The following is a 144,179-nucleotide window of genomic DNA, read 5'->3' on the forward strand; positions in this document are numbered from 1 at the left end:
CTGCCCAATACACTGGGTATCAGGCTAAGGGAAGATCCAGGTACTGATCTGGTTATGTGGGAGCCAGTGGAACCATCCCTGCCTGGGGGAGGTGGGGAGAGAGAAGCTAATGGGACTCGCTTCCAGGCAGAAGTGTAGCAAGCATGCTGGTCAGGAGCAGGTGAACTCTCCATACTAGCACTGGGATGAAGGGAATCTCCTCACCCAGCCATTAAGGGGATACACAGGAGAGGGCGCCTATGCATTCCTGGGGGCAGAAAGACAGGATCTTAGTGGGTCTGACAGGAGAGAGGCAGTGTGGCTTGGTGGAAGTGCAAGAGCATGGCCTTAGTTTGACTTTTTGCCCTACCGCAGCTGGCTCGGGAGATTTTTATCTAAAATGAAAAAACAGCAGAATCCAGACTAAAGAACGGGGCCAAACACAGCAGCACTAATATAGAGATTTTATTTCAAATGTATTGAGTCTTACAGCACATTGTTCGTCACAACGCTACTGAACTGACTTGGAGGTTTTCGCCACCATATTGTGACACTGACACCCGCAAGAGCTGAAAGCAGTTTAGATTAACCACGTCTGAATCCAAATGTCCAGGAATATGGGCCCTGACTCTCTGCTGCCTTATTGCTTGCAGTCACTTCCACTTGTGGAAAGTGAGGCCAAATCGGAATTGTGCCCTCACCAGGGGATCAGTGCCTTACACCCACTCTCCTCCACAGGGGGAAATAATGCAAGGTACAAGGCAGGGGAGAATCAGAAGTATGACATCTCTCTCTCTCCCCCTTGTTGTTTGCTCCCAGTATGGAACAGCAAAACAGTCTGAGCAGATACAGTCTCTTAAGATGATGCTAGCTTTGTTTTCACTATTGGAAACCAGAGAGGCTGAAATGTAAAAGTGCAGAAAATGAATTTGTTTTTTTTTACTTCTTCCACTGAAATTTGAAAACCACTGGGTTTTGCAAATAGAACTGGGAGGTCAGAATATGGTGTGAATAGCCTAGTGTTTGTCTGGTTATTTACTAGATAGGGAGGACTCATATCCCCCCACCCTCCCAATGTGGAGTCTTAAGTAGGGTATCTGTGGTCTATTTATTTGGAGAAAAAAAAATTTACCCAGCTATAAAAAATGCCCATGGTTCCACACTCTTTCCTTTGCACCCACCAGCTCTCCAGATTTCTCAGGAACCAAGTATCAAACACGGCTCACAAGGATCCAAGAAAAGAGCAGAAGCTTAATCTTGTAACTCACGTCTTCCTAAGCTTGTACCCTAGTGAGCGCTCCTTAAAATGAGCTGGGATGCTTGGTATGTAGCATATGGAAGCAATAGAGAGGCAATAACTACAGATTTCAAAATGGGTGACTCTAGAAGTTATGGCTTCTGTACGGCACACAGGAAAGGAAGTCAAGTCCAAGAGGAACTTCTAAGTGGTGTTGGAATGAACCAGAGACTGTTTCTGTCTTGTAGTAGGGGCAGATGCTGCACGTCATGCCCATCACTGTATCTTTTGGTTAAGTGCCACATTAGAGTGAAAAAAACAGACTGTAGAGTCTCTGTTGGCCAGCTTTCTCCCCACCCCCAATTTGGTATCTCTGCTTCATTCTCCCTTCTTCGGGTTACATTAAGTGCACAGAAATATATATAGCAGCATTTGGACTGAAACCTTCACGCACAGCAGACAGCATGTTCCAGGAGGTCAAACGACACCCTGCGGCCGACCCTCAAGGTGCCCAGTTCTCAGGATAAAGAGCAACAGGAAAAGGAGGAGATGGAAGCAGCGAGGGGGAGAAGGAGCAGCACAGGAACACGAGTTACGTTTCCATCCCGGGGCAGAATCAGGGCCATTCCTGTGCTAGCACCAGGCTGTGACACTGCGAGAAACTAGAAGTAGACAGGCAGAGCAAGAAGAGAACAAACCATTCTCCCCTCTCCCCACACAGTACTGCAGGCGATAGTCTAGTCTAGTGCATTCACCACTCTCTGCAGGACCTGGACATTGGCAGAGATCTGCTTGGCCTCGCAGAGAAGCCCCATCTTGTCTTCAGAGAGAAGGAATTCCTTTTCCGCATCCAAGAGAAGGTTAACCCAGGGATTGCTAATAAGGTCAGACCCCTCATCCACAAAGCCAGCCTGCATATCAAACTCCATGGAGAGAGAAGCAGCGGCACCTCTAGGCTGAGCCTTTCTGAAGGGACACAGAGGACAGAGGTACCATTCAGAATCCACCCTCTTCATTCTTGTACAATGCAAACTGCCTTTCGAAGGGTGGAAAGAAGAGCTTGATTCTAAACATACCTTTCTACTGCTTTGGGGGTACTTGTACAGGCAGTCTCTGTGAAAGCGTCACTTTCCAATCCACAGGAGAAAGAGATTGTAGTCTCCTATTTAGCCCTAGGTTGTCAGACCAGCATATAAGTACACTGGTACTAAGATGGGCCCACTGTATTGTCTTATCTCAATTCCTCTGCTTCAGACGGATATGGGATCAAGGAGGATTGCTGAAGACACTGCATTTGAGTTTGGTGTTCAAATGCTGCACCAAAGACCTTCACGATTCCAGTGGAGGCAGAGCTGTCCTTCAAATCTGTGAGCAAAAAGGCTTGGCATGGACAGCGTCCCTGTCTGGCATTCAACTGGAAGCTGTGGCGATGGGTTTCTTCAGGTGTTGGCTCATGAGCTCCCTAGCACGAGACACCTGGATGTGATCGTAACACAAGTTGCAGACAAGGACTGGGTCGTAGAGCTGCTGATCAGGAATGGGCAGCTTCAGATGGCAGCAGCCAGCACAGAACACATTCCCACAATTCCTGTTAAGGGGTAATAAAAACAGAGAGCAGTGACACAGTGACAACTCCATAAAGAAGGCGGCCTTGTCTAGACTGGGGGAGTCTAGGGCCAAACACAACCAGCGTGTTCTTGAAGACGTTCAGTCCTGTCTGCACTGATGTTCGACTACGTGGGAGTTGAGATGTTAGCTGACATGTTTTTAAACATCATCTGCATTTCTAATGTTGACACGGCCAGAGGGAGGGTCAGAGACCCCAGGACAACAGCAATAACAAAGACAGAGGGTCAGGGACTCCAGAGGGAGCGTGTGCAAGGGTGGCTGGATGGAGAAAGGGAGGCTCAGTGATCCTGCGCTGGGGGCCTACGGAGACGGAGCAGGAAGAGCAGAGACTCGGCTGGTGGGAGAGGAGATGGGAAAGAACAGGGGAGATGTGCAGGAGGCGGCTGAGTTTTACCTGCAGTGGTGCCTCCGCTTGGCTATCCAGAATTCACAGTCACAGTGAAAGCAGTGGGAGGCCATGTGGTCTGGAACCCAGCGTGTGACCTGCGGAAAATAAGAGTCTTCATCAGCACCTCACCCCAGGAGCCTGTAACAGCTTGCGAAGCAATACCATTGAGACTGGACCGTGGGTCTGGGCCGTAAAACACTGGGCGAGACTGGGCCGTAAAACACTGACCCATGCGGTTGGTCTGCAGAGCAGCTGGCTGCTTTGCTTCCCGGCCACCGGGTCAACCGACTGCCTGTATGGGGTTGACAAGGCATGGAGCCACAGCCTAGCAAGCCCGCACCTCACCTAGCACCAATGGACACGGAACTGCTCCCAGGAAAGCCTGCAGCCCATCCTGAGACAGCCTCCCTCGCAAAGAAAGCACAGAGCCAATCCTGCCATGTGTCACCACCTTGCACAACCGGAACGGCTGCTCTGAGCCTAGATCCCACCCTGCCTGGTAGCATCTATCACCTTCAGACAGACAAAGCCCACCTTGCTACATATGTAGCTGTACACGGATGTACCTCAGTCTCCTTCTTATCAACAGGCTCCCAGCTTGCTTCAGACAGGCAGTCCTCACTGTGATCAGAGTAGAAGTCCTCAGTGTCACTGCTGTCCGATTCCTTTAGACAGGTCTGCAGAGAGAAAGCCAAAGTCACAAAAGTCATCAGCTCCTTCCAGCAGACTCAACGTGTAGTGTCCCCTCCCACCCCACTCAGAATGGCTCCTGAAGGAGCAAGTGGCACTGGTGCTCCCCAGCTCAGGAAGCAAAGGGCAGGGAAATAAAGGAAGATTGGATGAAGGAATCTTTGGGTACTAGGAGAGTGAAGGTCAGGAGGAGGCGGTGTCTAGATGAGAGAAGGAACTCTGTTGCCTCCTGGGAAGTACAGGCTAGGAGAACCTAGAACCCCTGGGTGGGGGAGAGGAGCAGGGGAGGGGAGGAATGAATCATTATCCTAATGAGCATCAAACTTGCACCAACAGGAAGCGAGGGGTAAGAGAACATGTGAGCCTGGCATCACATGCTCACCCTGGAGTCAGGGGAGAGCAGGGACACGAAGGGCAGGATGTCACGGTTCATGGCTGGGTCAGACACTGTGGGAGATGGCACTTTATAGGCCATTACTTACAAAGTCATCTTCATAGTCCACCTGTGGCTCAGCCGGGGGGGTGCAGCAGTGACGTGTATCCAGCCTTAGCTGGAGCTCTCGCACCTGCCTGCGCAGCTGCTCCACTTCCTGCTTGTAGCTGGCTTCGATCTGCCGCAGCCGGTGCTGAATCACATCCGTGGGGAAGGGGAGCCCGTCATCATCCAGGTAAAGAGGAGGCAGAGGGGAAGAGCAGCTTGGTGGCACATGCTTGCAGCCAGACACCTGCCTCAGGTGGCAGGGTAGCCATGGCCGGCTAGGCTTCCCTTCAGGGCCTGCACAATGTGCATTGGAATGGCCAGCGCATACTGGTGGTTTCACACCTTCTCTTGGAGGCCACTGGCTACTGAGGTAGAGCCCTGGCACCCACAACTGTTTGCTGCTCAATCTCTTCTTACAGCACCCATAGGAAAGTAGCCGCCTGGTTATTGCCTCCCCACCGGGAAGCGACGTCACCATCCCCTGGAAACTGTCCCAGTTGGAACCCAGGAGGGAGAACTCGCTGGTCTGGCTCTGGAAAACGGGCCTTTGCCACAGCTCCGGTGGCACCATCCCCACCTGGACCATTTCCTCACAGTGCCCGCTCCTGCTGCTCCCACTTTTGCCAGTGTCTTTATGTTGATGAGGGATGCCTGGTATGGGGCCTGGGTTGTTCTGAGGAGAGACACTTGGTGCAGGGGTGTCCTGGCTGGGAATGCCCACTGCAGGATTTAGGCTGTCTTGCTTGGGGGGTTTCACAAGATTCCAGTTTCCATCAGATTCCAGGCCAGTTGCTTTTGGAGGATTATAGGGACATGTTTCAAGCTGCTCCACAGCTCTGACACAAGTCCTGCAGACGTTCTCCTGTCCAGGATGGTTTGGGGCGGGGCCAATGCCATCTACACCCTCCAGATTCACCCTGTGACCCATTTCTGTCTCTGGAAAGATGATGCTTGCTGGTGGAGGCACCCAGCCACTAACCAGCTTGTTGTGCGCTTGGTGATCAGTGTGGCTGCTGACGTTGTGGCTGGTTTGCAGGGGGTGAGTTTTCTCCTGCTCCACTGGCACCACGCTGCCTTCCTCAGGGTGCAGCTCGGTGCCCTCTGTGCTGGCATGTCTGGGCTCCAAGCCCATCCTGACCTCCTGACAGTGGCTGTTCAGATTGGGATCACTAGAAGTACGGGTCAGTGGGCTGCTGGAGTCACCGGCTGAAAGCAAGTCATCCATAGATCTTGTCTTTGGTAACCTGGAACCAAGAAACACAGCGTGAATCTCTGGAGAAGGAACTTTTACTACAAAAATCCCAGTACCTGCTGCTCTGTGCCACAGGAGCCCTTGCGGGAGGGGAAGGGAACTGCCCAGCACACAGGGCTAGGTCTCTGAATAGCGGTAGGATGCTTCGAAGTGCGACGAGAGAGCATAGTTAATAGGGTTGCATCATTACATCACCTTGGGATTTAGACTTACAGCCAACAAGTTAAAAGTGGGTACTGATTCTGGGTTCCTCGCCAGCCATTTCTTGGTTTACTCACTTCACAGCTGGGACATCACCTCAGAGGCCTAACCAGCCAACAAGAACCTCCACTAATCTCTAGATTCCTCATCAGGCTGGGGTGGGGGTGGAGGTAGGGATGGGGTCTACGTAGCACCAGGCAGCCGGAGGAGCTTCCCTTTGGATCCCCCAAGGTGTTACTCTCCACTGACCAGGAGGAGATGGAAGTGCCCAGGGCACTGTGGTGAACTGCCTGCGTGTGAAGGTGAAGGCAGTATCAGCGTTAGGCTGAGAATGCACAAGGCAGCTAGTTGGGAGAGGCATGGACAAGTGTCACACAAACTTCCTCTTTCACACACTGCTTCCTAGGGCGAGAAATAGACACTCCCAGTGCAGCCAGCACCACATCTGGGCACCAGTCACCCTCCCCCTAGGCCTCACTTCTATTGCTCCCTAGGACATGTTGCTGCTCGCACCACTAGAAGGTGGCCTCAGGGCAGCTCCATGAAATCTCCCCATATGGTGCTCCTAGTATGGCGGGGAGCTGTGTACTCTCTCTTCCAGGTGTCCCGAGGCTACCCTCTAGAGAGGGTGACAGGCATGTTCAGGACACTCCTGTCTTTTCAGGACAATGGTGCTGGTGCATCTCATGGCAGACGTGCATGTGTAATGTCAGCCAGAGGGGAGAGAGCAAGTGAGCAGGAAAGAAACCCAGGGAAAGGGAACCCAAATTAGTACTCCTTTCTCCCTACCTATCCAGAGATCTGCCAATGAACTCCTGGCTTTGGGATCCTGGGGGCAGGTAGCGGTCCATACCCTCCTCCCCTAGAGGACAGGGGGATGATGCTGGAAGGTACACGGCTGTCCAAAGATGTAGCGCTCGCACGTGGCACACTGGGTGCAGCACCTGCAGGAGGAATTATACTGAGGGACTGGACAAAAGGAAACCCCTCCCCATCCAAGACAAACCAGCCTCCCCTCCCGCCAACCCAATTACCCTTCCCAGAGAGTTTTGGCTGCTAGCCACAAGCCCATACAGCTGGGTTGTGGGCTGCCACTCACCTGCTCGGTGCCAGGCATGTAGAGGAGATTGTGGAAGTTCTTGTTGCCAGCTCGTAGGAGGGACCACACTGAGCAGGTGCGTTTGTAAATGTTGTGCATCTCTCGCTCATATGGATTGTTGCCCAGGAAGGTCCCATACAGGCAGGAGTATGTGTGCTGCACCAGCTTCACCTGCACCGCCAACAGAAAAGAGCAATTGCCAGGGCCCTTGGAAAGCAACTCTCCCTCACACCCACATAACACAAATCCCACCCCACCTAAAACAGCTCACCCCAAAGCACACACTCCAGCCCCCTGCCACAGCTCTCCTTCCATTCTGTAGGAGAGTGTTACCCAAGGATCCCTTGATGTCAACTGGCAGAGGCTACAGGGTTTTACAGGAATCCCCTGGGTTGGATATTTGCATAATAGTTCATCGAAGAGGGGCGTATGAGATCTCTACTGAGAGCCAGCAACCTACTGGTTGTTATAACCATTGCAAAATGTATGTGTGGATAATATTTAAAGGAGTTATGTACTATATTAAAAATCATGTTTTTAAGGTCTTGGAGTTAAGGCAGGTCATCAGGAGGTGCCATACCTTGGAAATGTTCCTTCAGGCAGGAGATAACTGACACTTATCTCCCTGTCTGGCCATTTGTGCATTGCATGCCTCGCAACATATGCCTATTTGCATACTGAGCCAAGTGCACGCTGAGAGATTGCAAAATCTACAAGAGAGGAAATCTTCAAGAATAAACAAACAGCCGGAGGTGTCCAGTTTATTAATACAAACACAGAATTGGTGTGGGATATCTTGGAGAGCTAAGAAACACACTGAAGTCTTCACCAAAGAGGCAAACTGACAGCGTACATGTCTCATGAAAGGAGGGTCATAACCAGCCTGGCTGTTAAGCTGCAAGGATTTTGGTTGAGCAACATTCTGCAAGACATGACGGTATCTTCTTAATTAAGTCTAGGTTCTAGAATGTAAGTTATGATTTTATTTTATATGAAACCATTTGTTTCCAATACTTCTACTTGCTACTACTTGAATCTCTGGGCTTTGTTAAATAAACTTATACTTGATTTCACTATAAACATATCTAAGTGCTGTATGTTAAGCAGAGTGGTGATCAGAGGTGAAACTGGTAAACTGGGGTACACTGTTTCTTTCAAAGCAGCAAATCTGTAAATACTGCGAGTGTCCAGTGGACCAGGGCCTGGACACTCCCAGGAGACATTTGGAGGGCTTGAGAGTTGGAAAGCAGCAATCGCTGACCTGTAGAAGGACAGTGGGGGCTATGTAGGCGTAGAGAGCAGCGCTTGTGTTGTCCGTGGCGGTAGAGTTGGAAGCTAACCCACAGCAGCTCAGACAAGGCTTCCTCACAGAAAAGGCAGGTAGTAGTGAGGTGCCTCGCAGCTCTGGGTACCCCCGGAAGCGTCAAAGAGAGCGTTGAGATGGGGGTTGGAGATGGCTACTGATCCTGCCATATAACAGGGGGTCAACCTTTTAAAACCCTGACCTATGTCATGTGACTGGCCAGAAAACAACAACTTTTAGTTTTTTCCTAGTATTCCCTGTGCCTCAGACCCTTATTATCTGGTGTCAGAAATAAATTAAGTCTTTGGCATACATGGAACAAATGAAGCCACCTGAATCCCTCAGTCTGGAAGGGAATCTGGCAGAGAATTGGAGGAGGCAGCTGCAGTGCTTCCAAGTTCTCTTGGAAACAAGTGGGATTACAGAGAAACTGGGGAGGAGGAGATCCTTCTCTCTGCTCCACGTGGCAGGCACAGAGGCCCTGGAGATCTACAGTACATCCCAGTGGGACCATGAGGAGAACTGCAAACTGCTAGACAAAATCATTCAGCAGTGTTAAGTATACTGTGATTCAGGTCAGAATGTCACTGGGAAAAGGCACATTCTTCACAAAAACTAGCACTTTCAGACCTATGTAATTCAGTCTCGTCAATTTGAGCAATTAACAGATGGACTAACTAGAGACCACTTTATGAAGTAACTGATGAAAAGGTTAAAGTAAGGATATTGCAAGAAGCAGACTTGACTTTGCATGGGACAGCAGACATTTGCAGGGCTAGTTAAAGCTGTGCTGCCCAAAGGAAAGTGTTAACAAGCTGTGAAGAACTGAAACGAATCTACTCAAAAAGAAGCATCAGTACAAGTGTCAATCAAGTACAGAGACCAGATTTGTTTTTAACATGGTGGAAACTGAACACAACCGAAGGGTGTCCAAGCACAAGGGGGACAATGTCGTGCAATCAAATCAACCATTTTTCAAAAGTATGTCACTTTCAGCACAAAATACAAACAAAAAAGCAAACTACATTAATTAATTCATAGCTAGAGGACAAAATGTCAAGAGAACACTTTGTTGGGTCTTTTATTAAGTTTGCCGCTATTCTTCACCACGATGTGGGACATTGGAAATCAATGAACAAAACATTACTTTTAAAACTGATGTTGGGAATTGTGTGAAACTTATTCACAGAAAATATATACAGAGTAACCATCCATTACAATAAAAAAAATGAAGCTCTTTTCATATAGAAGGCAGAAAATGAGCCCACGCAAAACTGAACTATTCTATTCTATTCTATTCTATTCTATTCTGTCTATAGCACAGATACCAACCAAAGTTTGAAATAGGAAGGTGTGTGTGTATTTGGGTCCAAGAGAAGTTTGCAAACACAGATGATCAAATGTGTAACTGGATGGAAAACATTTAAAAATATGATGAGGTGTTTAACAGTCTGGAATGCATTAGAGGGTTAAAATTCCCAGTGACAGAGATTTAAGTGTGTGAACAAGAGCACAGGCACCATGTAAAGTTCCTTTAGCACTGGGAAATAAGTAAAAACTGAACTAGATTGGACAGTGCATGTAAGCAAATAGCGACATCAACTGACAGCATTAACAGTGCAGTCACCATAATCAAACTAAATAGGAAAGGATTTGTACTGATACAAAAGCTTTGAATGAGGCCAAATATGAGTGCTCCCCACTCCAGCCTCACTGGCTGAATTATATGCATTTTCACTCGCCTTCTCCCTCAGCCACATCATTAGAAAACCCAATCCATAATAAAACATCTTTCACTTTTACCCAAGTCCACTTTGCTTTTCCTCAAATACAACTGCTCTGAAACGCTCAGCTGTCCTTCTGCCCTAGCTCATATTTAGCAAGAAATAAAGACGCATTTGCTTGCGCAGCTCTTACCAGGAAAGCTTCGTTAAATTCAAACAGGCAGGGGAACTGCTTGAGCAGCTGGTGAACAGAATCTAGCCACTGAAGAAACACAGGACACTGCTCATTCTGGTCTTCCACATTCTCATGGTGCCCACAGCGATCACCAAATTTGTGACCAAAATCCAGCCAGTCTGATTCAATTAGCACCTGAAACCCCTGTTAAAAAAAGAAGAATGTTACCTGCAGCGCCAGGTACCCAAGCAGGGCAAGGCAGCTCCAGTGAGCTTCTTGGAGGGCTAGAGAGAAGCTTGCACTTGTGCTAGGGTTAGAAGCAAAGCATAATGAAAGCTGGTGTTACTCTGGCTTCATGCAAGGACAAGGCCTTTTCCATAGCACTGAACTGAGACTTTCAGAACCTATAATCCAAATATGAAGCAGTGGCTACTAAATCCACATAACAAATCCCTTTGGGTGCCATGCAGAGACTACAGTGGGAAAGCTGTAAGCCCTGAACGCAAGTGGTCATTCCTGAAGCAGAGGCTCATGAGAGCCTGATGCATCACAATTCAGTGGCATACAGATCCCTGAAGAATATGCAGGAAAACCCCTCCCCAGCACAGCAGCGCTTGAAAATGTTGTGAGACAGATATGGCAATTTCCTACAATATCACTGGGAGACCTTCCGGAATTAAGTTAAAATATCTTTGGGATCCACTGCCTTAAATGAATGGTCTATGTATTATTATGGACCAGCAACTTCTCAGGAGGAGAAGGAAGGTGGGGAGATGTGACAGATGTGAGACCTGGAGGTTCAAAGGACTTTGTTTAACAATGTGCCAGACAAGAATGGACTTTTGGAACAAAAAGTGGTGAGTGGTTTTCCTGGGAAATATCTAGCGGGGACTGAATGCAAATTCCCCACCTCTGATTATGCAAAAACCCAGCCTTTTGAAGCTATGCCCCGAAGAGTGAGCCATTGTCTGCTGATCAATTGTTATAAGAGGCCAAGATCAAAGGTCCAAGCTATATAAAGGAAAGACTGAACTATTCATGGTGGGTCTGAATCTGAGACAGATAAGAACTGGTAACCACGATGAAAATCCAGTTGTGGGTTTTGAAGGACTGCAACCTACCAGAGCCCAGGTTGGAGTTGGGGTGACCTCTGGTAAGTTTTTTGGCATGCATGTAGTTTCTCTTATTGTTTTTAATATATTTTTTCCTGTAATGCTTTCACTTTAAGAATAAATATGCTTGCTTATAAAGAGCTGCATAGTAACTTATAACTGCAACCCATTACATTGGTCATAGACTCTAGAAAAAAAGCAAAGTGCAGAAGCTGTCCTTTTAGAAGGCATGGCTTTCTAGAGATATCACAGTTTATGCAAGGAACTGAGCAGCCTGGACAATCCCAGTCAGGAGGGAGACAAACCAAAGTCTCTGCCCAAGAGAGGTGACTGCTGAGGAGCCGGGTCCCTAGCGTGGGTCTCCTTGAAGGATCACAGAGGGGGAATATATACAGGGTACAGTTACCCTGCATTGTGACATTTTGCAAAGCAGCTTTACTGTGTAATACAATTCCACTCCACGCTCTTTTTTCTACTTCTGTCTGATGCTCATCCAGGCACAAGCAACTTCTTAACAGAAGCTGAACTAACAGAACAGCACTACTGTATGGTACCTCCATGGTCCTGTAATAGGGGTCCAGAAGAATCTTTGCCAGTGCTACAATCTGCGGGGTTCTGTCCCAGCCATCCGAGCAGTGAACCAGCACTGGGCGCCCCTCTCGGTCAACTGCATTTGAGACCAGAACTGCTGTCTTCAGCATGACTGAGAGGTGCTGCAGCCACTTGGTGCTCTCCAGGGCTGAAAGCCAGCTAGAGTGCACGTAAAAGGAAAGAAAATGGCTTGTTAGATCTCTGTTAGAGGACACGTCTATCCCAAGACTCTTTGGAGCCCTCAGTAAATGCTGCTGCCTTTCCCCCACCAGCTCCCACAGAGGGGAACCAGCCAACTCAGGAAGAAGAACAGAATCCAGCCCCCAAATCCTACTTTTTCTGGACACAAAAGCCACAAGGTCTCTTCTGAAGCCCACAGGAGAGTGGTGTGTTCACGGTATCCCCAAGTACAGGGAAACAATGTCCCAGTAGTAAATACGGATCACAGGAAACACAATGCTCAAGCTCTGTAAACACGCCCAGGAGAAAACCTCTCTGATTCCTGAGCTGGCAACCTGGCTCAGGGGATTGGATGGGAATGAGGAGATAAGAATTTCCAGAGGGTGAGGAAGACAAAAAGGCAGGGAGAGTGGTATTAGAGCAAGCTGGCACTTACTTGCTGGGATCTGGCATCTGGCTGCAGACAGCACGCAGGTACTGGAAGCTGTTCCTGATGGAGTGGATATTGGCCATGCCCATGAACACTACCTCGCAGTTGGGGTAATACTCTAAACACAACAGACAGAAAAGGTTGGATGGGAGCTGCTGCAATCAGAGCATCTCACTGCAGGTGCTGTGATCCAGCCCACAGAACAGGAGCTGCTGCCCCTCACTCCCACACTGCATCCCTGATCCCTGGGAGCTGTATGTGCAGCAGGTGGGCAGCCTGTCCTAGCAAAGTGAAGCAGGCAGCCTTGCAGTAATCAAGGAGCTGGCCCTCAACATTAGCAAGAAGAAGAAGGGGCCGTACGAATCCTGCCACTGCTCCCCAAAGAGACCTGTGTACTGGAAACACGACACAAAGACAGCCCCAGTCCAAACTGTGTGTTCAAGGGGTCCAACAAGAAAGAGTCCAAGCAGGGAGATGCCATGAGACCAGCTATTAAGCAGCCTGTGTGCAGTTTTATACCTTCACATTCACAGCCCCCTCCCTTTGCCCTGTTGGCTACAGCCGCAGTGTAGGATCTGGCATCCAAGATCAGCAGCTTCTGAGGAGCTCCTGCATTCTCCACACTCGAACATGCCGTCAGCGAGGAATCTGCAGACACAGGACAGACTGAACTTCCCCACATCCAGACAACTCCTCCCATCTGGGCCTTGGCCTTTCACAGGTGGTGCTAGGCCAGTGCAGCCAGACACTGACAAAACATGTTTAAAGCCCTGCCCAGCATAGTGCAGTCAGGGCCTGAAAGGGCCTAAACAGTTAATCTGGGTGTCATTTAAATCTCACCCCCACAACACCAACTTCCCCAGCCACCAGGAAACAGCTGCGAAGCATTTGAGTGCATCCCTGGGGTGGGACCCAGCTCTGGAGAGCCTTACCCAGACCAATTTGGGAAGCAAGCAAAAGGGAGAGACCCATCTTACCAAAGTCTGTGTCGCAGGCCTCAGAGCCTTCGCTGGTGCTGTTGTGGGGAGTTCCACTGGCTGTCTTTGCTCCAGGGTTCAAGGCACAGGCCTTGGCGATGGAGGTGACAAGATACTCGTCATCAGCATTGCGCCAGCCCCACCAGCTGATTTCCGGCTGGCTGCAGCGTGCGATTGCAGCTCCGTTGGGCTGGTGCCTGAGGAAGAGGAGAGTTTCACTTGCTATCCCATTGCAGACACACCACACAGCGTGCCAGCAAAAGACGAGGTTCCCCTCCTCAGAGGCAAGCGTCCTGCTTTGAGGACCCAGCGTTGTTCAAAGCAGATTCATTGTGAGGGGCCAATGACTCAACTCATGCATTATGTGCGCCGAGATCATGCCTACAAAAGAAAGTATGATGGCCCTGACTTCCTCAGCTCCGACCTCTGACAGCAAAGAGGAGCACAGCTTCTATGAAGCACACAGCAAATAGCTAATTGGTATAATGGGGTGCGAACTTGGCAGTCAGATGGCCTAAGGCCCTGGAGTTCACTCAAAGGCCTCGTCTACACTACCAAGTTTTGTCGCCAAAACTGCCATTTTTCAACCCAAACAGTGAGTGCATACACACTGCGAGGCGACTTCTGTTGGGCAGAATGCCTGGTTTTGGCGACAAAATACACTCACCCGCACGAGAGATTGACATCTTTTTTCCCCTCTACATTTGTTAACAAAGTGCAAGTGTAGACACCATGCTTAATGTCATCGCTTTAATTGGCCTCCAGTTGTCCCACAATGCCCATCCTGACTGCTCTGGTCAGCGGTTTGAACTCCACTGCCCTGCAGTCAGGTAAACAACCATCCGCCCCTCCCCCTTAGAAGCCCTGGGAATTTTTGAAATTCCATTTCCTGTTTGCTCAGTGTGGAGAGGTCTCATCGCATCTTCCCAGGTGACCATGGTGGGTTATTGCAGCAAACGCTCTCCTGCTTTGATGTCTGCAGAGCTGTTGGATCTGCTCAGTATATGGGGAAAGGAGGCTGTGCAGTCCCAGATGTGCTTGAGCATAGGAACTGGGATACCTACAAGACACATTTCTCGAGGCTTGTGTGAAAAGGGCTGTGATTGGCACACGGTGCAGTGCAGAGCGAAGATAAAGGAGCTGAGGCAGGGTACCATAAGGCGACGGAGGCAAACAGTCGCTCTAGTGCTTCATCTAAGACCTGCTGGTTCTGTAAGGAGCTGGACGCTATCTTTGGTGCGACCCATCGCCAGAGCTCCATGGATACTTTGGAGGGAATGGAGGCGGCAGAAAGAGGACTTAACTCAGAGGTGGAGTTAGATGAGGATGTGCAGCTCCCAGCGGGGTTGCTCGATGGGGAAGGCAGCCAGGAACTGTTCTCCGCTCCTGAGGTGTCCAGCCAGTCTCAGCCGTCGCTCTCTGGGAGCAAGCAGCAGGAGGTGAGACTCCTGGTAAGTGGCTGTGGCTTGTGTGGCACGGAGGTGGGTTCAGGGCACAGAAACGTGGGAGGCTGGCTGTGTCTCGTCTGTGAGCTGGACGTTTCCCTGTGTAGCTAATCAGTACAGTGGAACAGGGTGTTGATGCACATCGAAATATGCAAAACTGCAGCTGCCTCCCACTCTAAGGCCTTGTCTACACTACCAAGTTTCGTCGCCAAAAACTGCCTTTGTCGACCAAACAGTAAGTGCGTACACAATGCGACGTGACTTTTGTCAGGAAAAATGCCCAGTTTTGGTGACTAAATACATCCACCCCAATGAGAGACTGACAACTTTTTCCTCGACAAACTGCCAGGGTAGACACTACACTTCATTTCATTGCTTTAATTGGCCTCCAGGGAGGTGTCCCACAATGCCCATCCTGACCGCTCTGGTCAGCAGTTTGAACTCCACTGCCCTGCAGCCAGGGGAAAAAGCCATCTTCCCCTCCCCCTTAGAAGCCCCGGGAATTTTTGAAATTCCATTTCCTGCTGGTTCCACATGGAGAGGTCTCTTTGCATCTTCCAGGTGACCATGGTGGGTCATCGCAGCAAACGCTCTCCCACTTGGACCACTGCCGAGCTGTTGCATCTGATCAGTATATGGGGAGAGGAGGCTGTGCAGTCTCAGCCGCGCTTGAGCCATAGAAATTGGGATACCTACGGACACATTTCTCGAGGCTTGTGCGAAAAGGGCTATGATCGGGACACACTGCAGTGCAGAGAGAAGATAAAGGAGCCAAGGCAGGGGTACCATAAGGTGAGGGAGGCAAAGAGTCGCTCAAGTGCTTCACCTAACTCCTGCCGGTTCTATAAGAAGCTGGACGCTATCCGCGGTGGCGACCCCACCTCCTCTGCCAAGAGCCCCGTGGACACTTTGGAGGGAACGACGGCGGCAGAAAGAGGACCTAACCCAGAGGATGACCTTACTGATGAAGAGGTGGAGTTAGATGAGGATGTGCAGCTCCCAGCAGGGTCGCTCGATGGGGCAGGCAGCCAGGAACTGTTCTCTGCTCCAGAGGTGTCTAGCCAATCTCAGCAGTCGCTCTCTGGGAGCAAGCAGCAGGAGGTGAGACTCCTGGTAAGTGGCTGTGGCTTGTGTGGCGCGGAGGTGGGTTCAGGGCATAGAAACATGGGAGGCTGGCTGTGTGTCGTCTGTGAGCTGGACATTTCCCTGTGTAGCTAATCAGTACAGTGGAACAGGGTGTTGATGCACATCGAGATCTCACGGGAATCCTCCAAATTCGGGAATTTCCCGGAGGTACTCGACAATCCTCTGCCGAGGGTTCCATGGCAGAGCAGCTCTGTTCCTTCCCCCATTGTAGGAAACTTTCCCGCGCCATTAGGCAATCACTTGTGCAGGGACCAAAGTGGCACATCAGTGAGCAGCACAGGGAGCAGGGTGGAAGCCACAAGCATGGGGTAGATGTACCCTCATTTCCCTGCTTACCCCTAGCAGTGAGATGTCTACTAGAATTACCCACGCCTATGGAAAAGTGTGAGAGAATTTTAGAATTTGTTCCCTAGAATGCTGCACCACGACCCTTGCAAAGAGCGTATGCTCTTTTCCCCATGTGGAGCTCCCCCCCTCCACCAGCCAACACTCACCATGCTTTGGGTGTTTGCAGAGATGTGTGCCTGGCTAGGGTCAGTGAGAAAGTGATGGCAATGTTGCAAAAGGTGTGTTTAATAGAAATGTTTCAATGCTGTGCGTGAATTTAACAATCCCGCTTCTGTGCATTGTCCCCTGTGCTTCACCAGATGTGGCCTTCATGAACACTCCACGCACCCCGTCCGAGTGTCTCCACCAGATAAGAAAGCGCCCACGATGCAGCAAAGACGCCATGTTTCGGAAGGTCCTGCAGTGCTCCAATGCAGAAAAAAGGGAACGAAAGGAGTGCCCGAACAGCAGGACAGAAAAGAGAACTAGGAGTTTGTTAAGGACACTACTGAATAGATGCTTAAAGTAATGGAGGAGCAAACGCAGACACTGAAGTCCTTAATAATGCTGCAGACTGAGCAGATCAGTGCTCGACCTCTCCTGCATCTCATTCAGAACTCTTTTCCATGGCCCCCCCAACTCCACGCACATTCCTTTCCACCTTCTGGGACTTCTCGGTTTCCCCTTTACTCCACCCCCTTGGACAACTTTCACAATGATAGCTGGACCTAACACAGCTGTGAGAGTCTGCCCTTCCCTGCCAAGCATCTGTGTATTTGCATGTGCTGTTTCTTGTGCAATAAAAGCAAAACTTTTATACTGATAAATCATCTTTTTTTCCTACAAGGTGAGATGGCAGGCACTGCCAATACATGCACAGGCATTTTAATCACTTTATTACAGGAATTTAAGGCCGCAAATGTCACCATTGCCCCTTAGGAAAACTACATGTCATGCAACATTGAAGCAACTCAGACAGAGATATATGTTACTGGTGGTCATTGTCAATGTGCTGCCTCAAAGCCTCCCTGATTCGAATAGACCCCCTGTGGGCTCCTCTGACAGCCCTGGTATCTAGGTGCTCAAAATCAGTGGCCAAGCAGTCTGCCTCAGCACTCTGCCCGAGAAAACCTTTCACCCTTAGCTTCACCGAGATTATGCAACATATAGCATGCAGCTATGACCATAGGAATATTATCCTCAGTGAGGTCCAACCTGCCATAAAGGCATCACCAGCGCGCCTTTAATCTGCCAAAGGCATATTCAACTGTCATCCGGCACCTACCTAGCCTGTTGTTGAATCGCTCCTTATTGCTGTCCAGGTGTCCCCTGTAAGGTTTCATGAGCCACGGCTACAAAGAGGTACGCAGGGTCCCCCAGGATCACTATGGGCATTTCAACACCCCCCACTATAATCTTCTGGTTAGGAAAGGAAGTCCCCGCTTGCAGCTTTATGTACAGGCTGGTGTTCCAGAAGATGCCTGCATCATGCACCCTCCTAGAGCACCATGCAATGATGTCAGTGAAATGCCCACGATGATCCACAAGCACCTACAGCACCATGGAGAAGTTCCCCTTCCTATTGATGTACTCCACTGCAAGGTGGTCTGGTGCCAAAATTGGAATGTGTGCGCCATCTATCGCCCCTCCACAGTTAGGGAAACCCATTTCTGCAAAGCCGTCAACTATTTCACGCACATTTCCCAGAGTCACGGTCCTTTGTAGCAGGATGTGATATATTGCCCTGCACACTTGCATTAACGCAGTTGACTTCCCCACTCCAAATTGATTTGCCACCGACCCGTAGCAGTCTGGAGTTGCCAGCTTCCACTCAGCGATTGCCATGCGCTTCTCTACCGAGAGGGCAGCTTTCATTCTGGTGTCTTTGTACTGCAGGTCTGGGGAGAGCTCTGCACACAGTTCCAGGAAGGGGCTTTCTGCATCCGAAAGTTCTGTAGCCACTGCTACATCCCACACCTGCATGACGATATGATCCCACCATTCAGTGTTTGTTTCCTGAACCCAAAAGCGACGGTCTACCCTATGCACCTGTTCTGTGAATGCTAAACACAATCTGAAGTTGTTCCTATCCATATCATGCAGAATGTTGGCCGACTGTGAGTCTTCTTCCGTTAGGAACTTCATGATTAACTGCACTGCCATCTGTGATGTCCTCATGAGAGTTAACAGAGCATAGGAGAGCAGTGTGGGATCCATCCCTTCTCACAAAGATGCCGGGGTGCACAGCAAACAAGGGCCGTTGAAAAAATGACACGAAAGAAAGCCCATGGATTGCCGGGACAGAAAGCAATGCATCACGGGGCATTTAGCACTGTCCCAAGATGAGCCGCGATCCGCTCCATCGTCCCACAACACCTAGTGACAGAAGGACTGTGGGATAGGTACCCACAGTGCATTGCTCACACTGTCGATGATGGTGCCCCCACTGTGGATGTGACCTGGCAACAGAGGGAGCAAGTGTGAACACGAAACTGCGATTTTTATTATGTCGACTTTTGGGTGTTGACATCACTTTTGTTGACACACATTGGTAGTGTAGACATGGCCAAATGTTTGGCCAGTAAGATCACCACAGGGAATGCAACTTTCGTGAATGTCACCACAGACTTCTGTGCAAGAAGCTGTAGGAAAAAGGCATAGGGGCCAAATACTCTGACTTCATGCCTACCAGGGATTCCCCCCAACTGCCTCCAGGGGAATTCCAGCAGGGGACTTGCGGGTTGTTTCACTCCCTTTGGTGTGAAGGGAGCAGAACAGAGCAGAGAAGCTGTCCTGAACTACTGATTGGGATCCTTTGATCTTTCTGAAATAATAGGCTTGGCCTTCAGGAGACAGAAGTCAGACAATAGTGCCCTAGAAAATGAAGCCAGCACCGACAGATATTACACGTTGGCTACTGTCCAAGGCAACAGTGGTAAAGAATGTTCACAAAGAGAACCTGATCACATGGCAACGAACAGTGAAAAAATCTGTGTGCACACAAATGGGGTAAGTGGAGGGAGAAACACCTGCTCTCAGCACCAACTGAAGATATGCCCAAATCTCAGTAAGCTTCAGCTACACTGGGTACTGCTCCAGACAGGAAAGCTTGGTAGTCACCAGGGCCCTACTAGTGAGGAATGGGACAGATCTCGTCTCAGTGCTGAGAACATGGGATTTGGGGGTACTCTCCAGTATATGTAGGGTCTTGGTGCCAAGTCCAATAGGCTGCTGGAGCTGCAGCTATCAGCACTGATGTGATTGAGGCCAGAGCTGGTTCAATTGGTGCCAAAGCAGACTGCCACAGAATGATTCTGAGACATCTCTGTCCCAAGGGAGATGAGCATGAATAAGATCCATAAGCCTGCATCAAATGGCTCTGTACCAAACACAGGAGGCACAGCGGAGGTTAAGCTATGACGGCCATTTGTATCAACAATGTAAACCCTGGTCAGGAGATCCTCAGTTAGACACATTAAAGAAACGTTAAGGGCTAGGAAAATGCATAACAAGCATCTCATTTTCAAACCTTGATACAAACCTGCAAAGAGTCACAACTATGGGCTGTAAATTACTAGCAACTAAGGGGAGGCATAGAATTCTACACAAAAACTGTTATAACAATGGCAAGGTTGCATAGCTGAACACTCAGTCAAAAAAGGCAAAAGTTCAGGTCATATCCCTGCCTTAGCTCTGTTCTCTGGTGCGGGTGTATGGTTAGAACAGTCTTTGGGTCACATACCATTTTTCAAATAAAACATGCACCAAGGTAGCATAGGTGTGCTCAGCTGCATGGTGCTGCTTTTCTTCAATGCAGGAAGCTCTGCAGGGTGCCGGGGCTCTGGGCTTTGGCTGCTGGGCGAGAGGACCCTCAGGCACAGGCGTAGTTTGACTTCTATTTGGGGGGGAAAGCGGGGAGGATGCAGGGCCCAGGCTAGCTTCACACTTTCAGGCAGGGAGCACCACACTGACCCTCTATATAGTATCCGTAAGTATAGTGTGTAGCTGCACACCCCAGAACGGCACTATTTCTGCATAACAGACTTATAACAGCTATATGAGCCAGTAGCACTGGAGCTTCGCCTATGTAGGCTTCTATAGGGATCTCAAATTGCCTTCAAGCTCTAACAGCACCAATGAGGAGCAAGGTGGTACACACAACCTGATTTATAAGTGCTTCAGTAATACCGAGTTAAACCAGGCACGTGCAGAGTTCAGCTTGCTGCCCTCCCCAGGGAGTTGCCATGATTGCTCACTGGAACATGGACATCACACTCATCCTCTCTAATTCCTCAGCTAGCACCACGGGTTGGGTTCATGATATTGTGTACAATGGACTATGAGCAACAGGGCAGCTATTGTAGATTTTTTTTTTTACCTGTACACAACTACAGGAATCCTTTTCCAAGACCTGAAGGAAGCCACATTCTCCAGCTCCTTGTCAGTGATCCAGACAGGAACTAGCAGCTTCTGAGGGTAACTGGTACAGAGTCTAGAAATAAAGTGATAAGGTGTCAATCAGAGCCCAGCCATGGGAATATGCACCTCACTATATTTATGAGGCAAGAACAGAGGAGACCTTCAGGTTTGTCTGAACTTGACTAACAAGAACACAGGCTATGGGTGGTTCTTCCCATCCAGAATTAGGGGTGCCTGGGAGAAAGAGACAAAGGTGGCCCTTAAAACTGGGCTGTGTACAGGGTCTAAACCGTGGAACATGGAACCCCCATACAAGGGATTGTAAGCTAATTTACTATCCAAAAGAGGTACATCTGAACAGGCAAAAGCATATTTTACTCTACATAACATTATAATATCTGAATGTTGCAAATTCAGGGAGAATGCAGAAGGCTAGTCAATCCAATGACTCAGGTAAACATGCTAAGGATATTAACCAAGTCTTGCAATTTTGGTACATCTGAATCAGACATGACTAGAAATCAACTCACGCAGAAGGGTGTATGCGATGGCCATCATCTTGGCCAAACCACCAGGGACTGAAGCTCCAGAGCTAAAAGCATGAGCTGCTACAGTTTGAGCTAGAGCTCCCTCACTGGGGCTGTTACAGGCTCTCACTCTCTGTAGCCAAGACACACAGCAGGACCTGTAATTAACTAGTGGGTTACATGTGCACAAAACAGTGCATGAAAGATTCTTTCAACAAGCGGATTTAATCCTAAAAAAGGCAGTTCCAATAGCACAACTATCAGCACAGGCAAAACTCAGAACTCTTTGCTAGGCCTGCAGCTGTGACACTTACAGAGCACTCTCACTTTACACGTCAGTCAGAAAGATGATGCTTCAGCAGATGCACAAAATATGGATTTTGCCACCGTAAACGGTAAGTCTCTGCAATCGTTGGGGACTGTCCGCACACACACAAGGCAAATGCTAAAGTCAGCATTGTAAGGGAGTGAGGCCCTGGGCTAGAGTTTGCTGAAAGCCACGAATGCAAAAACCGGACACCGAAATTCTAAACTAAAGCAGCCTCAGAAGGGAGCAGGAGCGTGCAAGCTGTCTGAGATAGTGTGCCTGACTCAGGAGGCAGAAGAGATTATTCTGTGCACTCAGAAGTAAGGGAAAGTGAGACTGTAAATAGACTCAAGGTGGTAATGGACACAGAGAGTGAAAGAAAACAATTACTGGTTTCAGAGTAGCAGCCGTGTTAGTCTGTATTCGCAAAAAGAAAAGGAGGACTTGTGGCACCTTAGAGACTAACCAATTTATTTGAGCATAAGCTTTCGTGAGCTACAGCTCACTTCATCGGATGCATACTGTGGAAAGTACAGAAGATCTTTTTATACACACAAACCATGAAAATCTTTTTATACATACAAACCATGAAAAAATGGGTGTTACCCATTTTTTCATGGTTTGTGTGTATAAAAAGATCTTCTGTACTTTCCACAGTATGCATCCGATGAAGTGAGCTGTAGCTCACAAAAGCTCATGCTCAAATAAATTGGTTAGTCTCTAAGGTGCCACAAGTCAAACAATTACTGTAACTGGTTCTTTGAGATGCAATGCAGACATGTATTCCACTTTGGTGTGTGCATGCCCAGCGCATCGGAGCTGAAGAATTTTGCCTAGCAGTACCCATGGAGGGGCAGCACTCACGCCTTGTAACCATAGCCCCTCCCCTGGCTACATGAGGTGGTGGCGCCCTGACCCCCCTCAGTTCCTTTGCACCTACCCCCAGACTATTCTCTGATGCAGAGTGGATGGAGGGTGGTTGTGGAATATACATTTGCATGATGTCTCAGAACCACAGTTTCAGCAAATAACTGTTGTTTCTTCTTCTGCTTCAAGCGGATGCAGTCATGTATTCCACTTAAGTGACTGACTAGTACCACCCCTCAACCAGGAGGCGGGGTTCGGAGTCCAACTAACCAAGGACTGCAGAACCACCCTACTGACATGTGCATCTGCCCTGGAAGATGCGGTTATGACGTAATGGTTCGTAAATGGACGGACAGATGACAATGTACCAGCCTTGCAAATGCCCGCCATTGAGATATCACTGAGGAATGCTATTGACACTGCTTTCGCTCTTGTAGGATGAGCTCGCAATGATGGACGGGGTGTAGCCAAAGCTATTTCATATGTGGTCTTGATACAAGATATTATCAAAGAATCGTAGAGAATATCAGGGTTGGAAGGGAAGAAAGTTCTTTTGGCCCAATCTTCCTAGGTCACTCTGGACCCTATCCCTACCCTCCAGCGTATCTACCTCTCCCCCAAGCTTAGTGTCATCTGCGAGCTTCTTGAAGCTGCAATCCATCCAATCATCCAGATCATTAATGAAGATGTTGAATAAAACCCCTGAGGCACTCCACTTGATACCAGCTGCCAACTAGACATCGAGCCGTTGATTGCTACCCATCAATCCCGACAATCTAGCCAGCTTTCTGTCCACCTTACAATCCATTCATCCTATCCATACTTTTTCAACTTGCTGGCAAGAATACTGTGGGAGACCGTATCAAAAGCTTTGCTAAAGTCAAGAGATCACATCCACCACTTTCCCCATATCCACAGAGCCAGTTATCTCATCATAGAAGGCAATCAGATTGGTCAAGCATGACTTGCCCTTGGTGAATCCATGTTGACTGTTCCTGATCATCTTCCTCTCCTCCAAGTGCTTCATGGAGCAGGTCCTCAGGAGTCCATTTTGATTTTTCCAGGGACTGAGATGAGGCTGACCAGTCTAGTTCCCAGATTCCCCTTCTTCCCTTTTTTAAAGATGGGCACTATATTTGCCTTTTTCCAATCATCCGAGACCTCCCCGATCGCCAGGAGTTTTCAAAGATAATGACCAATGGCTCTGCAATCACATCAGCCAACTCCCTCAGCATCCTCAGATGCATTGCATCTGGCCTCATGGACTTGTGCATGTCCAGCTTTTTCTAAATAGTCCTTAACCTGTTCTTTCACCACTGAGGGCTGCTCACCTTCTCCCCATGCTGTGCTGCCCAGTCAAGCAATCTGGGAGCTGACCCTGTCTGTGAAGACAGAGGCAAAAAAAGCATTGAGTACATTAGCTTTTTCCACATCCTCTGTCACCAGGTTGCCTCCCTCATTCAGTAAGGGGCCCACACTTTCCTTGACTTTCTTCTTGTTGCTAACAAACCTGAAGAAACCCTTCTTGTTACTCTTAACATCCCTCGCTAGCTGCAACTCCAGGTGTGATTTGGCCTTCCTGATTTCACTCCTGCATGCCCGAGCAATATTTTTATACTCTTCCTTGGTCATTTGTCCAATCTTCCACTTCTTGTAAGCTTCTTTTTTGTGTTTAAGATAATGAAGGATTTCACTGTGAAGCCAAGCTGGTCGCCTGCCATATTTACTATTCTTTCTACACATCGGGATGGTTTGTCCCTGTAACCTCAATAAGGATTCTTTAAAATACAGCCAGCTCTCCTGGACTCCTTTCCCCCTCTTGTTATTCTCCCAGGGTATCCTGCCCATCAGTTCCCTGAGGGAGTCAAAGTTTGCTTTTCTGAAATCCAGGGTCTGTATTCTGCTGCTCTCCTTTCTTCCTTTTGTCAGGATCCTGAACTCAACCATCTCATGGTCACTGCTGTCCAGGTTCCTACCCATTTCTACTTCTACCAATTCTTTCCTGTTTGTGAGCAGCAGGTCAAGAGGACCACGGCACCTAGTTGGTTCCTCCAGCACTTGCACCAGGAAGTTGTCCCCCAACTCTTTCCAAAAACTTCCTGGACTGTCTGTGTACTGCTGTATTGCTCTCCCAGAAGATATCAGGGTGATTGAAGTCCCCCATGAGAACCAGGGACTGTGATCTGGAAACTTCTGTTAGTTATCTGAAGAAAGCCTCGTCTACCTCATCCTCCAGGTCTGGTGGTCTATAGCAGACGCCCACCATGACATCACCCTTGTTGCTCTTGCCTCTAAACTTAATCCAAAGACTCTTAACAGGCTTTTCTCCAGTTTCATACTGGAGCTCTGAGCAATCATACCGCTCTCTTGCTACAGTGCAACTCGTCCACCTTTCTCCCCCGCCTGTCCTTCCTGAACAGTTTATACCCATCCATGACAGTGCTGCAGTCATGTGAGTTACCCCACCAAGTCTCTGTTATTCCAATCATATCATAGTTCCTTGACTGTGCCAGAACTTCCAATTCTTCCTGCTTGTTTCCCAGGCTTCTTGTGTTCGTGTACAGGCACCTAAGATAACTAGCCGATTGCCCTGCTTTCTCAGAGTGAATCAGGAGGCCTCCCCTGTTGCACCCTTCTCCTTGTGTTTCCTCCCGGTTTCTCACTTCCCCACTTACCTCAGGGCTTAGGTCTCCATCACCCGGCAAACCTAGTTTAAAGCCCTCCTCACTAGGTTAGCAAGCCTTCCTGTGAAGATGCTCTTCCCTCTTTTAGTCAAGTGGATCCCATCTCTTTCTAGCAATCTTTCTTCCTGGAACAACATCCCATGGTTGAAGAATCCAAAGCCCTCTCTCTGATATCACCTGTGCAACCACGCATTTACCTCCACAATTCGATGGCCCCTACCTTGGCCTTTTCCTTCAACAGGGAGTATGGACGAGATCATGACTTGTGCCTCGAACTCCTTTATCCTTCTTCCCAGAGCCACATAGTCTGCAGGGACCCACTCAAGGTGATTCTTGGCAGTATCATGGGTGCCCACATGGAGAAATAGGAAGGGGTAGCAGTCTGAGGGCTTGATCAGTCTTGGCAGACACTCTGTCACATCCTGAATTTTAGCTCCTGGCAAGCAACACACTTCTCAAGTCTCACGGTCTGGTCCACAGATGGATGACTCTGTCCCCCTTCGGAGGGAGCCCCAACCACCACCACCCGTCTCCTTCTCTTGGGAGTTGTGGTCATGGAGCCCCTACCCCTATGGCAATGCATCCCATGCCTCCCTTGATGGGGTCTCCTAATCCCTTCCCTCAGATAGCTCTTCCAAACCATTCTCCGCCATAGTATCTGTGCAGAGAGTTTGCAGACGACACTAAACTGGGAGGAGTGGCAGATACACTGGAGTGATAGGATACAGAGGGCCCTAGACAAATTAGACGATTGGCCAAAAGAAGGCTGATGAGGTTCAACAAGGACAAGTGCAGAGTCCTGCACTTAGGACGGAAGAATCCCATACACTGCTACAGACTAGGGACCAAATGGCTAGGCAGCAGTTCTGCGGAAAAGGACCTAGGGGTTACAGTGGACGAGAAGCTGGATATGAGTCAACAGTGTGCCCTTGATGCCAAGAAGGCCAATGGCATTTTGGGCTGTATAAGTAGGGGCATTGCCAGCAGATGGAGGGACATGATCGTTCCCCTCTATTAGACATTAGTGAGGCCTCATCTGGAGTACAATGTCCAGTTTTGGGCCCCACACTACAAGAAGGATGTGAAAAAATTGGAAAGCATCCAGCAGAGGGCAACAAAAATGATTAGGGGACTGGAACACATGTCTTATGAGAAGAGGCTGAGGGAACTGGGATTGTTTAGTCTGTAGAAGAGAAGAATGAGGGGGGATTTGATAGCTGCTTTCAACTACCTGAAAGGGCGTTCCAAAGAGGATGGATCTAGACTGTTCTCAGTGGTGGCAGATGACAGAACAAGGAGTTATGATCTCAAGTTGCAGTGGGGTAGGTTTACGTTGGATATTAGGAAAAACTTTTTCATTAGGAGGGTGGTGAAGCACTGGAATGCGTTACCTAGGGAGGTGGTAGAATCTCCTTCCTTTGAGGTTTTTAAGGTCAGGCTTGACAAAGCCCTGGCTGGGATGATTTCGTTGGGGATTGGTCCTGCTTTGAGCAGGGGGTTGGACTAGATGACCTCCTGAGGTCCCTTCCAACCCTGATATTCTGTGATTCTATGACACATATTGTAAATGGCCTGAAGATCCAACACTTCGATATGCAGTGAGGACTGCTACTCCAACCACTGACCTTGAACTTTCAGCGATCTCAGTCCATTAGGGATGTGTTGGTGACAACAGACCTGATTGGTAAGGACCAGACGAAGGGAACACCCTGACAAACATTCTCCAGAAGTTTCCACCACTGCAAGGATTCCAAAACCAGTGGAGGGAGATGGACCAATCTGTCCAAGGAGTAAAGAGTCGGACACTAAAGCTTGCTGAGCCACATTTGAAGGGAGCAAAGATGCAACCTTGCAAACTGGACCACCTGTGTGCAAGCGGATGTGTGGCCGAAAAGCCTAAGGCACATCAGAACTGTCATGGAGGGCTGAGATTGCAGACTGAAACAGAGGTGGTGAATTGCCTGAAAATGGTTTGTTGGCAAAAACGCTCTTAAACTCAGAGTCTGTTAGGGCCCCAATGAACTTGATTTTCTGATTAGGAACAAAAACGTCTAGCGTTTAGGATGAGACCCGGATGGTTGAGCAAGCATAGTATAGTGTCAACGTTGGAAAGGACTTCATCTCTGGACCTGGCCCTCACTAATCAGTCATCTAGGTATGGGAAGATGTGGATCCCTTTCTTCTTGAGGTATGCCATCACCACAAGCATGCATTTGTTAAAAACCCGAGGAGCAGAAGAGAGGCCATACGGAAGCACTGTATACTGGAAATGGTGCTCCGCTACGACAATTCTAAGGCATTTTCTGTGGCTCAGCAAAACTGCCACGTGAAAGTAGTAGGCATCCTGATGGTCCAGGGCAGCAAATAAGTTGTTCTGAGACAATGCAGGGAGGATTGTTGATCAAGTGACCATTCAGAACCTCATGTACCCGATATAGGTGTTGAGGCTGCGAAGGTTGAGAATGGGTTTTAGTCTTCCACCCCTCCCCCTGATTTGGGCAGCAGAAAGTAGCAGGAATTGAAACCCTGACCCTGGTGTTCTGGTGGATCCACCTCCACTGCCCCCAGCACCATCAGAGAGCACACCTGCTTGAGGAGCAGTATCTTGCGAGAGGGGTCCCTGAAGGAGGATGGGGAGGGATGGAGAAGAACTGGATGGCACTGCTCGATCAGATGGTGCTTAGGACCCAGCTGTTGGTGGTGACTGAGCCCCAAGCCTTGTAAAAGCAAGCCAACCTGTCCCTAAACAGGGACAGGGAAAAGAGAGAGACAAATGGAACACTCCTCCAGTATTCCATTGTCCTTCCATGGTCAAGGAGTCAAAATGAGTGCTGGGACATGTGGGAGAGGTTTCAAAGTAGCAGACGTGTTAGTCTGTATCCGCAAAAAGAACAGGAGTACTTGTGGCACCGTAGAGACTAACATTTATTACAGCCCACTTCATTGGATGCATAGAATGGAACATATAGTAAGAAGATATATATATACGCATACAGAGAAGGTGAAAGTTGCCATACAAACTGTAAGAGGCTAATTAAGATGAGCTATTATCAGCAGGAGAAAAAAAAAAACTTTTGTAGTGATAATCAAGATGGCCCAAACCGGACAGTCTCTACGCAAAAGAATAAATGGACACAAATCTGACATCGGGAATCGTAACATTCAAAAACCAGTTGGAGAACTTCAACCAACACTTTGGTCAATGTACATTGACCAAACAGTTTTCCTATCCCTTGAAACTTTGAGATTTCAAGATTTCTCCCTTTCGAAGGAGAAAGAGCCCAGAATAGCCAGTAGCCTAGTAGTCAGGGCACTCACCTGGAATGCGGGAGACTACAACCTAGGGGAGCGTCCTGACCACCAGACTGCTTGTTATTCTGGGCACTTGCTCTCCCTCCCTCCCCATTCCCATAAAAAAAAACCTTTGTTTTGATTAACTGACATTTTTCCTTTTTAACGTATTTATTAACAGATCCATTCTTTTATAACAAATCATATTTAATTTGCTTTACATATTAAACAGCGATAAGCTTAGTATAAATACAGATATCAACTGGCCCATGGGAAGTCCCTGAAGCCGTACTGATGAGACCTGCTACTAGTCACTTTCTTCTACTTTATGGTATTGATCACATATTGTGACTGATGCTTTTCTATTCTGTCTTCCTCTTCTGCCATGTCAGTTGACTGTGTTGGTTCAAGTCTTTCATTATCTCATGTTTAGGTCCAAATTTCTGATTTTCTTACATTTAGATGCGTAACCTGTTTGTTAGTTGTCCTATCATAACTTTTACACAATATTTAGCTTTGTTCCTATTTCGTTATCTATTTTCCTTATTTTAATATCTTAATTCTAAGTTTAATTGTGACTGTTGTTGAAGGGGTTTCTCCCTTTCTCAGTATTCAAACAGAAGTTCTCAAACTCCTGGTTTGGTGGCCAGTGATGACCCTCTTCCAGCAAACTCCAAAAACTTCCACCATCCTTCTTAGTCCTTATCTTTTTGTTTTCTCCCCAGAAGAGCTTTGACTTAATCAGTTAGCTTTTCTAGTATCAGAATTTCCCCCACCTTTTGATACCAGCCAATAGTTTTAAGAGAATCACTCCTCTTCTATCACCTTGCTATGGTAATTCCAGCAGCAACTACAAAAATAATGATCAATTCTTTATGGCTTTCATAAGACAGAGTTTTCAGAACAACTGAATACAAATATAAGGGGGTTATATGACAGCTGACACCCTGTTATTTCCCTTATGGAGCCTCCAAGGGCTTTCCAAAAGGTCTTAATTTTGGAGCACATCCACCATATATGGAGAAATCCTCCCGTTTCATATGTTTTCCCATTCCTCAATTTTTGTGCCTATGCCTACTTCAACTTTCCAATTTCTCATGAAATATAGTTATTTCCTCCAAGTAAGTTAGAAATTACTTTGTAGTGGAAAGTAAGCATTTATGTTTCATGGATGTAGTGAGTAGTTTTTCAAATTCTGTCAATTTTCTGCATAGGTTTTCTTTTTTGTGGGGACTGAAAAATCTCAGTTGTAGTTACTGATGTACTGCAATTTTGGGGTCTTTTGAGAGTTGTTTTATTTCATCAAGTGATCTAAATGTATTGTCTCTGAACAGTTGGCTGAATTCTGATATACCTGTAAGTTCCCAAATGTCAAAACTTTCCAGGATGTTATTGGGGTTAAATTCTATATTATCTACTATGGACACTGGATGTGATGGGTATGGGTTCTGCTTTCTAAATAAATTATCCCAAATTTCTACTGTTGCTGTCATAAAAAAAAAGAGTGGTTACATATTGATTTTGACCTACAGGTTTTCTTTATCCAGGGGATCACGTGGCGTCTGACTGCACAACAAGAAACTTGTTCTATCTCTACCCAGTGTCTATTAGGGTTTGGTGTTATCCAGTGCATCAGGTTTCTGATCTGACTAGCTTGGTAATAGTGCTTGATGTTTGGTAAAGCCAAGCCTCCATTTTGCGATGGCCTTTGTAAAGTAGGTTGCTTAACGCTGGATTTCTTATCTTCCCAAATGAACTCATTTATCATAAGTTGCCATTGACCTATGAGGCTTCCTGGAACTCAAATGGGAAGTGTTTGGAAGTTAATTCACTGCAAGACATTAATTTACCTGTTACAATTTTGACTAACATGAAATTTCATATTTTGACCAATTTCCAGATGTTTTGATTTTCTTAACGAAAGGACTATAATTAATATTACATAACTTACAATCTTTTAGAAATGTGTATTCCCAGGCATCTAACTGAAGTCATTACCCATTTATATTTAGTTTTTATTTCTTTCTGTAGATCTGAGCTCACACATACATCCAGAAGTGCTGACGTGTGGCCGTTTATTTTAAATTCTGACTCTTCACCAAATTTTAAGATTTCTATTTGCAATTCTAGTAGTGTGTGAGCTGGATTCATAAAACGCCATGACGTTGTCCACATATAAGGCTAATTTGTGGTCCTTGTTTCCTACTGTAACTCCATTTATATTAAGATTATTTCTGACTGACTGAACAAATGACCCCATTACTATGTCCAAAAGGAAGCATTTTTCTAATAGATACCCATTTGCATTTATAGTACCATATAGGTTGGAAGAGAAAACAAAAATCCAACTTTGAAATTTAGGGCCTAAAGAATTGACATTTTCCAACAAAAACATTTTGTAGTAAAATTCCCAATCAGGTTTAGTGTTGGGGTGTCTATAAGCTTAGACTTACCAGGATCCCATGGGGAAGATGGATAGACACCTGGTAAGCTCGACATGCACACAGTCTGCTTATTGTTTTAAGACCTCTTTTCTCTTAAATGCTTTGGATTTAAATAAATGATACTTGGCTTTAAGGAGGCCATCTGGTCAGTGTGCACCCTGTCATCTCCCAGAGGGAACGGAACGGCAGGTACTGAACCCAAGTCAGGCCTGTGAGGTGATCAAAGTTAGTGACAGGGCACTGCAGCCCCACAGCCTGGTCTTAGAGCAGGAGACGTGCGATTCCACCCTAGAGAGGTGATAGCCTCAGACCTTAGGGGTGTGCTCACAGAGACCGGGGCGGGGCCAGAGAGTCTTTTAGAACAGTTATTGTGACAGAAGGGAGCACCAAAGCCCTGCAAAGCAATTCTGATTTACACATGCACCAGTGAGGAGATGGGTGAAACAAACAGTAAATTCCAGAGAACGATGCCATACAAATTGTATTCCTGTACTAATCTAATTCAAAGGTCTTGGGCAAAGTCATGGATATTGTCACAAGGTGACAGCAGACGACAAAGTCACACCAGTAGTCCACAAGCTACGGCACTGTCCATACCCAGGACACAAGTTGTGAACCAGGGACTGGCGAAGATGCTGGCTGACAAAATTACTGAGGAGTAAATAAAGGTGTGAGTAGAGTGCCTCACCCTATACCTAGAGTGGATTAATAGTCTCAAAAGTTTTTGCCAAACTCGATGCTAAGAAAGACTTCTGGTATTATCCCCTGAATTCACAAAGCTGCACTGTGGTGGTTACACATACTGTAGACAGGTTTCAGAGTAACAGCTGTGTTAGCCTGTATTCGCAAAAAGAAAAGGAGGACTTGTGGCACCTTAGAGACTAACCAATTTACTTGAGCATAAGCTTTCGTGAGCTACAGCTCGCTTCACTGGATGCATACTGTATGCATCCGATGAAGTGAGCTGTAGCTCACGAAAGCTTATGCTCAAATAAAATGGTTAGTCTCTAAGGTGCCAAAAGTACTCCTTTTCTTTTTGCATATACTGTAGAGTTCCTCTGGGACTTCCCAAGGCTCTGGGCTTACCAAAAGGCCATGGATTCAGTATTGGGTCATTTACCTGGAGCTGTTTGGTCCATGGATGAGGAGGATATCTTTACTGACCATGAGAAACAGCTGGAGGAAAGATGGAGGGAAGTGTGTGTTTGGTTTCAAGAAAGGGGACTTTGGCTCACTAGAAATACATGTTGGGTTGAGTTTAAGGAAATACAGCTGTTAGTTGCAGCAGATGGCATGAAGCCTGGCACAAAGAAAGCAGAAGTTCTTCTTAAAGCTCCAAGACTATTATTATTGTTATTTATTATTTGTATTATGGGAGCGCTCCAGAGCCCTAGCCATGGACTGGACCCTATTCTGCTAGGCACTGTACAAATACAGAACAAAGACAATCTGTGACACCCTGACCAGGGGGGCTGGAACAATTTGTACAGTGGGGGTGCTGAGAGCCGTTGAACCAAACTGTAAACCCTGCATATAATGGAAACCACTCCAAGTCAGGGGGTGTGGCAGCAACCCCAGCACACCGAGTTGCAGCACCTATGACCCTGATACCCCAATATTCACCACTGTCATATAATTAGGATATGTCTTATACAAAGTAAGCCTTGTGAGGTGTCATTCTGAAAGTCTTGATCTGCTAAACAGTAATATCTTGTTGGATTGTATGTGCTATTGTCATATGTGAAGTTTTGAAGTTTGGCTACATATGTGTTACTGAAACATGTCCTGAGGTAGAAAACACCCACAAATAGCCTTTCAGGTACAACAGTAAAAAGGCCAAACAATGTTAATGGTTTATTGCGGAAATGCACACAATCACAAGGATTACCTGAGGAACTGTGTACAACAGAAACCTCTCAGAGATAGCACTACACAATGGGAACTGTTTGACCCACGTCACAGCAAAAGAGCTTTCCAGAAAGTGGGGAGAAGATATAAAAGGGGGGAAATGACATTATGGGGAACCTCACTCTCCCTACAACATAATGCCTGGAAACACCTGAGGGGCAAGGACTGAAATATGGGAAGTGACGGTCCTAGGCTAGAAAGATCTTTAGCCTGTGTATGAAAACCTGGGGAAGCCAAGGCAACTTGTGCCTTAAGAGTCTGCCAGCCTGTTTATCACTCAGGGTGAGAATCTGCTAATTTATATCCTATGTATCTAGTGTGTTAAGATCAGTTTGCATTTTTTGTTTACTAAGGTAATCTGCTTTGATCACTTACAGTCACTTAAAATAATACTTAATAAACTTGTTTTTGTTTTAAACCCAGTTTGTGGAATTCATAACTGGGGGGGAGGGAGGGGAAGAGAAAAAAGCTGTGCATATCACTCTCCATATTGAGGGAGAATTTCAATTAGCTTATGCTGTAAGTTCTCTGTGCAGCGCAAGACAATACAATTTTGGGTTTACTCTCCAGAGGGGGAGTGCACTTGAATGCTGGGCAATTCCTTAGCTGAAAGTCTTCCCATGTAGAGCTGATTTCAGTGTCAGTGTCTTTCTGCAGCTGCGTGTGTCCCAGGGAGTTATATGGGGTGAGGTCGGACTGGTATGTTACTCACTTGTAATTGCTGTTGATGTCAGAAACTCTCCAGACATTCTGCAAGTCAAAGTCCATCCTCACAACTTCCATCTCAAACCGGTACTTCACGTGGTCTCCTGGAACAGCACAGGCAGAGCAGTTACTGGCAGCTGGACACAGCCAAGGGAAACCTGAACCTGGCAGCTGCAACATTACAGGACTGGATGAGCAAGAGGCCAGATGGTGTCTGAACATTGTGGGATGGGTGCTTTTCCAAATGTCATACTCACTTGCTTAGGATATAAATCTCCTCACTGTATTTTCCACTGAATGCATCCGATGAAGTGAGCTGTAGCTCACGAAAGCTTATGCTTAAATCAATTTGTTAGTCTCTAAGGTGCCACAAGTACTCCTTTTCTTTTTATCAATTTTAAAGGGATTTTGACAGGTTTTGATTACTTTTTTATCATATAATACAACTGCTGTTTTAAAGTGCTATATAAATTGTTTGACTTATTTTTCTCTTGTGTATTCTAATTAATAAATCTCTAAACTACAGCGTGAATTTCCTAGCATGTTTGCCATGGTACGAAGTAGGCTGAGGTCTCTATATGGCAAACCCCAAATCTTATTTCATAGAATTATAGAATCATAGAATATCAGGGTTGGAAGGGACCTCAGGAGGTCATCTAGTCCAACCCCCTGCTCAAAAGCAGGACCAATCCCCAATTAAATCATCCCAGCCAGGGCTTTGTCAAGCCTGACCTTAAAAACTTCTAAGGAAGGAGATTCCACCACCTCCCTAGACAACGCATTCCAGTGCTTCACCACCCTCCTAGTGAAAAAGTTTTTCCTAATATCCAATCTAAACCTCCCCCACTGCAACTTGAGACCATTACTCCTTGTCCTGCCCTCTTCAACCACTGAGAATAGTCTAGAACCATCCTCTCTGGAACCACCTCTCAGGTAGTTGAAAGCAGCTATCAAATCCCCCCTCATTCTTCTCTTCTGCAGACTAAACAATCCCAGTTCCCTCAGCCTCTCCTCATAAGTCATGTGTTCCAGACCCCTAATCATTTTTGTTGCCCTTTGCTGGACTCTCTCCAATTTATCCACATCCTTCTTGTAGTGTGGGGCCCAAAACTGGACATAGTACTCCAGATGAGGCCTCACCAATGTCGAATAGAGGGGGACGATCACGTTCCTCGATCTGCTCGCTATGCCCCTACTTATACAGCCCAAAATGCCATTGGCCTTCTTGGCAACAAGGGCACACTGCTGACTCATATCCAGCTTCTCGGCCACTGTCACCCCTAGGTCCTTTTCCGCAGAACTGCTGCCTAGCCATTCGGTCCCTAGTCTGTAGCTGTGCATTGGGTTCTTCCGTCCTAAGTGCAGAACCCTGCACTTATCCTTATTGAACCTCATCAGATTTCTTTTGGCCCAATCCTCCAATTTGTCTAGGTCCCTCTGTACCCTATCCCTGCCCTCTAGCGTATCTACCACTCCTCTCAGTTTAGTATCATCCGCAAATTTGCTGAGAGTGCAATCCACACCATCCTCCAGATCCTTTATGAAGATATTGAACAAAACCGGCCCCAGGACCGACCCCTGGGGCACTCCACTTGACACCGGCTGCCAACTAGACATGGAGCCATTGATCACTACCTGTTGAGCCCGACAATCTAGCCAACTTTCTACCCACCTTATGGTGCATTCATCCAGCCCATACTTCTTTAACTTGCTGACAAGAATATTGTGGGAGACCGTGTCAAAAGCTTTGCTAAAGTCAAGAAACAATACATCTACTGTTTTCCCTTCATCCACAGAACCAGTAATCTCATCATAGAAGGCAATTAGATTAGTCAGGCATGACCTTCCCTTGGTGAATCCATGCTGACTGTTCCTGATCACTTTCCTCTCATGTAAGTGCTTCAGGATTCATTCTTTGAGGACCTGCTCCATGATTTTTCCAGGGACTGAGGTGAGGCTGACTGGCCTGTAGTTCCCAGGATCCTCCTTCTTCCCTTTTTTAAAGATTGGCACTACATTAGCCTTTTTCCAATCATCCGGGACTTCCCCCGTTCGCCACGAGTTTTCAAAGTTAATGGCCAATGGCTCTGCAATCACAGCCGCCAATTCCTTTAGCACTCTTGGATGCAACTCGTCCGGCCCCATGGATTGTGCACGTCCAGCTTTTCTAAATAGTCCCTAACCACCTCTATCTCCACAGAGGGCTGGCCATCTATTCCCCATGTTGTGATGCCCAGCGCAGCAGTCTGGGAGCTGACCTTGTTAGTGAAGACAGAGGCAAAAAGAGCATTGAGTACATTAGCTTTTTCCACATCCTCTGTCACTAGGTTGCCTCCCTCATTCATTAAGGGGCCCACACTTTCCTTGGCTTTCTTCTTGTTGCCAACATACCTGAAGAAACCCTTCTTGTTATTCTTAACATCTCTCGCTAGCTGCAGCTCCAGGTGCTATTTGGCCCTCCTGATTTCATTCCTACATGCCCGAGCAATATTTTTATACTCTTCCCTGGTCATATGTCCAACCTTCCACTTCTTGTAAGCTTCTTTTTTATGTTTAAGATCCGCTAGGATTTCACCGTTAAACCAAGCTGGTCGCCTGCCATATTTACTATTCTTTCGACACATCGGGATGGTTTGTCCCTGTAACCTCAACAGGGATTCCTTGAAATTTAAAACTGTTTAATGTTGGAAGTAATAAGGTCACGGTAAAACCTTTCACTCTTTGGGCCCATTTATTTCATCTAAATTAATACAGCTATTCCTCCAGGCCCCAAACTCCTCTAATCAGCCCCTGAGGCCGAATCAATTGGGTAGACATATTTTAGAATCGAGGGCCTGGCACTGGGAACATCCTATCCTCAGCCTAGATTTGGGATTGTCAGCTCAAGTGCCTCCAGTCCTGGAATAGAAGGAGGCACAATCCAGAAAGACGGTTTTATCCCCACTGTTGTGTGCTGCATGTGTCTGTCTGTGAGAGGTTAAGAATTTAGGTTTAATCACCCTGCCATATTTGTTGCTCAGTGGCCTGAACACTTTTGGGAGAGGAGATGCAAACAGAATTATTAATGACATACAACCTTTCAAGAAAGCCATGAACATTTACCAGTCCAGAGACAAGATCTACTCATCCTCTGTCAGAACCCAAGGCTGAAGTTTGGGTGACCTCTGGTGAGCTTTTTAGCATGTATGTAAGTTTTTCTATTGCTTAAATGTTTGCTCTGCAATGCTTTTACCTTAAGAATAAATTTGCTTGCTTAGAAAGAGCTGGTTGGTAACTTATAACTGTGGGCAATATGAAGGTCACAGCCCTAGGAGAGAAAGCAAAGCATAGAGGCTGGCCTGTTAGACAGTCTGGTTCACTGGGGAGGGAGGGAAGGGAACTGTGCAGCCTTAAAAATCCCCCGGTCAGTAAGGAATGAGACAGGAGTCTCAGCCCAAGAGAGGTGATGGCTAGGACCCGGGAACCTGAAGTGTGTGCCCTTGGTGGACCACGGAGGGGGAATACAAGTGCAGTTGCCCTGAAACTGTGAAGCCAGGTAGGAGATATTTCCTGAGTGACATGCTGCTAGCCAAGCGGTGAGCCCGCTCTGCACCAGCTAAAGCTTCCAGGGGATGGCCAGGTGCAGCACCTGGATCTCCAGGTTAGGTCTGGTTGTGGCCCTGGACACAGCAATCGACCAGGAGACAATGCCACTCCCTAGCCAGAGGAAGATGGACAAAGCACACCTGGCTATAGCTACTCTTTGTGCAGCAAAGGACTTAACAGGACCATCCAGAGGGATTTAGGAGATGGCTGCAGCAGAACACAGAAACACAGCATGATATGGGTGTGTGGTTTCCCTCCTCCTGGACATACCATGAGGGCTGCACTAAGAAAGGGGCTGGTTGGGAGCTCACCTGGGTGACACAGATGTGCATGCTGATCCTCCTCATCGGCACAGACCCCCAAGCACCAAGCATGGTAGGCGAATGCAAACAGGTCTTCAGGCTTTGCAGGGCGGGCAATGGCTCGGCTCAGCCTCTTCAGCCACTCCTGGCACTGCTTAAAGGTGGAGAAATGGCACCTGCAGGATACACAGACTCAGTAGGGCCAGTCAGGATTGACTGACAGGGAATTCCACAGCCTTGCAGTTCAACCAGGGGAGGAGAGGGAGATCCAACCTCCCTGGGAGGAACGAGGGGCTCTGAACTTCCCAGGGGAAGGCTGGGCCACACCCACCCACATATGTGAGAGCACCCTCCAGGATAGCAGGGCTTGACTCAGCAGCACAGACTAGGGCAGGGATTCCACAAGGCTGCTGGCCACACCCGTGGCTGGAGAAACCTTAAACTGTGGCAATAGGAGGGAACTATGCAGCTACCTGACCACTTTGGAGTCTTTGCAGATGATGTGAAGCTGGAACATGTCCCGACTCTCCACACTTTCCATCATCCTCAAAGGCACCTGAAACAGAAAGACGCAGAGCATCACTTGACAGCCTGGGATGTCCCACACTAGCAGGGACCCCAGCCTGACACTCTCTCTTTGTGCATCCCAGCCGAGGCTCTCTGAGCAGCAAAGAGGATCCCACGTTTACATAGCTTCATGATCTACAATTTAGAGTTTCCCCTTCAACCCCCACCCTGTCCTCCTCTCTCATTGTCAGGGAGGAACTGACTAGGGAGGGCAGAACAACAGGGGTACCTGGAACCACTGGATACAGCCTAGCAAGCAACAGGGGATCACAGATGCAGAAGAGACAAGGGCACCAGGAAAACAGGGGACTGAAGAAACTTGAGAGTAAGGCACTGTGGGAGGAGGCCTCACACTTCAGCAGCATGGGCCATAGGTCCTGGCACCAGTGACAGAGCTGCACTTACATTGACCACGGAGTCTTTCAATTTGATATGAAGTCGGTAGTTGGAAATGGCGATCACGGCATCATTAGCATGGCCCAAATACTCCACACCCTCACCCTGCAGCACAGTGAATGGGACCTGCAAGGGGGGAGAGACAGTCAGAGCAGCTGTCAGACAAACACACCCAGAACTCCTTGTGCAACGGGGAGTGAGAAGAGCCAGCTCTGCTGGTGCCTTCTCCATGCGATTTCCACATGAAATCAGTAGGACACAGCAATCCCAGTGGGACCTGAGTGCAGGCAGCAGGGCCCAGTGCACCTCTCCTACCCCCCATGAATTCACCTCCGAAAGCTCTTCAGTGTGAAACGTGGGGCTGACTCAGCAATGCTTGGGCCCTCAAATTCACCTTTCCAGGAACATTTGGTTGTGTTCATACAACTGCAGGGGGAGCGATTTGTACCACAAGCCCTGGTGCTCCTGCCCTGTGCACACTGTGGGTGGCAAGGAGAGGGATTTAAAGTCACTGGCTTTCTCACAGTGATACAACACTAGCATAAGCAGCAGGTGGACGGGGAGGGATCTCAAAGAAGGATCACTTGTTTGGAGGCACTTTGCATGTGTCCTAGAACAGGGCGCAAGGTACCTGTGTTTCCCAAACTGAACCACCTGCCCAGACAGCACCGAGCCATGTATATGGTCCTGCAGTGTCGTGTATATGTAACTGCAACAATTAGCTGCAGCGTGAGACCCACTGGCCACAGCCCAAGCAACTAGAAGAGCAAGACAAGGAATCTGGCCACAATCTCTGCAGACGGGACTGTACACGAACCACACAATCACTTCTGTGGCCAACGATAGAAATGAAAGTGCAAAATTGATGGACAGGCCATATACTAGGCTTCTCTCTCTCTCTTCCTCAGTCAGGAAGTGACCTAGCTATTTTAAAACCTGGAGGCCATGTACACAGCCAGGTATAATGTTCATCTTGTGCAAAAGAGGGGAGGGAAAGATCCAGAATAACCTAAAATTGGCCAAGGTTGTGCTCTCTCTGCGATTCAAAGCCCATAGGTTTGTTAAGGGAGGCTCTCTCTTTATAAAGCTAGGACATCCAATCATAGAACAGATGCCACAACATGTGATTTAGACGAGCAAATCTCACAAAAATATCAAGTAGCCATAATGGCCAAATCACAGGCTGTAATGTGTCCACACAAGGATTTGATTACATTATTCCTTACAAAAAGAAAAGGAGTACTTGTGGCACCTTAGAGACTAACAAGTACTCCTTTTCTTTTTGCAAAGACAGACTAACACGGCTGTTACTCTGCAACCTGTTATTATTCCTTACAAATATTTTAATCAGCTCCAATTCCCATGTTTTAAAACGAACAGTCTATACTGTTTAATTTCATATACTTTTGTGGCCTAAACACTGAATTTCCTGGCTCTCCAAATTTTTTTAAGTTATCAAGGATTTCTCCCCTCAAGTTATTTATAGGGCAGTCAATTAATCGCAGTTAACTCACACAATTAACTCAAAAAAATTAATCACGATTAATCACATTGTTAAACAGAATACCAATTGAAATTTATTCAATATTTTGGATGTTTTTCTACATTTTCAAATATATTGATTTCAATTACAACACAAAATACAAAGTGTAGAGTGCTTACTTGATATTTTTTATTACAAATATTTGCACTGTAAAAATTAAAACAAAAGAAACAGTATTTTTCAATTCACCTCATACAAGTACTGTAGTGCAATTTCTTTATGGTAAAAGTGCAACTTACAAATGTAGATTTTTTTTTTGTTACATAACTGCACTCAAAAACAAAACAATGCAAAACTTTAGAGCCTACAAGTGCACTCAGTCCTACTTCTCATTCAGCCAATCGCTAAGACAAACAAGTTTGTTTACATTTACGGGAGATAATGCTGACCACTTCTTATTTACGTTACCAGAAAGTGAGAACAGGCATTCAACATGGGACTTTTGTAGCCAGCATTGCAAGGTATTTACTTGCCAGATATGCTAAACATGCCCCTTCATTCTTTGGACACCATTCCAGAGGACATGCTTCCACACTTATGACACTCGTTAAAAAAAATAATCCGTTAATTAAATTTGTGACTGAACTCCTTGGGGGATAATTGTATGTCCCCTGCTCCATTTTACCTGCATTCTGCCATATATTTCATGTTATAGTAGTCTTGGATGATGGTCACTGCAGATTTGACAAAACGCAAAGGAAGTACCAATGTGAGATTTCTAAAGTTAGCTACAGCACTCAACCCATGGTTTAAGAATCTGAAGTGCCTTCCAAAATCTGAGAGGGACGAGCTGTGGAGCATGCTTTCAGACGTCTTAAAAGAGCAACACTCCGATGTGGAAACAACACAACCTGAACAATCAAAAAAGAAAATCAAGCTGGTGGCATCTGACTTAGATGATGAAAATGAACATGCATCGCTCGGTCCACACTGCTTTGGACAGTTATCAAGCAGAATCCATCATCAGCATGGACGCATGTCCTCTAGAATGGTGGCTGAAGCATGAAGGGACATATGAATCTTTAGTGCATCTAGCATGTAAATATCTTGTAACGCTGGCTACAACATTGCCATGAGAACACCTGTTCTCACTTTCAGGTGACATTGTGAACAAGATGCGGGCAGCATTATCTCCTGCAAATGTAAACAAACTTGTTTGTCTGAGTGATTGGCTGAACAAGAAGTAGGACTGAGTGGACTTGTAGGCTCTGAAGTTTTACATTGTTTTACTTTTGAATGCAGTTATTTTTTGTACATAATTCAACATTTGTAAGTTCAACTTTCATGATAAAGAGATTGCATGACAGTACTTGTATTGAATTGAAAAATACTATTTCTTTTGTTTTTTACAGTGCAAATATTTGTAATAAAAAAATATAAAGTGAGAACTGTACACTTTGTATTCTGTTATAATTGAAATCAATATACTTGAAAATGTAGAAAACATCCAAAAATATTTAAATAAATGGTATTCTATTATTGTATAACAGAGCAATTAATTTTTTTAATCACACAATTAATTTTTTTAAATCACTTGACAGCCCTAGTTATTTATAAATGTTAACAACCTTAAAGGGCACCATCAACTTAAAAACCACTTCTGCCTGAAATTTGTGTTCTTAGGAGTTTTATGCAATACCGAAGCTTTTACCTGACAGAGATTGGGGAAAACTATTCTTTTTTTGCAGTTTATGTCTGCTTTTGGCAGCACTTTCTGTCTAGTCAGTCGCTGCTTCCCAGGTTAGTGTGGCTCTTTCACATAGCAAATAAGCAGCAAGAACCTTTTTAACAATAGGTTTGTAAAGTTATAACAATTGGAAGGGGGTAATCATGGAACAAACTGACAGATGGAGCAAGTGTCACAATTTCTAACTCATTGTTCAAAGTCAACTTGATCTCAAATTGATGGTGCCCTTTGAATCATACTTTAACTTAAGAGAACAGTACGAATTTGTGCATGTGAATTACTCCTTTGATGCTGAACTGTAAGGTCTGTCAGCAGAAAGCTACTGTTGCAGTGCGCCCGGCTATATACAGTTCTGTTCAGGATTTGGTTTAGAGGATGTGTCTCACAGAATGGTGACATGACAGATCAGTCATCCTACGCCAATTCTTCGGTGAACTTCCTTGTAATCTGACCCCATGCCGTCCCTCTCACAACCTAGGGTCTTCCGCTTCCCATGACCCTCAATTTTCAACCCCTTATTCATTCCTCAGCCTAGGGCCTATGAATGTAGCTCAGCACAGCCCTGCCATCTGGACCAATGACCTTGGGAACAGTAGAGCACCAAGTGCAAGTCTGGAGCCAGAGCCTGGCTCCAGGTACAGGAGGAGATGTAAGGGAGTGGTCTGCGCTGAGGCAGCAGGAGAATCAAGCAGCTTTGGTCAAAGCATCAATCTGTGACACTCTCCTTGCTCGCATAGGTACTTCCATAGCATCTATCTATCTATGTCATCCCAAAGCCCCTTCAGGGATCTCTCTCCTTCCAGCCGCTCTGGTCTGTGCCTCCACAGTACGACAAAGCCACATCACCACACAATGGACCAGATTTGTTGCCGGATGCTTAGTGCCACACTATGAGACAGTCTGGCCCTACAACCAGCCTAAGTGGCCCAGGAAGGTCTTCCATCAGCAGAGAGTCAGCGTAGAGCCTGTTGCAACACTCACCCCCCTCTTGCTGACAGCACAGCAGGAGAAGGGAGCACGCCCAGGACAACTCTGCACTATGTCATTCCTCAGTTACGTTCCCATCCCCTTGTGGCTATGGCAGCACAGTGTAAATCAGAACATCTTGGTGTGGAGGAAGAGGAGGGTCAGGAGGAGCACACAGCAGCTGCAAGTCAGCAGCCTGCAAGCTCAGGGAAGAAGCCTGTTCTCTGAAGGTAACCTCTACCACTCATGAGCATGTGGCCTGCGATTTACACAGTGTTCTTCAGTGGATGGTTTCCTGGGTTCTTACATCCTTACCTGTAGAGACTCTTCCTCCTTAACCAGCTCTTTTGGGGGGAACAAGTCCTTGGCCTGGATGTACTCCAAACTGGGAGGGCCTTCTTCACCCTGCATTCCAAACAAAACACACACTCAGGCAAGAAAAGTCTGGGAGCAGTTTGAGGTTAATTGGACAAGGTACTCCCAGGTTACGGATTTGGAAAAACAGTTTGTTTTTTCACTTTTGAAAAGTAACTTTTTTAACCTAAATTATCTCACAGACATCATAGATTAATTCCCACTTTGCTACAGGCATTACCGCTCAATCAGAATACAGCACTAGATCATTTTTATTAAGTCGAGTGGAAACCTAGGGAATTAGATGATAAAAGATGGACACTTTGAAGCTCCATGAAAGTCTCTGAACATTTAAACTCCATCAGTGGTCTTGTGGCGCTTATAAACATGAAGTCCCATAAAACAAATATCGAGGATAAGACCGTGAGAATTTCCATTATGAGTCTAAAACAAGATTTTCAGAAGTGACTAGAGATTTTGGGGACCTCCATTTTTGGTGCCCACTTGAGACTCTGTAAAGAGATCTGATTCTCAGAGGCCCTGTTAGGATACCTCAAACCGGGAACCCAAAATCACTAGCACGTATGGAAATCTAACCTTAATTTTCACCCTCTTCTAAATTGTGCAAAAAGGCAATTTTTTCCTCTCTCATTTAAGGACTTGTTTCCTTTCTTAGAAGAAGATTTTTTAAAAGTGGATATTAACTGGACAGGGTAAGACTTTGGGAGAAAAGCAGTTTAGAAGTCTAACTTTCATTGAAAGATCTCTTAAACTAATTTTCTTCTAGAGTTTCTCAAACTGGTTTTATTCACTGGTCACGAGTGAGGTCTAGGCTTGGAGAAAACACACACACTTTCACAATCATCAAAAAAACAAAAGCTTGTGATTTTAAAATAAAAAAACCTTTGTGCCCAAGCCTTTTGGGGAAGAAACTTGAAATCTGACACAAGGCTAGTCTCCATAACAGACCATGGTGGCCTAGTTATTTGGCTAAGGGTTTAAATATACACATCACACCAGCACAGTAATTTCATACCAGACTTTTAAAATGAAGATGTCAGCATTCTCTAGCATTGAATATAAAACTCAGAGGCAAAGTGCACACGGACTCATCCTCATTACTCCTGGGGGAATTCTGTGCTACTGCGCAATGCAAAATGTTGCAGAAACTGCTGGTTTTTGCACAGAATTTCCTTTCTCCCACAGAAATGGGCTGCAATGCTGCTAGCCACCATTAGGGGCCACAGGACCTGGCAAAGCCCAGCTCACTCATAGAACACACTGCCAGGGGGAGTGGGAGAGAGTTAGAGGGTTCCCAGCAGCTGCCGTTCCCGGCATGCCCTGAGGGAAGCTCCACACACGGGTGCACGGGAAACTCCACACAAGCTTGGGACCGAGCATCAGATGGCTTCTCCCACTGGATCCCTGGGCTCTGAGTGGGAGGTGGAGCATGGTTGGGCTCTGGGAGGTAAGGCAGCAGGTGTCTGGGCTGGGGGGGCCCCGCAGCTGGACTTTGAGGGGAGAGGGTGCGGGTGTCTGGCTGGGGGGTGGTGGGGGACACAGCTGGGCTCTGGGTGTCTGGTCCCCCAGCTGGGCTCAGGGGCGGGGGCAGGGGGAGATGGAGAAACAGGATCAGAGAAACAGGCACTGGACTGACATAGGGGTTTCTTTAACACTCTGCTCCTGGGGGAATTTGTGTATGTGTCTATATTGTTACAGACATACTTGCTGATAGGTATTTTGAAATAAATTATCAAAATAATTGAAACTGGTGTGATTATGTAGTGTTATTTTGACAAATAAAATGTGCAGATTTTTAATTTTTTGGCGCAGAATTCCCCCAAGAGTATCCCATGGAGCACAGAGTACAGGCCCAGCCCCCTCCACACAAATATCGTGGGTCTAATACTTCTCTCATTCCCCCCCACCACCGTGTGCCTCTCCACAGTACACAGAACATAGGGCTAACACTTCACACACCTCCCCCCGCAGGGCACAATGTATCAGCTAGCACCTCACACATACACGTGTGCTAGGGTGACCAGATGTCCTGATTTTATAGGGACAGTCCCAATATTTGGGGCTGTCTCACATATAGGTTCCTATTATCCCCCACCAGATTTTCCACACTTGCTCTCTGGTCACCCTCATATACACACAATGCACACACGCCCATGCCCTATCCCTCTGCCCGGTGCTAGAACAGTGTACAATCAACTCACACACACAGGCCTTGAGGTTCTCCCGAGGGCAGCCTAAAGACACACCCACCTGGCATGGAGTGAATAGTACTTCTATCACTATGTGTTCTAGCTTATGTCTAAATAATCTATGGCCATACGGTCATCAGACCTCCATCCTGGCTTTCACTAAGTCCCAGAACTGCTAGCCACAAAGGTAGCAAGGAGCTCAACTAGTATCTGGGTAGCACAATAGGGATGTGAAGCAAGCTACAGCCTACCGCACAAGGGGCTCTCCTAAGGAGCCGGCTCAGTATAGGTATGACGCCAGTTCTGAGAACCATCTTCTTTCCATCACTTACAGGAGATGCTTTAATCCAACTTCAAGAAGTTCTGCAGCCTGTGTGCACAGGGGTTGGGCTGAGCAGTTATTGTGGCCCCTGCTGGGCCTTGCAATGTGTGGATCTGCGGGTCCTCCTGCTCATCCCCTTTCTTCCTGGGCCTTGGGGCGAATGGGATTGCCTGCTTTGTCCTCAATATGCTCATAACACTACAGCTCCGCATTAAGATAATGACTAATCCAGTGTCATGCTTCAAGGTTTCAGCCAGCCACTTGCCTGCAGGGATCAGGAAGGCATTGTTTTTCCAATGCATAACTGGCTACATATAATCTGGGATTTTTTTTGCCTTCCTCTGAAGCATCAGTGATTCTCCACAGCTGGAGACGGGACACCGAGCAGGCTAGACCAGTGCTCTGAGGTGATACAGGAAATCCTTTCTAGCTGCCTGGCTAGTGTGTCTTGGTCACGTGCCGAGAGTCCAACTGATCGCCAGACTTGGGGTTGGAAAGTCCCTTACGTCCCACATCAGATTAGCAGGGATCTTGAGGGGTTTTTCACCTTCTTCTGCAGCATGGGGTCGGCTCACCTTCTGGGATCAGCTAGGCACGTCTCACCTAATCAGCTCTCTGTCATTGCAGGGGTTGTGGCCATCAGTGGCAACTCAGTCTCTCCTGTTCTCCACCTGTGTGCACAGTTTAATCTCCTGGGGACTGAAATGCTTTGGTCTATTTTAAGACTTTGGGCTCCATACAGAGGTCACTAGATGAAACTTCATGGCCTACTAGATGATACAATTGCCCCCTCTGGTCTTAAAGTTTATGAAACTTCCCTTTCAGTCACTATAAAAACATGGCACCACTCCCAGCTGGAAGCCAATCACTGTAATTCCCTAGTGACCAGCCACGTTGCAGGTGCGTGTGTGTAGACATCAGGGAGACATCCACATGCTTCTGCCCCTACTGGTCACCAGTAATGAAGAGGGGCAGGCTCCCTGGAGAGTCTCCAGGGGAACAGCAATGGCTTGGAGCAAGAGCCCTGCAAGCCAGCAGTCAGCTCCCACCCAGCTTCGCTCACTGCTAGCCAAGTAGTGATGAAGCAGGAAAGCACGAAGGCAAGGAAGTAGCAGTGTCTCTCCAGGGGAGACAGTGAGCAAGGCCTGTGGCCAGGTGGCTGCAGCGTACCAACCCCCAGAAGTGTACCTGCCACACCAGACATCACTATGCAGCCCACTCAGTAACGCGGCCGGGGGGGCGGGGGGGGGGGGGTGCGTGTGAGAGAGAAGCAGCCCCTGGAACAGAACTAAACAGGACTTCAGCCAGCCGTGTCTCCTCATTTCCTTCCTAGCCAGCATCATGCAATGGGGCCAGGGCTCCTCTGGCCCCATGTCCTCTTTGCAGGGCATGTCAATGGGGTGGGAGGTCTGGGATCCCCTCCCTATTTGTCCCCTTCCCAGGCAGCATCAGGCAGGGTGGGTACTCAGGGATTCCCCCTAGGTGCCTGCTGCTGTCATACTGTAATTTTGCAGCTGCAGACTGGGGCTGGGTAGGATTCTGCGCAGCACACCACACTCACTCTGGCCTCTCTGGCCAATTCACAGCCATGGGCTAGTTAGAACTGTGGCCCCGGGAAACTGTAGGCAATCGCTGCAGGACGAGTAGGGTACAGGGCTTCTCCCAGGACCACGTGGAATCAGTGGGATGGAAGTCGGGGGAGGGAAGATTCCTTTCCACAAGAAAAAGCAGCTGGGGCAGAGCAAGAGCAGCATGTCAAGCCCAGGCAGTCCAGAGCAGGGAGGGGAGCGAGGATCTGCAGGATGCCCAACTCAAGGACAGGCTGAATCTGGGATGGCTGCCCCTTCCCTGCCTCAGGACAGGAGACGGAGAGGGACCCTGGCCTGCCGCCCTGCATGCAGACTCTTAGACAGCAGGGAGGAGAAGAGAAGGCACTTACAAAGCAGTTGAGCATGGAGCAGGAACTACGGACCGGCAGACTCATGTTCGTTTCCAGAGGTGGCGGCTGGGTTGGGCACACACAAGCAGCATCGCCCTTCTCTGGTCCTTTGCTGCTGCCGGCAGCGACTCTCTCACAATCACACCCGATTAATGCAGCCTTCCCATCCCTCAAAGGCGGGCAGGAGCATTCCTGCTGCAAGCAACTACAGCAGGTGTGTCTGCTGGTGCTGCCGCCGACAATGGAGGCGAGGGAGGGAGGATGGAGAGACTCCACCTATCTCCTAAGGAAGCCATCTGAGTGCCTCCTTGACAGACTGCATGGAAAATGGAGACACCAGCAAACCGGCCATAAGGATTCACCCCCTCCCCACCCCCACACGCAGAGCCGGGATTCTGCTGACACATCCCCCCTTCAAACTAAGCTGCAAGCTGAGTGAGAGGAGCCTGCTGGGAAATGCAGTCCTGGCCTGCAGCACGCCCCCAGAGGCACCTGCCACGCAGCCTTCACTACCCAGACAGCATGTGCAGGAATGTGCAGGAACAATAGCAAGCAGCTCGCTTTGTGCGCTCACCCTGAGCCCCTCCTCCTGCTCCCACAGGGGCTCCCGCTCCAAGCTTGCTGCTTTGGGATACTCAGTTCCACAGAACCACAGCAATGAGGTCCCAAACCTCCCTGGACTGCAACTCACCCGTGCTCACAGCCTTCACCACCCAGCAGATAAACACTGCCTGATCAGGTGGAGGGGACAAGGGGGCTGTCCTCTCCCACCCTACAGCTTCCTCTTGCTAGGGAGCTCACAAGTACACACCTCTATGTCCACTGCCCTGCCAGGCAGAGCGCTGATCACTTAGGGGGCACTGCCCCATGGGCATTATCGAAACATTTCCAAATGTAGCTAACCCAGGGGCAACTGCCCTGGTGTTAGCACAGCTGGAAGCCCTAGTGCAGACAAGGCTCCCGTGGCTGCCAGCACTTTTCACGCTGTATCCATCAGTCTGAACAGTTTTAAACTGACTGTTTAAAATGGCTATAGGAGCCCTGTGTATGCCAGGGCTCCTAGTGCTGCCAACTCCAATGCAGCTGCACTGGGTAAATAATAGCAACAGTGGGAACTGTTCAGAAAATATCGCCAGTGCAGACATGCCTGCAGAACAGAAGTCTCTTTACCCTCTCAGGCCCGAGCATCACCTCAACCATCACCTCAAGAGCTAAAGAAAGGCAGGAATCTTCCCGAAGTCCAAATTAAAGATCCAGAGTTAGTGGCTGCCAAAAGCCACACTGAGAACATTTACAAGATAAAAGGAAAGGAGTACTTGTGGCACCTTAGAGACTAACCAATTTATTTGAGCATAAACTTTTTTATTTGAGCATAAGCTTTCGTGAGCTACAGCTCACTTCATCGGATGCATACTGTTTTCCACAGTATGCATCCGATGAAGTGAGCTGTAGCTCACGAAAGCTTATGCTCAAATAAATTGGTTGGTCTCTAAGGTGCCACAAATACTCCTTTTCTTTTTGCGAATACAGACTAACACGGCTGTTACTCTGAAACCATTTACAAGATAAACTCTCAACCGGATTTCCATCACCAGCTGCTCTCCACTGCCCAGACAACAGCCTGACCTTTTCAACACCTTGTTCTGTTCAGGTATCAACATCTCTCTAACACGCTAGAGAACATCCAGGGCTTTGGACCAGCAGGAATGAAGTAGCAGGCTAAGGCCCTCAGACCTTCTCTGTTCAAGGCAAACATGCTTATGGCTGCACCCTGAGCTAATGGTCAGGGACCATTCCTCCGAGGTAACTGGCATATGGCGAGATGAATGATGGGGTATAGAAACCCAGACACAACTGAAGAAGGAATCCCTCTGTTCAGAGAGAAAAAGTGGAAACCTAGTCAACCAAGAGGTGGTGTTTGAATGACACTCCACGAGCCCAGGCCAATCACAATATACTACCTCAGGCAAACTTCCAGCACAGAAGAGCCCTTTCACTGTCAGGATTAGACACTTGGGTCTATCTGTACTACAAACATGTCCACAGCAGTGCATCTGCTTACACTTCACAGCTGTTCATTCCCAAGGCTATTACAAAACACTTCCAACTGGTAACAGAGAGAGACTCAATGGTTTTCTGTAGCCAGACTAAAGTCTTGGGCGTGTTTCCATGGAGGTTTAAGGGCCACACTACACTAGACTGTAACCGGATCAAGGGGCAGCTGTGTTGGGACCAGATTTGCGAACTCCGTTGTAACTGTGCTACAGGCCTTACCCTAACGTTACTAAATGAGCCACCTGTCAAGAGTTTTTAAAAAAGACTTTGTCCAAAAGTGTGCACATCATTCAGGAGGTTTACATGCAGATGTTAGAGGGATAAAACTTTTAGAAAGTAATGACAGGTTTCAGAGTAACAGCCGTGTTAGTCTGTATTCGCAAAAAGAAAAGGAGTACTTGTGACACCTTAGAGACTAACCAATTGATTTGAGCATAAGCTTTCGTGAGCTACAGCTCACTTCATCGGATGCATACTGTGGAAAGTGTAGAAGATCTTTTTATACACACAAACCATGAAAAAATACCTCCCCCCACCCCACTCTCCTGCTGGTAATAGCTTATCTAAAGTGATCACTCTCCTTACAATGTGTATGATAATCAAGGCGGGCCATTTCCAGCACAAATCCAGGGTTTAACAAGAATGTGTGAGGAACAGTGGGGGGAGGGGGGAGAGGAATAAACAAGGGGAAATAGGTTACTTTTTATAATGACTGAACCATTCCCAGTCTCTATTCAAGCCTAAGTTAATTGTATCCAATTTGCAAATTAATTCCAATTCAGCACTCTTTCGCTGGAGTCTGGATTTGAAGTTTTTTTGTTGTAATATCACAACTTTCATGTCTGTAATCGTGTGACCAGAGAGAGTGAAGTGTTCTCCGACTGGTTTATGAATGTTATAATTCTTGACATCTGATTTGTGTCCATTTATTCTTTTACGTAGAGACTGTCCAGTTTGACCAATGTACATGGCAGAGGGGCATTGTTGGCACATGATGGCATATATCACATTGGTGGATGTGCAGGTGAACGAGCCTCTGATAGTGTGGCTGATGTTATTAGGCCCTGTGATGGTGTCCCCCAAATAGATATGTGGGCACAGTTGGCAACGGGCTTTGTTGCAAGGATAGGTTCCTGGGTTAGTGGTTCTGTTGTGTGGTATGTGGTTGCTGGTGAGTATTTGCTTCAGGTTGCGGGGCTGTCTGTAGGCAAGGACAGGCCTGTCTCCCAAGATTTGTGAGAGTGTTGGGTCATCCTTCAGGATAGGTTGTAGATCCTTAATAATGCGTTGGAGGGGTTTTCGTTGGGGGCTGAAGGTGACGACTAGTGGTGTTCTGTTATTTTCTTTATTAGGCCTGTCCTGTAGTAGGTGACTTCTGGGTACTCTTCTGGCTCTATCAATCTGTTTCTTCACTTCCGCAGGTGGGTACTGTAGTTGTAAGAATGCTTGATAGAGATCTTGTAGGTGTTTGTCTGTGTCTGAGGGGTTGGAGCAAATGCGGTTGTATCGCAGAGCTTGGCTGTAGACAATGGATCGTGTGGTGTGGTCAGGGTGAAAGCTGGAGGCATGTAGGTAGGAATAGCAGTCAGTAGGTTTCCGGTATAGGGTGGTGTTTGTGTGACCATCATTTATTAGCACTCTAGTGTCCTTACCCATAACTATTTTACATTTGGGGACAATGTATACCTTCAAATCAGCGGCACTGCTATGGGTACCCGCCTGGCCCCACAGTATGCCAACACTTTTATGGTTGACTTAGAACAACACTTCCTCAGCTCTCGTCCCCTAACGCCCCTACTCTACTTGCGCTATATTGATCACCTACTGACTGCTATTCCTACCTACATGCCTCCAGCTTTCACCTTGACCACACCACACGATCCATTGTCTACAGCCAAGCTCTGCGATACAACCGCATTTGCTCCAATCCCTCAGACACAGACAAACACCTACAAGATCTCTATCAAGCATTCTTACAACTACAATACCCACCTGCGGAAGTGAAGAAACAGATTGATAGAGCCAGAAGAGTACCCAGAAGTCACCTACTACAGGACAGGCCTAACAAAGAAAATAACAGAACGCCACTAGCCGTTACCTTCAACCCCCAACTAAAACCCCTCCAACGCATTATTAAGGATCTACAACCTATACACACTGTAAGGAGAGTGATCACTTAAGATGAGCTATTACCAGTAGGAGAGCGGGGGGTGGGGGGGGGGGGGGAGAAAACCTTTTGTAGTGATAATCAAGGTGGGCCGTTTCCAGCAGTTAGCAGGACGGTCCGAGGAGCAGTGGGGGGTGGGGGTGGGGAAATAAATATGGGGAAACATTTATTTCCCCTCCCCACCGCTCCTCGGACATTCCTGTTAACTGCTGGAAATGGCCCACCTTGATTATCACTACAAAAAGGTCCCCCTCACCCCGCTCTCCTGCTGGTAATAGCTCATCTTAAATGATCACTCTCCTTACAATGTGTATAACACCCATTTTTTCATGTTGTGAGTGTATATAAATCTCCTCACTGTATTTTCCACTTAATGCATCCGATGAAGTGAGCTGTAGCTCACGAAAGCTTATGCTCAAATAAATTGGTCAGTCTCTAAGGTGCCACTAGTACTCCTTTTCTTTTTACTCATTTAACTCACTCTCACAGATCTTGGGAGACACACCCAGTCCTTGCCTACAGACAGCCCCCGAACCTGAAGCAAATACTGACATCAGAAATCATAACATTCAAAAACCGGTAGGAGAACACTTCAACCTCTCTGGCCACCCAGTAAAAGATTTAAGGGTGGCAATTTTGCAACAGAAAAGCTTCAAAACCAGACTCCAACGAGAAACTGCTGAGCTTGAATTAATATGCAAACTAGATACCATTAACTTGGGTTTGAATGGAGACTGGGAGTGGCTGGGTCATTACACATATTGAATCTATTTCCCAATGTTACCTACCATCCTCACACCTTCTTGTCAACTGTCTAAATGGACTATCTTGATCATCACTACAAAAGTTTTTTTTCTCCTGCTGATAATAGCTCATCTTAATTAGCCTCTTATTGTTTGCATGGCAACTTCCACCCTCTCTGTATGTGTATATATAGATATCTATCTTCTTACTATATGTTCCATTCTATGCATCCGATGAAGTGGGCTGTAGCCCATGAAAGCTTATGCTCTAATAAATTTGTTAGTCTCTAAGGTGCCACAAATACTCCCGTTCTTTTTGTGGCTACAGACTGTCACGGAGTCCCCGGGTGATGCTCTGGAACTGCTCCCTACGAAGCCAGGAAGGACTCTGGTGAAGTCACCTCTCTGTGAGCAACCTGTCTGCAGGGCAAAAAGCTCACACGGCTTCCACCTTCCTGGGTCTGACCTCGGAGCATTCAGCATCCTCTGCCCCTCGGTGCGCTTCCCACAGCGAGTCTGCCCAGGCGGGGTCCTGGGGAAGCCAGAGGGCCCTGCACCCCAACTTCATAGTCAGACGTGACTCTTAGCCAGCCAGTAAAACAGAGGTTTATTAGATGACAGGAACATGGTCTAAAACAGAGTTTGTACGTACAGAGAACAGGACCCCTCAGCTGGGTCCATTTTGGGGAGCAGTGAGCTAGACAACCACGTCTGCACTTCACTCCTCGTTCCCAGCCAGCCCCAAAATGACCCCCCCCTCAAGCCCCTCCTCCTCTGGGCTTTGTCCCTTTCCCAGGCCAGGAGGACACCTGATTCTTTTGTTCTCCAACCCTTTAGCTCTCACCGTGCAGCGGGGAAGGGCCCAGGCCATCAGACCCCTGAACATGAGTCTCCAGGAGCCTTGCCTACCTAGCTAATTGGAGATGTTTTCTAAATGCTCTCAAGTCAGGACAGTTCTTGGCTGGCAGTGTCAAGGAGCATTCTCCCCACCACCACTGCCTGGAGGGAGTAAAGAGTGGTGGAACATTACAATGCCGTTATCCACATGCCTCCCACAACTTCAGCCAATGCTGCTTATTACTGTTCTTTGTTTAGTGCCCGAGTGTTAACTGTACACTTTCCAAGTCAGATCCAGCTTCCAGCTCCCCCCACTGCAACTTCCCAAGGCACTGTGCCAGCCACAGCTCAGAGGGCCAAGGAGGGAGACGCAGCCAGAGACAGGGAGAAAAGACTCTCCCCTGGGGGTTAGGGGAAGGAAAGTACTGGAGGGGAAAGGATGCAGAAGAGAAAGAGTTATGGGGAAAGGATTCCACTATGGGTGTGGGGGAAGAGAACAGGGGAAATTTACAGAAATGTGGCAATGTAGGTACATGACTGGCCATGGCTGGGGGGCACACAAAGGAGCGTTTCAGGGATGGAGGGGGATGGCTGGTCATGGGCAAGAGGCATGAAGTTAGCAGAGGATGGGAGGCTTCACAAAGATATTTACTTTAATTCTGTCAATGGGACATTTAACTTGAGTAGCTGAACAGTCACGACTGCAAAATGAGCCTCATGTCAGTGACCTTTTACACCTGACCCACAGACTGGAACTGACCACTGAACTGCATGTGATGTAGCCGCTCTGTGCCGACAGGAGAGAGCTCTTCCATCGGCATAATAAAACCGCCTCTGCCAGAGGCAGTAGCTGTGTTGGCTGGAGAAGCTCTCTTGACGACAAAGCGCTGTGCACACCAGAACTTAGGTCGATGTAACTTATGTCGCTCGGGGCAGGGCGCTTATTCACACCTCGAGTGATGTCAGTTATACCAAAGTAAGTGGCAGTGTAGCCCTATTAGTCAAATTTCAGACTCAGCAATTTCTGAAAGTGCCTCCTTTCCTATGCTCAACCCCACCAGTCGAGGTTGGAGTAAGTTAACCATATCTTAAAATTTACAAAAAAACAAAAACAACAACCCACAAATAATTATTTGGTCACTTCATTTAGGGATCTGAAATGTCCCCAGGGATGACAAATGACCACTGACGTTTTTGGCTGCAGTGTGCACCCGATGTCACTCCTCCCAGCTTCTGGCTCAAGAGTGAGGCAGGCATACGTCTGTATCTGAGGAAGGGTGTTTTCAGTACTTATCTGAATGCGTTTACCACGAAAGACTCAACACGTGTCCCTAACATTTACTCCGAGCAGCAGCACCGCTCTGGTAGTGACTGTGCTCATTCACTGCAGATACTGGTCAGCACCATGAACACTGGGTTCCACTCGACTTTTTCCTGTAATTTACATTGCTCTAATTCTACCACTTTCTGTAGTTAGAAAAAACACAAACATTTTGACTGATGAAAGGAAACAGGCCACGTCAGGTGTCCCACTAAAAGTTCTCAAGGCACCAGGACATCATATGAAACCAAGACTATCCTATTAAAAGTGGGACGTATGGTCTCCAGGCCTAGGGGCACTGCATCTATCTGGATGTTCCCCACAACTGGCCAAAAAGGCCCACACTTGGCAGGCTCTGGGCCACACTACCAGCCTTTAGGTTCAGTCAGGCTTTTCAATGAATATATGACATTTGCTTACTGGATGCTTTGGGTCAGGGAAGCTTTGTGAAAAGCAGGTTCTTTTACAGGAGTTACCGAAGACAAATGAAACACAAGGCGCCCAGACAACGTCCCAAGCCTTTTCATGCTCCCTGCAGCATCTCCAAGCCATGTGGGATGCTATCCAGAGTGATGCCCCTCCTAATGATAATGCTGTATGAGCATCGGAGAAAGGAACCAAGATTCACTCCAACCCCCTCCCCAATATACTGAGCATTGCCCCAGGACATTGAGAACATTCATTCATGCCATGCACTCCAGCAGGAAAAGCTTCTCTTCATGCAGAATCAATTAGTAACTTTGAGAAAATGGCGCATATTTATTCAAGCTTCAATTATTTTTGCCTCAATCTCATCTTTGCCCTAGTTTACAAAGCATGTTGGGTCTTTAGAGTTTGCAGCCTTGAAATCAGGCTGTTTCCCAGAAACGGGTACAAAAAAGTGTAAAATATTTATGAGTTTCTAACAAAGGTGTATTTTTATTTCTCTAGCTCCAAAATGCCTGGGTTCGTTTTCTTCAACCTTGGTAAGAAATTCTCCTCTGGCCTCACAAAGTGCACCGGTTTTCAGACCAGGGGAGAGTGCTTGGTAATGTTACAGCAGAGCACAATATAGGGTTTCTAATAGGACAATGGTTCCATGCATGACTATCAGAGCCACTAGCTAATTCAGCTCCATAATCAGAGAGATTACAGGCAGCAGACTTCTTAGATCCTTCTGTCTCTCAGGGCCAATGAAGGAGCATGCTCTATGTATGCTCTCCAAGCACCTGAGCCTGCAAGGCACTGAAATCATTGCCAATTTTGCGAGAGTACAGGCTACAGGATTGAGCCACTACTATCACTTCAATTTCAGGGTTTAATAGACCAACCAGGGGGGGCTTCCTCCAATTACCTTGGGAGAGTCTGCCATTTCTTTGATCTCATGGGTAGGAAAAAAGAAAAGGAGTACTTGTGGCACCTTAGAGACTAACCAATTGATTTGAGCATAAGCTTTCGAGAGCTACAGCTCACTTCATCGGATGCATACTGTGGAAAATACAGAAGATGTTTTTATACACACAAACCATGAAAAAAATGGGTGTTTATCACTACAAAAGGTTTTCTCGACCCACACCCCACTCTCCTGCTGGTAATAGCTTATCTAAAGTGATCTCTCTCCTTACAATGTGTATGATAATCAAGGTGGGCCATTTCCAGCACAAATCCAGGTTTTCTTCCCCCCTGCCCCCCCCCAACCCACAACCCCTCAGACAGAGACAAACACCTACAAGATCTCTATCAAGCATTCTTACAACTACAATACCCACCTGCGGAAGTGAAGAAACAGACTGATAGAGCCAGAAGAGTACATAGAAGTCACCTACTACAGGACAGGCCCAGCAAAGAAAATAACAGAACGCCAGTAGCCGTCACCTTCAGCCCCCAACTAAAACCCCTCCAACGCATTATTAAGGATCTACAACCTATCCTGAAGGATGACCCAACACTCTCACAAATCTTGGGAGACAGGCCTGTCCTTGCCTACAGACAGCCCCGCAACCTGAAGCAAATACTCACCAGCAACCACATACCACACAACAGAACCACTAACCCAGGAACCGATCCTTGCAACAAAGCCCGTTGCCAACTGTGCCCACATATCTATTTGGGGGACACCATCACAGGGCCTAATAACATCAGCCACACTATCAGAGGCTCGTTCACCTGCACATCAACCAATGTGATATTCCCATCATGTGCCAGCAATGCCCCTCTGCCATGTACATTGGTCAAACTGGACAGTCTCTATGTAAAAGAATAAATGGACACAAATCAGATGTCAAGAATTATAACATTCATAAACCAGTCGGAGAACACTTCAATCTCTCTGGTCACGTGATTTCTGAACTCAAAATGACTATCCTTCAACAAAAAAACTTCGAAAACAGACTCCAACGAGAGACTGCTGAATTGGAATTAATTTGCAAATTGGATACAATTAACTTAGGCTTGAATAGAGACTGGGAATGGTTCAGTCATTATAAAAAGTAACCTATTTCCCCTTGTTTATTCCTCTCCCCCCTCCCCCCACTGTTCCTCACACATTCTTGTTAAACCCTGGATTTGTGCTGGAAATGGCCCACCTTGATTATCATACACATTGTAAGGAGAGTGATCACTTTAGATAAGCTATTACCAGCAGGAGAGTGGGGTGGGGGGAGAGAAAACCTTTTGTAGTGATAAACACCCATTTTTTCATGGTTTGTGTGTATAAAAACCATCTTCTGTATTTTCCACAGTATGCATCCGATGAAGTGAGCTGTAGCTCACGAAAGCTTATGCTCAAATCAATTGGTTAGTCTCTAAGGTGCCACAAGTACTCCTTTTCTTTTTGCGAATACAGACTAACATGGCTGTTACTCTGAAACATGGGTAGGAAAGTTTTCCTGGTGTTCAACCAAAACTGTCCCTTTCTTAATTTCATCCCATTACTCCCATTGGACTAAATAATAATTCTCTCTCCCGTTTCACAGACTTTATATATTTGTAAACTTGTGTCCTACTTCCTAATGGCTGCTTGGTTAAAACAGATAAAGTAAGCACTTTGAATTTGAAAGATATTAGAACTCTCCAGCCCCTTGATCATTTTTGCTGCTCCTCTCTCAGCTCTCCTCATCATGTTAATACCCTTCTAGTAAAAATGAGAACAAAACTAAATACAATTGAATATAATGCTCCTGGTCCAGTGTCATTAGAACCATGCAAAGAGGGATTTGCCATCTACCTGCTCTGAGACATAATCACTCTGCAGGTACTCATAGAATATCAGGGTTGGAAAGGACCTCAGGAGGTCATCTAGTCCAACCCCCTTCTCAAAGCAGGACCAATCCCCAATTAAAATCATCCCAGCAAGGGCTTTGTCAAGCCTGACTTTGAAAACCTCAAAGGAAGGAGATTCTACCACCTCCCTAAGTAACCCATTCCAGTGCTTCACCACCCTCCTAGTGAAAAAAATCCAACCTAAACCTCCCCCACTGCAACTTAAGACCATTACTCCTTGTTCTGTCATCTGCTACCACTGAGAACAGTCTAGATCCATCCTCTTTGGAACCGCCTTTCAGGTAGTTGAAAGCAGCTATCAAATCCCCCCTCATTCTTCTCTTCTGCAGACTAAACAATCCCAGGTCCCTCAGCCTCTCCTCATAAGTCATGTGTTCCAGTCCCTTAATCATTTTTGTTGCCCTCCACTGGACGCTTTTCAATTTTTCCACATCCTTCTTGTAGTGTAGGGCCCAAAACTGGACAGAGTACTCCAGATGAGGCCTCACCAATGTTGAATAGGGGAATGATCACATCCCTCGATATGCTGGCAATGCCCCCTACTTATACAGCCCAAAATGCCGTTAGCCTTCTTGGCAACAAGGGCACACTGTCAACTCATATCCAGCTTCTCGTCAACTGTAACCCCTAGGTCCTTTTCTGAAGAACTGCTGCCGAGCCATTAGATCCCTAGTCTGTAGCAGTGCATGGGATTCTTCCGTCCTAAGTGCAGGACTCTGCACTTGTCCTTGTTGAACCTCATCAGCCTTCTTTTGGCCAATCCTCTAATTTGTCTAGGGCCCTCAGTAACCTATCCCTACCCTCCAGTGTATCTACCATTAGTCCCACTTTAGCGTCATCTGCAAACTCGCTGAGGGTGCAATCCAAGCCATCCTCCAGATCATTTATGAAGATATTGAATAAAACTGGCCCCAGGACCGACCCTTGGGGCACTCCGCTTGATACTGGCTGCAACTAGATATAGAGCCATTGATCTCCATGAACCCGTTGAGCCTGACGATCTAGCCAGCTTTCTATCCACCTTATAGTCCATTCATCCAGACCATACTTCTTTAACTTGCTGGTGAGAATACTGTAAGAGACCATATCAAAAGCTTTGCTAATGTCAAAGAATAACACGTCCACTGCTCTCCCCTCATCTACAGAGCCAGTTTTCTAGTCATAGAAGGCAATTAGGTTAGTCAGGCATGACTTGCCCCTGGTGAATCCATGCTGACTGTTCCCGATCACTTTCCTCTCCTCTAAGTGCTTCAGTATTGATTCCTTCAGGACCTGCTCCATGATTTTTCCAGGCTGACCGGCCTGTAGTTCCCCAGATCCTCCTCCTTCCCTTTTTTTAAAGATGGGCACTACATTAGCCTTTTTCCAGTCTTCCGGGACCTTCCCCTGATTATTTTGAGTTTTCAAAGATAATAGCCAATGGTTCTGCAATCACATCTGCTAACTTCTTTAGCACCCTTAGATGCAATGCATCCAGTCCCAAGGACTTGTGCTCATCCAGCTTTTCTAAATAGTCCTGACCCACTTCTATCTACACAGAGAGCTGGTCACCTCCTCCCCATGCTGTGCTGCCCTGTGCAGCAGTCTGGGAGCTGACCTTGATTGTGAAGACAGAGGCAAAAAAAGCATTGAGTACATTAGCTTTTTCCACATCCTCTGTCACTAGGTTGCCTCCATCATTCAGTAAGGGGCCCACACTTTCCTTGACTTTCTTCTTGTTGCTAACAAACCTGAAGAAACCCTTCTTGTTCCTCTTAACATCACTTGCTAGGTGCAACTCCAGGTGTGATTTGGCCTTCCTGATTTCACTCCTGCATGCCCGAGCAATATTTTTAAACTCTTCCCTGGTCATTTGTCCAATCTTCCACTTCTTGTAAGCTTCTTTTTTGTGTTTAAGATCAGCAAGGATTTCACTGTGAAGCCAAGCTGGTCGCCTGCCATATTTACTATTCTTTCTACACATCAGGATGGCTTGTTCCTACAACCTCAGTAAGGATTCTTTAAAATACAGCCAGCTCTCCTGGACTCCTTTTCCCCTCATGTTATTCTCCCAGGGGATCCTGCCCATCAGTTCCCTGAGGGAGTCAAAGTCTGCTTTTCTGAAGTCCCGGGTCCATATTCTGCTGTTTTCCTTTCTTCCTTGTGTCAGGATCCTGAACTCGACCAGCTCATGGTCACTGCCTCCCAGATTCCCATCCATTTTTGCTTCCCCTACTAATTCTTCTTGGTTTGTGAGCAGCGGGTCAAGAAGAGCTCTGCCCCTAGTTGGTTCCTCCAGCACTTGCACCTGGAAATTGTCCCCTATACTTTCCAAAATCTTCCTGGATTCTCTGTACACTGCTGTATTGCTCTCCCAGCAGATATTAGGGTGATTGAAGTCTCCCATGAGAACCAGGGTGTGCGATCTAGTAACTTCCATGAGTTGCCGGAAGAAAGCTTCGTCCACCTCATCCCCCTGGTCTGGTGGTCTATAGCAGACTCCCACCACGACATCACCCTTTTTGCTCACGCTTCTAAGCTTAATCCAGAGACTCAGGTTTTTCTGCGGTTTCATACCGGAGCTCTGAGCAGTCATACTGCTCCCTTACATACAATCCAACTCCCCCACCTTTTCTGCCCTGCCTGTCCTTCCTGAACAGGTTTATATCCATCCATGACAGTTCTCCAGTCATGCGAGTTATCCCACCAAGTCTCTCTTATTTCAATCACATCATAATTCCTTGACTGTGCCAGGACTTCCAGTTCTCCCTGCTCGTTTCCCAGGCTTCTTGCATTTGTGTATAGGCACCTAAGATAACTCGCTGATTGTCCTGCTTTCTCAGTATGAGGCAGGAGTCCTCCACTCTTCCGCTCTCCTATTCGTGCTTCCTCCTGGTATCCCACTTCCACACTGACCCCAGGGCTTTGGTCTCCTTCCCCCGGTTAACCTAGTTTAAAGCGCTTCTCACTAGGTTAGGCAGTCTGCTTACATTCAAACTCCTATCTGATTTACTATCCCTAATACCTCTACAGCTGGTTTCTTTCAGCATTACTGCTTTCTATCTTATTTCCCTCCCATTGATTTTGTATGGTTTGGATTATTTTCCCTTAAAACTTTTTTCCAATCTCATTTTGTTACTTTGTGGCCACATTCCTACTCCCTCCACATCCATTTGTATTTTTCTGTCCTCACTGCTGTTTGAAATTCCTCCCAATTTAGTCTCATCTGAGGATTCAAGAACATGCTGTTTACACTAGCCTAGATTGTTAAAGAAAGACTCTTTCATTCTTGCTATTCTAATGCTGACTTCAATATCCAATCTGCCATCTCCTCTAATGAGGCTTACCTTTACTATTATAATTTGTGTTGCTGCTAGCACTGTATGGGTCCAGGCATTTTCATTATAACCCACTTTCACCTGCTCATAATCTCCTTTTTTACTGAAACTCACCATGTGCAGGCACAGGACAAATGCCAAGTTTTAAAGTTAGAGATAAACCTATTCAGCTATTTTTCCAGTGATGAGAGTATACACAAAAATTTAGAGCAGGAAAAGCATGAGGGCCAGTGTTTGCACTTTAACAGGTCACAGTTCTTTGCTGGGGCCAGAACCTTCAACAGGAAAAGTCACCAGGCAGATTCAAAAATAGATTTAATCTTCCAAAGTTATAAGGGATGAAAATTCGATGCCCAGCTCTTGCAGATACGTAGCTGTCTGTCTGAAGTGCATAACCCTTTGGGCCCACACCAATATGTCTGCCACAGCCTTGCGGGGCTGTGACAGTATCATGTTAGGCTGTGTGGGTTGGCTATTGACCTGTGGAGTTCAGCACAGCCTCCTTGTGCAACAGGATTTATTTTCTGTGAAAAAGAAGAAAATTCACTGCAGAAATCTGAACTGATGCTACATTAACGCTGCAAATTAAAATATGTAGAAATCAAAACATGATAAAGTTATCACAATTAAAATGCTCCTTAAATCTTAAGTGTTGTACTACACTGCAATGTAAAACTCCTAGCCAGGCTTCAGTCTCATGAGACAATGTCAGACCCTTTGGGTCTTGAACCCAGGTCTGTGAGGTTTCTGGGAGCCACCTCACTCCAATTCTCCAGCTGGCAGCTCACAATCAGCAGCTGGGACCAGAGTCCATGAAATTCAACTGGGACACAAGCCCTGGCCCATACACTCTGATTGGGAGAGCTCCATGGCTAATTGGGCCACAGCTCGTATTTAAGCCAGTGGAGGAAACAGGAAGTTGACCATACAACTGGGCCTCACCCTGCCTCGGACTACTGGTGTGGTGTTTACCTATTCTTGACTTTTGATCCTGACCTCCTGTTATCTTGACTCAGCCTGACTCTTGATCCCTGCCCTCCAATTTGTGTCTCTGTTCTGATCTCATGAAGTTCCAACCCAGCCTGATTCCCAGTCATTTGTTCCTGGCTCCAGCCCACACCAAATGCTAATCCCTTGGCCAGGTTGCCCACACTCTGGACCTGACAGCTAGTTACGGAGGGCCTGTGTGGCAAAGAGGACAGTGGGACTGGCACCAGGATTTTGGCAAAGACTCCATGCCCCCATTCCCATGCTGCTGGTCAAGGATCCATAGGTCTGGTGGAACAAGCAGCGGAGAGCAAGGGAGAGAGGAACAGGGATTGAGCCTGCTGCACAAATGAGGTGTGGAAATGTAGTCCACAGTTCAGGGAACTGGGCAGAGGTACAGAGCCTCTTTCAGTAGTCAAGTGGAAAGACTAAGCCCTGGGAAGTTCTTCAGCTGTCCCACACTCCCACCCACCAGACCAGCTTCCCCCAGGTGACCAGGCGAACAGGAAGCCCATGTTCCTGCATTTGTGCAAGCCAGGGGGCCAATGGAAAGTCATTTTTTACCTTTCTCTGAAAGCTTTTGGGGGCCCTGCTGGTTGCACTAATGGAGGAGGAAGTTTCTATCAGCAAGTTGCATGGGTGTAGGAGACCCTTCTGGTAAGCGGCAATATTCACAAAGATTTACCATTGATGCCTGAGTTGAGACTGGGGAAGAGATTATAAAAAATTTTTCTAAGTTAGCTGAGGTTCAAGGAAAAACTGAATTCTCTTCAGTCCTGCATGAAGGTCAAGGATGACATGAGGATTCAGCAGAAAACTTGGATATGATGAGCCAAAAAAAAAAAAAAAAAAAAAACCCACAAAACCCCACACCCGGTATAGAAAGTGAAAAACCTTTTAAGAAGCCTCCCCTCTCATATTGTTTAGAGCAGGGGTCGGCAACCTATGGCACGCATGCCAAACACGGCAGGTGAGCCAATTTTTAATGGCATGCTGCTGTCTTTACGGACCAGGGCAGATAGCAGCATGCCACCAAATCACAGAATATCAGGGTTGGAAGGGACCTCAGGAGGTCATCTAGTCCAACCTCCTGCTCAAGCAGGACCAATCCCCAACTAAATCCTGCCTGGCCCGGCCTGATCTTTTCTACCCCCCCCGCTCTCTCCTTGCACGGCAGGCAAGCTTCCCCCTCCCGCCGCCTCTTCCCCCAGCTTGCTGGGTTCCTGCCCCTCCTTCTCTTCCTCCCTGCGGCCGATCAGCTGACGGCTCTTGCTACAAGTGGGAGAGGTAAAAGTGGAGTCGCAGCATGCTCTCCGCTCCGGGGACCTTGGGGAAGGGGGTGGAATCAGGGCATATCCCCTCCAGCCCCCTGCCGTGAGCCACTCAGGGCAGAGGACTGGGAGCACCCCCACGTCCATAGCCCACACCCCCAACCCTCTCCCCTGACCCCTGCACCCCCCCACACATACTCAGCCCCCCCACACCTCATGCCCTCACTCTTGCACCCCCCCACATCCCAATTCCCACCCTCAGCACCAAACAGGAGCTCCTGCACACACCCCCCACATTAGCACCTGCACCTCTCACACCAAATGGGAGCTGCCCAGGTAAGTGCTCCACACTCAAACCTCCTGCCCCAACCCTGAGCCCCCTCCCTCATTCTAGCTCCTGGCCAGACCCTGCACCCCAACCTGCTCCCTCACCCCCAGCCCTGTGCTCAGCATACTCCCACCCTCATCTCAGTGCAGAGAGAGGAAGAGAATGGGCTAAAACCAGGCATAAGGTAGGTACCCTACTCTATGTGGACAGGGCGGAGACTCCAGACCGGCAGCGGGCTGAGCGGGGCCGGCAGCCGGGACCTTGGCTGGCAGGAGCCGGCAGACAGAACCCCAGACCAGCAGCGGGCTGAGTGGCAGCGGGCTGAGCCGCTCAGCCCACTGCCAGTCTGGGGTCCCGGCCACCAGCCCGGCTCAACCTGCTGCCAGCCTAGGTGAACGGAACCCCAGGCTGGCAACGGGCTGAGCGGACTGGCGGCGTAAGATCAGCATTTTAATTTAAATTTTAAATGAAGCCTCTTAAACATTCTGAAAACCTTGTTTACATACAACAATAGTTTAGTTATATAATATATAGACTTAGAGAGAGACCTTCTAAAAAACGTTAAAATGTATTATTGGCACGCAAAACCTTAAAGGGAATAAATGAAGACTCCGCACGCCACTTCTAAAAGGTTGCTGACTCCTGGTTTAGAGTCAAATTTTCCAGAAAAAATCCACCCTAACCTAAGATGACTTGTGAAAATTGATGTGGCTTGGTTTAGTTTTGCTGATATTCGGAACAATATAGGTGCAAGTGTAAAAATCATACTTCTAATAGAAAGCTAGTGTCAATCTTATCGATGGAGAAACTAGGTTCCCTGCAAGACCGTGGAATACACTTAACAGCCACATTAGGAACCCAAACTATTGCATAAATGTAAAGCAGCAGAGTTCCCATTGCTCCAAGAGAGCTTTACATTTTTCATTTCCTGACTTTAGTGACTTCAAATTTACAGCTCCTTTGTTGGCATCCTTTCGTCTGCAAGAGATGGTGGGCACTGCAGCCTATGATGTACCTGACTAGTCCAATCAGAGATTTGCATGATCTTTGGCAGTTATTGCAAATGTCTGTATTTTGGTTAGGAGCTGCTTGCTTCCTACGGGCTCCTCTTCAAGCTGTAGGAGCCAGCTTCTGCCATGGACTTTGATACCCTGATGGAGAGGATTGCGCCACTTGCCACGATCACTTGCCAAGTTTTCCCGTCAGTCAGGATCAATTCCAAATTCCTTCATATCTCGCTTGTATCTGTCTTTATAGTTTCAGAGTAACAGCCGTGTTAGTCTGTATTCGCAAAAAGAAAAGGAGGACTTGTGGCACCTTAGAGACTAACCAATTTATTTGAGCATAAGCTTTCGTGAGCTACAGCTACTCCGATGAAGTGAGCTGTAGCTCACGAAAGCTCATGCTCAAATAAATTGGTTAGTCTCTAAGGTGCCACAAGTACTCCTTTTCTTTTTGTCTTTATAGTGAAGCTTGGGACGACCTGTTGTTCTTGTTCCCTCTGATAGCTCCCCTTATAGCATGCTCTTAGGTATGCATCCGTCTTCCAACCTACTCAGATGGCCCAGCCAGCGCAGTTGTCTTCGCTTGAGCAGGGCTGTCACACTTGGTAAATCTGCCCTTCAAAGAACCTCTGCATTGGTGACTTTATCCTGCCATTTGGTGTTGAGTATGTGGCATAAACAAAGTAGGTGGAAACTGTTTAACCTTTTCTCCTGAAGAGCATACGTTGTCCATGTTTCCCAACCATACATGAGAGTGCTGGGGACTCAAGCTTGGTATACTAACATTTTGGTCTTGATGGTAAGCTTTGAATTGTTTGAGTTAGTTAATGTGATAAACGTGGTGGCAGCCTTTCCAATGCAAACATTTAGTTCTTCATCCAGTGAGAGGTTGATGGTCACTGTAGAACCTAAATAACAATGTTTGGACTATGTCTAACTGGTTTGCATTTAAGGTAATTGAAAGATCTTGTGGAATCCCCTGTCCTAATACAACCGTTTTCTTGATACTATGGTGACAGCAAATGCCTGACAGGCATTGAAAGGCAGTACATGAGTTCTTGTAGTAGATCCTCATTGTGAGCTATGTGGGCAGGCATCATCAGCGAATAGAAGTTCCCTGATTAGCACCTGTTTTACTTTGGTCTTTGACTTAAGTCGGACAGGTTGAAGAATTTCCCCATCGGATATTGTGTGGAGATGGGCTCCATCTTTCATGTCCTTAAATGCACAGCTCAAGAGTACGGAGAAGAAGATTCCAAAAGTGTAGGGGCAAGAACACATCCATGCTTCACTCCATTTTTCATCTCAAATCTGTCCGAAGTGGACCCGTCAAACTGGACAGTTGCTCTCATGTTGTGGAATGAATGTATAAGACATAACAGGGTTGGTGGGCATCCTATCTTTTCTAGTATTGCAAATAGACCTGCTCTGCTGACTGTGTCGAATGCTTTGGCTAGGTCCACAAAGGTGATGTACAATAGTTGGTTTTGCTCTCTGCACTTTTCTTGGAGTTGATGCAGAGAAATATCATGTTTATAGTTGCTCTTCTAGCCGTGAATCAGCACTGTGATTCAGGGTAGACACAATCTGCCAGCTGTTGTAGGTGCACTAAGATGACTTTTCTGAAACCTTTTCCTGCTACACTGAGTAACAAGATACCCTGTAGTTGTTGCAGTGGCAGTTTTAGCCTTTATTTTTATACAAAGTGATGATGTTTGCATCGTGCATCTCTCGTGGTACCTCTCTCTTTCCAGCATTTAAGTAGCAGCTGATGAACATATAGTAATAGGCTGTCTTTCCCGCTGTTGCGGGGTTTGTACCTCATTCACCCCTTTGATCTGGGGGGGGGAGTGCGAGGGGGTAACCCCGCCTTTCTGCGCCTACGTCTGTTCTACTACCCCTCCAGTAGTCTGTACGGTGTGTCTCAATGGCCAGAGTCCCCCTAAACTGACTGACTGAGCAGCTCTGCAGCCTTTTATACCTGACTTCCAGTCGGAGCATGCCCAGTAGAGCCTCAGGGGCGTGTCTTCCTTTGCTAGGACAGAAGGGTTAACCCTCTCAGTACCACTGCGGGGACGGTCCGCCCCCTCAAACACCCTCCCCCTTAGAACGGTGGTCGGGGTTTCCCCCTCCCAGTCTTCCTCTTCGCCCGCCCGGAGAAAAAGTCTGCATTATCTGCCTTATCTGGCCTATTCAGCACTTGAAAGGAATATGGCTGGAGGCACAAATACCACCGCAGGATCCAGTCATTCATCTCTTTCATGCTGTTGATCCAGCGAAGGGGGGGCGTGATCACTCTCTAAGGAGGAGTTGGCCAACAAGTAATACCGCAGCGTGTCGACTGCACACTTAACTGCGAGGGCCTCCCATTCTATGGTAGAGTAGTGCGTCTCACGTGGGGTGGTCTTCCCTCTCTACCTCTTGTGACAATACAGCTCCTATACCACTCCTGATGCGTCCGTCTGGAGAATGAAGAGCTTCGTAAAGTTGGTTTGGGTTAACACGGGCTCCTGGGTCAGCTGGTGTCAGAGTGCATGAAAAGCGTTCTCACATTCTTCTGTCCATTGGACCTTCTGGGGCTGTGTTTTCTTCGTTAGGTCTGTCAAGGGGGCGGCCAGTGTCGAGAAATTAGGGACAAACCACCTATTATATCCTGCCAGCCATAAGAACTGCCATACTTGTTTTTTTGGACTTAGGGGTGGGGTAGTCCCTCAAAGCCTGTACCTTATCTACCATGGGGTGTAATTTTCCTTGCCCTACCATACAGCCTAAATAAAAGTCACTTCCCGTTGTCCTTGATAGTACTTGGCCAGATTTGCTGTGAGGTGCCGAATATGGTCTCCCCAGCTTGTGCTATAAATGACAATGTCATCAAGGTATGCTGCAGCATATGAACTATGGGGGCTCAGTACCTGGTTTACGAGTCGCTGGAACGTAGCCGCAGCACCATGTGACCCGAAAGGCATCACTATAAATTGGAAAAGGCCGAACGGTGTGGGAAAGGCTGTCTTCGCTCAGGAGGCAGGTGTCAGGGGAATCTGCCAATACCCTTGGTTAAATCCAGGGTGGAGATAAATTCTGCGTGGCCTAGTCCCTCCAGCAACTCATCTGCCCGCAGCATGGGGGAGGTATCAAAGCGAGAGATAGCGTTCACTTTGCAAAAGTCGATGCAAAACCTCACCGAGCCGTCTGGCTTGGGGACCAGCACTATGGGACTCCTCCACTCACTCTTCGACTCTTCCACCACCCCCAGGATTAGCATTGATTCCAACTCCTTCCGCACGGTCGCCCACATTTCCTTGGGAAGCAGGTGGTGGTTCTCTCTCACCTTTTGGCCAAGGACAGTGGCGATGTGGTGACTGGTCACCGTCGTTCTTCCTGGTCGAGCAGACAATACCGTGGGGAAAGCTGCTACCACTTGCCGCACCTGTTCTTGCTGGGTAAGGTTGAGTTCTCAGCCAATGGTTACTGTGCTTGACTCTTCGTACCCGCCGGCTAATGGCCCAAGTTCGGGTTCTGGGAAGTATGGGGCAATCATAAAACCCGCTCGGTCTTTCCATGCCTTCAGCAGGTTTACGTGGTATACCCGGGTGTCCCTTTGTCATCGGGACACCTGTATCTTGTAATCAAGGGGCCCCACCAGCCGGACCACCTCGAACGGCCCCTGCCACTTGGCTAATAGTTTAGACTCAGTGGAGGGCAGTAACAGCAGGACTCGGTCCCCTGGCTTGAAGTTCCTCATCTTCACCCTCCAATTGTACTGGATCTGCTGGTTGCGCTGTGCCTGTAACAGGTTCTCCCTGGCCAGGGTGCCCAGTTCCCAAAGCCGCTCCCTCAAACGGAAGATATACTGGACTGAACCTCTGACGCGGGTCTCTTGCTCCTTCCAGGTTTCTTTCAGGAGGTCTAAGATCCCCCAGGGTTGTCTCCCGTAGAGGAGCTCGAATGGGGAGAACCTGGTGGAAGCTTGTGGCACCTCATGTATGGTGAAGACGAGCACTAGCAGGAACTTGTCCCACTGGCGGGGGTCGTCCCCCACGAATTTCTGTAGCATCTCTTCAGGGTCCCATTAAAGTGTTCCACCAACCCGTCCATTTGGGGATGGTAGACGGAGGTCTTAAGGGCACGGATGTTCAATAATCGGTAGAGTTCTGCCATCAACTTGGAGGTTACATTGGTGCCCTGGTCTGTCAATATCTCTCATGGCAACCCCAAGTGGGAAAATATCTGCAATAGCTTGTTGATGATGATGGGGACCATGGCTGTTTGTGTAATGGTACTGCCTCAGGATACCGAGTCGCATAGTCTACTACAGCCAAGATGTATCTATGGCCTGAGCTACTTTTCTCCAGGGGCCCCACCAGGTTGAGGCCAATCCGCTCAAAAGGAGTGCCAATCACTGGTAAAGGTACAAGGGGGGCCCTTGGTACCCCTTCGGGCCGGCCTTCTGGCATTCCAGGAAAGAGGGACAGTAATCCCAGACCTCTTGGAGTATGCCTGGCCATAAAAATCATTGGGCTACTATTAGTAAGGTCTTTTCTCGCCCCAAATGTCCTGCCCAGGGGACTGAGTGAGCCAGACGGAGTAGTCCTCTTTGGAACCTCCGTGGGACCAACAATTGCCGCACCTTGACTTGTGTTTCTGGCTCCTGGGCCACCCGATAAAGTAAGTCTTTGTGGATTTCAAAATGGGGGCCTTGGGGCCGATACTGCCAAGGACGGGCCTCTCCAGCCCGGCTGGCTGCCTGCTCCCAGGTTTGGCTAAGGCTCGGCTCCCCTCTCTGTTCCTCCAGGAAATCTCCATCAATATCCAGCCAACTCATCCCTTCCCCTGTCGGACCGTCGGTCGGGGCCTGACTCCCTTCGTCTACTTTGGGACCTCTCGACGTCCCCTCTAAGGGGTCCTATGGCCCGGGTTGGCCTAATAAACCCTGCCTCCCATAGCGGGCTCTCTTCCTCTTCTCAGGCTTTCCGCTCCACCCCCATATAAGGTCAGCAAAACCCAACCAGTCGTGCCCCAACACCACGGGATACGCTAATCTAGGAGCCACCCCCACTAAGCAACGTGCCTTCTGTTGGGCGGCCTCCGGTTGCACCCAAATGGTGGGGTAAGACGTCACGTCCCCATGTATACATTGTAACTGTATCGGTGCCCTGAGGGGATGGGAGTACTCTACCAGTCCCATGCGGATGACGGTCTGGCTGTACCCCGAGTTCACCAGTGCTAAGGTTGGGGTTCCCTCCACTCGCACCGAGATCACAATCTTTGGTGGCCCATCCTTCCGGGCTCGTTGGTCTGCTGTTAGGACCTGTCCATAATTACAGTCCATGTAGGGGCACTCTCTCCTGAAGTGCCCCATTTGTCCGCACTGGTAGCATCTATTCTGATTCCCCTACGTGGGTAGGGTGCCTTGCGGGAGACTTGATGCACCTGATGGTTCCTCTTGGCCCTGGGACAGGCGCGCCCCCAAGGGACCTTGGGCCTTGAGGGTTGTCGGAGAGCCCATCTGTTGGAAGGACAAAGAGGAACTTCCCCTGCTAGTCTTATGCACCGCCCCTTCTGGGGGTCAGTATCCCCCTCCTGAAGTCCTTGTCTTACGACCTGCTCACTCCTCTGGCTCTGCCGCCATGTAGTCTTCGGCAAGGGATGTAGCCTCCGCGAGGGCCCTCGGCCGGTGTCGCTGCACCCACTCCTTCCTCCCCAATGGGAAGGATCCGGAGGAACTGCTCCAACGCTACAGCCTCGGCCATCTGGCAACTAGTACGGCGCTCAGGCCCTAGCCACCTCCAACAGAGGTCGCGGACCTTCTGGCCTACTGCCCGCAGCCTGGCTCCAGGTGGATATTTCTCCCGACGTAGCCTCTGCCGGTACATCTCTGGATTGATGCCTGCCTGGTCTAGGATGGCAGCCTTAACCGTCTCATATTGCAGTGCCTCTGTGGGTCGAGATTGCGGTAAGCGACCTGCACTGGTCCTGTTCAATACGGGGCTATAATAGTGGCCCAATGCTCTGGGGGCCATTGAGTGGCAGTAGCTACCCATTCAAAAGTCACTAAGGCAGCCTCGGGGTCATCCCCTGGCCCCATCTTTGTCAGCCGCACTGACAGTCCCCCAAAGCCATCCCCAGGTGCTCCTCCGTCTGGGCTGTGGGGGGACTAGATGCCGTATTCAACAAGGTCACCACCTGTTGACAGAGTCGATATTGACTCACTTGCTGTTGGGCAGCCAACTTCTGCACCAGCTGTTGCTGTGATTCTTGTTGCTTTGTTGCCTACAGTTGTGGTTGGGTACCCAGTTGCTGTAACAACTGCGTCTGCTGTTGCTGTTGTTGTACAGCCTGTTGCTGCAGGTTTTCCAGCAGCCATTTCAGGAGCTTGTCAGTCTCCATTCTGTATATGTGGGTCCTTCTATCAGGCCCTGATCGATGCCCACATTCTCCTCCACATGTGGCGAGTTTTGTACATCATCCACCCCTTTGATCTGGGAGGGGGCGAGGGGTAACCCCACCTTTCTGCGCCTACGTCTGTTCTACTACCCCTCCGGTAGTCCGTACAGTGTCTCTCAATGGCCAGAGTCCCCCTAAAATCTCTACCCCTAGTGGGATAGCGCGGCCCAGCAGCTGGAGTCCATATAGTACACTCCTAGAGCAGTATGGCCCAATGGCCTGGGTCCCTCTAAATCCTCTGAGGCAAGCTAGGGGTCAGGGAATTATGTCGTCTCAAGAAAAAAAAGGGGGGGGGGCAGTGACTCCTGGTAGGGGAGCCCGGGCCCACCTGCCTTCACTGGGCTCCAACCCAGGGCCCTGTTGGGGCGGAGTGATCCACCACAGGGTCAGCGGGGAATCCGACCGAAACACGTTGACCTCATAGTAGTGGGAGGTACCACTCTTCTACCTTTCCTGGGTCTCTTCCTACCAGTCCTCCGGTCGCCGTAGTCCCTGTGGCATCAGGGTCTCCAGGGCTCTCAGCACCAGACGCTTCCTGGGGTTCTGATAGCTGCGAGCCTCCGGTCCAGGTTCTTGGCTCTTCAGCTCTCCCCGGTAAGGGCTGTAACGCTCCTGGGCTGGAGCCTCCGCTGAGCGTCCTTCCTCCTCGGCCGCCAGCCCTGACTGAGCAGCTCTGCAGGCTTTTATACCTGACCTCCAGTCGGAGCATGCCCAGCAGAGCCTCAGGGGGCGTGGCTTCCTCTGCTAGGAGGGAAGGGTTAACCCTCTTAGTCCCAGTGCGGGGACAGTCCGTCCCGTCGCACCTGCACTTGAGAATTTCCACTGCGATGCCATCTTTTCCAGGGGCCTTGCCTCTTGATAGCAAATCAATCGTCTTGCTTAGCTCTTTTACAGTGGGCACCACATCTAGCTCTGGTATGACCTGTAGAATTGGTATTTGGTCCATTGATTTGCTGGCGATGTTTCTTGAGAGTATAGCTCTGAATAGTGTTCAGCCCAACAAGACAGCTCACTCTTGCATTAATGTAACATTTTATATTTATGTTTTGCAGTTCATACTTAAGGAGAGAGGATAATAGATTAAGACACATGTATAATAAGAAAAATAGGGAAAAAAACACTACATATGTCAAGTGCAATTTGCTGGAAATGTAATTTTGCATTTCCCGATTTCTTGCAATTGTGGAATCTTAGCAGTGCAGTTTTTGCAGATTTTTCTAAAAAGATTTTTAAACGAGTAGAAATATCTGGTGTTATTCAGAACTCACTGCCACAGGTTTTGCCAACAAAGCTCATAAGCTAGTAGGTCTGCAGTTACTTGGGTTTGATTAACAACAAGGTCTACCTGCAAAGTTCAATCACCTTGATAGAAAGGTGATTCAGCTTTTGATTAACAAACTCTGCCGGATTCATCACCAGGAGTCAAACAATCAGTGGTAGTGCTCTGGAGCCTTACGGCTTGTGGAGTTTACCAGCACAACTTGTCAACTGCATTAAAAAGCAATTCGCTACTGCATTAAATAGCTATAGGTGCACACATATTGGGCCCCACACTTTAAGAAGGATGTGGATAAATTGGAGAGAGTCCAGCGAAGGGCAACAAAAATGATTAGGGGACTGGAACACATGACTTATGAGGAGAGGCTGAGGGAGCTGGGATTGTTTAGCCTGCAGAAGAGAAGAATGAGGGGGGATTTGATAGCTGCTTTCAACTACCTGAAAGGGGGTTCCAAAGAGGATGGATCTAGACTGTTCTCAGTGGGAGCTGATGACAGAACGAGGAGTAATGGTCTCAAGTTGCAGTGGGGGAGGTTTAGATTGGATATTAGGAAAAACTTTTTCACTAAGAGGGTGGTGAAACACTGGAATGCGTTACCTAGGGAGGTGGTAGAATCTCCTTCCTTAGAGGTTTTTAAGGTCAGGCTTGACAAAGCCCTGGCTGGGATGATTTAACTGGGAATTGGTCCTGCTTCGAGCAGGGGGTTGGACTAGATGACCTTCTGGGGTCCCTTCCAACCCTGATATTCTATGATTCTACATATCCACAGCCTCTATAGTTCCATGAACACCTTACATGTTACTGACAACATTCCCTATGGTGTGGGCGTAGAGCCACATGTTCAAATGTTAACCTTGATTTTAAAAAAGTTTTTTGAAATTTCAAAAGTTCAGTCATTTTGTAACTAACTCCTCAAAATAATGGAATCCAATTTTCTTATGCAGGAAAAGTATCTGATACCTTGAAAATGACTGAGGGGATTTGGTGCAAACCTTCTTAAAATAAACCAAAGCAAAATAAATTAGACAATCTGGCTTTTGACAGAGACCAATCATTTTAGCACAAAAGCTACAGGTCTTGGAAAACATAAGGTCCATCTAGCCCAGTATCCTGTCTTCCAACAGTGCCCGATGCCAGTTGCTTCAGAGGGAATGAACAGAACAGGCAATCGAGTGATCCATTCCCTGTCGTCCATTCCCAGCTTCTGGCGAACAGAGACTACATACGCTCAGAGCACAGAGATGCATCCCTGATCATCTTAGCTAATAGTCATTGATGGACTTATCCTCCAGGAACTTATCTAATTCTACAGTATTTTGAATCCAGTATTACTTTTGGCCTTCACAACATGCCCAGCAATGAGTTCCACAGGTTGACTGTGTGTTGTGTGAAGAAGTGCTTCCTTTTGTTTGTTTTAAACTTGTTGCCTGTTAGTTTCATTGGGTGACCCCTGGTTCTTCTGTGAAGCGGTAAACAACACTTCCTGATTCACTTTCTCCACACCAGTCATGATTGTATAGACCTCTGTCGTATCCCCATTCAGTGATGTTTTTTCCAAGCTTCAGTGTCCCAGTCTTTTTAATCTCACCTTGTTTGGAAACTGTTCCATACCCAAAATCATTTTTGTTGCCCTTTTGTGTATCTCTTCCAATATCTTTTTTCAGATAGGGTGACCAGAACTGTACACAGTATTCAAGGTGTGGGCATATTATGGATTTAGATCAGTGTTTCCCAAACTTTTGTATTGGTGACCCCTTTCACACGGCAAACCTATGAGTGTGACACCCCCCCCCCCATAAATTATAAACACTTTTTTTTTTATTTAACACTATTATAAATTTTGGAGGCAAAGCAGGGTTTCGGGGTGGAAGTTGATAGCTTGTGACCCCCATGTAATAACCTTTTGACCCCCAGTTTAAGAACCCCTGATTTATATAGAGGCATTATGATTTTTTCTGTCTTATTTATCTCTTTCCTAACTTTGCTAGCTTTTTTGACTGCCACTCCACATTGAGCGGATGTTTTCAGAGAACTATCCACAGTGACTCCAAGATCTCTTTCTTGAATGGTAACAGCTCATTTAGACCCCATCATTTTGTAAATATAGTTGGGATTATGTTTTCCAATGTGCATTACTTTGCATTTATCAACAATGATTTTCATGTGCCATTTTGTTGCCCAGTCACCCAGTTGAATGAGGTCCCTTTGTAATGCTTGGCAGTCTGCTTTGGACTTAATTACCTTGAGTAGCTCTGTATCATCTGCAAATTTTGACATCTCACTGTTTACCCCTTTTTCCAGATCATGTATGAATATGTTGAACATCACTGGTCCCAGGACAGACCCCTGGGGGACACCACTATTTTGTAGAATCATAGAATCTCAGGGTTGGAAGGGACCTCAGGAGGTCATCTAGTCCACCCCCCTGCTCAAAGCAGGACCAATCCCCAATTTTTGCCCCAGATCCCTAAATGGCCCCCTCAAGGATTGAACTCACAACCCTGGGCTTAGCAGGCCAATGCTCAAACCACTGAGCTATCCCTCCCCCCTATTTACCACTCTCCATTCTGAAAACTGACTATGATTCTATGATCATTTACTTCTACCCTTTGTTTCCTATCTTTCAACCAGTTAGCAATCCAGGAGAGGACCTTCCCTCTTATGCCATGACAACTTACTTTGCTTAAGAGCCTTTGGTGAGGGACCTTGTCAAAGACTTTCTGAAAGTCTAAAGTACACTATATCCACTGGATCACCCTTGTCCACATGTATGTTGACCCCCGCCCTCAAAGAATTCTAATAGACTGGTGAGGCACGATTTCCCTTTACAAAAGCCATGTTGACTCTTCCCTAACAAATTGTGTTCATCTATGTGTCTGGTAATTCTATTCTTTACTCTAGTTTCAAACTGTTTGCCTGGTACTGAAGTTAGGCTTACTGGCCTGTAATTGCCGGGATCGCCTCTGGAGCCCGTTTTAAAAATTAGTGACATATTAGCTATCCTCCAATCATCTGGTACAGAAGCTGATTTAAATAATAGGTTACACACCACACTTCCTTATGATCACGTGAAAACTGGGAGCTCCAAAAGAAATCTTTTTTCTCTTTTAACTACAGCAGAAAATTCAGGTTCCACTGTTAGAATCCCTACCTAGAGCAGTGGTTCTCAAACTTTAGTACTGGTGAACCCTTTCACACAGCAAGCCTCTGAGTGCGACCCACCCCCCTTATAAATGAACAACACTTTTTAATATATTTAACACCATTATAAATGCTGGAGGCAAAAGCGGGGTTTGGGGTAGAATTGGTAGGGGAAGTAGAAGTGGGTGGCAACCTAGGCAGCAGTGAACGTGAAATGGTTGAGTTCAGGATCCTCACAAAAGGAAGAAAGGAGAGTTGGAAAATACAGGCCCTGGACTTCAGAAAAGCAGACAGACTCCCTTAGGGAACTGATGGGCAGGATCCCTTGGGAAGCTAATATGAGGGGGCAAGGAGTCCAGGAGAGCTGGCTGTATTTTAAAGAAGCCTTATTGAGGGCACAGGAACAAACCATTCTGAAGTGCAGAAAGATAGCAAATATGGCAGGCGACAGCCTGGCTTAACAGTGAAATCTTCGGTGACCTTAAACTCAAGAAGGAAGCTTACAAGAAGTAGAAATTTGGACAGGTGCCTAGGGAGGAGTATAAAAATATTGTTAGAGCATGCAGGGGTGTAATCAGGAAGGCCAAGGCACAATTGGAGTTGCAGCTAGAAAGGGATGTGAAGGGTAACAAGAAAAGTTTCTACAAGTATGTTAGCAACAAGGTGGTGGTCAGAGAAAGCGTGTGACCCTTACTGAATGGGGGAGGCAACATAGTGACAGATGATGTGGAAAAAGCTGAAGTACTCAATGCTTTTTTTGCCTTGGTCTTCACAGACAAGGTCAGCTCCTAGATTGCTTGACTTGGCAGCACAGTATGGGGAGGAGGTGAGCAGCCCTTAGTGGTGTAAGAACAGGTTAAGGACTGTTTAGAAAAGCTGGGCATGCACAACACCATGGGTCCAGATCTAACGCATCCAAGCGTCCGGAGGGAGTTGGCTGATGTGATTGCAGAGCCACTGGCCATTATCTTTGAAAATTTGTGGCGATCGGGGGAGGTGCCAGATGATTGGAAAAAGGCAAATATAGTTCCCATATTTAAAAAAGGGAAGAAAGAAAACCCGGGGAACCACAGACCGGTCAGTCTCACTTCAGTCCCCAGCAAAATCAGGGAGCAGGTCCCCAAGGAATCCATTTTGAAGCACTTGGAGGAGAGGAAGGTGATCAGGAACAGTCAACATGGATTCAACAAGAGCAAATCATGCCTGGTCAACCTGATTGCCATCTATGATGAGATAACTGGCTCTGTGGCTATGGGGAAAGCGGAGGATGTGATATCTCTTGACTTTAGCAAAGCTTTTAATACGGTCTCCCACAGTACTCTTGCCAGCAAGTTATAAAGTATGGATTGGATGAATGGACTATAAGGTGGATAGAAAGCTGGCTAGATTGTCGGGCTCAATGGGCAGTGATCAACAGCTTGATGTCTAGTTGGCAGCTGGTATCAAGTAGCGTGCCCCAGGCATTGATGTTGAAAAAAACCAGCTCCAAGACCTTTATCAATGATCTGGATGATGGGATTAACTGCACCCTCAGCAAGTTCGCAGATGACACTAAGCTGTGGGGAGAGGTAGATAAGCTGGAGAGTAGGGATAGGGTCCAGAGTAACCTAGAGAAATTGGAGGATTGGGCCAAAAGAAATCTGATGAGGTTCAACAAGGACAAGTGCAGAGCCCTGCACTTTGGAAGGAAGAATCCCATGCACTGCTACAGGCTGGGGACCAAGTGGCTAGGCTGCAGTTCTGCAGAAAAGGACCTGGGGTTTAGAGTGAACGAGAAGCTGAATATGAGTCAGCAGTGCTCCCTCGTTGCCAAGAAGGCCAACGGCATATTGGGCTGTATTAATAGAGGCATTGCTAGCAGATCGAGGGAAATGATTATTCCCCTCTATTCGGCACTGGTGAGGCCACATCTGGAGTATTGCGTCCAGTTTTGGGCCCCCCACTACAGCAAGGATGTGTACAAATTGGAGAGCGTCCAGCAGAGGGCAACAAAAATGATCAGGGGGCTGGGGCAGATGACTTACGAGGAGAGGTTGAGGGAACTGGGGTTGAGGAAACCGGGGTTGGGGGAACCAGCTGAGCAGCGAACAGCGGAGAGGCTAACAGGGAGTTTGCCTGGGAGTTTGCCCGGAGATAGCCCACTGAGGCTTACATCTTGCCGGCTTCTCTGAGTAGTTACTACAACTCCTGAGGAAGCTCGTAGAAGGAAAGTAATATGGATGGGGAGTGTTCCACTGTTGTGACCTGCACTGGATGTGCCATGTTTGTCTTTCTTCCACAGGACAGAAGCGACTTTGTCTGTACAAAGTGCAAGCTGGTCTCCATATTGGAAGAGAAGGTTCAAGGTCTGGAGCAACAGGTATTTGTGTTGCGTAAGAGAAACTGAAGATTTCCTGGACAGACGTCAGGATATGTTTCTACAGACAACATTCTGAAGATTCAGAGCAGGCTGCACTGCGGGGATAGGAGGACGGTGAAGAAATTTGGCAGCATGTGACCTCCAGAAGAAGAAAGGGGAGCGTTCATGCACCGGCGCAGATACAGGTAAGCAACCGTTTTCATGTCCTCTCCATAGGTACTAATGCGGAGAGTGGACTAGATGATACATCTGAGGGAAGGGAAAGTAACAGAAGGAGACTCCGCTGATTGGAAGGTATGAGATGCACTGTCCTAGGGTTGGGGGTTCCACGACCACCGCTCCCAAGAGAAGGAGGTGGGTGGTGGTGGTCGGGAACTCTCTCCTCAGGGGGACTGAGTCATCTATCTGCCTCCCTGACCGGGAAAACCGAGAAGTCTGCTGCTTGCCAGGAGCTAGGATTCACGATGTGATGGAGAGACTGCCGAGACTCATCAAGCCCTCGGATCACTACCCCTTCCTGCTTCTCCACGTGGACACCAATGATACTGCCAAGAATGACCTTGAGCGGATCACTGCAGACTCTGGGAAGAAGGATAAAGGAGTTTGAGATGCAAGTGGTCTTCTCGTCCATCCTCCCCGTGGAAGGAAAAGGCCTGCGTAGAGACCATCAAATCGTGGAAGTCAACGAATGGCTACGCAGGTGGTGTCGGAGAGAAGGCTTTGGATTCTTTGACCATGGGACAGTGTTCCAAGAAGGAGAAGTGCTAGGCAGAGACGGACTCCACCTAACGAAGAGAAGGAAGAGCATCTTTGCAAGCAGGCTAGCTAACCTAGTGAGGAGGGCTTTAAACTAGGTTCACCGGAGGGAGGAGACCAAAGCCCTGAGGTAAGTGGGTACGTGGGATACCGGGAGGAAGCACGAGCAGGAGCGCGCGAGAGGGCAGGGCTCCTGCCTCATACTGAGAAAGAGGGATGATCAGGGAGTTCTCAAGTTCCTCTATACAAATGGAAGAAGCCTGGGAAACAAGCAGGGAGAACTGGACGTCCTGGCACAGTCAAGGAATTGTGATGTGATTGGAATAACAGAGACTTGGTGGGATAACTCACATGACTGGAGTACTGTCATGGATGGATATAAACAGTTCAGGAAGGACAGGCAGGGCAGAAAAGGTGGGGGAGTTGCACTGTATGTAAGGGAGCAGTATGACTGCTCAGAGCTCTGGTATGAAACTGCAGAAAAACCTGAGAGTCTCTGGATTAAGTTTAGAAGTGTGAGCAACAAGGGTGATGTCGTGATGGGAGTCTGCTATAGACCACCGGACCAGGGGGATGAGGTGGACGAGGCTTTCTTCCGGCAACTCACAGAAGTTACTAGATCGCAGGCCCTGGTTCTCATGGGAGACTTCAATCACCCTGGTATCTGCTGGGAGAGCAATACAGCGGTGCACAGACAATCCAGGAAGTTTTTGGAAAGTGAAGGGGACAATTTCCTGGTGCAAGTGCTGGAGGAACCAACTAGGGGCGGAGCTCTTCTTGACCTGCTGCTCACAAACCAAGAAGAATTAGTAGGGGAAGCAAAAATGGATGGGAATCTGGGAGGCAGTGACCATGAGATGGTCGAGTTCAGGATCCTGACACAAGGAAGAAAGGAAAGCAGCAGAATATGGACCCGGGACTTCAGAAAAGCAGACTTTGACTTCCTCAGGGAACTGATGGGCAGGATCCCCTGGGAGAAAAACATGAGGGTGAAAGAAGTGGTTCGGGACTATTTAGAAAAGCTGGAGGAGCACAAGTCCATGGGGCCGGATGCGCTGCACCCAAGAGTGCTAAAGGAGTTGGCGGATGTGATTGCAGAGCCATTGGCCATTATCTTTGAAAACTCATGGCAATCGGGGGAAGTCCCGGACAACTGGAAAAGGCTACTGTAGTGCCCATCTTTAAAAGAGGAAAGAAGGAGGATCCTGGGAACAGGCCAGTCAGCCTCACCTCAGTCCCTGGAAAAATCATGGAGCAGGTCCTCAAGGAATCAATTCTGAAGCACTTAGAGGAGAGGAAAGCGATCAGGAACAGTCAGCATGGATTCACCAAGGGCAAATCATGCCTGACTAATCCAATTGCCTTCTATGACGAGATAACTGGCTCTGTGGATGAGAGGAAAGCAGTGGACGTGCTGTTCCTTAACTTTAGCAAAGCTTTTGACATGGTCTCCCACAGTATTCTTGCCAGCAAGTTAAAGAAGTATGGGCTGGATGAATGGACTATAAGGTGGATAGAAAGTTGGCTAGATCGTCGGGCTCAACGGGTAGTGATCAATGATGTCTAGTTGGCAGCTGGTATCAAGTGGAGTGCCCCAAGGGTCAGTCCTGGGGCCGGTTTTCTTCAATATCTTCATAAATGATCTGGAGGATGGCGTGGATTGCACCCTCAGCAAGTTTGCAGATGACACTAAACTGGGAGGAGTGGTAGATATGCTGGAGGGTAGGGATAGGGTCCAGAGTAACCTAGAGAAATTGAGGATTGGGCCAAAAGAAACCTGATGAGGTTCAACAAGGACAAGTGCAGAGTCTGCACTTAGGATGGAAGAATCCCATGCACCGCTACAGACTAGGGACCGAATGGCTCGGCAGCAGTTCTGCAGAAAAGGACCTAGGGGTTACAGTGGGTGAGAAGCTGGATATGAGTCAACAGTGTGCCCTTGTTGCCAAGAAGGCTAACGGCATTTTGGGATGTTTAAGTAGGGGCATTGCCAGCAGATCGAGGGACGTGATCGTTCCCCTCTATTTGAAATTGGTGAGGCCTCATCTGGAGTACTGTGTCCAGTTTTGGGCCCCACACTACAAGAATCGGTTTCAGAGTGGCAGCCATGTTAGTCTGTATTCACAAAAAGAAAAGGAGTAGTTGTGGCACCTTAGAGACTAACAAATTTATTTGAGCATAAGCTTTCGTGAGCTGCAGCTCACTTCATCGGATGCATTCAGTGGAAAAGGCTACTACACTACAAGAAGGATGTGGAAAAATTGGAAAGAGTCCAGCGTAGGGCAACAAAAATGATTCGGGGACTGGAACACATGACTTATGAGGAGAGGCTGAGGGAACTGGGATTGTTTAATCTGCGGAAGAGAAGAATGAGCAGGGATTTGATAGCTGCTTTCAACTACCTGAAAAGGGGTTCCAAAGAGGATGGCTCTACACTGTTCTCAGTGGTAGCAGATGACAGAACAAGGAGTAATGGTCTCAAGTTGCATTGAGGGAGGTTTAGATTGGATATTAGGAAAAACTTTTTTACTAGGAGGGTGGTGAAGTACTGGAATGGGTTACCTACGGAGGTGGTGGAATCTCCATCCTTAGAGGTTTTTAAGGCCTGGCTTGACAAAGCCTTAGCTGGGATGATTTAGTTGGTGTTGGTCCAGCTTTAAGCAGGGGATTGGACTAGGTGACCTCCTGAGGTCTCTTCCAACCCTAATAGTCTATGATTCTATGATTGGGGTGGAGGCTGACAGCTCACGACCCCCCATGTAATAACCTCGTGATCCTCTGCAGGGTCCCGACCCCCAGTTTGAGGACTCCTGACCTAGAGTAATATTTTCAAAAGCGACACTGGAGTCTCATTGAAAGTCAATGGGACTTAGGCGCCTTAGTGTCAAAGTTGCTTTTGAAAATGTTACCTCTACTAAAATAGTTCTTTACCTAGATAAGGGCCAGACTGAACAGCCTTATTCATATTTTGAGCAGTTACTCAGACAAGCAATCCCGTTGACTTCAGTGGGGCAACTCATGTGAGTAACTGCTCACCAGCTTGAGCAAGAGATCCATAACCACGCCCTAAACTGCTGGAATTTAAACTACATATTTCTTTTCATGAAAATTTTAACCGGGCTAGACTGAACACCAACTACCATGGTGCCCACAGGGCATTGTTTACTTCCATGAGTCAGTTTTCAACACATGTGATGGTGCAAATTTCTAAGCAAACGAATCAGTGAGTTTTCCAAGAGGTGCTGTACCATATACTCTCCTAAAATCAATCTTACTATCTGCCCTTGAATAATTATTTTTCTCATTGATCAAAAACTGATCCGGTTCATCTGGAATGATATTTTCCTTTAAAATCAATGCGCTGTCTCAAACACGGAGTATGGTTACTCAGCCCACGGCAAGAAACCTCCCAGACCAGGCTGACAGACTTGGGCTAGCAGGGCTCACGTTAGCTCTCTAAAAGTAGCTTTACAGACGGTGCTTTGTGCTGCAGCTTGGGCTCAGAATCCCACCTCTCTCCCTAGGCTATGAAGCCCAAGCCCCAGCCGAACCACAACTTCAAAGCACTGTCTACGCAGCTAGTTTTAGGGCACTAGTGTGAGCCCCGCAATCCCAAGTCTTTCAACCAAGGCTGGGAGGCTCGCTGTTGCAGGCTGTGTAGACATAGTCTGAGAGCTCTCAGACTGACTCCCTACAGACACTTCTGCTCTGATACATGTCCAGCCTCTCTCACGGATGGGGGTGTACACACATACACACCCCTCTTTTTCCATATAAGCTTCCCTACAGTCTTGGTTTAGAGTTTGGATGCTCATTCATCTTTTTTCTTTTTCTTTTTGAACTAAAAAAATCTAATCAACTCCTCCTTTGTTAGGGCTAACATCCTTCTTCGACCTGGAATCATATGGCAGGGAAGTCCTCCCACCATGATACAAGCTCAAAATGATGAGGAAACCAACTTTTACCTTTTCTGGAGTCACATCATCACTCCTCAAAGCAACACAGCAACCTAAGCATCCACTCCCAGGTCTGTAATAAAAGCCAAGGGGCCTCTTGCATAATTCTTGGATCCCAGAGCCCTCCAGTGTCGAAGGTGGGAAAATTCTAGTGGCCAGAGGCCAGGGCTAGCACACAACTGCTGCCAGACAACACTATCGTCTCACTTAGGTGCCACCAAGCAATGGCACATACTTGTTCTGATCCCTTTCTTCTACTTAATTCATTCTCCATTCCCCAGCAGTTTGGGTTCTACTTCAGATGCTATTGCCACAGCTTGGAACATCTCAGATGCAACCACACTGGCTGTATCTAAGATGCAGAAGGTAGGTGCATGGACTCTGGAGTTTCCACCTACTGCAGGGAGAGAGAGTAAAGCTCTGAAGAGAGCAGAGAGAGATGAACAAAAGGCGCAGAGAGAGAGAGAGAGAGAGAGAGAGAGAGACTAGAGAAAGTACTCACCATCATCACAAGGCTTGGGTCCAGATCTCTCAATTCAAATCCAGACTCTTTTCTCCCTCTATCTTCCTCCAGACTCACCTATAGCAAAGAGAAAAACCAGTATAGAGGCTGTAGGCAGACAGTAATGGTACTGCAGGGTGTGCACAACTCATGCCCAGAAAAGAATTAGCACATGTAAGGTTAACAAGAGCACAGCAACCTACACACCTGTGACCATTAACCTCGTTATCTGGCTTCATCTTCATCTCTGCAGGGTCACCACTAACACAAGTGCCCTCTGTCAGGGCAACCAGCCTCTCACTGTGGCACCCATCTCAAGGGCAAACTGCTTCTCCTGGGAACACTGGGAATGAATGTTCTCTCCCCGACACATCGGGCAGAAGAACTCTGTCCATTCCTCAATGGAGAGATGGGCGGGGCAGGTCCCTACCTACTCCCTTTCTTTTCACTGAGGGCTGCTCCAACTTCTGGGCAGCCAGCAGGAAAGAGGAGCAGCCTTGGTAGACAGGTTTATGAGCAGAAAATAATCAAAAGAACACTGAAATGTCCCAGCACGAACATCTTAAACACCCAGGCTATGATTTTCAAGAGTGATGTGTGATTTTTGGGTGCCAAACTTAAGACACCATAAAAGGGGCCTGAACTCTGGAAAGTGCCGAGCACCAGCATCTGAACACCAGGCCTCCTGGAGGTGTCTCGTTAGGCAAGCGAAGTCCCCGGTCACTTAAAAGACTTGGCCTCTCTAACTTCAGGAACAGCAATAAACACTGAGGCCAGTGCTCAGTGCCTGAGGCTTTATCACTGAGACACTTTAATGCTGGCTTTCCAAAACCTTGAATGGAGAGACAGCATTATCCAGATAAATGGAAAGTCACCTTGGATCTGGAAAGGATATTTTACTCTTCAAAGATTGGTTCAAGATCAGAGACCTAACTAAGCATGCAAGGTGACATGAGCAAGCACAAGCTAGTACTCAAGGGGTATGTCATCTCTGGTTGCCCAAGATGCCCAAAGGGAAGGCTCCAGACTTGGCAGAGCCTTTGCAGTGCAAGAGAAGTCATGAGAACAGTCCCAGCATAAAAACAGAGGGTCAAGCCTGCCTAGTCAGCCTGCAGACTCAGACTTTTTCTAGCTGGCAGGGAGAACACGGGAAACAGTCTGCCAGGTATCACATGGAGAAATAAGAGCAAGCCAAAAGGAGGGGGCATCCTGGAAGGGAAATAAAATGGTGATGGGCGCGGGGTGGGGGGGGGGGGCAGGAAAATCGACAGAACAGGACTACTCCAGTAGTCTTCCTGGTCCTCCCTAGGGAATCTGATTTCTTGGCCAGCCCATGAGAATGAGGACTGGCTGGGCAAGGAGACTGGGAGCTGCAGGGGAGGAGAGACTGATCTGATAAGGAGATAGAGTGTGCAAGGAGACCTGGGAAAAGGGGCAGGGCAGGGCAGGGCAAGAGACTGGGAGCCAGTGAGAAAAGGGAACAGGGGCAGGGGGAATGAGAGATCAGCTGGTACGGAGGAGGGGAGAATCCAGAGGGGAAAAATAGGATGTGATCAAGTAGTTAAAAGGCTGTATCACACAAAGGAGCTCAATTAAAGTCACAAAGGGAACCTTAATTCTAGCATTTCTTAACTTGTGAGCCTTAACTTCACAACTTTAAAATGTTCTATTAACAGAGTTTTCTTGTGTGTAATATAGAATGAAAACAGCATACTGCATCATTTGAAGTTAGAGGACTTTTAGGAAAGGGTAACTGGAACTGGTGAGACAATGGGACTAACACTCATGGGGAAGTGACATGGCAGTGGTCACAATTCTCGGGTAACTGACCGACACCTCCTGCTGTCTGACCACCGCTAAACCAGGCCACACAAATAGGAGTCCCCTCAATACTACATTAAGCTAAACAGTCTGAGTTTAGGGGCAGGGGAAGGCCATGGCTCCCAATCTCCAAGTCCTTTTTAGCATAGTCCCGGATGCACCAAGTCTCTCCTGCTGTTGGTATATCATAGCATGCTGTCCCCTTGTAGGCACAGGGAATCAGTGAGTGGCCTTTTGGAGGGCTACTTCTCTGCAGCTCTCCTGGGGTTCCTCTTGGGAGCTGTAGCGCTAGCCTCTGTTTGCCCGAAGCTGGGAATGAGCGACAGGGGATGGATCACTTGATGATGACCTGTTCCGTTCATTCCCTCTGGGGCACCTGGCATTGGCCACTGTCGGAAGACAGGATACTGGGCTAGATGGACCTTTGGTCTGACCCAGTATGGCCGTTCTTATGTCTGCTCTCCCGCAGGGCTGCCCACCAACTACCTGGAATTTCCTGATTTTCAAACCTTATTCTACCCCGAGATGACTAACAGGGATGGGGGCGGGGGCAGCCCTCCCCACAGTAGCTCTAGGTCACCAGTGCAGGTTTATATACCTGTCACACACCCTCTCCCTCAGGATTGGGGTAGGGGGTATCAGAGTACCCCATCATGGGGGGAAAAACTGGCACTATGCTAAGCTTTTCCGGCTCAGTGGTTGAGCTGGAATTTATAGGGAGATAGTTACACGTGCCAATGCATTATTCGAGTGCATTCAACTAGAGTGCTAAGTAGTCAGTAATTAACTAAAAGGCATTTCCCAATGGATAGCAGTGTAAAGAATCCACGGCCTGTCCCACAATCAAGATGAGCTGGTACAATTGGACTTTCCACCCAGTCTAGACGCCTTGATTGACCTTGCATAAAGACTGACAAAAGCCTGATGGAATGCTGCCAAGAAAGGTGGTCAGTTTCCTGACTCCCCCAGTCCTGTCATCTCTGGCCCACCAACCCTCACTGCCTTCCCCACAGCCTGACCCCCTGCAGCTTGACTTCTCCAATGCAGAGAGAAAGCTGCATTGGGGCTATGTCTATTACTGTGGAAGACCAGGACATTCCACATTGCACTGCCCTGCTAAGGTCCAATCTGCACCGTTATCAGAGAATGGCAAACACCAGCCCCTGATAAGGGGGCCCGGGCTGGGGTGGTACTCTCCACCTCTCCCCAGTACCCAGCATCAGCACCTGTCTGCTGGCAACAACCGAGCAGGTCCTGACATCTCCAACTCCCCCTGCAAGTCAAACAGCTCTCCATCTCAGAGGTCCATCTGGAGGTATTGGTGAATTCAGGTACCTCAGACAATTTCATGAATCAGCACTTTGCACAAGTACATCAGATCCCCACCCAATGCAAGAACTCTCTGGTCTTGGTGGAGTCTATTGACAGCTTGTACCTTTCATCAAGCCCGGTTATCCATTAGATCGCACCACTGCTTAATTTGTAATGCAAGAGGTGCTGGGGCTCAAGCAAAGTTGCCCGGCAAATTAAGCACTGGATCGCATCCCTGAAGGTTGTGACTCTTCAGGATCACCAAGACACTCTCCAGCGTGGATTTATTTGAGCACCACACCTTTCCAGTTGTTCTCAGCATGCTCTGGACTCACTACCTCTACATTTGTTGGTGGGCAGGCACAATACATTTTAGCTTCCCACATTGCTGACAATTCTGTCTCCTGAAAACCAACTGTAGGGACCTTAAACTGGGAACCCCTTATAGTTCAGCTTACCTCAGACTAGAGATTCTAAATCTGTCATTTAATCCCCAGGGCGTCTCGCTACCCTCTGTGACCCCATCCATTGCCTCTATGTTACTGATTAAATACAAGAATTTGCTGTGTTCAGCAAAAGGAACACAAACATTTTGCCCTTCACAACTATGACTGTCCCATCAAGTTCCAGCCAGAGCAGAAGTCCCTTTTGGTTGCATCTACTCCCTTTCAGGGTCAGAACGTCAGGCTCTCCATGACTACTTCCAGGAAAATCTACAAAAGGAGTTTATCCATCCTTCTATGCCTCCAGCTGGGTACCAATTTTCTTGGTGGAAAAAAAAAAACCCACCACAGGTTGTTAGGGCCTTGTGTTGACTATTGGGTGTGAAACAGCATCACAATTCCAATTAACAAATTTATTTGGGCATAAGCTTTTGTTGGCTAAAACCCACTTCATCGGATGCATGCAGTGGAAAATACAGTAGGAAGATATATATGCACAGAGAACATGAAACAATGGGTGTTGCCATACCAACTATAACGAGACTAATCAATTCAGGTGGGCTATTATCAGCAGGAGAAAAAAAACCTTTTGTAGTGATCGCAAAAAGAAAAGGAGGACTTGTGGCACCTTAGAGACTAACCAATTTATTTGAGCATGAGCTTTCGTGAGCTACAGCTCACTTCATCGGATGCATATCGTGGAAACTGCAGCAGACTTTATATACATACAGAGATCATTGTTTTATGATCTCTGTATGTATATAAAGTCTGCTGCAGTTTCCATGGTATGCATCCGATGAAGTGGGTTTTAGCCCACGAAAGCTTATGTCCGAATAAATGTGTTAGTCTCTAAGGTGCCACAAGTACTCCTCGTTCTTTTTGCTGATACAGACTAATATGGCTACCACTCTGAAACCATTCAAATCGATACCCTTTCCTCCTCAATAAGCTTTTTGAATGGCTCCACTCCACAAAGGTTTTTACTAAACTGGACCTTTGTGGGGCCTGCAATTTGGTCTGGATTAGAGAAGAAGATTAGTGGCAGACCACCTTCCCTACACAGTATGGACACTGAGTACCTGGCCTGTGCAATGCCCCAGCAACATTCCAGCACTTCATAAACAATATCTTCAGGGATGTATTAGATCACCATGGAGTCATTTATCTGAACGACATCCTCATCTTTTCTGACAATCGAGCGTCTCATGATCCGCATTTACACAGCCCTAAAGACTTTGTCAACTCCATAAGAATGGCCATATTGTGTCAGATCAAAGGTCCATCCAGCCCAATATCCAATCTACCAACAGTGGCCAATGCCAGTGGGAGTGAACCTAACAGGTAATGATCAAGTGATCTCGCTCCTGCCATCCACCTCCACCCTCTGACAAACAGAGGCTAGGGACACCATTCCTTACGCATCCTGGCTAATAGCCATTACTGGACTTAACCTCCATGAATTTATCCAGTTCTCTTTTAAACCCTGTTATAGTCTTAGCCTTCACAACCTCCTCAGGCAAGGAGTTCCACAGGTTGGCTGTGCACTGAGTGAAGAAGAACTTCCTTTTATTTGTTTTAAACCTGCTGCCCATTAATTTCATTTGGTGGCCCCTAGTTCTTATATTATGAGAACAAGTAAATAACTTTTCCTTATTCACTTTCTCCACACCACTCATGATTTTATAGACATCGACCATATCACCCCTTAGTCTCCTCTTTTCCAAGCTGAAAAGTCCTAGCCTCTTTAATCTCTCCTCATATGGGACCGTTCCAAACCCCTAATCATTTTAGTTGCTCTTCTCTGAACCTTTTCTAATGCCAGTATATCTTTTTTGAGATGAGAAGACCACATCTGTACGCAGTATTCAAGATGTGGGCACACCATGGATTTATATAAGGGCAATAAGATATTCTCCATCTTATTCTCTATCCCTTTTTTAATGATTCTTAACATCCTGTTTGCTTTTTTGACTGCCACTGCACACTGCCTGGAGAAGTCTATAATGAGAAGTCCAAAAAGTGTGAATTTGACCAGGATACAATAGAAGTTCTTAGTTAAATTATCTTCCCTACGGGACTAACAATGCACCCACATAAGGTGGCGGCCATCTCTGACTGGGCCACACCAACGGACAGCCACAGGGGCCAATGGTTCCTAGCTATTAATTTCTAGTCAGTTCACTGAGGGATTTTCCAGCCTTGTTGCTCCTGACTGCACTTCTGTGAAAAGGAGATCAGTTCACCTGGTCGTTGGAAGCCCAAACTTCCTTCCATCAGCTAAAAAAGAAGTTCACCACAGCACCCATCTTGGTTCATCCTGCAAAACCACTCATGGTGGAGGCCACCACATCTCATTTCATCCTGTGTGCAGCACTGTCCCAGCTGGCGGGTCCGTTGGTCAACTTCACCCATGTGTCTGTTATTCTTGCAAGCTAGCCCCAGAGAGAAGAAATATGATATATGGGATAAGGAACATTTAGCTATCAAGGCAGCATTTGAGGAATGGTGTCATCTACTGGAGGGGACCAAGTTCCCTGATCAAGTGTTCACAGATCACAAGAACCTGGAATATCTTTGAATGGCCAGACACATCAATGAACAAAAGGTCTGTTGGTCCCCCTTCTTTGCCCAGTTTGACTTCATAGTCATTTATCACCCAGGAACAAGAAATGGGAAAGCTGTCCGATAAGGCTGAGTACCTGGAGCCGGGTAAGGACATTCCCTCTATGATTTTAAAGGCATCCAACTTCATAAATGGCACAGCAGACAACAGCCTAATTGTGTCAATTTGTGCCTTGTTACCCAATGACCCCTTCCCTGCTCAGATCTACCAGACTCTGGAGAACATCAATGTCTCTCCAGACTCCAGGTTCAGGTTCCAAGGTGGGGTCCTCTACCATAAAGACCATATCTACGTCCTGAACGGGCAACCTATTGATTCGGTCACTAAAAGGTCCAAGAGCTTCCCTATTTTAGGTTGATAGTCGAGCAGCACCAACCACAGGGGTCATCTTTCCAGGGACTTGCAGGTAGCTATTCACCTTTGTTAATGGGAGAAGGCTTGGGGGTCTTACATGGTGCTATGAAGGGGGCTAGCTTCTGGCTCTTCTTGATTTCCAGTTATAGGAAATGTTATGGCTAAGGGCCTCCTGAGGTACCTGCTGTAAGGCCCCACACATTTTACCTGGGAGACTTCCAAATTCAGCATTCCTTCCCTGTTGAGTACAGCTGCTGCAATGGTGTAGAGAGAGAAAGCCTGTTCATTACTATCCCATTAAAGGCCTCAAAGACAAGCACCCAGATTGGATTCAAGTCCTGAAGTAGATAGGGAGCACTCAGCACTAGGGTATGTACTTATATCAGCCTGTCCCTCTTACATGGGCTGCTGCATTCTGAACTAGCTTCCAGACCCAATTCTCAGTTACAGTGAGGCCCATTACACCGCACTAGCTGTACAAAGGGACTTTATACTCACTCTAAGTCTCCTTTGCACAGCCAGAGTAGCATAAAGGGGTTTAATTGAGAACTGGAAACTCTAGGTGGCCAGTTGACAAGGGTGCAGCAGTCCTGCCTAGAGGTTATAAAGTTGCATGTGTGACTATCCAAGAGGAAAGGGCATAGTTTCCTTCGTGCTTAGCCAGAATCCGAAGGTGGCATTTCTTCCTGCTGCTGCAATGACCTCAAGTAATTTATAACTACTTTGTAGTTACCTCCCTGCCTGAAAGCAGACCACCACCACACAATCTGCACCAGTGGTAACCAAATCAGATATCCTACTGTGATTATAAAGAGGAGATTCAATGGGAGCCTGGAATAACTCCAAAAGAAGCCAGAAACCCCACACAGCAGGTCAGATGGTATGTACCAGGTATGGGTACATGCTGTGTTAGATTTAGGCTTGGAAGGATTAAATATTTATCACTTAATGTTGATAAATATCGATTTCACTGTACACACACAAACCATCAATAACAGAAATTTACAGACAGGCAAAAACGCTGATTGAGAAATTGGACTGATTTAAGTCTATTCACTTTGCACATTTTGACATGTGATGTTGACAATTTGTGTTTTAGCTGCTATAAAGCTTCAGCTTTCTGAATCTCAACATCATTAAATTATTGTCTGACTCCCCCATATTGTGAATAACTACTTTCTAATACTCCCTGTAATTTCCCACAATTGTAAAAATTTACATTGCTAAAAAATAAAATAAAAGCTTAAAACCCCTAATTTTGTGCAACTGTGAAAATTTACAATCAATAAACACTGATATTATCCAAAAAATCATCAAAAATAGATATCAAATTATGCCAATCCTAATTACAGTTACAAGGGACTGTATTGCCTACAAGGGAGCATGCCTAACTGATGGGTCTCAAAATGTAATGATCAACAGGGAAATAATTGAGTAGGTGTGTTTCTAGTCAGGTCTCCCAAGGATAAGGTCTTAGCCCCACACTATTTAATATTTTTTATCAATGACCTGAAAAAAAACAGAAGTCATCATCACTGATAAAGCATGCAGATAACACAAAGACTGGGGGAGTTGTAAATAATGAACAGGAAAGGTTGCTGACAAAAAGCAATCTGGATCGCTTACAGGATGGGGGTCTCTATCCTGGGAAGCAGAGACTCAATTTTAGAGGTCTTGGTGAATAATCAGCTGAACATGAGATCCCAGTGTCACGCTGTGGCCAAAAGGGTTAATACGACCCTTGGATGCATAAACAGGAGCATCTTAACTAGGAGCAGAGAGGTTATTTGACAGTGGTGCGTTGCTGCTGGAATAGTGTGTCCAGTTCTGGTGTCCATAGTCAAGGATATTGATAAACTGGAGAGGGTTCAGAGAAGAGCCACGAGAATGATTAAAAGATTGGAAAACCTGCCTTATAGCAATAGACTCAAGGAGCTCCATCTATTTAGCTTAAAAAAAAAAAAAAAAGAGAAGGTTAAGGGGTGACTTGATCACAGTCTATAAATACCTACATGGGGAACAAATATTTGGTACTGGACTCTTCAGTCTAGCAGAGACAGGTCTAACACGCTCCAATGGCTGGAAGTTATACTGGAGATAAGATGTATATTTTTAACAGTGAGGAGAATTAACCATTGGGACTATAGGTGGATTCTCTATCACTGGCAATTTTTAAATCAAGATTGGATATTTTTTTTTTTTTTAAAGAAATGTTATAGCCCAAAAGGAACTGTTGGGGACATTCTCTGCCCTGTGTTATGCAGGGGGGTCAGACCAGATGATTACAGTGGTTCTTTTTGGCCTTGGAATTTATAAATCTATTAATCTAATTTACAGGCCAGGCCAGACACGTGACTGTTGCACACCAGGTGGCATCAAGGATGGACTCCTTGTTCAGCTTTGCTTTTTAGAATCATAGAAGATTAGGGTTGGAAGAGACCTCAGGAGGTCTTTTTGACTAACTCCTACTGTTCTAGTCATTAGAAACGGGCTTGGGAATAGAGTCTGCTGCCTACTGCATGCTCTGTAACACTGCCAAGCTTGCTGTCAGTGCAGTACAAATTACAGCATAGTCATGGCTTGGCAGTAACTGTGTCCTCTCAATCACAAGCAAGTCAGAGAGCTAAGACTTGAAGGAGACTCCTGCTCACTTCTACAGAGTAAGAAGGAAGCTCCAGCAACAGGCCACTCATGCAGTCAGACAGTATACACTGCCATATGCTGCTACAGATTCTGAATATGCAATACAACCCCTTGGTGCCATCACTCTCTGCTCTCCCATCACCACCAGGCTCGCAACTAGGGATTTACCCCATTTAACTCACCATCAAATCAGCAGCCATGGAAACGCCAGAGGATAACAGGAGTTCAAAACAGAGAGCAGCTTTAGAGTTACCAGCTTTGCAGGATTCTAGCCCTTCTGGCTGAGATCTGAACTGAGCTGGAACAGTGAAGAGCAGGGGTGGGCAAACTTTTTGGCCTAAGGGCCACATCTGGGTGGGGAAATTGCATGCAGGGCCACGAATGTAGGGCTGGGGCACAGGGCTGGGGTGCGGGAGAGAGTGCAGGGTGTGGGAACGGGTGCGGTGTGCGGGAAGGGGCTCAGGGCAAGGGATTGGGGTGCAGGAGGGCTCTCAGGGCAGGGGGTTGGGATACAGGAGGGGTGTGGCGGGGTCTCAGGGCAGGGGGTTGGGTGCAGGAGGGGTGCGGCAGGGGCTTAGGGGGCTCAGGGCAGGGGGTTGGGGTGCGGGCTCCAGACCAGCGCCGCTTACCTCAAGCGTCTCCAGGGTGGCAGTGGTGCACAGCGGGGCTAAGCTCCCTGCCTGCCCTGGCCCTGCGCCGCTCCCAGAAGTGGCCAGCATGACCGGCAGTGGCTCCTGGTGGTGGGGTGGGGTGGGGTGGGCCAGGTGGTTCTGCCACGCGCTGCCCTCGCCTGTGGGTACCACCCCCGGAGCTCCCATTGGCCACGGTTCCCCATTCCTGGCCAGTGGGAGCTGCGGGGGGCAGTGCCTGCAGGTGAGGGCAGCAAACTGAGCCCTCTGCGCCCCCACCCCATCCTTGGGGCCACAGGGACATGATGCCAGTCGCGACAAGGGAGCCTACCTTAGTGCCGCTGTGCCGCAGGGCTGGCAATCCGGCGGGCCAGATTGAAAGCTTTGACAGGCTGGATCTGGCCTGCAGGCCATAGTTTTCGCTCCCCTGGTCCATAAAATCATAGAATATCAGGGCTGGAAAGGACCTCAGGAGGTCATCTAGTCCAACCCCCTGCTCAAAGCAGGACCAACACCAACTAAATCATCCCAGCCAAGGCTTTGTCAAGCCTGACCTCGAAAACCTCTAAGAAGATTCCACCACTTCCCAAGGTAACCCATTCCAGTGCTTTACCACCCTCCTAGTGAAAAAGTTTTTCCTAACATCCAACTTAAACCTTCCCCACTGCAACTTGAGACCATTACTCCTTGTTCTGTCATCTGCTACCACTGAGAACAGTGTAGAGCCATCCTCTTTGGAACCCCCACTCAGGTAGTTGAAAGCAGCTATCAAATCCCCCCTCATTTTTCTCTTCTGCAGACTAAACAATCCCAGTTCCCTCAGCCTCTCCTCATAACTCATGTGTTCCAGTCCCCTAATCATTTTTGTTGCCCTATGCTGGACTCTTTCCAATTTTTTCCACATCCATCTTGTAGTGTGGGGCCCAACGCTGGACACAGTACTCCAGGTGAGGCCTGACCAATGCCGAATAGAGGGGAATGATCACGTCCCTCAATCCGCTGGCAATGCCCCTACTTATACAGCCCAAAATGCCGTTTGCCTTCTTGACAACAAGTGCACAACGTTGACTCATATCCAGTTTCTCGTTCACTGTAACCCCTGGTCCTTTTCTGCAGAACTGCAGCCTAGCCACTCGGTCCCTAGTCTGTAGCAGTGCTTGGGATTCTTCCGTCCTAAGTGCAGGACTCTGCACTTGTCCTTGTTGAACCTCATCAGATTTCTTTTGGCCCAATCCTTCAATTTGTCTAGGTTACTCTGGACCCTATCCCTACCCTCCAGCATATCTACCTCTCCCCACAGCTTAGTGTCGTCTGCGAACTTGCTGAGGGTGCAATTAATCCCATCATCCAGATCATTGATAAAGATGTTGAACAAAAACAGCTCCAAGACCGACGCCTGGGGCATTCTACTTGATACCAGCCGCCAACTAGACATCAAGCTGTTGATCACTGCCCGTTGAGCCCGACAATCTAGCCAGCTTTCTATCCACCTTATAGTCCATTCATCCAATCCATACTTTATAACTTGCTGGCAAGAGTACTGTGGGAGACCGTATCAAAAGCTTTGCTAAAGTCAAGAGAGATATCACATCCACCGCTTTCCCCATAGCCACAGAGCCAGTTATCTCATCATAGAAGGCAATCAGGTTGGTGAGGCAAGATTTGCCCTTGTTGAATCCATGGTTGACTGTTCCTGATCACCTTCCTCTCCTCCAAGTGCTTCAGAATGGATTCCTTGGGGACTTGCTCCATGATTTTGCTAGGGACTGAGGTGAGGCTGACTGGTCTGTAGTTTCCCAGGTTCTCTTTCTTCCCTTTTTTAAACATGGACACTATATTTGCCTTTTTCCAGTCTGGGACCTCCCCGATTGCCCTGAGTTTTCAAAGATAATGGCCAGTGACTCTGGAATCACATCCGCCAACTCCTTTAGCACCCTTGGATGCAGTGCATCTGGCCCCATGGACTTGTGCTTGTCCAGCTTTTTTAAATAGTCCTGAACCACTTCTTTCTTCAGAGGGCTGGTGACCTCCTCCCCATGCTGTGCTGCCCAGTGCAGCAGTCTGGGAACTGACCTTGTTCATAAAGACAAAGGCAAAAAAAACCCCAAAAACCCATTGAGTACATTAGCTTTTTCCACATCCTCTATCACCAGGTTGCCTCTCCCATTCAGTAAGGGGCTCACACTTTCCCTGGCCACCTTCTTGTTAACATACCTGTAGAAACCCTTCTTAACATCCCTTGCTAGTTGCAACTCCAATTGTGATTTGGCCTTCCTGATTTCACTCCTGCATGCCTGGGTAATATCTTTATACTCCTCCCTAGTCAGCTGTCCAAGTTTCCACTTCTTGCAAGCTTCTTTTTTGTGTTTAAGATCTGCAAGGATTTCACTGTTAAGCCAAGCTCATCGCCTGCCATCTTTACTATTCTTTCTACACATCAGGATGGTTTGTTCCTGCAACCTCAATAAGGATTCTTTAAAATGCAGCCAGCTCTCCTGGACTCCCTTCCCCCTCATGTTATTCTCCCAGGGGATCCTGGCCATCAGTTCTCTGAGGGAGTCAAAGTCTGCTTTTCTGAAGTCCAGGGTCCAGAGCCACAGAAACCAAGGACAGACGCTGGATGTTTGAAAAGCAGGGAAAGGGTCCTCACATCAGGCTCACCCAACAGCCAAAACTTACATCCTCCGGTAAAAAAAGGCCTAGCCATTCAGACTGCCCGCTCCTTGATGGAGGAACTGCATATATCTGGTATAGCACTAAGCCATCATCATCTGCACCTCAACAGGAAGACATGAAAGTGTCCAGGACAATAAAAAGCAGTATCATGGATTTAGGTCTACTTGGTTTCAGAGGAAGAACAATACTCCTTGCAAAGAACTTGTTCTCTCAGCCAGGCACTCCTGATACTTGATTTCTAGACAATCCTAGGTCTCCAGAGAGCTCTACCCATGAAACGTTTCTAACGCTGTACTGACAAGCACTGAAATCCACTTTTCAGACCTACAGAAACTAAGAGGCAGATCCTCTTGGCACTGTAATAATTTACTTACACAGTAGCCTTGGGTGTAAACACATGATTTATTATGAGTCTTGCAATATTTGGTGTTTTAATACAAACCCCGGTTCTTGACTTCCCGTGATGATGTGAGAATCGCAAGTTTTATTAAGTAGTACTGGTCCTTGTGGTTGCAGTAAAAAAAGCCTAAAAATGTGACCTGAGTGACCCTAAAGGTCCAGAAACCAGAAGGTAAAGAAAAAAAACCCTAAAAACAAAAAAAATAGTTTTTAAAATGTAATGATTTTTAGGGCCTGACTCATGAATTTTGGCTAGTAATACTGTGTAAAGCAGCGATACTGGATTCTTGGAAAAAATGTCTGTAAAACAAAAACAGTGGTGCAGTATCAGACCAGATTTTATGAGATTCTGTTAAGGTAATGTTGCATGGAAAGTTAATCCAACTTGTCTGAAAGAAAAATTACATCTCTACAATTTGTTCTGTGCTATAGCGTTCCTTAAACATTACTAGGATTGGCTAACCTCAGAGAGGTACAGACTGAAAGCTGTTTGGGGCTGGGACCATCTTTTTGTTGTGTTTGTCGCAGGGGTGCTGGAACAATTTGTATAGTGGGGGTGCTGAGAGCCACTGAACCAAACCCTATGTTTCATGGAAACCACTTCAAGCCAGGGGGTGAGGGAGCACCCCCAGCACCCTTAGTTTCAGCACCTATGGTTTCTGGAGTGCCTAGCACAACAGGGCCCTAGTCGATGACTGGAGCTCTGGTGCTACCACAAGTACAAAGGAATCTTAAATGAACAAATTCACTCAAAAATTTCTAAGAGCTATTTTTCTTTTGCAGCAACAAAGTGAACACACTGTTAGTTAATGGTGTAAATGTGCACAAAATGTGCAATTAATGCATGGCCGAAAGTACCCAAAGACCCCCAGAAGAGTTTTTACATATGATGGGTGCGTGTGTATGTATTTTACACATACAGATAGTTTTTTAAAAGGAGGTTTTAACTTCTTAACTTTGTGTTACTCTGACATACCAAGTCCTGAAAAATATAATAGCTTTCGTGGCCAAAATTAATATACCCAGATGTACTGATGAGGAAAGAGGTTCTGGAGTCACCTACTCCATTCTCTGAAATGCTGACACTGAAATCAAACAACCACAATTAATCCAGTGAGTAAGTCACAAATTTTTATAAAATCTTTGAACCCTGGCTTCCCTTATTACTATGGAGGTTCTAAGGAAGAGACTACATTACTCCCTGACACTACAGCGGTATAGTCACACCAGCGTTAGCCAAGTTGACACAGCTGACCGTTCCAATGGCTACACCTGGAAACTGGTTTTGGGATCAACCTCTCAGGATAGGAACAGGCACGATGTGATAAATCACAAGCCTTGGTACTGTTCTCTTGCTCTGTGACTTTTCATGGCATCACACTGTTACCATTGCTGTCCATGCTAGCCACTGACCCAGACTGTAATGGATAACAGCCACATTAGAGTCTGAGAATTTATCCTAGTGTTCTTCTCTAACCCTAACCAATACTTGAAGAAAGCTCTGGGTATAAGGGGAACCTGTTAAGACACTCAGGTCACCCCCATTTCTGTATCTGAACCTCCAAGCCAGTTTTAACTAGCATCTGTTTGGAACAATTTCCATTGCTGTCTCCGCACACAGGTTTAATTTCATTAATAAACTCACTACTAATTTTATCTGAGCAAGGAAGGGGATTCAGATGAGCTTAAATTTGTTGCCTAAATGTTTTGAACGTTGTGGATTTTCTTTGCCAGATCTAAAAGTGTACTATCATGCTGCCCCTTAAAAAACAGGATCCTACTACGGCAATGTTACATCGAAAGTCCATACAAATTGTTTCTGAAAGAACATACACTCAGACAGAAAAAGTAAAAAGAAAAAATAAAGTCTCTACAAGTGGATCATGTGCCCTATAGTGATCCCAAAACATTACTAGGTTTGGCTAACCTAAGAAGGGCATAGATTGTAAGCTAAAGACAGCAGGGACTATCTTTTTGTTCTGTGTTTTTACAGCGCCTTAGAAATCAGCCTGTTGTGGAGTGGAAACAGAATAAGTTTGGTTGATGCAGACCAGGAAGCAAGTTTGTATCAAGTGCCTGCTCCCTATCCACACCAGTGGTGTGACACAGGTTTAACCAGGATGGATGTGTGCCAAATTTAATGCTATAGGTAATCCATCCTCTTCATACTCGTCTGGTCTAATTCACATGTTGTCCTTTTTAACTTGGGTGATGGGAACAGAGGTGGAGTTTAATTTTTTTTTTTTTTTAATATGCTTGGCTGTTTTTGTAATAAAGACAAAAATCCATGTCTCTCCTAGAGCTAACACACCAATGAAACATGCCAGATCTTCTTTTGTTGTCAGATGAGGAGCTTCCTTACTCCACCTGAAGTTAAAGTTACAAGTTTGACAGAGTTCTCTCTCTCTGAGCAAACCCTCTTTAAGAAACAAACCTCAGAATAGTGCAATTTCTCCATCTTCTTTGTCTGATAAAGAAAACTTTATGATTAAATGGGAAAAGGAACTGTCACACCTTCTCCAATCAGAGGCACTGATCTCCAGGGCTGAAATCCCAGGGCTCCTGAAGTTAATGTACTTTTCATCAACTTCAACAGGACAAGGATTTCTCCTTAAGTCTTTTATACAGTTTATTTCGTTTTAACACATTCATTAAGGCTTAACATAAGATAATGACACCAGGTACTAGTACTAGTGAAAATAAGTAAGATGCAAGTTACATCTCTGACAGATATTAGAGTCACTTCATTCAATAGGACACCCTGCTTCACAAACTCTGTTATCTCAGCACTGATCACTTCTTCTGTGTTACGCTGGGGCGGAAAAGATAATTGTCTTTTTAGTACCAAGTACTTTGGAGTCTTGTATCTTGGGTATTTGAACTCTGAGGAACATAACAGATAATCAGATGCTCGTTCAGTTTTTGGGCCAGCTGCTCAATCAGTTATTTGAAGGAGAGGGTAAAATCTCCACTCTCCTTTGTTGTCCGAATGGGTTCAACAGGCCTGGAACCTTGCATCTCTGTACAAGACAAGGAAGGCACACTCTGATAAGGGATACAAACTCACAGCATGCACTGTGCTTCTGCAGATTCCTTTAGCAAAAAGGTGAAGATAGTGAAATTTAATCCTCTACTCTCCTTTCTGCTTATTTTATTTCCATTTTTCTCCACTTCCTCCTGTCTCTCTCGTTATGTCTCTTCCTCTTCTCTAAATTCTGTGTTAGATTTAACAAATATGAAGTTCTGATCTAATTAAACAGATAAAAACCTTCTGCTGTATTTCACGTCTGACTTAGCAATGCAGGCCAGAACCCTGTGCAGTGTATTTGTAATGGGACTGACTTTGGGATCTGTGGATTGGATCATTTTATAACATTAAAAATATATTTAAAAATTAACCACCCTCCAGCCAGCTCCTACCATTCACTCTCCTCACCCAGGAAACAGCCACGCCCAGGATCACGCTTCAATGCTTTGCTCTTTCTGTATTCAGGGGCTCCTGAGATTACAGGCTAGAGCAGTGGTTTTAACACTGCGATACACAAGCTCTTGTCAGGGGTACGCAAGAAAAATCCTGTAATGCCAGACAACACATTTTATTTAGTAAGACTTGGAAATCTAACCACAGGTATATTATGACCCCATCTCAGATGGGGGTACATGGTAGACTACATTATTTGGAAAGGGGTACGTAGCTTAAAAAGTTTGAAAACCACTGGGCTAGAGCAAGAAGAGGGTCGTGCTGGGTAGCATTTCGGGGGCAGGCAGGTGGGGAGGAAACTTTCAACCCTTAAGCAGGGAGCAAAGTTGGCATCCCTATAACTTACACCTTCTGTTTTTAAACGGAAGATGAGGAACTGGAGAAAGAGGATGAAGGGGGGAAAAACAGGGAACTGAGAGGGTGAGAAAACTGCTCATCCTCTCAGTTCCCTGTTTTTTGTTTTACTGGTGCCAACAGTCAACCTAGAGGAGAGGGAAAGAGTGATGGAAGAAGCAGCCTAAGGACACCAGCAAGGTAACCAGACCCCTAACAGCAAAGGGTAGGGGACAGAGGTCATTTGCATGCTGGCACATGTCTGTCTTTGGAAGCTAGTGCCTCTGGGTCCTTGTGTTCGGGTTGTGCTGCATTCTGGATAACATGGTGCTCCCCTCAGCAGCTGCCTGCCGATTTCCCTTCATATTCCTCAAGTCACCCTTGTAACATGCACAGTCCCATGTAAGTTGGGAGCCTCTGTCTCTCTGGGCAGTGAGACTGCCCTCTATTGTCAATGGGACAACAATAATCCTCCCAAGGGGAGACTAGGACAAGTACCAATTCTTCAGACAAAGGAGCAGATTAAATTCAACTCAGCGCACAACCCCTCAGCATTTATTCACTCATCCCCAATGACTGCAGGAAATCTCAGGAGTGCTTGCTCCCAATTCCAAACACCAGGTCCCTGTGCTCCCAAACACACCCTGCACTCTGTCCCCATAGCCACGCAATCAGAGATCCTCCCTCCCATAACACTCAACCCTACAACTTGCTGACCAGCCCTCCTCTCTCTTCTACAGCAGAGAGTCATCAACATAACTCCTTCTCTGGAGCTCACCCTGACATCCAGCTGGTCACAAGGTTACCTGCATCGTCCATCGAGATTTATGGAATATATCAACCAATCCAGTTCGAATTCCCACCTGCTTCCTCCCAGTGACCCAGTGCACACCATCTGCCTCCATGCATTCTCACCCCAACGCTGGACACTGCGAACATCAGTTCAAATTAGTCACCAATGTCCAGGTGCTGACCAAGACTGAAGATGCCACAAATGGCTGGGCTGACTTCACCTGTAGGACTGGAGCTTGCTGGAGTGAAGCTGTCACAGCGAGCAACTGCTGCTCAGGAACTCTGCTTCCACCTTGCCCTAAGGAACCGCCGGGGCTCGCACTCGACAGAGCCTCTGTTGGGACGTGCAATTTGGGCACTGCCAGGGCACAGGGAAACACCGGGCTTTCCACTAGACCCAATCCAGAATTTCTGCCTCCAACTCCTATGATTCTCCTATCAGAGCAAAGCAGTCAGAACTGCTGCATTACCACTTCCCTTGTCAGAGGGAATCCATCCAGAAGAAAAGCATCTCCAATGGCAGAGGGAAAGTTTCTCTCTGGCTAGGCTCTTCAATGACCGCCATTGCAACCATGATGCATAACAAAAGGTGCAAAACCCCCAGAAAACAGGGACTTCACAGCTTAACAGATACTTCTGCTTTCAGGGCCAACGGACTTTCCCTTCCCATGGGTGGCAACACGCTGTTTTAGGCCTTGTCTACACTCCATACATTGCAGGTCCACGTGAGTTATTTTGCCTTACAGTGCCTGGCCTCCACACAATGTTTTTGTCGGGAACCATCTGGTATTTTAACCCCACTTTGGAAGTGGGTTCACTGAGCTGTGGGATGAGTTTACCCGCAGCAGAGTAGATGTGGATGCATCCCCATCCTGAACCCACTTGCCAAGTCCTCTTACTGCTATCCCTTGCTGCTTAGCTGGCTACTGGAGGTATCCTGTCTGTTTACCTCTGTGCCCTGTACTGCTCTGGAGCTATCCTGACCAAATGTCACCTCCCCATCCCACTGAAATGCTGGCAGGCAGACTGGTTCTAACTTTTGAGACTCCAGCTTTTGTGGAGTTCACACATCCCTGTCATCCTCTTGACTACTGAGCAGTCCAGTCTCGTTCTTCACCCTAGTACCATACTGAGATCCAGGACTTCACGCCCCTCTTCCCAGAAGGCAGTGATCAGGCATATCTGAATGGCAGTCACTTAGCTCAGGGGTACAAGCTGCTATCGTAACAAATGCAGGCTAGGTGGCATGTCCAGGACAGCCTCTAGTACCATGGTAAGGCAAAGGCACTCTGGCTGGAGTACAGACCTGGTAAATACTACAGAAAGTCTGGGAGAGCCAGAACATCCTGCTCGTACTGTGAGGAGCTGGACTGTGTGTTTGTGGGCTCCCTGATTGATCCTCCAGGCTAGGATCTTGTCATCTCTTGATCCCTGGGGCAGAGACAATCGCAGAGATCCAGAACCCTCCAATCACAGCCAGAGAATCAACCTGAACCACATGCAGAGACCCAAACTGTGGCAGGGACCAAGTCCAGTAAATATGAAATTACATGTTACATCAGAACTGAATGGGGAAAGGGGTAAGCAACTTAGTTCTGGGCACCATGAGAGCACTACCATATTGGTCTACCTTCTCTCTGCCTCCTGGGCTTTTAATCATAGAATATCAGAGTTGGAAGGGACCTCAGGAGGTCATCTAGTCCAACCCCCTGCTCAAAGCAGGACCAATCCCCAATTAAATCATCCCAGCCAGGGCTTTGTCAAGCCACTGCCTCATACCCCTGCTACCCAAACTGACAGCCATGCCAGACACTGTAAATTCTATTCCTTTATTTCTATAAATATGCAAACATAAAAACACCACTTAAGCCTGCTGTATACTGCCGAACTCCCCCTACTGAGGCACTTGCTAGTCTTCACCCACCCGATTGACCCCACCATCCCCATGCAAAATGGCAGTACTGTATAGACTAACCTGAAGAAAGGCACTTTTATTGCTGCAGAATATACAGAAAAGTATAAAAATCATGTTTCTGGCTCCTAGTTTCATGAATGTCCTCAACTTAGCACAACCATGAGTTGTTATGCGTTAAATCACTCAAATCATGCTACAGCCATTTCCCAAAAGAAAACTATTTTAAGGAACTTAAAGGAATTCAACCCTCTGAATTACTGCAGAATTCTATTAATTTGGCAGTGCACTTTCTGCTGATCTGCGAGTTAAAAAGGAGAACTTTCTGCACAAGCGGTGCTCTAATTCAGCAGAGAGCTGGGCAGCGCTGAGCGCTGTGGTTCCCCTTACACTCCTGCACCAGCTCTGCACCAAAAAGCAGCAGGGCACAACTTGCCCATTGGCGCAATGCCTTTTTGAACAGAAGGAACACACCTCAGGGTAATAGCCTCCATAGTAATGGCAGCCTACAGAGGTGCCCGTAAAATTACTAGCCTGCATCTACTGCACCCTCTTTAGGTAGCTGCCAGTCATGCTGACAAATGCCAAAAAACACACTCACTCTTACAAGTGACACCTAGATTTGAGGTCTGAGCAAAATGCATCCCCCACTCTATGCCCCTGAGCAGCTATATTGTTTTGTAGTGGCCTCCCAACCTGGCCCCATCCATTAGCAAGGCCCTTCCCCTTGATCTCAAATAGGTTGTGCAAAACGAAGCACAGGGTGGATAAAAATCAATTGGGGGGGGGAGATAGATTTTTTTTTTTTAATTTAAATTGAATTTTTTTTATTTTGCTCTTTAAGTTATAATACATTTTTCTTTCTAAAGATAAGCTATTTTGAGAAAAAAAACAAACAAAATAAAGTCTAATTTAAATAAAAAAATCCTTTGTTTAAAAAAAAAAATCACATAGCTGTAAATGTGAAACATTTTGATAAGACAAGTTTGTGTCCAAAACACTTATAGGTGCTTTAATAAAAATACTTTTACATGCTGTTTTGTGTTTTAATTAAATGCCAGTTACCATCTTAATGCAGCTTGACCCAAGTCATGAGCAAAAAGTTAATTATCTAGTAAATAAGCAATATCATTCACCACTTTCTAACATGCTAAAAATGTATGATTAATAAGGATCTGAAAATATTAAGCTACATAATTGCTTAAACAAACATATATCATTATAGTGTACCCCCAGACACCAAAAAGATGTACCAAATCTAGCATAAAGGCCTTATTTAGTTGTAAATCAACATGCTTTAATGGTTACATGATCAACCAATGAGAACAAACCTCTCTTTAGAAAATAACTGAAGTCCAAATGAAAAAACTGATTAAAATTTGTGATTAACTGATTTCAATCAACCCAGCCTGACACAGCAAGCATCTATCCTAAGACAAAGATGCTCGTCATCAGCCTCAGTCCCAGGATCCTCCATCTACCTTTCAGCCTTCCAAATGCACATTCCACATTCATTCTACACCTACTCAGGGAATGGTTAAACAGTTCCTTTCTCCCTCCAAGCGTCCAGTAAAAGGCTTCATAAGCCAGGGCAGCAGAGGGTAAGCTAAATGACTGATGGATGGTGATACCAACAATGTCCATCAATACCACTGGTGCAGAAGTTCCATTTGTCATTGCAAAAAACCAGTCCAGGCTTTATAAAGATCCTAGTATCATGAACCTTTCCAGACCATCCTGCATAAATAAGGCTACGATTTAGTCATGGGTATTTTTAATAAAAGTCATGGACAGGTCATGGGCAATAAACAAAAATTCACGGCCTGTGACCCGACCATGATTTATACCGCTGACTAAATTTTGCAGGGGAGGGAGGGACGCACTGCTGGGGGGCACCTCTGGGACCAGCAGCACCAGGTACCGGGGGCCGCTGAGCAGCAGCTGCTCTGGCCATTCCGGGATCAGCTGCTCAGGCAGTCCCTGGCACCAGCCACAGCGGCCGCTGCTCAGGTGCTCCCCGGGGCCAGTTGCCTCAGCAGCTGACTGCAGAGCCACTCCAGCAGTGGCCAGTGGGGCTGACCCCAGGGCCGCATAAGCAGAAGTCCCGGAAAGTCATGGAATTTTCCGCAACCTCTGTGACAGACACGGAGCCCTACCCATAAAAATTGGTAAACTTTCCATGGTGATCAACCAGGCCTTGCAGCACCATGGAGAAATATCCTTTCCTATTGAACTCCAAGGCCTGGGGCAAAAAATAGGCAGGTGGCCCCAATTTGGGAACTGTATCTGTGCAGACCTGTTAATAACCACCTGTGCAGTGCCCAGTCTTGTGACCTGGGGGTCAGAGTTTAGGACAGAAGGGACCACTAGATCATCTAGTCTGACCCTCTAGGCGAACACCCCCACCTGTCACCCGCACAGTGAACCCAACCACCAAAATAAGAGCAGAGTATTACCACTCACAGGAGACTGAACTGTTATTATGTGCCACAGGCAAAGCATAGACAGGACTGAGGCATACCATCACTGGAGCCTCCCCTAATGGCAGGGAAACGATTGAGTGAAATATACCCAGAGAATCCTGCCAAGTGACCCACACCAACAAGCAGCAGACGAAGGTAAAAAAATCCCTAAGGTCACTGTCAATCTGACCTGGGAAAATTCCTTTCCAACCCCACATAAGGTGATCAGTTAGATCCTGAGCCTATAATCAAGCCCAGGCAGCAGAGCCTTCTTGATAGTAGCACACATTTCCATGACAAAAGCTCCACCAGTTGATCTACCAACATCAAACTGGTTAGTTACTGATCAGTAACAATCATGGGTGATAAGCTTCCAGATGGCAATAGTCACATGCTTCTCCACGCTGTGGGCAGCTCTCATATAGGTGTTCTGCTGCGGTAGTTCCAGGAAGAGCTCTGCACAGATCACTGGGAAAGTGGCTTTTGACATCTTGATATTCTGCCACCACGGCTGGTCATCCCAGTCTGCAGCACTGTCCTTTCCTACCAGCCAGTGCCAGTGGACTAAGTCCAAAAGTGGCGCTCCATGGAGTCAAACTGCTGCAAGAAAAGACTGAGATAGTTCCACTTGATTTCAGCATCCACCTTCTCAGATGCCCTTATCACTCTGGTTCTAAATTTGTGCAATGATTTCAGACATGCTTGCAGCAGCCTGTTTATATTCATCACTATGAGGATTGCAGCAATCGCAAATATTTCCTCCATGCTGCCTGACAATGCTTTGAAAATGGCACTGGCTTGCAAACCCCAGACGGAGGATGGAATGAAAGAAGAAGAATCATGGAAATTATTTAACCTCAAGTCCCAGAATTCCATTGTCTTCTGGTAGGTGTCCCACAATGCGCAGCACAAAAGTGCACGTAACAGAACACACACAGCACAACAGCCGAGCAATGCACCATGGGCTGTCTGACCAGAACGCTGAGCACTTGTTTCAAAACATCACAGTGCTGTCTGGCTGCAACGATACCAGACTAAAGTATCTCAGTTGTGGGATACGGTAGTGTGCTGCTCTCACAACACTTGTTGCAGTTCACTAAATGTGGATACACAACCCCCCCCCCCGCCATGTTTCCAGAGTAGACGTGCCCTTATTCTATAGAGCTAATCCCTGCAGATGAAAAAGCACAGAGCGTCCCAGTAAGGTTAGACAACTCAGCATGCCTTCACCTTCAGCTAAGAAGCTGCTCTTGCCCACCCCTACAGCTAACTGACTGAGCTTGAGAGGGTTAAGTTCTTGTCTACATGGTGTGTTAAGCTCCACCTGAGGGTTGTAAATTCTAGTCCACACCAGCAACTCTCACACAGGAACTGGCCCTTGGGGACCCTGCTGGTGCACACTAGAAGTTCGCTAGTGCACATTAACGTAACCCCAGAACTACACTAAAGCACACTAAGGAATTTATAGTGCATGTCAGCAAGGTCCACATAGGCCACTTAGTGCGTGACAGTCACTGGTGCACAGTAATGCAGTGCAGACAAGCTCTAACACTCAATCTGCTGCCTTTTCTCCATTTGTCAGTAATGCAGTAACTTTTAAATGCTACATCAGATCAATTCCAAAGTTTCAAGAAATGTTCTAGGCACCAATGGACAGAATGCTAGTGATTTTGGTGAAAGTCGGCAAATCGGAAGGGAGGCACAGGAGACCCATGGAGCTTCCAGCATTTCATCAGGAGAGCCAACAGCTTCATCTGGGTTTTTAAGTATCTATAGAACAAAGATCCAGTTGATAGCAGCCGTTTTCCAGCATAACAACACCCCCAGCTCAGCTCTGCCCATAGTCCCAATACGGTTTAAAATGGGGGGGGGCACAGCTTACAGAGACACTGGCATGTCTGCTCAGCGGGGAAAGGGAGCAGGAGCGGCGGCAATGAGGGACCACAGAGTCCCTGGCACGGGGAGAGGACAATGGGGCAATGGTATGGACCTAGGGGTGACAGTGGACGAGAAGCTGGATATGAGTCAGCAGTGTGCCCTTGTTGCCAAGAAGGCCAATGGCATTTTGGGATGTAGAAGTAGGGGCATAGCAAGCAGATCGAGGGACGTGATCGTTCCCCTCTATTCGACATTGGTGAGGCCTCATCTGGAGTACTGTGTCCAGTTTTGGGCCCCACACTTCAAGAAGGATGTGGATAAATTGGAGAGAGTCCAGCGAAGGGCAACAAAAATGATTAGGGGACTGGAACACATGACTTATGAGGAGAGGCTGAGGGAGCTGGGATTGTTTAGCCTGCAGAAGAGAAGAATGAGGGGGGATTTGATAGCTGCTTTCAACTACCTGAAAGGGGGTTCCAAAGAGGATGGCTCTAGACTGTTCTCAATGGTAGCAGATGACAGAACGAGGAGTAATGGTCTCAAGTTGCAGTGGGGGAGGTTTAGATTGGATATTAGGAAAAACTTTTTCACTAAGAGGGTGGTGAAACACTGGAATGCGTTACCTAGGGAGGTGGTAGAATCTCCTTCCTTAGAGGTTTTTAAGGTCAGGCTTGACAAAGCCCTGGCTGGGATGATTTAACTGGGAATTGGTCCTGCTTCGAGCAGGGGGTTGGACTAGATGACCTTCTGGGGTCCCTTCCAACCCTGATATTCTATGATTCTATGTATAGAGGGAGGAGGGCATGGGAAACATAGAATCCTTTGCATTCACAGAGCCCGTGGCAAGCAGAGGAAAAAAGCACTCTGGTATAGGAGATAGGGAAATGGGGGGGCACAGAGATGCTGATGGAAGGTGGGCTTGCAGGGAGTCCCTGAAATATAGAGGAATGGAGGGCACTTGTGGGGAGAATGAAAAGATGCAGGGAGCCCCCTGGTGAGCGCAGGGAGCTTGCCAAAGAAGTCTATGACACCCTAGTTTGAATAATGATCGTATCCCAGTTATTTAAGAGCTCTAGATAGCGAATACCTTCTCTGCACAACCCTCCCCTAGAGCACAGGGACTTCAGCGCTAGTGGCAGAGAAGCATACAGCACTTCCACTTCCTTTTTCCCCTGACAAGGGAGTGGGGAACGAGAGAAAGAAAAAGACCCTCTAGAAGCACAGTGCTGAGACACTGGTGAACGACGCCTCTGGGAAAGGCACCGCTTACTGAGCTTCCACATCTCTGCTTGCAGACAGGTGTCCCCAGGCTGAGGGTACATCTACACTGCAAAAAAACGCAGCAGCAAGTCTCAGAGCCCAGGTCAATTGACTCAGGCTCGCGCTATGGGGCTAAAAATAGTAATGTAGACATTTCCGCTGGGGCTGGAGCCTGGGATCCAAGACTCTTGCTGGGTTTCAGAGCCTAGGTGCTAGCCAACGTGGGTATGTCTACACTGCTATTTTTAGCCCCACAGCATACATCAGTTTACCCAGGCTCTGGGAATTGCTGCTGCTGGGTTTTGTTTTGTTTTTTGCAGTGCAGACATACCCTAAGAGAAACCTAGATTTGCAAGGGAGGATCTGCTTGTATAAGCAGAGGATTTGAAAAGCCTCAGCAGGGCAGACTCAACCCTTCCTCCTTCTCTGTTATGGACCACAAATCCCATGTAGTTTCCTTGGTACTGGTAAGATGAGACTTTAAAAACCACAGTCCCACCCACTCTGCATGAACATAAATCCCCACACCACTGGGTGCAAGAGAAAGATTTGCCCACGAGTCCTTGGTCGAATTGTCTCTTCCTGGCATGAGCGTGCAGAGATGTCGTGCATTGGCAGTTATTCTCCAACTCACAAGTGGCTGACTTTGTCTGGGAGTGGATGTGTCATTACACAAAGTAAAACTATTTCCCCATGATTATTTCCTCCCCCTCCCCCACGTTTCCTCACACGTTCTTGTCAACTGCTGGAAATGGCCCACCTTGACACCGGGAAAAAGTTATTAAAACAACAATAAGGCTTTTAAAAGCATTTTTAGAAAACCTCTGCCAAACTTTCCATCACTCGCAGTTAGAGAGCAGAGTGGTGCTGAAAAGGTCCAGCACTTTTAAAAGATAATGATAGCAAAAGCATTAAGTCACTGAATCATTTTTGCTTAAACTGTCCAAACACAAAACAAAAGTAAGACTAACAAAGCCCCAAACCCTTGGCCAGACAACAGGCCTGAAAATTTTCAGCTCAAAAAGAGAAAGATTAACAACTGAACAAGAGCTTTAAAATGGAATGCTTAGGGTACTTTAACTGCAGCTGTCACTAAGTACTCTGATAACAATGAGTGAGTAATAGGTATACATCAGTTTTGCTAGACTGACCAAGACAATTTCATCTTAGAATGCAGAAATGTACGCGCTCAAAAGGGAATAATGATTCTACTTCTGACTGAGCCAATTGCTCTCTACTATCTCCCAACTCACTTAACACCAGAGAACTGTGTGATTTGGAGCTTCTGATCAATTGTTTCACTCAGAGCTTGGATGCTTTTGGGGTAAAAAGGCTTAGAAGAGATTCTCAGACCCATCTTCATACCCAAAAAAAGTCATTAAGATGTAGTTAAGGTTGATGAGTATTCCATCATTTAAAGAAGATGCACAAGGAAACTATCAGAGTTTTTAAAAAAAAATCCAAAGTTTGGAAATTACTTAAGGGTGTATAGATCATAGTAAGAGATAATTACTTACCTTGTAACTCTGGTAGGGTTCTCACCGCATAGCATAGGACTGGCACAATTCCCCTACTTTGGAAGTTTGTTTTGTTTTAACACAGAGGACAGCAGGAGCAGGGTAGAGTGTAAGCCAGGCCTGCAGTAGTGATCCGTGCCACACCTGATGAAAACACACACTGCCCTCCAAACATCCCAAACAGTTCCTCAGTCCCATGGGAGGAGACGTTCCCAGCAAGAAGAGTTAATTCTAGAGAATCAGAACCGTGTTTTGGGAGAAAACTGAACAACAAGGTACCCAGGAACAAGCACCTTAGAAAAAGGACATCTCTAAGGGAGTGGCGAGTAACTTGACACCTTCAAAAATATAAATATACAGGTAAATAACTTTCTCACCTCTACAGATATGACCCCCTGCAGAGCAAGAAGCTTAAGGAATGTCCCCGAAGAAAAAGGAGAGAAAAGCTGCAATGCCTATGACAACGATACGAGCAGGGAGGAATTGGTTTGGTTCTGCTTTTTCTATATCACATTAACGCCATTATCTCCCTTAAGAGGAGCCAGGTACCACTTTCAAGTCCAACACCAGACAAAACATTCAAGTCTGTAGAAAAAGATAATGAACAGCAAGAAAATCCCATGTAAAAGACAGTGCCCTGACAGTCAAATCCCAAAATAAAGCATAGCTTTTGCGGGCAATGGGAGAGATTTTCCAACCCTACCTGGAAACAATCTCAGGAGCAGAGTACAAAGCGGGATTCCCTGCTTGAGACTGAATTCAAAGAATAACTATTGGAAAGACATGGGGAGGGGATCATTCATCTGCTTTGCAAATGTCTAAGATGGAAACAGCTCCAAGGCATGCCGTGGTGCAATCTTGTCTCCAGTCAAGGCACCCTTCATCTGGCTTTTAGTTTCAAGCCAGCCAGGTAACATGGTCCTCTCAATAACAGCATGAGCCAGCAAACTAGTGTCAGATGAAAAAGAGCAGAGTGGACTTTCCTGGGGACTTAGTCCTCTCCAAACAGGGCTCCAAGAACCGTTGGACTCTGGGCGTATAGAGAAGAGCCTCCCTGGAATGGGCATGCAGTTGTGGGAAGAACATAGGCAGGACAATAGGCTCCAACATTGCCTGGGAAAGTAACCTCACATGAACCCACACTAACATCATGTTCTTGTAAAACCTGGTATAAGGCAGGTCAGTGTCTTGGGCCTGAAGCTCATGCTGTGAGGTAAAAATCACTGGCATCAGGACAGTAACCTTCCATATAGGAAATGTAAGCTCTCTGAAACCAAACAGTTCAGATGGAAAGTACACATTTCCCTCCTCGTTTCGGGTATCAAACATTAGTATTATACAGCCCAGCTGGGGCCAAGCAGTAGTACAAGAAAGGCTATAACAAGTAACAAGCAATCTAAGTAGCCCCGGACAGGCATCAAAATGCATTACTATTTATAAATCACTCATCTGATCCTCCTAAGAGAAATCCTATCCCTTTAGACTCTCCTGCAGAGGACTGGGAGGGGTGGGGAATGTTTCTCTAGATACATGTTATTTATTAACTCAGTAGAAGCCAAATCCAATCTTGCAAAAGATAACATACTTCAGCTATCAATGGACAGTCATGATAGCTCTCCCCCATATGGGGGAAAAGTGATTATTAGTTTAGCTCCTGGAGACGTTAAGTTGGAAAGCATAGGAAATAGGAAAGTCTGTCAACATACTGAAGGCTAGATTGTGCATTTGCTCCTAGCCCCTAATATGAAGCAGTGCATAGCAGTGCTGTTCCAGGAATCTCTGAGAAAGAACTGTAAAGGAATAGGTGACGTCAGAGGGGAACAAATGAAAAACCTGCATAGATTTGTTTCTTGTTTGGTAATAGGGTGGGCTTCTTTCTGAAGCAAGTGTCAGGGGTCATAGGTATCTTTATTTATTAGGTTCATCTATTAGTGGAAAAGTAATAATATATAAAACAAATATTAAGCACTACCTTTTGAGACTTTGATTCTTCTGTGGTTGTAGATGTCTCTAAGCTTATTCTACGGAGGCTGACATTTTCCTGCAAAGAGAAATAAAAATCTCATAGTGAAAAACTATGCATTGAAATCCAGAGAAGCACTTTCAAAAAACACAATACCCATCCCTTTGACTTAGTGCATGGCTACACTTGCAAGTTAGAGCACATTAAAGCAGTCCCGGGTGCCCTAACTCATGACACATCCACACTGGCAAGGCACGTAGAGCACCCGGACTCCGCAGCTGGAGCGCTCCTGGTAATCCACCTCGAGGAGAAGCAGAATGCTTGCTACACCCCCGCTGGAGCACCATGGTGCCAGTGTGGATGCCCTGGTCTATTAATGCACTCTGATTGGTCTCCAGAAGTGTCCCACAATGCCTGTTCTAGCCACTCTGGTCATCACTTTGAACTCTACTGCCCTGCCCTCAGGTGACCAGCCATCAGACCCACCCTTTAAATTCTCTGGGAATTTTGAAAATCTCTTTCCTGTTTGCTCAGCAAGGCATGGAGTGCTCTCAGTGAATCTTTCCAGGTGACCATGGCTCCACGCACCAGGCGATCCCCAGTATGGAGCAATAGCGAGGTGCGGGACCTCATCAGTGTTGGGGGCGGGGGAGGAAGCTGTCCAGTCCCAGCTGCGCTCCAGCCAAAGGAATTATGATACCTTTGGGCAGTTTTCAAGGGACATGATGGAAAGGGGCCATGACAGGGATGCACTGCAGTGCAGGATTAAAGTGAAGGAGCTGTGGAATGCCTACCTCAAAGCCCGAGAGGCAAACAGCCGCTCCAGTGCTGCCCCCGTGACCTGCCGTTTTTACAAAGAGCTGGATGTAATGCTTGGGGGTGACCCAACCTCCACTCCGAGGACCGCCATGGACACTTCAGAGCCCAGTTCAACAAGGCAGGAGGAGGAGGAGGAAAATGGGAGCAAGGGTGCTGAGGAGGAGGAAGACAGCCCAGCATCCCTAGATGCACGCAGCCAGGAGCTGTTCTCAAGCCAGGAGGAAGGTAGCCAGCTGCCGCGGCCGATGCTTGGGGAAGAACAAACACCAGAGGAGGTGCCCAGTAAGTGGCTTTTATTTTGGGAAAGAAGTTGTTCGGTGCGGGGTCTTGGGGGTGAGGAGCACAGCATTCCAGACAGGAAGGCTGAGTATGATAACAGGACGTACGCAAATCTGTGATTGAACCATTCTACACCCACCCCCTTGCCCTTTCTGTTTCCCAAGGAGTTGTGTTTCTTTTCAATAAATGCATTTTTTGGCTTTGAAAACATTCTTTATTATTGCATTAAGTAAAAGATACCTTAGTCCAGGAAAGCAACAGGCACTGCAAGTCACTGTAGCAAACACAGATTCCTACTAACAGTGGAATCACTGCACTTCACTCCTGTGCAGGGCACCAAACATTACTGGTGGCTTTCAGCCTCAAATTGCTCCCTCAAGGCATCCCTAATCCTTGCAACCCTGCACTGGGCCCCTCTAACAGCCCTGCTCTCTGATTGATCAAATTCAGCCTCCAGGTGTTGAACCATGAAGTTCCATGCCTGAGTGAATCTTTCACCCTTCCCTTCAAATATGTTATGGAGGGTACAGCACGTGGATATAACCGTGGGGATGTTGTCATCGGCCAGGTCCAGCTTCCCATACAGATGGTGCCAGTGGCCCTTTAAAAGGCCAAAAGCACACTCCAGTCATTCTGCACCGACTCAGCCTGTTGTTGAACCGCTCCTTCCTGCTGGGTTTCATGAGCCAGGGCATTAAAGGGTAAGCGGGGTCTCCAAGGATCACAATGGGCATTTCTATTTCCCCTACAGTGATCATCTGGTCTAGGAAGAAAGACCTGGCTTGCAGCTTCCTGAACAAGCCTGTGTTCCAAAAGATGCGTGCATCATGCACTTTTCCGGACCAGCCTGCGTTCATGTCAATGAAACAGTGATCCACAAGCACCTGGAGAACCAAAGAGAAATACCCCTTCTGATTAACGTACTCGGAGGCTAGATGGGCTGGTGCCAGAATTGGAATATGCGTCCCATCCATCACCCCTCCACAGTTAGAGAATTTGTGCAAAGCCAGACACAATGTCATGCACGTTACCCAGAGTCATGGTTCTTCTGAGCAGGATGCAATTAATGGCCCTGGAAACTTCCATCAACACGATTCCAACAGTCGACTTTCCCACTCCAAACTGGTTAGCGACCAATCGGTAGCTGTCTGGAGTTGCCAGCTTCAAAACTGCAATAGCCACCCGCTTCTCCACAGGCAGGGAAGCTCTCAATCTTGTATCCTTGCGCCACAGCGTGGGGGTGAGCTCAGCACACAGTCCCATGAAAGTGGATTTTCTCATCTGAAAGTTCTTCAGCCACTGCTTGTCATCCCAGACTTGCATGACGATGTGATCCCACCACTCAATGCTTGTTTCCCGAGCTCAAAAGTGGTGTTCCACTGCGGTGAGCATGACCATGAATGCCACAAGCAATCTCGTGTCGTATGCATTATGCGAGTCGACATCATTGTCTGGCTCCTCACTGTCAGTTTGTAGCTTAAGGAGTAACTCGACTGCCATTTGTGACATGCTAGAGAGACCCATCAGCATATTCCTCAGCACTTCAGGATCCATTCCCACAGACTGAAAGGGAAGACAGCGCACGCAGTACAAAAAGCACTGAAAGATGGCGCCAAATGTGGACAGAAGAACAGGGATTGCTGGGATGCGAAGTGATGCATCATGGGACGTTAGGACAGGACCCAGAATGCCCTGCACCCCTTTCCCCCCTTCCCACAAGCCACAGCACCAGAATGGGAAGAGGTGCTCTGTGGGATAGCTGCCCATAATGCACCACTCTCAATACCGCTGCAAGTACTGCAAATGTGGCCACTCCAGTGCATTTGCAGCTGACAGTGTAAACACACTGCAGCGCTTTCCCTACTGAGTTCTCCGACGGCAGCTTTAACTCACAGCACTCTACATCTGCAAGTGTAGCCATGCCCTTAGCTTCCCTCAATAACTACAAGCAGGGAAGGGAGAGAAGATTTTTGAAGATTTTTTTGTAATTATTTGTTACTTTTTAATTACCCGAGAGACACTCAGATACTACCAAGGTGAGCATCACATATGATTAGATAGAACAAAGATTTCATTTCCACTTGGTGCTGTAATTTTTTCCAGTTAAAAGTAATTGTGTGTTAACTTTCATGCAAGGAAGTGTCCATGAATTTCTAATGGAGACAAACTGCACACTCCCCTGAGAAATGGTGCCTCTGAGCTCTGGCATCTTTTTTCTGTATCTTCAGCCCAGTACTTGCAAGTGCTTTAGAGGATAGGATTAAAATTCAAAATGATCTGGACAAACTGGAGAAATGGTCTGAAGTAAATAGGATGAAATTCAATAAGGACAAATGCAAAGTACTCCACTTAGGAAGGAACAATCAGTTGCACATTTATAAAATGGGAAATGACTGTCTAGGAACGAGTACTGTGGAAAGAGATATGGGGGTCATAGTGGATCACAAGCTAAATATGAGTCAACAGTGTAACGCTGTTGCAAAAAAAGCAAACATCATTCTGGGATGTATTAGCAGGAGTATTGTAAGCAAGACACGAGAAGTAATTCTTCCACTCTACTCTGCGCTGATGAGGCCTCAACTGGAGTATTTGGTGCCACATTTCTGGAAAGATGTGGACAAACTGGAGAAAGTCCAGAGAAGAGCAACAAAAATGATTAAAGGTCTAGAAAACATGACCTATGAGGGAAGATTGAAAAAATTGGGTTTGTTTAGTCTGGAGAAGAGAAGACAGAGAGGACATGATAATTTTCAAGGACATAAAAGGTTGTTACAAGAAGGAGGGAAAAAAATTATTCTTATTAACCTCTGATCAGGGGGCTGGTGCACATGACTTACGAGGAGAGGCTGAGGGAACTGGGCTTGTTTAGTCTGCAGAAGAGAAAAGTCAGAGGTATTTGATAGCAGCCTTCAATAACTTGAAGGGGGTTCCAAAGAGGGTGGAGCTCGGCTGTTCTCAGCAGTGGCAGATGACAAAACAAGGAGCAATGGTCTCAAGTTGCAGTGGGGGAGGTCTAGGTTGGATATTAGGAAACATCATTTCACTAGGAGGGTAGGGAAGCAGTGGATGGGTTACCTGGAGAGGTGGTGGAATCTCCATCCTTAGAGGTTTTTAAGGCCCGGCTTGACAAAGCCCTGGCTGGGATGATTTAGTTGGTGCTGGTCCTGCTTTGAGCAGAGGGTTGGACTAGATGATCTCCCGAGGTCTCTTCCAACCCTGATATTCTATGGTTCTAAGAAGCAATGGGCTAAAACTGCAGCAAGAGCGGTTTAGGTTGGAAATTAGAAAAAACCTCCTAATTGTCAGAGCGGTTAAGCACTGGAATAAATTGCCTAGGGAGGCTGTGGGATCGCCATCATTGGGGCTTTTTAAGAGCAGGTTGGACAAACACCTGTCAGGGATGGTCTAGATCAGTGCTACTCACAGTGGTGGTCTGTGGAACGTTATCAGCTGCCAGTCTGCGCGCACATTGGAAAAAAAAAATTGCCGGTCCCCCACATCAGATAGCTTGAGAAGCACTGGTCTAGAAAATACTTAGTCCTGCCTTGAGTGCAGGGGACTGGACTAGATGACCTCTTGAATTCCCTTCCAGTTCTATGATTCTACTCCACTCCCCTGTAGGGCATGGGAATATAAAGTTGAGGTCAGGATGGTCTTGCCTTAAGGGGGAGAGACCAGAGACACACTCAGGAAGAAGCTGTCCCAAGAAGAGAGACTCATTGTGCTCATAATAATGGAGACAGTGTTATAACCTACATGATCACTCCGTGCATGGGATACACACACAATGGGTCTGGATGCTAGCCCAGTGAATCACAAACCATTTTGTTGGAAGTCCCTGAACGCAGCCATACCAATCCACCCTCCACAAAAGCCGGGGATAAGGAGACATTCTCTGAAGAGCCCCACAGGTAGTAACCTTCACCCGGGCACTACCACCTGCTGCAGCTGTGATGCAACAGCACAGAATGCTGTCCTGGGGAGAGAGACAGCCAACAAGAGGGCAGCTTGAGTTGGGGAGGGGGCTCGGGATCCACCCGAAGGGGCAGTTGGGGAAAAACAGCTGTTAGAAAAGGAGAAGAATCTCAATGCTGAGCTAGCAGATGAACGGGAGCCTGGGCAGGAGGTGAGGTGATGAGAGAACAGGACAATAAAAGCAGGAGATTGGGAAGGGAGAAAGAGGAAAATAGGAATGGTTTCAGGTCAGAAGAAGCAGGTACTACTGGCGAAAGGCAGCAGAGGGAAATAAAATCTACAGACTTACCAGAGACAGAGTCAGGGGGAAAAACTGAAAGGAAATATCATTGGTGAAAAAGGGAATTGAACAGAAAGCTGTGTTAGATGAAAACAGATCCTGAAAACAGTAAATGAAAAGCCCACCCACAAAGGACCTAAAGTGAGTGAGCAGAGAAAATGACTGTTCAAACACCTGTTGAAGGAATACAGTTCAAAGGTGCCTAATGGACAAGTGAGGGCCCACAAGGCAAAGAAACCCCACTTGTGGATAAACTCGGTAGAAAGAGGTACAGCCACAGGAACATCGAATCCAAGGAGCACTTCAAGCCAAAGAGAGGAAAAGAACAGGACAGCAAGCGTGGAGCTGGACTGAGAGTCAAGGAGAGGAAGAGTTTCTTCTCTGAAGTGACAGTCTATTGTAATCTCTTGTTCTTGTTAACAACAATGCATTTGGTACTAACTGCACAGCATGTCCAATCACACAAAAGGTTAACGAGTTGGTAACCTATAGTTTAATATCATAAGTAGTAAGCCTTTGGTAATGTTCTATATTATCTATGCTCCTGATACAAGTTTGGGGTCTTGCCTTAGAAAGTTATAAAAATTTCAAGTTATCCCTTTTGTTGTGGTTTGCCTCTCCTCACAGTTAACATAGCCTAGCCAAGCTGGGTCACCACACACACATTTATTAGTTCTACAAAATGCACCTGGGGGGAAACAAAACGAGGGGAGTGTTTTGGGGGACAGAGGCAACAATGTAAGTTGGAGTCCTTTTGACCTCAGAAGCAACATTCTGAGGTCTGAACACCATCCCGACAGACTCCTGTCTGGTACCGGCTGGAGTTGCTGCTCCTAACATATTGCTCAAATTCCGCCCTGAGAGATGGGCCAGAGACTTCAGCTTGATGGAGGGTTTCACTACACATGCTAACAAAAAGACCTCCTCCCAGCTAGGGTACAAAGCTGCAGGAAAACATGAGATTTGGAAGATGTGGCTAAACACCACCAGCAACGGGGTGACACAGCTCTGGAAACTTACTTGCCCACCCTGCCCTCCTCAGAACATTAAATAAATTTTCATTTTTATCAGTGAAAGTTACAGTGCCCATTACTGCAAACTAACACTGATTTACAAACCCCTTTAATTAGATGTATCGAACTAGTGCCTGAACAAGTTAGTTTTCAGATAGCTCCCTAACTTTATACAAACCTCCTTACTCTCTCCCATGAATGCCCTGAAAGCTATCTGAACAATGAGAAGACTAGTAATTAAGCAGACTTCAAATCAGAATGACCAAAAAGCACCCTTACCACTTAGGGCTTCACATGCCTCGATATAAACCAAGCAAATACATTATAAGGTAATAAACTAGGAAGCCACACCAACTCAAAACACCCAACAGCCATTCATGAACACCTGAAGTATCAGATAAACTGGCAAAAAAGGTGTCTTCAAAACAAATCCCCAGCCTCGGATGTTAGCCACAAGCTACTCCAAACCATCCCCCCATGTAGGGGAGTTTGTGGCCAGGCATCCCCAGCAGCCATATACTTCTAGTCAAGAGGGAGAATGACCTCAGATACTTAGTCAATTAAACAGATGGACTCAGGCCAATGATGGCATAGGGAATCCACTAACACCTTGACAAACCCATGAGGTCAACAGATGTCACTGCCAGAATCATCTACTGCAGCAGGTTGGTACAGCAAGTGCACATCATGGACCTCCCCAGAGAGGCAGTAGCAAGTGGCTTCCAAGAGGGGCTTGCACACAAGAGATGGTAACCAGCCAGTACACTTAAAGAAACTTCCCAATAGAGGTAGGAAGAGGAGGGACGTTTTACCCATTGTATTACTTTGGGAAGGAAGGAGGTAAGGGAAGAGACAAATATGTCCCTGCTATAAGATTCTTCAAACACCACAGGAGTATGTAAAGAGAGAGCAACAGTGCCAAAGTCAACCAGGCCTTTACAGCAACTGTGCAATGGCCAACATGCTGCTTTCCTTAAACTGGGCTGACTACATTAGATTGATCAAACCTGTCATTGTCAAAGAACAGCATCCCAAGGGGTCTGAAAGGCTGCCAATCAATATAAATGACAGTCACCTGCACCGGTTCAGATCATCATTTCAATTTAGAAATCCTACACAACTGAAATGAAAGAGAAGTTACCTTATTAGCATGACAAACTCTACAGATGGTTTCAGAGTGGTTGCCATGTTAGTCTGTATCAGCAAAAACAATGAGGAGTACTTGTGGCACCTTAGAGACTAACAAATTTATTTGGCCATAAGCTTTCATGGGCTAAAACCCACTTCATCAGATGCATGGAGTGGAAAATACAGTAAGCAGGTATAAATACACAGCATATGAAAAGATGGGAGTTGCCTTACCAAGTGGGGGGTCAGTTCTAATGAGACAATTCAATTAAAGTGGAAGAGGGCAATTATCAACAGGAGGAAAAATCACTTCTGTAGTGGTAATCAGGGTGGCCCATTTCAAACAGTTGACAAGAAGGTGTGAGTAATAGTAGAGGGTTCCTACTGACCCCACACTTGGTAAGAAAACTCCCATCTTTTCATATGCTGTTTATTTAGACCTGCCTACTGTGTTTTCCACTCCATGCATCTGATGAAGTAGGTTTTAGCTCACGAAAGTTTATGCCCAAATACATCTGTTAGTCTCTAAGGTCCCACAAGTACTCCTCGTTGTTTCTACAGATGGTGGTGCCCAGACACTATATATAACAGGAGTGGCCAAAATTACTGAATCTCCTAGCCGCATACAATAATCTTCAGAAGGTCGAAAGCCACAAGACACACACAACCTGCCCTGCGGAGCAGTACCTGCTGGAGTGCGGGGCTTCTGCCTTGATGCTCCCCCCCAGGGCAAAAGTCCTTAAACCCCTCCTTCCTGCAGGGTAGAAGCCTCTAGTCTCCCACCACGCCGCTGCAGGTCAGAAGCCCCGAGCTCCCCCCTGCCCAGTCTTGTAGACAGAGAATGGGTGGGGTGCTTTGGAGGCTCCAGGAGCTGCACTTTTAACTATAAAAGAGCTGCATGTGGCTCACAAGCCACAGTTGGCCACACCTGACATATAAGAACGACGCCCATATTGGGTCAGATCAAAGGTCCATCTAGCCCAGTAACTGGTCTTCTGATAGGGGCCAATGCCAGGTGCTTCAGAGGGAATGGAAGGACGTGGAAAAATGGGAGAGAGTCCAGCGAAGGGCAACAAAAATGATTAGGGGTTTGGAACACATGACTTATGAGGAGAGGCTGAGGGAACTGGGATTGTTTAGTCTGCAGAAGAGAAGAATGAGGGGGGATTTGATAGCTGCTTTCAACTACCTGAGAGGTGGTTCCAAAGAGGATGGTTCTAGACTATTCTCAGTGGTAGAAGATGACAGGACAAGGAGTAATGGTCTCAAGTTGCAGTGGGGGAGGTTTAGGTTGGATATTAGGAAAAACTTTTTCACTAGGAGGGTGGTGAAACACTGGAATGTGTTACCTAGGGAGGTGGTAGAATCTCCTTCCTTAGAAGTTTTTAAGGTCAGGCTTGACAAAGCCCTGGCTGGGATGATTTAATTGGGGATCGGTCCTGCTTTGAGCAGGGGGTTGGACTAGATGACCTCCTGAGGTCCCTTCCAACCCGGATATTCTATGATTCTATGAATGAACAGAACAGGTAATCATCCAGTGATCCATCCCCTGTCGCCCATTCCCAGCTTCTGGCAAACAGAGGCTAGGGACACCACCTTTGCCCATTGTGGCGAATAGCCACTGATGGACCTATCCTCCATGAACTTATCTAGTTCTTTTTTGAATTGTGTTATAGTCTTGGCTTTCACAAAATCCTCTGGAAAAGAGTTACACAGGTTGACTGTGCATTGTGTGAAGAAATACTTCCTTTTGTTTGTTTTAAACCTGCTGCCTATTAATTTCATTTTGTGACTCCTAGTTCGTGTGTTATGAGTAAATAACACTTCCCTATTCACTTTCTCCACACCAGTCATGATTTTAAAGACCTCTATCATATCCCCCCTTCGTCATCTCTTTTCCAAGCTGAAAAGTCCCAGTCTTATTAATCTCTCCTCATATGGAAGCTGTCCCATACCTCCAATCTTTTTTGTTGCCCTTTTATGTACCTTTTCCAATTGTAATATATCTTTTCTGAGCTGGGGCGACCAGATCTGCATGCAGCATTCAAGATGTGAGCATACCGTGGATTTCTATAGAGGCAATATGATGTTTTCTGTCTTTTTACCTATCCCTTTCTTAATGATGTCCAACATTCCGTTAGCTTTTTTTAACTGTCGCTGCACACTGAGTGGATGTTTTTGGAGAACTATCCACAGTGACTCTAAGATCACTTTCTTGAGTGGTAACAGATAAGTTAGACCCCATCATTTTACATGTATAGTTGGGATTATGTTTTCCAATGTGCTTTACTTTGCATTTATCAAAATTGAATTTCATCTGCCATTTTGTAGCCCAGACACCCAGTTTTGTGAGATCCTTTGGTAGCTCTTCGCAGTCTGCTTTGGACTTAATTATCTTAATTATCTTAATTTTGTATCATCTACAAATTTTGCCACCTCACCATTTACCCCTTTTTCCAGATCATTTATGAACATGTTGAACAGCATCAGTCCCACTACAGACCCCTGGGGGAAAACACTATTTCCCTCTCTCCGTTCTGAAAATTGACCACCTACCCTTTGTTTCCTATCTTTTAACCCATTACTGATCCATGAGAAGACCTTCTCTCACATTCCATGACTGCTTACTTTGCTTAAGAGCCTTTGGTGTGGGTCCCTGTCAAAGGCTTTCTGAAAGTCTAAAGTATACTATATCCACTGGATCCCCCTTCTCCACATGCTTATTGACCCTCTCAAAGAATTCTAGCAGATTGGTGAGGTATGACTTCTCTTTACAAAAATGGGACTCTTCCCCAACAAATTGCGTCCATCTAGGTGTCTGATAATTCTGTTCTTTACTATAGTTTCAACCAATTTGCCTGAAGTTAGGTTTACTGGCCTGTAATGGCTGGGATCGTCCCTGGAGCCTTTCAAAAATTGGCATCACATTAGCTATCCTCCAGTTATCTGGTACTGAAGCTGATTTAAATGATAGGTTACATACCACAGTTAGTAGTTCTGCAATTTCACATTTGAGTTCCTTCAGAACTCTTGGGTGAATACCATCTGGTCCTGGTGATTTATTACTGTTTAGTTTATCAATTTGTTTCAAAACCTCCTCAAATGACCTCAATCTGGGATAGTTCCTCAGATCTGTCACCTAAAAAGAATGGCTCATATTGGGGAATCTCCTTCACATCCTCAGCCGTGAAGACCGATGCAAAGAATTGTTTTAGTTTCTCACAATGGCCTTATTGTCCCTGAGTGCTCCGTTAGCATCTCGATCATACAGTGGCCCGACTGGCTGTTTAGCAGGCTTACTGCTTCTGATGTACTTTTAAAAAAAAGAAAATTGCTATTACTTTTTGAGTCTTTGGCTAGCTGTTCTTCAAATTCTTTTTTGGCCTTCCTAATTATATGTTTACACTTCATTTGCCAGAGTTTATGCTCCTTTCTACTTTCCTCACTAAGATTTAACTTCCACTTTTTGCAGGATGCCTTTTTGCCTCTAACTGCTTCTTTTATTTAGAAGTTTAGCCACAGTGGCACTTTTTTGGTCCTCTTACTATGTTTTTTAATTTGGGGTATACATTTAAGTTGAGCCTCTATTATGGTGTCTTTAAAAAGTTTCCATGCAGTTTGCAGGGATTTCACTTTTGGCACTGTACCTTTTAATTTCTCTTTAACTAACTTCCTCATTCTGTGTAGTTCCCCTTTCTAAACTTAAATGCTATCATGCTGGGCTGTTTTGGTGTTTTCCCCACCACAGGGATGTTAAATGTTATGGTCACTATTACCAAGCAGTTCAGCTATTTTCACCTCTTGGACCAGATCCTGTGCTCCACTTAGGACTATATCAAGAACTGCCTCTCCTCTTGTGGGTTCCAGGACTAGCTTCTCCAAGAAGCAGCCATTTAAGGTGTCAAACTTTGTCTCTGCATCCTGTCCTGAGGTGACATGTACCCAGTCAATATAGGGATAGCTGAAATCCCCCATTATTATGGAGTTTGTTTTATTTTTGTAGCCTCTCTAATCTCTCTGAGCATTTCACAGTCATCATAACCATCCTGGTCAGTAGTATATCCCTATTGCTATATTCTTATTATTCAAGCATGGAATTACTATCCATAGAGATTCTATGGTACAGTTTGGTTCATTAAGATTTTTACTTCATTTGACTCTACGCTTTCTTTCACATATAATGCCACTCCCCCACCAGCACAACTTATTCTGTCCTTTCGATATATTTTGTACCCTGGTATTACTGTGTCCCATTGATTATCTTCATTCCACCAAGTTTCTGTGATACCTATTTTATCAATATTCTAATTTAATACAAGGTACTCTAGTTCACCTATCTTATTATTTAGACTTCTAGCATTTGTATATAAGCACTTAAAAATGATCACTTTTTAGCTGCCTGCCATGATGTGACATAAGAGAGTGCAAGGAAGGGATACTGCCCCTCAATGCACCTTCCAATCTCCCACTCTTTGGTCCTGGGCTACTGAAATCAATGGAAGCATTGCCATTGAACTCAGTGAATGCAGGATATGACCATCAGGAAACAAGCTTCTGCTTTTCAAACATGACACACTTTCTGAGCTAACAGCACAAAAATATCAGGGCAGGGCAGTGAATAGACACTGGGACACAGAAAATTATACACGCACTAAACTAGACATACCTGGGCCTCCTGACTTATGTGTCAGGGAGTTCTGGACTGGCAGGAAAACCACTAGAAGTCCTGCAGACCCATTCCACTGAAATAGACCACTGAATAGTTCAAATCCAACAGTCTACAGACAGAAATGTCAGTTTCAGGGGAAACTGCACCTTTGAACGTCCCTCCCCACAACATTCCTTGAGGGCATCCACTTAAAGTTTTAAGGTTCAGCCATCACCTCTCTTGGGGTGGAGACCTGCATCTCTCCCTCTCCAAATCAGGGGGTTAGACTGCAAGCCCTGTGCAACTCACTGCAATTTCTCAGCAGGTCTGACTTGGGTAAAGCATCTGTGGTTAACTCTTTCTCCAGGGGCTACAGCAGTGTACGCTAATTACCAACCAGCCTTCACAAAGCAAATTGCATTTATTCTTAGGTGGAAAGCATTACAGAGAAAAAAACACCATAAAACACAATAAAAGTTCCTACATACATGATAATAGCTTACCAGAGGTCACCCATCAGCCTTACTGGGCCCGAGCAGGCCAAAGTCTTTCCAGCCCTTCCACAAGAGTTGGGGGCCCCCTTTAGACAGAGGGTCTGTCTGTTTGCTGGATCAGAAAGAAGCCTTTGAGTCAGTTTAAAAGCAGCCTTTTTCATAGAATCACAGACTATCAGAGTTGGAAGGGACCTCAGGAGATCATCTAGTCCAACCCCCTGCTCAAAGCAGGCACAATTCCCTTTTTTTTTTTTTTTTGCCCCAGATCCCTAAATGGCCCCCTCAAGGATTGAACTCACAACCCTGGGTTTAGCAGACCATTGCTCAAACCACTGAGCCCTTTCTTTGGCTGTTAGTCTTTGGAAAATCCAGCTTACACCAGTGTATGCAACTGTCCCCTGATGAGGCAGGGGGATAACAACCTAAGTAATTCTTCTTAATCACCCCCTACTGTTCTCCGTTCCTGGCAGAGTGGTGGCAACTCTCCCCCACTACAGTTCCATATAAGCCCTGGCCCACAGTGCTACATAAACCATTCATACACTTAATAGAATAATATGGTCCCCAGAGATATTGCATGTGGTTGCAGTATCTGTCACAAATAATGCTACTGACATTGATAGAATTATTCAACCCATGTCACTGTCTGGATTGGAAGTGCATGACTTTAACTGTTGTGACAATGGGGCCTACAAATTAACCCTGACTGTGAGCTCAACTGTGAAAAGGCATGAAAGTCATAAAACGTCACTATAACTTACAATAACAAATGTTGATGGGAAAAGTTGCAAAGGGGAGACAGATTGAACTCGTCCAAACAAAAAGACCTTCTAATATAATTCAAGGACTGTGTTAAGATCACACTGGGTAAACAAGAGAAGCTATTCCATCCATCGTTCCCTTTTGGGGTCCTTACAGAAGGGAACTTTGGGAGAAAAACTGGCTCTTGGAGCAAGCTTTACCATTATGGCTGCCACACTCAGCATTTCCTGGGACCCCAGGCCTTTGTCATCCTGATCCTGAGAGGTTTCAGAGTAGCAGCCGTGTTAGTCTGTATCCACAAAAAGAAAAGGAGGACTTGTGGCACCTTAGAGACTAACCAATTTATTTGAGCACAAGCTTTTGTGAGCTACAGCTCACTTCATCGGATGCATCCTGAGAGATGTTCTGACCAAACTGGGCCAGAAAGAGGGATCCAGATGATATTGTCACTTCTACCAACTCCAGAGAAATCCCACCTGGAATGTGAAACTCTGTCACAAAACCTCTCCTTGCCCCGGTGTCTTCTTTACCTTCCCCACCTGATTTCTTCGCTTTCTTACTCTCTCCTTTTTCCTTCTGTCTAATAGGAGTCTGGCTTAGCCAGCCAAGGCTGCTGTAAATCCTTGACCAGAAAGAGGCAGCTAAAAGCAATGCCCTAAAAAGCCCAACACTGGTGTGAGTCTGTCAGGTCTTGGGGTGGCTGATAAGACCATGCACTGTGCCTGTGTTTTTCCAGCAGCGAGGGTACAAGTGAAAGTCAGAGAAAGGAAGCTGCATTTTTTGTCTGCACTGTTCTTTTCTCTCCCCATTTTGTGCATCTTTGTCGTGTTCTTTCTTCTTAGGAAATGGGATTGAACAATAACAGCAATGACAACTGCTCCAGCCATCTTTGAATCCATCTAAGGGTATGTCTACATAGCAATGTAAGCCATGGGATAGTGGGACTCAAGTCAGCTGACCCATGTCAGGGAACCCTGGGTTTGAGTGTTTACACTGCATTTTGACCCCAGGTTAAGGATTTTCTGACCCACGCTCAAACCTAGGGCTCTGGCATCCACACTGCAGTGCACAGACATGAGTGAAAGTAACCTTATCCCATAGTGGCTGGCACCCCCCCTGTCATAAATATAAAGGGAAGGGTAAACCCCTTTAAAATCCCTCCTGGCCAGAGGAAAAATCCTCTCACCTGTAAAGGGTTAAGAAGCTAAAGGTAACCTCACTGGCACCTGACCAAAATGACCAATGAGGAAACAAGATACTTTCAAAAGCTGGGAGGAGGGAGAGAAACAAAGAGTCTGTGTCTGTCTGTATGCTGCTTTTGCCGGGGATAGACCAGAAATGGAGTCTTAGAACTTTTAGTAAGTAATCTAGTATGTGTTAGATTATGATTTCTTTAAATGGCTGAGAAAAGAGTTGAGCTGAATAGAATGACTATTCTTGTCTGTGTGTCTTTTTTGTAACTTAAGGTTTTGCCTAGAGGGATTCTCTGTTTTGAATCTAATTACCCTGTAAGGTATCTACCATCCTGATTTTACAGAGGGGATTCCTTTACTTCTATTAAAAGTCTTCTTGTAAGAAAACTGAATGCTTTTTCATTGTTCTAAGATCCAAGGGTTTGGGTCTGTGGTCACCTATGCAAATTGGTGAGGATTTTTACCAAACTTTCCCCAGGAAGTGGGGTGCAAGGTTCTGGGGGGAAAGAAGTGTCCAAACTACATTTCCCAGTAAACCCAGTTAAAGTTTGGTGGTGGCAGTGGAAATCCAGGGGCAAAGGATAAAATTAATTTGTACCTTGGGGAAGTTTTAACCTAAGCTGGTGAAAGTAAGTTTAGGAGGTTTTCATGCAGGTCCCCACATCTCTACCCTAGAGTTCAGAGTGGGGGAGGAACCTTGACACCCCCACACATGCACACTGCATGTTGACACTCTAACCCTACGAATGGGTTACACTGTGGGAAAACTCTACTGCCCACCCTGCGTCCTAACTCTGAGGGCGCTACTGATGGGACTCAGGAGCAGAGGAGTAGATAACTGCATAATTAGCTCCTTTGGTGGCTGTCTCAGTAGAATGACTGCAGTTTTAGAAGGCTTTATGCTGAACTACCATCGAACCTGAGAACAGGGCTCTCCACCTTTAGGCTGAGTCAGATTGGCAGGAAAATGCCCATGTGCACCTGTGAAGATAATTAGGGCATCGGTCTCCAGGGCTGTCAAACTATTAAAATGAAACTTGCAATTCTTAATTTTTAAAATGGGACATTCAGTGACAGTGTTGTTGTTTGGTTGGTTTTTTTTATATATTTTTGTCTGTTTGTTTTGAAGTTTGACATAAAAATGTAGGTTTCAGAGGAAAAACACACACAGAGCCTGCAGAGCGGTGAAGGGCATCCCCAGCACTTGGGATGCAGTGTGCTCCAGCACCTCACCACCCTGGGATCCCTTATTCCTGCCCTTATCCCACACCCCAAGAGGCAGGGATAAGGGATCCCTGGGAGGCTGTGGGTAAGTTTTGGGGCTAGCTCCCACTCACTGCCCTCAGACTGCACACTGCCTGGGCACCCCTACACATGCAGTCAGAGGGAGCTAGGGGGAAGCACCTGTGAGCAAGAAACAGAGAGCAGAGACCAAGCAGCTGACCTCCACCAAAATCTGGCTGTGCTCTTGTGACCAGGAAATAGCTCTTTTTGCAAAAAGCATCTTCTGATTGGTCTCCACTGAAAACCCTGCAGGCTCTCTGATAGCATGCATGCAGACTGGTGTCCAACAGACAACGGGTTAATGCTGATCATCTGAGCTGCCATGGTTTGCAAAGGGAGGTGTGGCTTACGTTTGCAAGAGTGTAATAGACTGCACCACAGATTTTTGGCATAGAGAGGACTAAGTAAGTTGCCACAAGGAACAGTGGGATACATTCAGAGGACTTCCAGGATCGAGACAAGAGGGGGCCAAGACACATGTAGAGGAAAGCAATAAGACTTGGATTCTAGGTCCCAGCTTAACATGGGCTTGTACCCTTCAGCCCTGCAGGGTCCTCTGGGACCCTAGGGTCAAGCCCTAGATTAACACCGTTGTTATGTGGACGCAAGGGAGGTTAGGCTTATCACTTAAACCGTACTTACATTGCTGTGTAGACATACCCTAAGCAATTAAAAGAGCTAGGTTACAAAAAATGGGGGAAACACAGACACTCCACTCCCTACTGGCTGAGCCTGGGGCTAGGAAAGCAGGACATGGGCTCCAGGGAGTGGACGACTAAGTTGAAATCTCTTTATGAAAGCTAGAGCTGTAAAGACATTCTTTGTCACCTTCTAGTTGAGGTAATTTCCTACCATTTTTTAATGCATGGGCCACTCTTATTTCAAGTGGCCCAAGTGATGGAGTTGTAATCCACACACCTCCTAGGTGTGGTGTTCTGTCCCAATCTAGTGGCACCAAGACCACTTAGAGATTAATGAGTCTGCTCTACAGCCTTCGCTAAGAGCTATAGAGCTTTTAGCTCATGCATTTAGCTCCAGAGGTCCCAGGTTTGATCCTGCCCTGACCACCAAGGTCTATTGGCGTTACACAGTCACCACCATTTTCTGAGGGAGACTAGTACCACACAGTGGCAGATTTTCCCTGGCTTAGTTTTGTCCTGCTACTCCTACTTATAAACCCATCTATCATCCTAAATCCCTCTCCAGCCTTGCTTGTCACCCACTTGACACAGTTGTAGGTTTATGGCCCCTCTTCTCAAGCTATATATAAAAAACAGCTTGCGTTAATGACTGTTCCTCTACTTTTCCCACCCCTTGCAAGCTTAAATGAACTGAAAGTTACCATAGTTGCTCATGCACATATGTTCGACCTAAATAAATTTCACACCTGCAGTTCTGCAAACAGGTGCTACATGATCAGAGGAACTCCAGCAATTATGGCTGCTCAGCAATCAATATATAGAAAAGGGTACTCAGCTTTTGATAGGTTTCAGAGTAGCAGCCGTGTTAGTCTGTATTCACAAAAGGAAGAGGAGTACTAGTACTTAGAGACTAACCAATTTATTTGAGCATAAGCTTTCGTGAGCTACAGCTCACTTCATACAGTCCACTTTATGCATCCGATGAAGTGAGCTGTAGCTTATGAAAGCTTATGCTCAAATAAATTGGTTAGTCTCGAAGGTGCCACTAGTATTCCTTTTCTTTTCAGCTTTTGATGACACTTCAACCAAAGCAGGAAACTAAAACCAAATAAACACATCATCCACTGCTATGTGATATCATTCCCAAGTCTCAGCAACATAAACCTCTTAGCCAACAGAGCAATCTCACCTAAAAATGTAAACAATGCTGCAGACACTAGATAGAGATCTAGAAGAACAAATCCAAAACAGGTTAGACTTGCAAGATCTACACAGAATGGCAGATATTTTATCACAGTGATAGGTGGACAGACTTCTTTGCAAAGACAGAAGTAGCAAGTATATTAAACTGGAATTGGAAACTGGGAGATAAATCGCACAGTACAATCCTAGAAAGATCAAGCATACAGCCAACATGATTAAGAAGAAATTGAACCAGGGAGAGGGGAGCACTTTTCACTTCAATGTCTAAAATATGAGAAACAGCAAGACAGACAGAACCTCAAATTATCAGAAGTGATAGAAGACTTCACTTGTCAAGTGAATTCAAACCCCATCTGTGAGTGAACCTTGGAAACACAAAGAGAAAGCACTGCCCATCAGCCATAAATTCATAGCCGCCAAGGCCAGAAGGGACCACGAACCATCTCCTCTGACCTCCTGTGTCACAGGCCGGAGACCTGACCCAAGCCATGCCTTTAAAAAGGGACAGAAGAGCTAACCGCATTTCAACGGGCCAGCGCTGGACCGGGAGAGCCCGTCGCGGGGACAGGGGCGGCCCAGGGGCAAACAGAGCACGGTGCGGAAAGGGGGCAGCCGGGCAGGTCTGGGGGGAGAAGAGGACGCTCGGGGAGGGGAGAAAGGGACAGGCCTGGGGGCGGCCGGGCCTGCCTCAAGCAAGGGGCGGAGGAAAAGGGCGGGCTCGGCAGAGATGTGGGGGCGGCCAGGGGACCGCAGGCTGGGCTCGACGGCGGGGCGGGCGGCCCGTGGGGCGAAGGGTGAAGCCGAGGGGCGGGCACAAGGCATGGGGGGGGGGGCGTGACGGGGACGCGCACGGGGCACGCGCACGGCTCCGCCCGGCGGGAGTGCGGGCCTGCACGCAGGGCTCGCCCCCGGACAGATTGGGGGCGGGAGACCCCGCGCGCAAGGAGCGGAGGCGCGCTAGGCCCAGACGTCGGGGCCGGGCCGCGGGGGGCCTGTACCCAACACGGGGGTCTCACCTCGGTCCGTCTCCGCCACTCCCGCCCTGCCGCGTACACCTCCACGCACAGGCCCTGCCACTGCAACCAATCAGCGCCCGCCCCGCCGCGGGCCAATCCGAGAACGGAATCTCCTCCCGCCCCGCGGCACTGCCCAGCCTGGGCCCGCGCAGATCGAACAGCCCCGCACTGCCAGCCTATCGGGGGCGGGCGAGGGGCGGGACCACACAGCGAACTGTCCAGTGACAAATCACAGCGCGTCCCGGCGAGCCCTATTGGGATCCAGGAATACCGCCGCCCCCCGGCACCCCGGGGGCGAACCCGCAAGGATTGGTGGCTCAGAAAGGTGGGTCCCTGCGTCACAGGAATTGGAAAGGGGCACTTCCGGGGCTCTGGGGCCTGGCGAATTGAGGTAGCGGGGAGGGTCCCCCTGTCACTCAGAGCGCTAGCCCCGCCCCCTGGCTCGGCCGGCTGGCGCGGTGGGGGCGGGGCGGGGCGGGGCGGGGGATTGTCCAATGGCAGCGGAGTGCGGGCGCTGATGGCGAACCCCGGGCTCGCCCAGCTGGGGGCGCTGCGGGGCAGGCGTGTCGGTTGGGGCCGGGGGCGCTCGGAGCGTGGCTTCGCCAAGGGCACGTCATGCCTGACCCGCCCGTGACGGGACAACGGGCTCTGTGCGCGCGGGATGAGCCGCCGCCGGGCGCCGAGGCGGAGCGGCCCCGCCCCGCCCGCCCCCACCCGCCCCACTCCGCCGGCGCGTGCTGGGGGCGGTTCCCCTGCCCCCCCGGCCGAGGGTGCAGCCCCCGCGGAGGCCCGGGCCGGACCCGCGCGGGGGCTGCGTCGGGCACCCCAGTGTCCAGGGGCGGCCCTGAGCCCGGGAGCCCTTTGCCCGCATCGCGCCTGGTGAAGCAGGCGGCGACGGGCGCCGCTGAGGAGGCCGCCCCGGCGCGCAGCAGCTTCCCAAGGCGCGACGCACCCCGGCTGCTGGCGAGCGAGGCGAGCCTGTGAGCCACCCAGAGCTCTTCCCCAGGCCCGGGACGGGGGCTCCCGGCCGCACAGCTTCGTGCAGAGGGGAGCAGCTCCTAGGTGGCTGCAGGCGCTGTAAGGGGCATTCAAGGTGCAGCGGTCCCTTCGCATCTCTCCAGGCACAGGGCACAACGAGGGAGTTCGGGCTTCGCCGAGCCTGATGATAACCCATAAATCCAGTGTCTCTGCTCAGGCCATGATTTTAAATGTCTGGCAGAGTGATGAGTTTAAGCTCCCAGACTCCTCTTTTGAAAGTGTTGGGCAGGTTTCCTTTGAGCATGAGGCCTGATTGGCCAGCCGTAGAGTGATGGCTTTGGAAACGTGTTCACGCCCAGGGGACAGGGTGTTCGTGTCTTGTATCATTTCCTGTGAGAGTTCCCTTGAGGGTGTAGTGAGTGTCCGGTTTCACCCACAAGGCTGTTCTTGGGACGTTTAGTGCACTGGATGAAGTACACCACTTGTGATAGGTGTGTGTGGAGCATGGATCTTGAAAGGTGTGATGTGAGGGGTACTGATCATTGTGGGAGTGGGGCTATGTCTGCAGTTTTCGCTTCTCTTCTGGCAGGGTCTGGGGCATCTTTGAGTTGGTGTGTCCTGGTCTCTGGGGAACTTGCTTCTGATGATGAGGTTGAGGGATTGTGGAAGGCCAGAAGTGGGGATTCAGGAAAGATTTCTTTCAAGATGGGGTCCTCATTGAGTATGGGTTGTAGTTGTTTGATACCACCCAATACGGGAGCCCACTCAGGGTAAGTGACAACTAGGGGTGTGCAGTCAGAAGTTGGGTTTTTCTCCCCCTGTATTGAAGCAGGTTCTCTCAGGGTATTTCGGTGGCCTGTTCGATGACGTGGCCTACTTCCCTGGTAGAGTGTCCTTGTTTGGTGATGGCACTTTCAGGCGTGTTAAGGTGTATATCCTAGACTTGATCCTCAGAGCATATTCATAGAATCATAGAATATCAGAGTTGGAAGGGACCTCTGGCGTCCAACCCCCTGCCCAGAGCAGGACCAATTCCCAACTAAATCATCCCAGCCAGGGCTTTCTCAAGCCTGACCTTAAAAACGTCTAAGGAAGGGGATTCCACCACCTCCCTAGGTAACGCATTCCAGTATTTCACCACCTTCCTAGTGAAAAAGTTTTTCCTAATATCCAACCTAAATCTCCCCAACTGCAACTTGAGACCATTACTCCTTGTTCTGTCATCTGCTATCACTGAAAATAATCTAGATCCATCCTCTTTGGATCCACCTTTCAGGTAGTTAAAAGCAGCTATCAAATCCCCGCTCATTCTTCTCTTCCGTAGACTAAACAATCCCAGTTCCCCCAGCCTCTCCTCATAAGTCATGTGTTCCAGTCCCCTAATCATTTTTGTTGCCCTTCGCTGGACTCTCTCCAATTTTTCCACATCCTTCTTGTAGTGTGGGGCCCAAAACTGGATACAGTACTCCAGATGAGGCCTCACCAATGTCGAATAGAGGGGAATGATCACGTCCCTCGATCTGCTGGCAGTGCCCTTACTTATACACCCCAAAATGCCATTGGCCTTCTTGGCAACAAGGGCACACTGTTGACTCATATCCAGCCCCTCCCACAGGAGCAATGGCTGGGGCAGGAGCAGCTGCAAGCCTGGGCAGCGCTCTGTTCCCCCCCCCGCCCCCAGCCCCTAGAGTATTTTTAGTACAAGCCAGGGACAGGTCATGGGCTTCCTTGAATTTTTGTTTATTGCCCATGACCTGTCCCCTGGTTTTTACTAAAAATACCCGTGACAGAATTTTAACCTTAACTATTATGTATGCGCCTCAATTAATCCTAGATCAAAGGTAGTATTGAGAGGAGAATTTACTTGATGTGTAAACTTCATGAAAACCAATGAATGTTACCTGTATTGTTTTCACTTATCCATGCCTATTATAATGAATAGCCAGCAATTGCGTTGTGTATATCACTGTAACTGGATTACTTGTGTATACATAGGAAGTAGAATGTTAATTTCAAAGCAAGCGGTCCTTGATGTGGTGACCTGAGGTCAAAGACTCAAAATGCATGTTGTGCAGGTGAGTGCTGTGTTGTGAGTGTAAGCATTTGCCTGGCTGCTTTTCAGGGAAGACAGACACAGGCTCCGGTTTCCTCCGGGCCCCAGAGGTGCTCAACCCCCGGCCCCACCCTGCCTCTTCCCATCCCTGCTCCACCCTGCCTCTTCCTGCCCAGTTCCACCCCCTCTTCTGAATGGGAATGATACTTCATCTCTGGACTGATGAATTCTGATGGGGGGAATTCAGAGCAACTGGACAGAGATCCCTAGAGCCATTCTAGGTAACACTGAGAGACTTACTAGCAAATTACTGGTTTCAGAGTAACAGCCGTGTTAGTCTGTACATCTCTGCTATCATATTGGACTTAAAAACTTTGCAAGTAAATCAATGTATTTTATCTGCTTTAACCTCTTAATAACTGTCATTTCTTTTTCTTCATTAATAAATCTTTAGTTAGTTTACTAGAGAAATTTGGTTCAGCATTGTCTTTGGTGAGATCTGGAATGTATACCTGTGTGACAGGTTGGATCACAGAAACCACTTTGGGACTGCCACCTGATCTGCTGAGACTACCTCTAAGCCCGTTTTCCCTGGCAGCTTGGGACTTCAGAACCCTACCTGGTTGTGCCAGACACGCTGGCCTGCTACAAACACAGACCCAGGTCTGAACCACATCCCGCAAAAATTGCAGGCTTAACTGAAAACAGCTTAAGAAGTGTTCTTGTCTCCAACACTCAGATACCCAACTTCCAATGGGGTCCAAACCCCAAATAAATCCGTTTTGCCCTGTATAAAGCTTATACAGGGTAAACTCATAAATTGTTTGCCCTCTATAACCCTGATAGAGAGATATACACAGCTGTTTGCCCCCTCCCCCGGTATTAATACTTACTCTGGGTTAATTGATAAGTAAAAAGTGATTTTTTATTAAATACAAAAAGTAGGATTTAAGTGGTTCCAAGTAATAACAGACAGAACAAAGTGAATTACCAAGCAAAATAAAATAGAACATGCAATTCTAAGCCTAATACAGTAAGAAAACTGACTACAGATAAAATGTCACCCTCAGAGATGTTTCAATAAGCTTCTTTCACAGACTGGGCCCAATCCTTTCCCCTGGTACAGCCCTTGTTCCAGCTCAGGTGGTAGTTAGGGGATTTCTCATGACTGAGAGCCCCCTTTGTTCTGTTCCACCCCCTTATATATCTTTTGCACAAAGCGGGAATCCTCTGTCCCTCTATGGGTTCCCACCCCTCCTTCTAAATGAAAAAGCACCAGGTTAAAGATGGATTCCAGTTCAGGTGACATGATCACATGTCACTGTAAGACTTCATTACCCACTTGCCAGCCCACAGATATACAGGAAGACTTACAAGTAAACAGAGCCATCTACAGTCAATTGTCCTGGTTAATGGGAGCCATCAAGATTCCAAACCACCATTAATGGCCCATACTTTGCATAATTACAATAGGCTAGGGGTGGCCAATCTGAGCCTGAGAAGGAGCCAGAATTTACCAATGAACATTGCCAAGAGCCACAGTAATATGTCAGTAGCCCCCCATCCGCTACCCCCTTCCAGCCCCCAGTGTCTCCTGCCCACCGGCAGCCCCACCAATCAGCACCTCACCCTTTCTCCCCACGCCTCCCACCCTCCGCAATCAACTGTTTTGCAGTGTGCAGGAAGCTCTGGTGGGGATGGGGAAGGAGCGAGGGCATGGCAGGCTCGGGGGCAGGGGTCTTGGGGCAGAGCAGGGGGTTGAGCAGTGAGCACCCCACAGCACAATGGAAAGTTAACATCTGTAGCTCCAGCCTCGGAGTCAGCACCTATGCAAGGAGTCGCATATTAACCTCCAAAGAGCTGCATGCAGCTCCGGAGCTGCAGGTTGGCCACCCCTGCAATAGCCCCTCAGAGTTATATTTCGTATTTCTAGTTTCAGATACAAGAATGATACATACATACAAATAGGATGACCACACTCAGTAGATTATAAGCTTTGTAATGATACCTTACAAAAGACCTTTTACATGAAGCATATTCCAGTTACATTATATTCACACTCACTAGCATATTTTCATAAAATCATATTGAGTGCAACGTCACAACCTGGACTTGGGGTAAATGACTGGCCCTTTGGGACTGGAAGAACCTAATACATTGTGCTTTTTGGTTTATGTGACCAATATCAGTAAGTCCAGTTTGTCCAGGTGGTAAGTTTGGCTGGACACCTAAGGGGACTGACTGCCTGTGGCTCCATGGTGAGACTAATACAGTAATCCAGGAGCACACATTTGTTACTGGCTTGGTGAAATCTAGTTATAGAACATACCACCAGTCTGGGCTGTCTCCCCTGTTTTCACTGACCGGAGACTGGCACTCTCAGGTGTGAGCCATTCCAGACACCATGACATATGGTTGTCTGTACAGTTCCATTGTTGAAGCTGATTGTGGTGTCAAGGAAGTTGATGCTAGTGTGGAAGTATTCCAGGGAGAGTTTAATGGACAGGTGGTGGTTGTTGAAGTTGTGGTGGAAATCTACAACTACACTGCAATACAAATTCAGAGCAGTCACCCCTGGAGCACACTGATCCTCTGCCTTTTTGCAAACAACGGATGCGCACGCTGGATTTCAGAGGAGGGCAACAACAATGAGAAAAAGGGCTAGGAGGTAAGGCCTATGGAAAAAGGTAAAGAAAACTGGGCATTTGGGATCTTGAGCATTGGTTACTCCTGGGGGAATACTGTGCCACTGCACATGTGCAGAATATATATTCTCCCCCTCCCCCAGTTTTCTTTGCTTCCCCGCAGAAAAATGACTTTCTCACAGGGAAGCAAAGGGAAGCCACAAAAGCGGTCAGCCAGCAGAGAGGTAAATCAGTGTGGGGCAGAGGCAGACCTAGCAGGTGGCTCCTACCCTGTGCCGGGTTCAGCTGCTAGTCCTGGCTAGACTGGGGAGGGCTGGACTTCCTCTTCCCCTGCACGGCATCCGGGGTGGGTCAGACCCACCCCCAGATTTCTCCCCCAGCTGCAGGAAGCTCTGCAGACTCCCTCACTTCCTGCACCTATCATTCTTTAACTGCAGGGGGAGGGATCCTGTACAGGAAGCTGCTCCCCTTCCACCCAACCCCCATGCATCCAGACCCCCTCATACCCAGACACTCCTGCTGAGCCTCACCCGCGCACTCAGAACCCCCCGATGAGCCCTACTCCCCCTGCACCACCCCAACAAGCCACCCACACCTGGATCCCACCCCACCAAGTCCCACTCCCTCAGCATCTGGACCTCCCCATTGAGCCCCACACACCCACACCCCCCTCCCAAGCTCTATCCCCCACATACCCAGACACCCCCTGCTGAGCCCCAACTACCTTCACCTGGACCCCCCTGCAGAGTCCCATTACCATTGCACCCAGAACCACCCAACAAGCCCCTGTGCCTCTTGATTTCCCCCCTCCCCCCCCACATCTGGATCCCCCATTGAGCTGGCTGCACCCAAATTGTCCCACACAGAACCTTCTCAACCCACACATGGATCCCCCCCACACTAAGCTCCTCTACACTTGGAACCTGCCTTGCTGAGCCACCCTGCCCACACCTGGTGCACCTGGCATGGAGAGGCAAGACCCTGGGGTGTTTCTGGGGCAGGCCTGGTCCTTGCGCTGTGTCAGGGTTGAGTGCAGCCTCACTGCTGAGTCCATGTCGGGGGGAGGAGGGGGAGCAGCACAGTGATCTCCCACCCCTGTGCAGCCAGTGGCCTTTGGTCCCCAATGCCATGTTGGAGCCTCCACATGTATTTGACAAATGAAATGTGCTGAATTTTGCAGAATTTTTAATTTTTTGGAGCAGAATTTTTATTTATTTATTTATTGGTGCAAAATGCCCTCAGGAGTAATTGGTGTCTGTCCTTTGTAGCTCTAGTGCCAAACGTTATGTCAGAAAGATCAGGCAGCCACAATCAATACTTGAGGGTAGATTCTCTGCTTTGTTCCCCTCCCTTCCCTCTTCTGATGTGGAGCAAAGGAAAGGAAACCACCCCCAACCCCTGCTGGGAATGCTACTGGTGTGGGAGAAGCCCCCAGCACTGGTGTATAGCTTTATAGCCAACTCTTACACCGCTGGTGGAAAGGGGTGCCCTCGGGTGAGATGGAAGTGGCTGGAGTGTTCTACACTCTGGCTGTCCCCAGTTGGTGTATGGTCCCTTGTGGACTGTTGCCAGCTGGCATAAGTTAGAGCAGCATCTCCCAAACTGTTCTGTGCCAGGGCTGGGGCGGAGACTGGGAGAGGTGTAACTGGTTTTTGGTTCTTGGCTTCCTCTGCACTTTCCCTCACCTGGGCTGTCCCTGTAGAAGAGGGGAGCCATCTTTTAACAGACACTGCTCTAGCCTCAGGCAGAGTCAGCTGAGTTCCGCCCCTGCCGCTAGCAGTTGTTTATTGTTAGATATCACAATGTCACTCCCACCACTGCTTATTTATTGCAGCCCAGCAGGGATGCCGGTGATGGAGCACCCAGCACTCCCTTCTCCCCTTCCCCTGTGATGCAGACAAGAGACAGCAGCTTCTCAGAGCTCTGCCAGCTCATAGTGCAGCTCTGAAGTGGTGGGAGGCTGCTGGGGGGACACAGCAATGCAGTTGATTCAGGCTACGTCTTCACTACTGCCTATGTCGGCAAAACTTATGTCACTCAGGGGTGTGAATATTCCATCCCCGTGAGTGACATAAGTGCTAGTGTGCACGGTGCTAGGTCGGAGGGAGAGCTTCTCCCGCTGACATCACTTATGTTGCTCAGGGAGGTCTTTCTCCTGTCGGCACAGAGCGTCTTCACCAGACGCACTGCAGTGCTGCATGTGTAGACCTGCGCTTAGACACTTCCATTTAAAAATGGAGGGTCTGGCTCAGCTCGTAATCAAATACGTATTATCTACTTTGCACCCTCCAGGGCCACAGGTTGGATGTTCCTGGCCAAAGATGCAAGAGGCCAAAGGGGGAAGGAGAAATAGAGCAGAGAGAGCAGAGCTCAGTCCAACGATAAGATGCTGGCCCCAGCCCAAGGATGCTGCTCACAGCTGAGACTTGGCTGACAGCTGAGGAAGATGGGGGCATGAATGTGCCCAAGCAGCTGTGAGAAAGAAAAACCCAACTGCACAGACCTGCAAGGCCGTGAGGCCAGCAAAGAAGAAAACAAGATCTAAGACTGCAGAGATTGAAAACACCGGCGAGACGGCAAGAGGGGGAGCCGAGCCTTGTGTCCCTGGAGCCGGGGTGTTTTGAGAAAGCTGAAGACACAATGGAAAGCTGGTTTGGACTGGCACAGAGGGCACCAGGAGCAGACGTCCCTGAACGAAGCACCCCCCCACCCCAAAGGAGCCCGGGACTTAAAACCCTCCTGAGAGCTGGAGCAATCTGGAGATCACAGCGGACCATGGACGACCCGTGCAAGGGACAAGAACTCCCGTCCACCCCTCCCCCTCTTCTTCTCACCCAGGCTTGGCCAGCCTCAGGTAGTGCGGGTGTGAGTATGAAGGTGGGTTAGGGCTTGGGGCACTAACGCTTCCTTCCTCTGAGTGATGCGGGGAGCACCCATCACTCTCCACTGTTATTTTATTATTTTATCAATAAAGCTTTAAAATGTAGACACGTGGTGTGTTACATCATCTCCTCCCTTAACAATCCTGTGGCCTCAGACTGATCGCCTGATGCTTCAGGCAGATTGGTAACAAAAATCTGTCACACTTGCTCCTCATGTTCGGTATCAATCACCTTTTGTTTAATTTTTCTAATTTGAAATGCAAAGTATCATCATAAGGAACAAATCACGTGATTGGGGAAATCGTTTATCATAATGGTGTCCAGGTTTTGCCAGAATGGTGAAACGTCTTGGGAGGAAAGAAGGATGAAAATGAAAAAAACTGTAGGTCACCTTAAATAAATACAGGCATAGCATAAAAGCATTGATTTCATGGCTTTAGAACCAAGGATAAATAGGTTAATTGCTGGCTGTGAGCTCACTTTAAAAAACTGGTATGAGGAAAACAGAACCCTATTTCAGAACCACCTTCCTTTTCTCTAGCCAGGGAAGATGAAAATGCTTTCCCAGTGTTTAACACCACAATATTTAGTGACTGTCAGCAACTTCTGCTCAGGGAGGGGGGGCAAACTGAGGCAGAGAATCCTATGGTAATAAAATCAGAGCTGAGCACTAATAGCTTTTTCGTCCTATCTGTGTGGCTTCTGGAATGTCTGGAGAAATATGAACTCCAGCATGATTAAAGAAAGCATGTTCCTTTTCTTCGAGACAAGTTACAAGGAGATGCAAATAGAGTCAAGGTGACAAGCACCCAGCTGTGGGATGCAACCAGCCTGCTTGGTGGCTTTAAAGCAGCCGAGGAGGCATTCACATTCTGGAATTGACTGTCACTGAAACACAAAAGTGAGTCTCTAGCCTTCCTGTGCCTGCTAAAATCTTCCAAATGTGAACCAAGTGTAAGTGAAGCAGCAGGAGCTTCTCACGTCTGGGACTCAGATTCTGAGAGATGTGATCTTCCCTGTCCCCGTTCCCTGCCAACTGTATGGACACTCTTTAAAAGCACCATTATAGAGGCTCAAACTAAATGTACCCCCACTCCCAAAAAATACCACCATGGCTTAACAACAGAATAAAAAGTGGTTAGAGGCAAAAAGGCATCCTTCAGAAACTGGAAGTCAAATCTTACTGAAAAATAAATAGAAAGGAACAGAAGTTCTGGCAAGTCAGTGGGAAAGTATGCTAAGGCAGGCCAAGAAAGAATTCGAAGAACAACTAGCTAACGACACTAACAGCAACATTTTGTGTAAGTATACCCACCAAACAGGCAGTGGGGCCACTGGACAATTGAGGTACTAAACGAGCACTGAAGAAAGACAAGGCTGTTGCAGAGAAGCTAAATACATTCTTTGGATTGGTTTTCACTGTAGAGGATACAGGGGAGATCCCCACCCCCGAGCCATCTGTCCCAGCTTGAGGTGTCAATAGAGGAGGCTTTGTCACAAGTTAATAAATTAAACAGTAATAAATCACCAGGACCAGACGGTATCATGCAAGGGTTCTGAAGGAACTCAGATGTGAAATTGCAGAACTACTAACGGTGGTATTTAACCTATTGCTTAAATCAGCCTCTCTGTCAGATGACTGGAAGGTAGCTAATGCAACCCTGATTTTTTAAAAATGCTCCAGAGGCAGTCCTGGCAATCACAGCCTAACTTCCATACCAGGCAGATTGGTTGAAAGTACCGTAAAGAAGAGAATTCTCAGACACCTAGATAAATGCGATATGTTGAGGAAGAGTCAGTCAACCTGGCTTTTGTAAAGGGCAATCATGCCTCACCAATCTCTTAGAATTCCTTGAGATCTACAAACATGGATAGGGATGATCCAGTGGATAGAGTGTACTTGGACTTTCAGAAAGCCTTTGACAAGGTCGCTCATCAAAAGCTCTTCAGCAAACTAATCCCATAATCAGTCATGGGATAAGATGGATCAGTAACTGGTTAAAAGACAAGAAACAAAAAAAGTAGGAATAAATGGTTAGTTTTCACAACGGAAAGAGGTAAATAGCAGATGCACCCAATGATTTGTACTGGGACATGCTACTCAACATATTCATAAATGATCCAGAAAAGGGAGTGAGGTGGCAAAATGTGCAGACAATACTAAAAAGAAAAGGAGTACTTGTGGCACCTTAGAGACTAACCAATTTATTTGAGCATGAGCTTTCGTGAGCTACATGCATCCGATGAAGTGAGCTGTAGCTCACGAAAGCTTATGCTCAAATAAATTGGTTAGTCTCTAAGGTGCCACAAGTCCTCCTTTTCTTTTTGCGAATACAGACTAACACGGCTGTTACTCTGAAACCAGACAATACTAAATTACTCAAGATAAGTAAGTCCAAAGCAAACTGTGAAGAGTTACAAAGGGACCTCACTAAACTGGGTGATTGGGCAACAAAATGGCAGATGAAATTCAGTGTTGATAAATGCAAAGTAATGCACACTGGGAAAAATAATCCCAACTATATGTACAAAATGATGGGGTCTAAATGAGCTGTTACCACTCAAGAAATAGATCTTGGAGTCACTGTGGATAGTTCTCTGAAAACATCCCCTCAATATGCAGTTTTCAGAGTAACAGCCCTGTTAGTCTTTTGAAAGCAAAGTTTAGATGCTGGAGCACAAGCCACCCACCCAACTGCCTGGAGTCCTCCCAGGCCAGCCCGTGTGCCAGGAAGTCCAGAGGCTCATTCCTGACTGTGCCTAGAGCCGGGAGGCTGCACTCACAGTTTCTAGTAGCCTCTTGGCCCCCGGCCAGTGCTGTGTATCTAGCTCTGCAGAGGGGACTCACTAAACTGAATTGAGCAGAGCCTGGCTTGACAAATTTCAGAGTAACAGCCGTGTTAGTCTGTATTCTCAAAAAGAAAAGGAGTACTTGTGGCACCTTAGAGACTAACCAATTTATTTGAGCATGAGCTTTTGTGAGCTACAGCTCACTTCAATATGCAGTGGCAGTCAAAAAAGCTAACTAAGTTAGGAATCATTAGGAGAGGGATAGATAAAGAGAAAATATTACAATGCTACTATATAAATCCATGGTACGCCCACACCTGGAATACTGTGTGCAGTTTTGGTTACCCTATCTCAAAAAAGATATAATTGGAACAGGTGCTGCGAAGAGCAACAAAAATGACAAGGGGGACGGAACAGCTTCCATAGAAGGAGAGATTGAAAAGACTGGGACTGTTCATTTTAGAAAAGAGACGACTGAGGGGGTGAAAATAGAAGTCTATAAAATCAGGAACGTATGAAGAAAGAGAATAGGGAAGTGTTATTTTCCCCTTGACATAACACACAAACTAGGGGTCACCCAATAAAATTAATAGGCAGCAGATTTAAGACAAACAAAAGGAAGTATTTCTTCACACAACGCATAGTCAACCTGCCATCAGATGTTGTGAAGACCAAAAGCATACCTGGATTCAAAAAATAATTAGGTAAGTTCATAGAGGATGAACAGTCAATGGCTATTAACCAAGATGTTCAGGAACGCAACCCCATGTACCAGGGTATCCTTAAACCAACAACTTCCAGAAGCTGGGACTATTAGGGTGGGGGGAGCAGGTGGGGGTGGAGCAGGAATTGCTCTAGGGAAGGAAATGTAGAGCGGAGAAAGGTTAAAGATAATGGTGGTCCTGAGAGAGAGCCTGTTTCCTAGTGAGTGATGCTGAATGTGACAGGCTTCTGAACCAACCCTTAATAATGAGTGGGATTCTGCTGTGGATCGAGCAGTATGGAGTCCTAAACTTAGACCATGGGCCATCATGAAATTGGAATTGTTCCTTTCCACAGAATGAGCCTGACCCACTGAAATACAGTAATCAAGGTGGAGAGGTTTGTGGGAACCCTAAAATCATTCCTGGTATTGTCCAACGCCAAGCATTCAAAAGTCCTGCATCAGGCACCCCAAATTCCTGAGACTGGCTGCAATATACTGGGGTTCTGTTCACTGGTCTCCTAGGATTTGAGCTTTTGGGGGCGGTCACACTGAGATTTCCTCTGTACCCAAGAGAGCTAGAAACTTCCATCTCGTTTTCAAATGGAAGCTGAGATCCTCACATAATCACCTAACCCTAGGAGCTGGGGATTTGAGAAACAGCCCAGCGATTGTGAGATTAACAACATCTGAAGGGAGGGTCAGAGGATGCAGACACAAAGCATAAAGGAATAAAAGGCACTTCCCCCTTCCGCTCTCAAAGGCAAAGCCAGAACATGAATGTTGGACCCTTTGGCAGAACGTTGTGAAAGGCCCACTTTCAATGTACAAAGGAATTCTGTGGGCGAGACACCTGCAGACGCTATTATACCTCGGTCCTCAGGTTCAGACACAGTTGCTCCCTTCCCCATCTCTTCCCTTTTTTTCTGCTACCTTAGTCCTACACTGTAGCCGTTGGCTTAGCAGGCACTGAATTGAGTTTGATTAGTAATCAAGTGTTCCTTGCAGCCCCTCGATGGCAGAAAGAGGGATCGTGATGATTCTTTAGGTGTTACAGCAGAAGTGGGTTAAGACAGCTGGGGATTTATCTGCCAGTTTAGGGCTTCTGATGCCATAGCACCAATCGGGGCTGCGATGGAGCCTGCATTGCAGAGGATGATGTCCTTGCACCACTTCATGGCCTCTTAGGGCTGGTGTTTCAGATAGAAATACTCCTTATAGAGCCCTATGGTTCTCCTAACTCTGCTTTGGGAATACAGTCAGACAAGTCTGGGAGGCATCAAGAGCTTGATTTCTAGGAGGGCTGAGCACCCACAGCTGAACGTGAAACAATTTACCAAGAGTCCTGGTGGATTCTTTATCACTGACAATTTTTCAGCCAAGATGGGATGTTTCTTTCAAAGCTCTGCTCTAGGAATTAAGTTCGGGCAGGTCTCTTACCTGTGCTCTACAGGAGGTCACACTAGAAGGTCACAATGGTCCTTTTTTCCCTTGGAATGTATGAAATCGATGAACTAGAGCTAAAGGGAATTGCTGATTCTTGGCATCTCTGGAAATGAGGGTACAAATGGCCAGAAACAATCCATCGGAAGAGGTGCTCACAAGCACAGAAAAGTATTTTTTAAAATGGCCCCGAGATGAGTTCTGATGTCTCTAAAACCACCCAAACTGCCGTTCCCGTCCCTACACTCATCGCTTTTCAAGAACATGGTAAAACCACCTATAAAAGTAACCACAGGCAATGAGACAGGGAAACCGGAGAGAGTGTGCCCATAAAGC

The 144,179-nt window shown here is 47.2% G+C and overlaps 2 protein-coding genes and 2 long non-coding RNA genes across 7 annotated transcripts in view; 1 reads left to right on the forward strand and 3 right to left on the reverse strand.

Annotated features, from left to right (window-relative positions):
- Positions 1-428: 428 nt before the first annotated feature.
- Positions 429-83,191, reverse strand: MTMR4 (myotubularin related protein 4). Of its 2 annotated transcripts, none has more exons than XM_073315767.2 (18): positions 83,118-83,191; positions 42,880-42,969; positions 38,378-38,494; positions 37,879-37,961; positions 37,415-37,581; positions 33,526-33,622; positions 20,745-20,858; positions 13,449-13,645; positions 12,991-13,119; positions 12,478-12,589; positions 11,825-12,020; positions 10,177-10,362; positions 6,957-7,127; positions 6,647-6,801; positions 4,406-5,648; positions 3,800-3,910; positions 3,240-3,328; positions 429-2,804 (listed from the first exon to the last, which is right to left on the reverse strand). In XM_073315767.2, exons 1-18 carry the CDS (start codon positions 83,121-83,123, stop codon positions 2,627-2,629), a joined length of 3,441 nt encoding a protein of 1,146 aa, XP_073171868.2. In that variant the 5' UTR covers positions 83,124-83,191; the 3' UTR covers positions 429-2,626. The 2 variants fall into 2 exon arrangements, with proteins under 2 accessions (XP_073171868.2, XP_073171867.2); XM_073315766.2 differs by lacking the exon at positions 83,118-83,191 and adding an exon at positions 47,390-47,752.
- A 14,930-nt stretch (positions 83,192-98,121) lies between these two features.
- LOC140899756 (uncharacterized) lies at positions 98,122-124,428 on the reverse strand. The gene is made up of 3 exons (XR_012155440.2): positions 124,260-124,428; positions 111,624-111,692; positions 98,122-99,590 (listed from the first exon to the last, which is right to left on the reverse strand). It is a non-coding gene; the product is annotated as an uncharacterized LOC140899756 (long non-coding RNA).
- A 6,683-nt stretch (positions 124,429-131,111) lies between these two features.
- Positions 131,112-139,011, forward strand: LOC140899755 (uncharacterized). Its single transcript, XR_012155439.2, has 3 exons — positions 131,112-133,661; positions 133,835-134,043; positions 138,318-139,011. It is a non-coding gene; the product is annotated as an uncharacterized LOC140899755 (long non-coding RNA).
- A 2,213-nt stretch (positions 139,012-141,224) lies between these two features.
- Positions 141,225-144,179, reverse strand: part of LOC140899904 (caspase-1) — a 22,332-nt gene continuing 19,377 nt past the window's right edge. For all 3 annotated transcript variants that reach the window (XM_073316198.2, XM_073316197.2, XM_073316199.2), the window contains one exon: positions 141,225-144,179. This exon is cut by the window's right edge and continues 1,592 nt beyond it. The gene's annotated coding sequence lies outside the window, so the exon portion shown is untranslated.

The sequence above is a fragment of the Lepidochelys kempii genome, chromosome 17 (assembly GCF_965140285.1).
Source record: "Lepidochelys kempii isolate rLepKem1 chromosome 17, rLepKem1.hap1, whole genome shotgun sequence".
NCBI classification, from domain to species: Eukaryota; Metazoa; Chordata; order Testudines; family Cheloniidae; genus Lepidochelys; species Lepidochelys kempii.

Bases quoted from the DNA above. Each gene is read 5' to 3' on its own strand.
- MTMR4 (XM_073315766.2), bottom strand. From the start codon at position 47,434: ATGAGTCTGCCGGTCCGTAGTTCCTGCTCCATGCTCAACTGCTTT. The intron at 12,021-12,477 runs GTAAGTGCCAGC...CGTGCACTCTAG, and splicing joins CAGATGCCAGATCCCAGCAA to CTGGCTTTCAGCCCTGGAGA. The intron at 3,329-3,799 runs GTACATCCGTGT...TATTTTCCGCAG, and splicing joins TTGATAAGAAGGAGACTGAG to GTCACACGCTGGGTTCCAGA.